This window comes from Falco rusticolus, chromosome 1 (assembly GCF_015220075.1).
Source record: "Falco rusticolus isolate bFalRus1 chromosome 1, bFalRus1.pri, whole genome shotgun sequence".
Lineage (NCBI taxonomy): Eukaryota > Metazoa > Chordata > Aves > Falconiformes > Falconidae > Falco > Falco rusticolus.
Window position 1 is genome coordinate 20,497,873 of NC_051187.1, and position 115,347 is coordinate 20,613,219.

General features: G+C 43.5%; 5 protein-coding genes and 1 long non-coding RNA gene across 17 annotated transcripts; 1 reads left to right on the plus strand and 5 right to left on the minus strand.

The window, feature by feature from the left end:
- Positions 1-1,796: 1,796 nt before the first annotated feature.
- On the minus strand, positions 1,797-20,564 carry TMEM248 (transmembrane protein 248). Of its 3 annotated transcripts, none has more exons than XM_037374770.1 (7): positions 20,408-20,564; positions 9,249-9,423; positions 8,281-8,566; positions 6,882-7,032; positions 5,951-6,134; positions 5,335-5,478; positions 1,797-4,560 (listed from the first exon to the last, which is right to left on the minus strand). In XM_037374770.1, exons 2-7 carry the CDS (start codon positions 9,405-9,407, stop codon positions 4,540-4,542), a joined length of 945 nt encoding a protein of 314 aa, XP_037230667.1. In that variant the 5' UTR covers positions 9,408-9,423; positions 20,408-20,564; the 3' UTR covers positions 1,797-4,539. The 3 variants fall into 3 exon arrangements, with proteins under 3 accessions (XP_037230667.1, XP_037230659.1, XP_037230674.1); XM_037374762.1 differs by lacking the exon at positions 20,408-20,564 and adding an exon at positions 19,471-19,685; XM_037374777.1 differs by lacking the exon at positions 20,408-20,564 and adding an exon at positions 11,290-11,656.
- A 1,466-nt stretch (positions 20,565-22,030) lies between these two features.
- RABGEF1 (RAB guanine nucleotide exchange factor 1) lies at positions 22,031-46,541 on the minus strand. 6 transcript variants are annotated; one of them, XM_037374724.1, is made up of 11 exons: positions 46,430-46,541; positions 35,967-36,152; positions 33,394-33,560; positions 32,225-32,344; positions 30,070-30,090; positions 28,989-29,155; positions 27,317-27,398; positions 26,387-26,519; positions 25,901-25,992; positions 25,276-25,532; positions 22,031-24,263 (listed from the first exon to the last, which is right to left on the minus strand). In XM_037374724.1, the coding sequence occupies exons 2-11, from the start codon at positions 36,143-36,145 to the stop codon at positions 23,865-23,867; spliced, it is 1,617 nt and encodes a 538-aa protein (XP_037230621.1). In that variant the 5' UTR covers positions 36,146-36,152; positions 46,430-46,541; the 3' UTR covers positions 22,031-23,864. The 6 variants fall into 6 exon arrangements, with proteins under 6 accessions (XP_037230621.1, XP_037230616.1, XP_037230633.1 ...); XM_037374719.1 differs by having other exon boundaries at positions 28,989-29,158; XM_037374736.1 differs by lacking the exon at positions 30,070-30,090.
- Positions 46,542-47,317: 776 nt separating this feature from the next.
- KCTD7 (potassium channel tetramerization domain containing 7) lies at positions 47,318-58,246 on the minus strand. Of its 2 annotated transcripts, XM_037374791.1 has the most exons (5): positions 57,832-58,246; positions 56,846-57,015; positions 55,053-55,231; positions 54,181-54,553; positions 47,318-48,547 (listed from the first exon to the last, which is right to left on the minus strand). In XM_037374791.1, coding segments are annotated over exons 1-5 (867 nt in total). In that variant the 5' UTR covers positions 57,976-58,246; the 3' UTR covers positions 47,318-48,546. The 2 variants fall into 2 exon arrangements, with proteins under 2 accessions (XP_037230688.1, XP_037230680.1); XM_037374783.1 differs by having other exon boundaries at positions 47,318-54,553.
- A 4,997-nt stretch (positions 58,247-63,243) lies between these two features.
- Positions 63,244-95,070, minus strand: TPST1 (tyrosylprotein sulfotransferase 1). Of its 4 annotated transcripts, none has more exons than XM_037374815.1 (7): positions 94,882-95,070; positions 84,521-85,464; positions 77,304-77,502; positions 67,653-67,703; positions 66,256-66,310; positions 65,144-65,191; positions 63,244-63,769 (listed from the first exon to the last, which is right to left on the minus strand). In XM_037374815.1, the coding sequence occupies exons 2-5, from the start codon at positions 85,363-85,365 to the stop codon at positions 66,266-66,268; spliced, it is 1,140 nt and encodes a 379-aa protein (XP_037230712.1). In that variant the 5' UTR covers positions 85,366-85,464; positions 94,882-95,070; the 3' UTR covers positions 63,244-63,769; positions 65,144-65,191; positions 66,256-66,265. The 4 variants fall into 4 exon arrangements, with proteins under 4 accessions (XP_037230712.1, XP_037230699.1, XP_037230706.1 ...); XM_037374802.1 differs by having other exon boundaries at positions 66,235-66,310; XM_037374809.1 differs by lacking the exon at positions 94,882-95,070 and adding an exon at positions 86,784-86,877 and having other exon boundaries at positions 66,235-66,310.
- LOC119154042 (translation initiation factor IF-2-like) lies at positions 94,332-95,087 on the plus strand. Its single transcript, XM_037401198.1, has one exon. It carries the CDS (start codon positions 94,332-94,334, stop codon positions 95,085-95,087), a length of 756 nt encoding a protein of 251 aa, XP_037257095.1.
- A 9,766-nt stretch (positions 95,088-104,853) lies between these two features.
- LOC119153961 lies at positions 104,854-106,172 on the minus strand. The gene is made up of 3 exons (XR_005106277.1): positions 105,862-106,172; positions 105,329-105,404; positions 104,854-105,027 (listed from the first exon to the last, which is right to left on the minus strand). It is a non-coding gene; the product is annotated as an uncharacterized LOC119153961 (long non-coding RNA).
- Between the last annotated feature and the right edge of the window lie 9,175 nt (positions 106,173-115,347).

Here is a 115,347-nt window from a genome sequence, read left to right on the forward strand (position 1 = left end):
GCATACTCATTCATATGAACTTTTGAGAACAACATTTCTTTGAAATGCTGTTTCAAAAAAGCTAAAGCAATTTGCTTGCAGAAAGAAGGCGCTGCTGTGAGAAGACAGATGCTGTTCCTAATTTTCAGCAATACTTTCACGTAAAACCAAAATATTTGGCACAAAGCACCTGATTAAAGAAATGCCATCGCTGACAGCAGATGGTACTTCTCATCCCAATCTGTAGCAGCCTGCTAATGTTAGATGTAATCTGATTGCAAACACAGCACGTGCATTTTTTCCAGATGAGCAAGCTTTACATAATTTTTCATTGCCCTTATTTCAGTTTGTTAACAAACATCATCGTTATGAGCAAACAGCCTGATTACAGTGTTATCAAATGAATCCCTCCTGCTCGCTCCACCCTTCCAACCTTCCAGCACCTGGAAGTATCAGCAAAACAGCCAGCCTTTGCCCCCTGCATCCTACCACCTGCTTAAAACACCTAGTTTTAAGCTGTTCATACTATCAAGGGGCATGAGGGAGCCCTGAAAGAACCTGACTTAAGGCAATGGCACTAAATTCCAGCAAGACTTTCCTCATCCAAGAGGCTTGGGAAACATTCCAGGCAGCAGGTTGCTCACCTTTACTTTAGAACGGGATTAATTCAATCCTTGATTTGCCAAGTACTTTTTTCCCCAGTGGGAACTTGGCGGAGATCCTCCTGTGAGTTTACCCTGGTGTAACTACGCAGTAAGAGCTATGAAAGCAGGAGTTTCTTCAAGGAAGTGGCGCTTCTATAGAACTCATTGACCAGAACTGTGCACTTGACAAATAGTGGCTGCTTGCGTTATGAAAGAGAGTTTGTTTAAGAAAACAAGTGAATATGTGTCCAGCTGCCTTTCTCTTCCACTTTGCTGGCTGAGGGACAGAATTCAGCAGAGGCCAAAGACTGCTTCGCTAACTGAAGTGGTGACAGACTTGTTCCAAGCTGAGACCATGCTCACACAGGGCAGCGGTGCTCGTTCAGGGCAGACATTTCAGAACTAGCCATGTTTCCTAGAGCCATGCCCAGGGGATGTGTAAAAAAAAAAACAAACAAAAAAATCTACAAAAATAATTTTTTCTATTAAGTTTCTCTGCCTGGTAAAAATTATTTTTAAAAAGTTACAGATTTGCTTTTAAACAATGCTCTCATTTGCCACCAGATTTGAATAGGCACCATTTGGATGCTTTGAACTGTTTTTTCAGAGAAGACAGACAAGCTGGCCTCCTTGCACTTGCAAGTACACGGCTTTTCAAAAGCTTCCAAGAGCAAAATGAAGTATGCTGTTCCTGCTCCCTCAAGCACCAAAACCACACAGGTGCAACTGGTTCCAGCTGCACAGTAACTGGCTCTAGAAGTTAGCAAGTTACATCATCTTCATTTCAACAGCCATCCATACGTGTCCTCCTAGCCACCTCCTGCCACCTGAAACACTCAGCATCGGGTCTCAGTTCAGCTGAGGAAGTTACACGGCACTTGTAGTGAGGAAGCAGTGGAAGTAGTGATCATCCTCAAGGAACAGCAACAGGACAGAGGGGTCTAGGTCAAAAATTCTGCATTTCTCATGATGGGCACCAGCTACACTCACTACACTGCAATATACAAAGAAAAAAGTCTATGCAAGGTGCTCACTGCACCACAGGTACGCAAAGGGTTTGAAATTCCAATCTACTGTGGACTTACACCACTAATTTCCTCCGATGGTCCCTATAACACAGGTGATTTATGAAACCTCCACAGCAACTGGGCAGTACAAATAAAGACAACAGAATAAACTTCGTTGGTTTTATTCCGCAAAGCAATATGCACATCTTACAAACACAAAATTAATCTAGGAGAGAAATGTCATTTCCAAATCAGCTATTAATCATCATGCAACAAGACAAGTGAAATGTCAGAACAAAATAAAAAAGCCATCTTCACCCTACAATCACCTGCAGAGGGTCGAAAACCAAGGCTCAGATTTTCTATGTAATGCCAAAGAAAAACGCAACAGAAAATGGCAGCTTTCTAAGAACAAGAAAACACGTACAAATAGAATCAAAACTGATTCAAGTCATAGTTAAAAAGAAAAAGAAAACAAAAAAGGAAAGATCAATATGATCTGAACTTTAATATTAAGTTTTTACTCTTCTGTTTGGCTGCATTTAACTTTTGTACATTGCGCCTAGGAACAATCCAGTACTCCTCAGTATTACAGCACTGCAACCCGATGGACCCCCTTACCTCTCTGCTGCAATACAGGGGTGCAAAGGGGTAAACTAAGGCCAAAAAATGCAACTCTTAACATTTTCCCTTTTGCCTTTGTGGGTCGTAGTCTTCTTATTTCTGGGTACTTCAATACAGCGGGTGGTAAGTTGCAAAGCAGGCTCCTTTTATTATCAAATAGCAAAACCAGATAAAAATATTTCTTTCCCCCCCCAACAGACCAAATCCCAGTTCAGATTGATATTTAATTTGCTTAAACCAGAAGGGACTCGGCTTTACTTTTTTTAAAGAAGTTGTGTTATGTTGGGTGGTTTCTAGCTATTTCCAGACCATGCAACACCACCCCAACCCATTTCCTATTCCTGCCTTTGGTCCCCAGATCAAGCCACCCTCACAGGCAACCCTAAAGTCAGTATTAATGCAGAGGGCTGGGTATGCATGAATTAGGAACAGCTCAGACAGTTTTCATGAGAAGCCATCTACCTGTTTTGACTTTACTGATTCTTCTCAGTGGAGCAGTATTAGCCCATAGCAGCATCAGGAGAAAACTGGAAGCTTCGTTTTATCCCTAGAATTCAAACTAGGCCATCTCTTAAAGCTTTGCCTTAACATCCCTGGAGAAAAACGCATGTTAGTTAACACCATTTAAATAACTGAAATTCTATAAAGGAAACATGTTCCGAAGAAAAATGTGACTATTTTGCTTGAAACACTCCGAAGACTCATGAGCTTACTGAAGTCTAATGCATTACAAACCGGTAGGGTACCATTCAATAGTGTCTATAGGTAATAAAGTAAGAATCTTATGCCAGCATAACTGAGACAAAATTGGGAGATTTTGACTTGTATTTCTTCTTTTGTGTAGGGTAAAGCAAAAGGAAGAGCAGGAAAAAAACCATTGTGTGGATGTATGCAGACCTACAGTTATACTACCTGGCAAGAAAGCTGAAAGACAAGATGAAAGGTCAATTAAGGCAACCAGTGAGATTTTTAAAAGCAGTGGTGGCAACGTCTGCAGGAAAACCCTGACTCCTGAAAATGAAGGAGGCTAACTCAGTAAGAAGCCAGAAACAAACAGCAAAAGCCAGAATGGGAAAGGGAGAAACGCACAGAACAAACCCTCCGATTTAAGAATGGACAACAAGAACAGTATGTTTTACTGGGTAGTTTCTTTGACCTTAATCACAACAGCCCTAGTTTTATCCTTGTCATTTTCCCCTGAGTAGACCGCATTAAATGGAAATGGGACAAAGCTAATAAAAGTGTCATTTTCAGCTGCCCTTCAGAGATGGATGCAGAGTCCCAAAGTGAAGCTCTATAACAGACTATGGGATTTCTTTTCCTTTCATTATTTGCACTTGCCCAAGGCTGTGCGGAGCCCCAATAGACTGTTAATACAATACATCTTTTTATTAAGTTTCACTTTCTAGAAAAAAAAAAAAAAGTTTACAGAAAGCTGCTCTGCAGCAGAGACGCACAATCCTGGTTTGAGGGCTGTGGATGGGAGGCCAAGTGGAAAGCTTTCCAGATAGTCTCTATGCTGACTGGTTCTCTGGCATTCAGCAAGCCAAATGAAAATTAAAAAAAAAAACAACCAAACCACACCAGGAAAAAAACCCCAACAAACCAAACAGTCCTCTTCAGCAAGAAATATTTTTAAATGGGACTTCACTTCTTAACTTTTTTTACTATGAATAAAAGCACAAGTTTATCCTAAATACAGCAATATTAAAATGTGAATATGTATTTCTTTAAAAAAAAAAATCTAAAATGTTGATATCTTTTCTGGCAAGCAAGGAGCAAATGGAAGAAAGTATTAGGCCACACAAATACACATTTAATTCATGTAGTAGATTGGTGGCTTTGGAAATGCAGTATTATATCAAAGGTGCATACTGTTTCAAACACACTGTACATATCATTGGGCAAAAAACAAAGATCTGTTGGTTTGTTTGAGACACTTGCAAAGGCATCTTAACCTGCCCAGATGCAGCTAGACAAAAATATCTTGCTCTGACTATATGTAGCCATATCACTAAACATATCTACACAAACATTCGGCTATGTCCACAGGTAAAGACTGAAAATTTCTGGCCGCACTACAATGCGGAACAAGTGCGTCATCTGACCTATTCTGAATATACCTTTATAAATATGTACAAATCAATTACAGGCACTTGAAATGTCTTTGGTTGGAATAAACCAACATTGCAAGATAATGTATTCACAGAGTGTTAAGACCCATTCTGGGTTCAGCAGGCAATGATTACGGTTCTCAGTCATTCTCGGTAAAAGGAGACAATGGATTATGCTTCTGACAAAGCAACCTAAACAAAAGAAAAAGAAAACATTTAATTAGAAGTCAAATTCTTAATCCCGTAACAGTGATATTACTTATCTCCATGCAGCTGGCATATCTGTCCTTGCCTTTTCAAAGAACCTGGAAGAGTCTAACTTGGAAAGGAAATCAAAGTAAGTCTGAAGGTCTTTTTTGTACTTAGCATAATCAATTAAAAAAAGCCAAAAACAACCTGCCCCAAAACCAGCTTATACTACAAAATATCATTAAGATCAAAAGCTGCCATTAGCTTTCTCCTTCACAATTAAATATATTGATATTTAATCCTTCAAAAAGTGCAGGTCTCCAATGCAGTATGAATAGTGACCATTTCAATACCTTGTCATTGGTTTTAATTTAATTCTGATTAACCACCATTAGAATTACGTATCATGTTTTATTCAAACAGTTTTCAGTTTGTTCTGATAAAAGATAAATAAAACCACTCAATGCCATCTATTCAATCCTTCATACAAAACGGTGTAAGCAACATCAGAATTATAGCAGAGGAGCTGCACTACAGCATGTACTGAACTGCAATAATCCATTTCTGTAGGAGATAAATAAACTCCGAGGACCTACAAAGCACATATATATATTTTGTAGCATTCGTCTGTACTCTCCACAATTAAACACCCATGTCTGTCTAAGAAGGAATTAAATCTATATCTCCAGAGATAACAAAAACCAGTCTGTACTATGTAAGAAAGGAGGTTTACTGTGTTTTCTTATCAGAGTCAATATTTTGTTATTACACACTTACCTTTTCAGAGCAGAATTCTGTATTGCTTTGCCTCAGTTTGCTTGGTCTGCCTTTAATAACTGCATAGCAGAACATTGTAATCACCATCACAAAAAGGAAGTAACTGGTATGCATGAGGTGCAGGTTTATTAGAGAGCGATCGTCCTGCACAGAGAATTAAAACCATTTACTGACAATGCACCAATAGCTGGCACTTTATATTAAAGCAATAATTATCATATCAACATGGAAATTACTTCATGAATCAACTTTCTCCCCTTTACGCAGCTGGTGTAGTGAAGAAAGTGACTCCTAATTGTGGCACAAAGAGCCAAAATGTTCCTTGTGTTAAAAATCTGTACTAGAAATCTCTTCCTATATATGGGCAGTGTCTTTTGTCAAACGATTTCAAAATATAAATTGTAGTTCTGAAAAGCTGCGAGGCACACGGGACACGTGCCCGTGTGACCACATGAAGCCCATCACACTCACCAGGGGTAAAGCACACCCAACTCAGCCCTTGCACTACATAGCCAACCAGCACCAAACATGACTATTTTATGAACAGAACCATATTCAATCAAAACAGAGCTAAGCATTTATTCAACATAACATATAAAACCACCACGGCACTTACATCTGGAACTATAACAGTTAGTTTGGGATTTAAAGCATGATACACTTTTCCGATTGCTCCTTTGTAACACCAGAAGGGGTTATAATCCTGTGCATATTTTGTATTAGAGTCCCTTGCTGTGGTGAAGATCTTGTACCAAAGTGTAGCATTGCTGTATGTTTCAGGAACACAATGTGGTGGCTGACTGCAGAAAAACAGAAATAATTAGCACCCCAATTACCATTCTCCATGTTCAGTACGGCTAACTTCAGTCTTCTCAATGGCAGCGTAAAACATGGTTTTAGTTTGGACCTTCCAAAACCACAACAAAACCCAAAGCTTAACCAAAAGTGTCTAAACCCCCCCTGTGATTCCTATACTAAGATCAGAATTTAACTGCACATTGTTCCAGTAAGTCGACATCCCACAGCTTCATTAGAAAACCAGCGGTTTTCCTAAATCATGTGAATCCACCTGGTGGCTCTCCAAGTTGTATTGAATAGTGTCAGGGAGCCTAGAGAAAACCAAGGGAAACTGTTTTGATGCGAGGTCTGGACCTGCCGGGGTATGGTAGCAAAGCAGCACTCGGCTTACGCTGATCTCGGCAGGGAAGAGGGTAAGAATCTTAGTGTCAAGCCTTAACTCTCACACAAGGTAGTGAAACTAAATTATAGGGTATCTTGCTCAAATATTCCTGGATTCTTTTGTTCCCAGTGAAGTTTAAATCACAGGCAGCACAGGGGCTATAGTTCAAAATACACACTGAAAAAAATCTAGTGTTGCTAAACAACAGCAAAAGTCCCAAGACAAGTTTTTTACTGTGGGGAAAGGAAGGTTGGTACATCATTTCCACAGCCAACAGTGATGTTCATCAGGAAGTAACAACCTCAGAGACCCGGGTGAGGAATTAATCAGTAACCAGTCTATAATGGAGCGTTTGAAATGCACTTACACTGTGACAGGGAATACATTGCTGGCTGCTGTCACCGTCATGCAGGTTGTGAACACAACCTGTTCGCAGTGGCCGTGAAGAACACAGTCATCTGAATTCCAGGCAGCCGGCAGGGTGAACGTAATATTTATTTCCTCATGGGATTCTCTGCCTTTGAGAAAGAGAGAAGGAAAGCTTGTTTTCGTTCACAAAAGTATCTGAGCAACGATTGCTAGGCTAAGGCCAACACGCAAATGACTAAGGCAGCAACCACCACCATCACCTTTGAAGTCATCCAGGATCTTCACTATCAAAGAGAGCAAAAAGAAAGTTAAAAAACAAAACAAACCGAACTACAAAACCCCCAGCTGCTGGTCTTTCTACTCTGTCCTGCCCCCAGAAGAAATGGGGTCATTACACTCCTTTCAGAAATGAAAAACTCACTACTTGTACGTGAATTCACGCATGTTCAGAGAACTTTATTAGAAAGTAAAATCACAGATCTTTGGCCTTTCTCCTCCCAAAGACTTTGTTCCCCATTTCCTTTTTCTGGTGCTTACTTTTCAAATTGGAGATATCCTTGTAGACAAAAAGGTGCCAGCAGACATTGAACTGCAGATCAAGTAATGTACATTAACTCCATGTGGACATATTCACACTGGAAATAAATCCAGGCTACTGGAAATGGAACTTGCATTTGATAGCTCTTAAAGCAGTAACAAAACAACAGCAACATAAAATACAGTAATACAGATTTAGAGCTGTGTTAAATGTCTCTTCACAGGTCTCTGAGGTTCAAGGCACCTTCAGGCATTAGAATAAAATGCAACCCTGGCTAAAAGCTAAAATTCAATGACGTTCTATTATCAGTTTCTACAATCTCCTATCAAAACTTACTGGCAGGGCAGCCACACAGCAGATCAGTCTCTTCACACCACAGAAACTGTAACCACTTTTTTGTTGCTGTTTTCGATATTAAAGCTTTTTCACATGCATTTTATATAAGCTATTTTTTTTAGACAACGTGCTACTTGATCTCTAATGTATATGTATTAATGCCTTTAAAACGCGAGTTGAGGAATTGAAGATGTATCAAGATAGAAGTGAAGATAGTCAACGCAGAAGCTTTTGCTGCTTGGAACTTTGTTGGCTTAAAAATGACCTTCCAGTCATTAGGTTAATCATTTAAAACTGCAAAGCCTAATTGTGGCAGACCTGCAGGTTCTTTTCCATTCTGCATGCAGGGAAAAGCTTTTTCTGCCAAACAAGTGAAGGGCTCTATATAGGAGTACACTCACAACAAATCTGGAAACACATCTATGTTCTAAACAAAAGATATATCCCACCAATAATAAGCTGGAGAATTTTTATTTGATTATAGAATTACCATTCTAATTTATAAAGGTCAAGCTTTGCATACCTGACAGTCCAATTTGGTGTCCAAAGATTGTGGAACTTAGATGTGTGACGTTGCGAGAATATCCGCCAAACGGTCTAAGCGGGTCCAGCGTCAACGTGACCGTAACAGAGATGTTTATCGGACCAGAGTCCTCAAGAGTCTGTGGAGACTGCGTAGAAGATCTCGCCTGCCCACTCGTCACGGTACTTTCCGGAGTTGTGGTATCATTGATGAGATGCTTTAAGGTTTCGTTCTCAGATATACAGAAGTCCAAATCATTAAACCTCAGGAGGAAAGTATTCCAGTCCTTAAAACAAACACGAAGATTTCAACCAGATTAGCAAGTTTCCCGTTGGCTGCCCCGTCTCCCGGCAGGGCGGCACAGCCCTTGATGTGTACCATCCTGCCCCCAGTTCCGAGCCATTTAACATTTAAGACATCGCTCACAAAGCAAGCCCAAATACCACCATGGCTATCTCAACAATGGGGCAAGCTGTTTAAAGAAGTTAGACGTGTTCAATCCCAGCCCCCGCCTGACTGCCACCCAGCGCAGCAGCAGAACATCCTCCTTTAAACTGCAAAAAAATCCTAGTAACTTGCTCTGTTCTCACCACGCTCGCGGGATGAGCAGTTTCTAGCAAGGTCTCCCTCATTACAGGACAGTACTACTAGAGAAGAAGTTTCACAAACAAGCTAGCTGACACAACAGATCAAGAAAAAGAAACGCCTCTAGGCATAGCAGGGAAGATCAATGTCAGATGATTTAGCCTCATCCTCGAAATAAAACAAGGCTATTCAAACATTCAGCCCAATAGCCTCCTTCCTTGTGAAATTAGAGGCAAGTATAAATGAAGACAACTCCCATAAGACACCACACACTCCCACGAGAGGGTTATCAGGGGGCGGGGGGAACAAACAACTCATGAGCTTTGGGCATGTTTTTCAAATTAGTATTCCCACTGTTCAGCTCAGGAACTTTTTGTACCTACCTCTGTCATTTCTGGTGACTTGATCTCCTTGATTTTGAAGAAATAACCCAGTGTCAGAAAAGCTATTGCCATAGCGCTTACACTGATCATAAAGACCACAAGTGGTGGTCGACTGCTGATGTAAACCTTCAGGTTCTCCAACAGGTTTATGTTGAACATTATTCTGATTGTTCGCCTGAAAACAAAGAACATTACAACAGAGTGACTGGGCTGTGTGTATTACAGGGTGGGGGCTGGTAGTTCACCTAAGAGAAACACTTGACAAAGAAAAATGGAATCCTATAGTAAAAGGAGATTCAATTTTATGACTTTGTACTTTCCATTGCCATCAGACTCAGTATGCCTTCGAAAGCACAAATCAAAACATGCTCGACATCACCTTCTCAGCACCTGAAACTGCCACCTGGGAACAGATTTTAAGAAACGAGGACAACTTCTAGCACAGCCAAGTATCACTGATAAGCAATAAAACCAGTTCTTTTCATTCCCCACACACCTAGGCAGGATATATGCTGCTACACTTTAATTCCAGTAATATTTTAGTTCATCAAATTACAGTGCAGACGGAGCTGTAAGGCAGCTCATGGATCAAACTTTGCACATCTTTGCACATACTTTAAAAACTGTGGCTGAAGCCTTAAAGTTCCCCTTTACCCCTTTCCTAGCCCCAAATGCCTCTACCTTCAAAACGGGACCTGAGAAGCTGTCTACGTCAATTAGGCTTCTGCATCAAGAATCCTGTGGTCAGAAACACCTCACAACTGCATTAGGGTGGAGGCTGGAAGCCTCCTTCCTTTATTTGCTTCTTGCAGGATCTAGAGAACTTTTGCTAGACTCTGTAAACAAAGAGAGGGCCTTACCCATGCTGAAGAAATGTACTCTATCTGTAATTTTTGTCCAAAATATAATCTCTTGTCCGATTCCCCTTTTGAATCTTCTTTTCTTGTGCAGAGCAGAAAGTCCCAAACTAAGTTGACTGTATCAGCTTCCCCATCTCTACTCACAACGAAAAGTCAACAGCCCAGTGTTAAAGGGCAGCTCTGCAGCACCTGCTTCAGCAGCTCTGCAAAGAAGAGCTTCGAGCAAACCTCTTATCTTTGTCTTACCTCAAATCCTGGCTGAAAAGGCTTTTAACCCCAACTGAACAAGAAAGGCAGTAACTGTTCCCAACAATGTGTTGCTTATCCCCAAAATTCATAGGAAAAGGCAAATGTTCAGAACTAGCATCTAAAGAATTCAGCACTGCAATGGTTAACACGTGAGCATTCATACAGATCTGATAACATTTAATTAAGGCAGGGACTCTGCTCCCTGCAGGTCTGGGTGATTCTCTTTGACTCTTATTAGAAGCCTGCGTCATTTACAAGCCAGATGTAGACAGCAGCGAGTGTAAAGTCTGAGGATGAGAGGGGGACAGGTCTCCAGAGAGAGGGCAAGGGAGAGTGATCTTTGATTTGATCTTTTGCTGTAAAAGAAAGCAGGAGAAAGGGAGAGAACAAGCTTTCAGACAGTCTTTTTCAGATCCCACAACGTACAACGATCACAGCTTCCTTGTGTATACTCGAGACTTTACTGGCAGAAATGCTTCTATTATACTTAACGGAAGGAATATTGACAAAACCTGCAAAAGTGCCCCAGAGAGGGGAAAATTCAACTCACGGAGAAGAGACCCGAGGTCCTGCGGCAACAGCACAGCACCAAGTTGTGCATGTTGACTATCCCCGTCTCCTCCACACACACCTACTTGCTCTCCTCAGGGAAATGTGCTGAAACAGTGCTCACTACAGAGCACAAGATCACATCCCGGGTTTACTATTTTGCACCATCAACCCGTTTTTATCCACTCTGCAAAAAACAGGAAAGCCTGCAACTTTTTTGATCTGCAAGAACAACTGGGTGCTGCAAACATCTCTTTACAGAAATACTGAATGTGTCCGAGAGCGAAAAGAGCAGTGCAGAGAAAGGGTGGAGAGAAGAAGAGAGGAAAGAAAAAAAAAAAAGAAGAGAGGAAAAAAAAAGTCATGATAAATGTGCACCTTACCAGAACTTGTACCTGTGTCCAAGACCAGCTGTGCTACGGCCAAACAGGCCAGCGAAGCTGTCAGAAGAAGGCAGGAGTGAGAGAGAAAGGGAGAGCTGGTGTTGGAAAGGATCATGCTGGGTACGAGCCGCACTTCTGTACGTTCTGCCTCCTATCTTGCCACTGGCAGCAAATTTCTTAAATGAGCCCTATTAAAAATCCCAAACGCTCCACCTAGAAACATTGGAGACACATGTTGAGATGGAAAAAGATCAAAAGATAAACCAAAAGCAGAGTTGTATTCAGTGTTCCCTTCTGAATTTCCTTTTGAAAATAACACCGCAGATGCAGGGCTTTATTACAGCATTTAATCAAAGCTGAATGTCACCCACAGCATCCACAGCACTGTGATTCCTTTTTAAAGGGGCTTCCAACAGCTCCATTAGCATGCTTGTTTACCACAGGGTCTAAAATCAGCCATAAAACTGGATGTGCTGAAAAGCAGACATATAAAAATATTTGGGCTAATATTTTTATGTAAGAGATCACCAGCTTTTAAGCGCCGGTCGCTTAATATGCTCCCATAACTCAGCGGCTTTGAAAGCAATTAGAAAATGCTTTAAGCTGCCGTTTCCGAAGCCTAATATACATTTTGAGCATTTGTGAGAGAAAAGGGAACAACTGTGGATTTCAATATGAGAGCTGACATGAAAACAGCAATTGGACACAGCGCAAGCCAGAACGAAGACTGTTTCCACACCGCTGCCTAAAGAACTACTGATTTTGTAACGAAATGAAGTGCTTAAATAACACTAATTATCAAAGAACTCGTGAAACGGATCAGGGCACGTAACCATATTCCCGCTAGATTTTAGGGGCTCAGTAACTGTCCACACCTTTAAGACACCTCCTTTCTGTTGGGACCGGTCAGAAACACAACACAAATCCCTTCTTCAGCCAGCTCCGCTTGTAACTAACAGCCTCCTCAGCGTAAGTGAACAACTGAAAGAAAAGAATTTAAACTTTTCTTTCTTTTTCGCCAAGTCAAAAAAAGAAACCAAATGCTATTCCCTCCTGGCAGGTCAGGCAAGCGAGATCAGATTTCACTTTTTAGCTAAATAAATAATTTAGAAAGCGGCTCTAATAACTGCTGCCTGCCTCCCTCTGCTCCGGCTAAGCCTTTTAATACTTGTGCAATAAAAATCTCCACAGTCAGCCTAGCAAGTAGCTCAAGCGCAACGGGAAGAATGAAAACTGCCAGCCTGGAACATTGGCCACCAGCTCCAAAGTAATTGCTCGGTATTGAGGTGTACACATCAAACCCAAATGCCACGCTCAGGCAGAGGTACAGCTGACAGTACTCATCGGGAAACACTCCACAAGCACTGGAGACATAGCGTGCTCTTAAATCAGGCCCTACAAACCCTGGAAATTCTGTTATATAGTTCAAAAGATAAAAATGGTAAAGGATGGAAATACACAACAATTAATAATAGTCCCAGGCAGACACAGAATTAGGCAGCTGTCTAAAAAAGCAAGGAAATAGTCACTTACTCTACAGTTTTGGGAGTCTTCCTCCAGTACAGTTCAAGAGCATACACAGCAACCTCCAAGAAGTAATATTTTAAATGCCTCCTTATTTGTATATGAAAGAATATAGAAGAGGTACCTTCTGAAATAGACGTATGAGTTTTTCAAGAATAAATTATAAATAAAGAAAATCTTGAAGTCTATTGTAAAGACCAGTAAGTCAATTAAATGAGTCACAGAAGAAGTATTAAATTCCCATTTTGGGGCTGAATCAAAGGAATTGAACTCCTAACAATTAAAAAACCAAACCAAACCAAACAACAACAAAAAAAAGCATGCCGTTTTAAAGCAGGTATTCAAAGTCAAATTCAGCTGCCAAAAGGAAAAAAAAAACCTCAAAACATGAATTTTACAAATATCAGAGTAAGCTTCTGACAACTTTTACATATCTTGCCACAATGTCAGCTACCATCTTTCCACTAGAAAGCTTAAAATCATGTAATTTTCCTTACAAGTGTTTCCCCTTCTTGCTGTGCATGTAAGATAGTCAGTTTAGAGGAGAAAAATATTGGGAGGGGTTTAAATAATAAAAAACCACCACTGAACTATCTTAAGGAGGACAACTGAGTGGAGGAGAAGGGCAGCAGGCCAGCACTAACCCATCCCAATTGCACTCCATGAAGACCTCGCATGTTTTCTAAGCCTGAACATCTTATTGCACATAACAGCGCTTTTAATCTTCACTGTTCAGTTTATTTATAAATCAATTATGTTTTCAAAGATGCCCCACTACTAGTATACAATGGGGGTTAGGAAATGGGTCACATCAGGGTTAACTACTTTAATGAAAATAATGTTGTGTGCCAGAAAACCACTCATAAACACAAACCAACCGAGCTGTGATCTTCCTAGCAAACCATCCATAAATAACACGCGAACAAAGAAACTGTGTGGATCCCAAACGAAAGTGCCTGTCATTTAAGAACAGTAAACAGTAGCAGGTACCAAAAATAACTTCAGTTTGGTTTTCTTCTCTTCAAACCGAACTTGATGTCTAACCCCTAAATCACTAAAACAGTAAAGCAAAATATATTGGAGTTGTGTTAGCTGTGAAGCTGGGGTCAGCATCGGGACCAGCGCTGCTTAACGTCTTTGTTGGCAACATCAACAGTGGGATTGTGCACACCCTCAGCAAGTTTGCCAACGAGACCAGGCTGGTGTGGTCAGCACGCTGGAGGGAAGGGATGCCACCCAGAGGGACTGGGACAGGCTGGAGAGGTGGGTCCCTGTGAACCTCATGAAGTTCAGCAAGGCCAAGGGCAAGGTCTTGCACCTGGGTTGGGGCAGCCCCAAGCACAAATACAGGCTGGGTGGAGAATGGACCGAGAGCAGCCCGCAGGAGGAAGACTTGGGGGTGTTGGTTGATGAGAAGCTCAACATGGCCCAGCAATGTGCACCTGCAGCCCAGCAAGCCGGCTGTGTGCTGTGTGCCCTGGGCTGCGTCACCAGCAGCGTGACCAGAGGGGCGAGGGAGGGGATTGTCCCCCTCTGCTCTGCTCTGGTGAGACCCTCCCTGCTGCCCTGCGTTCAGCTCTGGGGCCCCCAACACAAAAAGGACATGGACCTCTTGGAGTGGGTCCAGAGGAGGCCACAAAGATGCTCGGAGGGCTGGAGCACCTCTCCTGGGAAGACAGGCTGAGACAGGTCAGCCCGGAGAAGGCTCCAGGGAGACCTTAGAGCAGCCTCCCAGTACCTAAAGGGGCCAACAAGAAAGCTGGGGAGGGGCTTTTTATGAGGGGCTTTAGCGACAGGACAAGGAGCGATGGCTTTAAACTGACAGAGGGCAGATTTAAATTCGATATTAGAAAGAAATTCTTTACTGTGACGGTGGTGAGGCACTGGCACAGGTTGCTCAGAGCAGCTGTGGATACCCCATCCCTGGAATTGTTCAAGGCCAGGCTGGACCTGTTCTAAATGGTCTGTCAAAGCTTTATAAATACTAATTAATAAGAACGCCTGGATCTCTAACCTAACATCACCAGCCTATCTAACAGTACTAGCAAAAGTAACCTCAGCTGAACTTACAACTGAAAATAAAACCCCTGCTGGCTCTCAAAGCAGCAGCAATTATTATCCCCTCCTTTTTTTAAGGGAAAGGAAACAGAATACAAATTAAAATTAAACAGAAGCTTCTAAACTTACCAGAAGTCTGCCTTTTTATGCCCTGAAACAAACTACTAATTTCTACTACATAAACTATCTAGAACTTTTACAGTCAGTTTCTTCCAGGAATTGGGGAAGGCTAATCTAGATTTTTTACATAGTATTTTTATCATAAAACATGCAGTTGGGAGGAAAAAGAGCGGTTTCCCACTAATCTGATAGGAAGACTTACTTTACCATACCAGTATCTGTGGGGAAAAAAAAAGAGGTGCCAGTATCTGCAGCTGTTTCAGTTAATCTTTCTAGGAAGTGTATCAAGACCCTGTGGGATGAAATTGTACAGCCTAAAACCTAAAACAGCAGCAGAAGGGCACGCAGGGCTAACTCCCGGAGGAATGAAGGGAGGGCAATCCTCCAGAGTAGAGCACTTTTTCTGTCCAGCTGATCCTCTTCCCCCTTCTCCTGTCCTTCAGTGTTAAAAAAATAAAGCAAAGTAAACAGACTCATAGTAAATGCCATCAGTCTCCTTCACAAAGTAGAGGAAGAAAAGCAATCAGGACATGCAGAGGAAGAAAGCCGATGAAAACATCACCCGAGATCTTTCAGTCCACTGCAACCAAATATAAGCAGAAGCTCAGCAACCCGCTGTGCACAAACACCCCGATTCCCCCAAGACTGCTCCAGGAGAAGGCACCCAAGTGAGAGAGAACAGTGAATTGGCTCAAACCAGTCAGTGGCTCATCACAGTCTTCTCAGCTATTTTATCCTATAAATATGTTTACTGATTAAATAGAAACCACATTCTCCTAGTGCCTGGAAGCAAAAAGCATGACAGGAAAAAATGGCCTGGCTCTTTGCACATACAAAGAGCACAGTCAGAAGACGCTGGGCAGCACAGGAGGAGAGTGACATCACCACCTGTTGAAAAGGAGATTCCTCGTGTTAATTCTGATAACAGAGTCAGTCCGGAGGCAGATTATTAACAAAAGCCTGAGAGCCCGCAGACTTGGAACAACAGAACGAAGCAAAACACTTCATAATTGCAAGAAATGTTTCTTTTCACCTCTCAAAACACTTTTCAAAGCGTAATTAAGCATTTCAACATCCCCAAGAGCTACATAAACAGCAAACATTTCAGTTCTACCCATAAAACAAAGCTAAGGGAAGTAATTTGTTCAGAGTTACAGAAAATTTTAAGGATCAAATTGATACTGAATTTCAAACACCAAAGTTCCTGACTACGATTTTCATATAAAAAAGAAAACTTACAATAAAAAGAAAACGAGTTTAAAAATAAAAGCTAAAATAGGTGGATCAAACATTATTCAATCTGTGTATGCAACATCTCCAGATACTTAACTGCCCCTTCCAACAAACACATGTTGTAGTTCAAAATGCCGGTGCTGGATTTAACACAAACACCAGCACAGCGTGTCAGCTGATGCTCCTGGGACAGCCAAGTTGATTTTAATTTACCACTTAAAAAGAAAAATGTATGCAGAACCAGACAAATGCAAACAAGTTCCAAATACCTTTTTCAAATGCTGAGTTAAAAAAAAAAAAAAAAAAAAAAAAGAGAGAGAACCACCAGAAAAGGGTAGAAAAGTTCTAAGCCAGGAAATACAAATGATGGGAGGAAAGCTTTTTTTCCCTGGTTCAATGAACCCCCAATTCTGACTTTTGTTGAAAGTGAAAAAACACGATTTAAAAATATAACCAGCTGTAAAATAAAAGTAAACTTAACCGCTGGTTGAAAATAGACATTTTGCTGCCAAACTTTAAAAAGGCAACACTGTTTGCCAAGGGAGCCCTGCCATGGGAAAGAGCGCACTTTCATATACAAGAGTTCTGGCTTGGGCATTTTTAGAACCTTCCAACTTTTGCAAGTCAAAGTCATGACTTACAACATGACTTATCATAATCTAAATCATACAGACTAAAATAAAACATATGATATTAGACTTGAGGACTTTGAGTTTGTATTAAAAAATGCTGTTCTGGTTACTGCTGCTTAGCATGAGAACCTGGGAGAGGAAGGCAAAAGCAGAACGATTCCGTTTTATAGGATCTGTTGAAAGTTCCATGAGAAATCAAATCCTGCATATATCGTGCTGAAAATTGCCAAACAAATGCAGTTCACGGAAGGGCTTTACTCAGTAAGTATGAAAAGTGAAACAGTTTAATAACCAGAAACTGGTTTAGTGACCAGTTTAAGGGGGTTAATCGTTGACTTCATTAACGCTACCCATGCAGGAGTGCAGTACAGAATTCAGCAGCCTAAGTACAGAAAAATGCCAGAAAAAGGCTCTTCAGACTGTTTGTAATGAGAACTGTAAGGAGACAGAGACACAGACAGATACACAGCTTGAATTACAAGCAGAAAATGACTGACAAGTTGAGGAAATGGCAGCTTTAGTGGAAATGGCAAAATAAAGAGTTCTGGAAGTAGAAAGAAGGTAACACTGGCTGTGTAAGAGAAGTAGGAAAAGAGCCAGCAGCCACTATTGAAGAAGAAAATACAAACAGCAGCAAAAATGACCGAAATAAGAGATTTAGGCAACAGCTGAAATATCAAGGATATGGCAGTAATACTGCCCGTGTCTGTGTACTTCACCCTTACTGGTCAAAAAATGCCAGGACTTTAATTTGTTTAGCCCAAACTGACACAGGTAAGTACAATCCCCGTTTTACAGACAGGTAATTAAAAAAATCCAACATGCCAGGCCACACACAAGTTTTCTTCCAAAACAAACGCCAGGAGTTCTGAGTACCAGCTTAATTCACAGGTCGGAATGGTCTTCTTAAAAAAATGAAGCTCCCAACACCAGCATGCTTTCGGCAAGGGGAGACCTGGGAAAAGCAACAAAATTCTGCCCCCAAGGAGTTTTGTTCATATTTGGTTTAGGGCTTATTTGATACAACAGTTCCATTCCTACAAAAAAAAAATGTTATGCTATTTAATTAAATTAAAAAAAAAAAAAAAAGGGGGTGATCCCAGCTAACAGACCTGCAGGAAGAGTGTCCGGGAGGGTTTCAGGAGGGAGTCGCACCCCTGTGGTACGCCGCCCAGCCAGGGGTGATGGACGTACCAGCCTCCCGTCTCTTGCCGGATGCATCCAGCTCACACAAAGGCCGCCGAGGTCTGTTTGTTCATGCCCTTGGATGCTCTGCCCCCCTGACAGAGCACAGTGTTTATTTTGTATTATTAGGCGGCATTTCAAGTTCTTGTCTTTCACGTCGGAAAGAAGAATCACATTCCACCGGCCTTGAGCCACTCCTCGAATCACGGGAGGTAACAAAGCTACTAAGGTCTTAATCCTCTCTGATGGGACTAACTCTGGGGTCAGAGAGCGTTCCGGCTTGCAGGCATAATTCAATATTAATTATCTCTGCTCAGCCTGCCTACAAAAGTTATCCCCTGCCCTGCGGACACCTGCCGACCAGGAACTGGATTGTAGCCATTCCCGGAGACCAGAGGGAGGGAAGGGAGATGGAAGTGGCGGTAGACCAACCTAGAACCATTTTGTACATCCAACCTCGAAGCAAAAGGCTCGGAATGTATTTCCTGTAACTCAACCATTTACAAAAACACATTAATGAAGTATCATGAAAGATGGACCCTGCCACAACAGGCTTTCATCCTGTGACATACTTCCAATTGCAAAACTTCTCAGAAGTTTATAAGGATATGGAGAGTAATCATTAATTAGTCGTTACCTAGACTCAAGGTTTGTTTTAACAGGGCAAATTTACCTATATAATTACACCGACAGAGCTAATCATGCCAATAAATTTCCCCAGAGACGACAACCTCTTCGAAAGCAAACAAAGAGAAAGGGGGGGGGGGGGGGGGGGGGGAGCTGTGCTGTAATCTGCTTTTTCCCTTGTCAGGCTGAAATGTTTCCCAGTGTCCGGATCTGCGATTACGATACATGGTTCGGATTGCACGGTCGGTATCTAGCAGCCATGTTCTAGGCATGATGCACCAGAAATTTTATCCTTAAAAATATGGTGACACCTTTAGAGTGAAATCCAGAAAGTAGAGGTGAATAAAACGTGGGTAATGGAGCAAGCAGTAAAACACCACCCGAGGGATCGCTATTCTGGAGCTGTTTTGAAAGGGATATATTTTTAGTACTACCAGAATTACTTGTTCTTACTGTTTTTCCCCGATACGACGCCACCACCCCAAGCCCACCCCCTTATTAAACCAAAACGTAAAGTCGGGAAGAGAAGTAAAACTGAGGTTAAAACGGATCGGCGCGGCCCAGGCTCCCCCTGACCGCCCGGCCCGGCAGGTGCGGCCCCCAGCCACCCGCACAGCGCCCCGCCGTGCCCCCCCCCCCCCCCGCCGACACGGAGCGGCCCAGCGCCGGGCCCCGCGCCGAGGCCCGCAGGACTTCCCGGGTCCAGCAGCACGTAGGCGACCCCCGAGCCGCCGCGCCCGGGCCCACCGCGGGGGGATGGACCGGCCCCCCCTCAGCCCGCGCCGCCCCGTCCCCTCCTTACCGGCGCCCCGAGGGGAAGAGGCCCCCGGGCCGGGCGGGTCCAGGCCCGGCGGCAGCGGCGGGCTCAGAGGCGGCGGGGCTGCCGTGCGGGCGGGCTCTGCACCATCCTCCTACCCTGGCGGGGGCTACGGGGAGGGAGCCGGACCGGGGCGGGGGAGGGGGGAGGCCACTGCCGGCGCCGCCGCCCGGACACCCGCCTCCTCCGCCGCCACCGCCTCCCGCCGCTTCCGGGGACGCAGCCGTGACCCCTGACCCCGGCCGGCCGCGCGGACGGTGGCGCGGGGGGGACAAGCTGCGGCGGCGCCGGCAGCGCGCGGGAGGAGCCCGGTGGCGGGCGGGGCCACGCAGCTCCCCGGCACCCCCGGCCCGGGGCGGCACCGCCGACCGCGCTCCGCCCGCTGCCGCACCGGGCTCAGCGCTCGGCCCCGCTAGCTCCCCTCTGCCCTGCCCGGGGCGGGGAGGGGGGTACGGCCCCGGCCGGGCCCCCGCTCCGCGCCCCCCGCCCGCACTCCCCCGCCGCTCCCGGTGTTTAGAGGCGCCCAGCACCTGCCGAGGCTCAGGATGCAACCCTGCCCCCGCGGGGTCATGGCGCAGCCCGGCGGAACGGCTGGGCTGGAGCGGTGGTGGCGAGGAGCCAGCCCCGCACCGGGACCGCACCGCACCGAGCCCAGCCACGCCGGTGCACGGGGAGGGGGGGAGGCAGCGCCCGGCTCTGCGGGACGGGGCAGCGCCGTGCTGCGGGGCAGGGGAGCAGCCCCCCTGGCTGCTCTGGCCAGTTACCCCCCCCGCAGCGCCGGTGCTCAGGGCAAGGGCCGCTGCGGCCCCCCCGGCTGGCAGCCAGGGCCCCCCCGGCTCCCGCAGCAGCGGCTGGACAAGCTGGGGGGTGTGGGGGGTGTCTGCCAAGTTGGGGGGTGGGGGGTCCTGACAAGCTGCGTTACCTTGGAAAGGTGAAACTACAGCATTTTCCCGAAGATCAGAAAGGTGAGAAGTGACCCTGCCTCCGAGGCAGTCCAAGGACTGTAGGGAATTACTCTTCCTTAACAACTCTTCTGGGCTGAGGCTTTTGGGAGGCAGGAGGTAGCGCTGCCAACGCACATTTGGCAAGCCTCTGAGTCGATTTTTTTTTTTTTTTTTTTAAATCGTATACACTAGCCCTGCACACATCTCTGACAAAGGGAGGGTGGCTGTAGATAAAGGCAAATGGCACGTTAATCTCCTCCGGGATACCCACATGAACTATCAAACCCTTTCACGCTGCAGCACGTGAGCTTCCAACGTTCAACTCTTTATCCGATGGAACACTGCTGCTCTCCCCCCAAACCCCTTCACCCCCCCCCCCCTTTTTTTTTTTTTTTAAACTCCTGTTAAAGAGCACTGGCTATATGCATCAGCACCTATCAGCATCAGATCTACCTTCAGCACGAGACACCCAGCCACAACAGAATACGCGCTAGAGAATTTGTAAACGTTGGTAACTGGGCAGAAGGATCAATATAATTTTCTATTTCAGTTATGTGAAACCCAAGACATACAGTTTAATTAACCAACACCTCCTGTCAAATATCTTCTTTACTACAGCAAAATAAATAGTGAATACACATGCAAAGAAGTAGTTTATAATGTAAGCTCCAACTCCTAGTAATGAGCCGCAGTCTTCATTTTCATTAATACTGAGCTAGTAGTGGGCTGCTGAAAAAAACAAGTAATTTTGATACTTGCACAGCAGCCTGTATTCCAATTTACTTTTAAGACAGTATTGCAATTAAATTATTTGGTTCACAATAACTTGTTCATAGGTACTATTTCATACTGCTCCTGTGGGAGCAGTACCAACCCTCTGGTACTGCTTGCTCAAGGGTTTGTCGAGCCCAGAACTGATGCAGCATCGTCCCGGCTCGCTCAGCAAGCAGCACCTCACAGCACCCTGTGTGTGATGGCCTGGCCACTCTGAATTTTTTAAAAATTTAAATAATTAATAACTTTCCAGAGTATCTGGAAAGATATTCTGCAGTTATTACTAGGGCAACTGAACTACCTCACTTTTAAGCAAGAGAGAAGTATTTACCTGTTTTACCTACAGACAGGTCATTCACTTAATAAAATACTGACCAGGTCTTAATGAGCATAGTTACTCAAACACTGGAACGCGAGCTCCTGTCAGAGCTGCTCCCAGCGTTGTTATTATCCAGGCTACACTACGGCTAGGAGCAAACCACTCCTACTTGCTAACTTTTAGATGAGCTATGGAAATCCATCTTACCTGCCCCACCAGGCTTTGGAGGGTATGTCTGCTGAAAATACTCACGCTTTAGCAGCTTGATAACAAGATGGCATATGAGTAAGAGATACTTCAGTTACAAATGTACCAGCAAGTCATTCTTAACTATTTAATGACTACAATGATCCTTCTGCAAAGAAAAAGACATTGTTACCTAAGACTTGCGCTTGAATGGCTAAGAAATGTCTCTCTCAAAACACAGAGAATGCAGAAGCAGCACTGTATATGCACATTAATCATTAACGGCACAACAAAACCCAGTGACGAGATTTTTAGAAACTCATTAACAAGGGTATAATGTACACACTTTTATTTAAACATGGCAATTATCACAAAAGCTAAAAGTTTGCTTTCCCCCCACCCCTCCTCAGGAAAACCTGTGTACCTGGACATCAGAATTAGCACCTACTGTTTATAGAGAGAGAAGAAAAAAAAAAAAAAAAAAGACTTTACAGTGTTATTTACTGCAAGCACTGGTCAGATCCTAAGCAACTTGGGCACTGTGAGACATGGATACATTAAATAATTTCTTATGATCATCTGATTAGCTCATTGCTTCACTTCAGCAGTGGAATTTTGGGTAGCTGGTTATCTCTGAAACACTGGGAATAATGCATAGTTCATAAGGCTAAATACATTTGACAAAAAAAGGGACAAATCACAGTTGTGGTCTGAAATTATTGCAGTGCAAATTTAAAACAACAGTGTTTTTAAAGCAGTGGAACATAATAAAGAGGTAGGTACTTTCCTCCTTGATAGTAAGATTTTAACATTGCTTAAAAGTGGTTCAAGCTAAGTAGCTTTATGTTAGATATCTCAGGTACACAAACAAATAATGGCAGACTGGATTAACTGGAAGATATTTCAAATGATATATAAAATGTTTCACTGGCATAAAAAAGTTATATTGCAAGAGGTTACTTTTTGCAGAATGAGCTAGTATACTTAACTTGAAATACACTGATCTAAACTCCTAGTGACAAAGCGACATTTACCTTGATGCTCAATGCTTGAGAGCAAGGGAAGCCCCTTTGCTAAAGAGGGTTGCTGAAGATCAGACAACTGGTGTTCTGTGAAAACAGAGTGCACTTTTCTGCTCAGAGCAACGACTCATGCTTCTAAAAAGCAGCCTCTAATTATATCAACTTATTTATCTACCAGGATTGTCAAAAAAGCGATCAAGACCTAGCCCACTGATGGAAATTACTAGGCAATGCCAGAAAAGAAAGCCACTTCTGGTGCATCTCTTGCAGTGGCCCCTCCCCACCCCTTTTTTGTTCCACATTATGCAATTTTTAAACCTAAAATTTCTTCCCATTTCTGAAGCCTGATTCAACACTCTCTTCAAAAGCAGTAGTATCAGCACTTACGTGCACCACTGAAAGCCATCAGGTGTACTGACAAAGCAGAAAGAACATTTACATGAAGAAATGTCATATTTAAATAACTTTTTTCTTTTTTTTAACAAAGTAGATTGAGATGGGTGTCAAGTTTTCAAATCATTACAACAATATCCTCCTCTGACTGGAATTCATCAGTTATACCATCTAGCTTACTGAAACACTAACAGTGTGCTTGCCTTTATACTGCAATATGATTTAACTGAAAGGTGCTAAAATGAATACTTTTATATCATTTTCACACACACACAAGATGTCATGCACAGCTGAAACATTAGATTTTTAAATCTATTTACAATTTTACATATTTTACAATATATATTTAATCTTTACAGCTACAGAATAAATTCAGACTAACATTGGTACCTTTTGAGTTTCTGCTGGAACTCAAATTCAAGTTAAACTAATTATTAAAAAGAAGTAAGTGCATGCCTAGAAGGAAGCTTTCAGGAAAGATGTCAATGGACTAGTGTTGCTTAAAAATTACATCGGTTTGTGTAGAAAATTTAAATTCAGTTCAAAAACCCACAAAAGCCTAATAGAAATCTACTTGACTAAAATAAATACAAGTCATTACACTTAACAAAAAAAATGTACCTTTAAAAATGTACTGATTTAAGCTCATCTGATTTTTTTAGCCTTAAATTTACTTCCCTTCCCAAGTAGCAGATAGCACTAGGTGAAGATAATAATGCTTTTCAATGTTAACACTGATAATTACCCTGCATAAACCTGAGGCTGCAGTGGTGGGGGCAGCTTGTCATTCTCCACATTTTCAGAGTCAATCGCTGCTAAGGCTTGATTTTTTGGTTTTATGTCTAAAGGATATTTCTCAACAATATCTTGGACTTCCTTTGTAATTCCATCAGTCCAATCTATCAGGTCTTTCTCAAGCTTCTTGGCTTCATTGACAATTCTTTCCTGTCTCTCATTCAGCTGAGATAGGAGGTCTAAGTTTTTATACATTTGCTTAACACCCAGGCACACATCAGGTGAAAAACTGTCAGATTCTTGCTTCTTTGGGGATGTCTGCCCAGTCATAAAACGATCAAAATCTTCTTGGCTTAGATTTAAAGACTGAGCATCCAGTTTTTCAATGAAGGCCACAGCACAGCACTACAAAGAAAAGAGAAAGTATCACTGCGCATTGCAGATTGGAATGTATGTGTTCCATTTTATTTTATCCTGCTGTTAAATCAGTAACTGTTTTATTTAATGTCTCAACAGATTGCTCCTAAAGAGCTTTTCCAGAAGCTAAATACATCAGACAGTTCATATGCCTCTTTCCTCTCCCCAAAGTCTAAAGAAGCTGAAAACTCTGAGAACAATACAGGAAGGACACCACTTCAGTACTGACCCACCGGATAACGTACGTTACAAACCTCAGGGTCACGGCATTTTGGAGGTGAGAGAACAGAAAGAACATGACAACTAGACAAAAGCACTGTATAAATATTTAATAATGTGCTCAGCAGAGATCTGCTATGTTCTCTATTCCTCTTCTGAAGGAAGGAATGTGAAAGCCCATCTTACCTTGTAGATGCTCTCCTCCTACTGAAAGGAATTTCTAACATTTTAAGTATTTCATTCAACTACGTATTTTCCCTCAAAAATTGCTTTACAATGAAGTGCAGAGAAGCCAAGTTCTTAATCGTAATTCCTTCTAAGGTACACAATCACACCAACAAATGCCTCCTGCAGAAGCTTTAAAAAGCCCATTTACCTCCACAGGTTAAAGTCCCTTGAAGAGACAAAACTCTGATGGGCTTACATGGGGAACTTTGCATCCATAACATCTGCGCAGTCCAAACTTGGGATTTTATGAACAAATAGTACTTATCTACTCACAGAATAAAAATATACCCAAGTCTTAGCATCAGACTGTTCAAATAAAAGAGTTTAATATTACAAAGAATGCAAAGCACTGTCTGGTTTGGAAAGCAGAGAAGGAAAAGTGAGGAAATACAAAGCAAAAGAACTTGCTGTACTCTAACTAACCTCAACCACTGTTTGTAAGATTAGTTTTAATTTTCCTTCTGTGTTATGCTGTGTTTGCCTTTACTGGGAATTCCTACATCCAAATAAAAGACAGTTTTATACAAAATGTCAACACTATTCCTGCACTTACCAGATTGGTAAAATAGTAGCCGTCTTCTCCTGTCATTAACCTGCTTGGATTACAGAAGCGTGTTATATACTGGATATTAGACTGCAGACGGGGCGGGTTTCCCTTCAAAACAATGTATATAAGTGTTGGAAGAAAGTCATCAGCAGAAGCTGGTTCATTTTTTGTGATTTTAATAGCGTTAAATATATGCTTGCTGCACTTGGTGATGCATGCTAATTTATCACGAGGGACACGCTTTGAATCCATTTCAATAATATCTGTAAGATAAAAAGGTTCTCAAATCATTAAAACCATAGTAATCAAGACACCTGAATGAGTAGAACACTTACTGGACAAAACTAATATTGCATCATCTTTATCCCTGGTGCTTGCTGTTCCACAAAAGTATCTGTTTATTCAACCACTTCTTGGTTCAGTCCAAGTATTTCAAATAGATCAGATAAGCCTAAACACTTCTGTAGTAGAAAAGTTATTCCTGCTTCACAGGTAACATACTAGTCCAATACCACAAAGGTTCCTGCAAATCTAAAAGCCTGGACCCCTTCTGATGACAGCAGAAAACAACGTCTATGAGCAAGACATAAGAAATTTAAAGTTGTAATTGTAAACTTCATCATTCACAAACCTGTAATTGCTTTTACGACCATATCAGAAACTTCTGGAATTTCTTCATTGACAGGAACACACAGCATTTGTGGAGTTACCCAATGCAAAGCCCTATGACAAGAAAAAAAAAAAATTAAACTGTTCTGTGCCAGTAACATTCAGGTGTTTGAAACCAGCTGGTTCTTGAATTCAAGGCACAAGGAGTGCTTTGTGTAAATGAGGCACCAATCCAGTCATAAGCTAGTTTATTCCACTGAAGTAATTTATTTCCAGAAAAAACACTTCTTTCTTTGCTATAATTTAACAAAAGCAAACCAATTAGTTTTCCTAATTTAGTCGCTTTCATTACTCATTCTCTTCATTCTGTTTCTTAAATAAAGTGCTTTTAACACTTTTGGTTAAAAAGCTTGCCATTTTTATGTGCACAGCAAAAGATTTTTAACATGCTTGATCCAGAGCTCGTTTACAGGACTGCAGATTACTCAGCCATTTTTGAAAGACTCACCTGATTCTCTTTTGGACAGCAAGATCTTTCTTCTCATCATCAGTCGTTTCAGGGCAAAAGACATATTTATACTGTCGAGTCATAATGTATTTTTCAATCTGATCCATTGCTTTCTCAACCTTTTCAGGGGACACTGAAAGGTACAAATCCCAGCCCCAATACATTAAATAAAATATTCTGTGGCTCTTGTGAAGATTTATTACAAGTTGGTCCTAACAGCACTGAATCAGTGCTACTAACTTGAGCTAACCTGAGTTAATGAAGAATGGATATATTGGGAGTATTTTCACTCTCTACAGCAGAAGTAAAACTACAGTGGTGAGAACAGCACAGTGACATGCCAAAGTCAGTACATGCACAGGTTCACAACGAAGCACATTCAACACACAAATCAGGTTCAGCTCCTTGTAGCTTACAAGAACATTGCTTGAAAATACAGTCTTTGAGAATAAATCCAGTCAAGTCTTCCAAGTCCTCCGTTCCTGTTTAGGTCTAACAAAATCCCCAAGTATGTTTAAGCTGTGCCACTTACATACCAGGCACATAAAAGCAGTCCACAACAGAAAGACTCCCCCTCACTGGCTTCTTATGCATTACAGTGTAATGTAAGGCTCACAGTCTGTTAATTGGGTAGAGACTACACATTCAACTTCAGTTTTAAACAAATGGTGTTGAATTTAGAACAAGAAATGAAAACAACTGGACCCCATTTAATTGAGAGTTTAAGAAAAACCTGTAAAACCAAGAAATTCAGACTGCAAAACTTTATAGAACTGGTGCTGCTGGGAATAGTTCTATGGTACTAGAATTCTTTAATAGCATTTCTGAAAGCTGGTTAGGAACGCTTTCTTTTTACTTGAAAATGCAAGAGGCTTTATGCTCAAATCATTACTTTTTCAACAGAAGATATGAGGAAGAGGAGCACGGTACCTTTCCAACGTGTCTGTAATTTCTCTGCTACATTTTGATAGAAGTCCTGGGCACATTCAGATTGCTCCTCAATACTTAAGTCCTGTAACAGAAAACGGATTAAGTGTGCATATGTGGAAGAAATGGCAGCAATGCCTCTGATGTTTTGTTTTTGTTTAAGGAAAGCATCCAGCAGCAGTAACAGTCTGAGAATGCAAATGTATTGTCAGTGGTGTTTATGTTGGCTAAATCATATTCAAAAATTATAAGAAACCAAGATGTACTTGGCTCTAACATGTGAAAGACTCATGTTTCTTTGCTGAACAGATTTATAGCAGCAATGGAATTGGACAAGTGCAATGCTGTTTCCCCCTGCCCCCCATCCCTGAGTAACAGCAACAAAATAATGCAGACTATTAAGCAGAATCCTTGCTCCCAGTTTTGTCTCTAACTTTTTAGAAGATTACAGTATATCAAAAAACTGAGAACATAAACCATAATTTGAAAGAATATCAATACAATAGACACCTCTAACAATGAAGTTATTATGAAATAGCTTCACAATGTTATTTGTGAAAACAACACCTTCTTTTGGACATTAACTAACTGAGCTACTGAAGAACACCACAGAGGTTTGAAGAGTTAAAATTAACTTTACCGATCAAGTCACTTTTCACCACTAAATGGCAACATAAAACCATACATTAAAAAAAAAAAAATGGAGAAAGAACTTAGTTCTGAATTCTCTAAGGCCAAAAACTAGACAGTTATCCTGCACACAAAGTCTCAGCAATGATGGCAATGCTGCATTTTAGGCCTGGTTTACACGTAGTAGCAAACAGGATGTTTTGACAAAGACTTCTTTTTGACTAGCACGAACTGCCAAGGAATCAGGAAGTAAGAGTACCTTCAGTGTTTTTAACCAATAACAACTACACACTATTTTCACAAACTCTATGCTCAGAATGAATCAGTTCTAAAAGAAAAAACACCTCCAAGATGTTTTCAAAGTGAACGGCATGCAAGATTCCATCAGAACTCCCTTTAATTTACAGTCAAATTTGAGGATGTAATTTCAGCGACTACATAATAAATAAGAAAGGTAGGGGAAGAAAAAGAGGTGTGCTGAACACTGACTCATTTCAACCATAGGTGGCACTACACACACATTAATTCATCTTTTTAATTTTAAATTTTCATTTTTATTTTTTTTAATGGAGAATTAAGATGTAACTCTTATTCCATATTAAAAAACCCCACCACAGTCAAGTTCCCTTTCCTCAAAGAAAAGGAGATATGTGGGTTGATTCTGTAATTTTTAGTAACTTTTTAGACTTAAGATATCTAAAAACTCATTATGTAATACACCATAATTTCCACAAGTCATATTAAACTAGAAAACTGTTTGTTCAACAGACTATGTGGGATTTATTCCGAACTAATTTATTTGGGATGCAAAGGAAAGTTCGTTCAGGATACCCGAGATACCGGGGCTGGAGGGTTTCTTTTGTCACATACCACATCAAAAAGCAAGGCATTCCAAATTTAAGACTGCCACTAGATCATTTGGCTAAGTTTATCAGCTCGATTCCTGTGTACAATATATAAAGAACAAACTGCTGGAAGAAATGCAGCATTTTTTTCTTTCTCTCCCTAATTTCCCTATTTTATATGAAAGGCATGTAAAACTTACCCTTTTATGATTCATTGTGTCCAAAAATAGTTTACATTGCTTATAGATATCTTGTCCAGGCTTATGATATGTCTTGAGAAATTCTATGAATTCCTTGGATACTCGATCTGTCTCGATGCTAGCCTGCCGGTTTATAGAAGGGCTGGGAGCCTTGGCTTCTTGGATCTCTGCTGAGAAAATTTGGGCACATCAGATTAGCTTTTTTTACACTGATGGATGAATTCAGGAAGCATTTAACATGTCTTAGAACTTCAAGTTGTTTTTTTTTTCAACTGTGCAGATGAACGAGCATTTATTTCTCCAGCTTTACTAGGGAAAAGCTGGATATTATGGAACAGAACTCTAGGAAAATGAGTATTCCACTGAAGTGAAACATTTATAGCCACATACCCATTTACACGAATGGCCTTTTTATTGTATTAGGAGATTACTGTAACACGGGCTTGCTTTTGGATTTCTTACATTTTCATTCCCAGGTAAGATATCTCCATAAAATCAAGGCTTCCAGATGGAATTCTGTAGCAGTTAAAGATAATGGAGTGGTCCCTTTTCCATTCTCCCTCACTTTTACATTCCTGCTCCTCTGCTTGCACCAACACAAGTACTCATTCAGCTGGCTCATGAAGTAGCTCAGGGAGTACTAGTTTGGGGCAGTCCTAGTCAGAAATTAGCGTCTCTTTCTGGGGGTATTTTTCAGCTTGATCAGCTCCCCAGGCTGGCTTCCCACCAGTTCCCAGGAGCAGGAGCAGCGCAAGAGAAGGAATAGGGAGCACAAGGTTGGTGCAAACGCAGCAGCCCTTCCTTGCTAGGCTGCAGATGCCACAGAATCACGCCTGCAGTGCAAATGAGAACTTGGCCATTTGTGTTTCAGCAAGAGCAGAAGCACCGCGTCTGTTCAAGGAAGAACTTCCTTGGCACTCAGGAAGGAGGCAGGAACACAGACTGCACACAGCACTGGATGCAAGTTTATATAGCTGCAACCACAGAATTTCTCCACACAAACACATCTGATTTTCCAAGGCATGTTGCAAGTTAATTGGACTGATCCAACACCTTCGCTACCCAAGTTTAGTTCACCCACCTTTCAACTTGCCAGCCAACACTGTTCAAAATGAAGGATTGAATAGAGATGATGTAAATGAATATGATGAAAAGCAAGCAGCAGAGAGACAGAAAACATGAAAATATTCATGGTCAACACGATACAAACATACCTTTAAATCTGAAAATATTAACATGCACAACACAACAGTCCTTGTTTCAATAAGCATACATGCAGAACTCCAAAGTAAAAGGAAATAAATGGGATTGGGGTATTTAACTCGGTGTGTTTAATTTGGACTTGAGGTAGCTCATCTGTTTGTTTGTTACTTGCTTTTAAAGAGATGCAGCACTTTAGTAAATTCAAAGCTGTACAATCCAGTGACTAACAAGCACCGATCATCTGACCAAAGCACAAGACTTGTTAGGACCTCTACACTTCAGCATAAGCTTCTCTGGATAATAACGTGGTCAGGTACCATTACAACGTCTATGGCATTTAACTCATAAGAATGGAAAATGGTTTTGCAAAGATTTAAATTTCAACTGTAGCAATCAAGATAGAAAATACGATTCAATCACCTTTCTAGTTACACAAGAGCACTTTTCCAGAGGGATTTCCTCCAGTCTTCTTTATACCCAAGATCCAAAGTAGAATGCTTGTATAGTATTCAAGCTGAACAGCAACCATTACTATAGGTTGATCTAAATTTATCACATTTAGTACTACATAACCAGTTAAGCAGAAAGCATAGTTTGGAAATAATAAAGAAAAAAAAAATGCTACCACTTCTGAAAGGGCAGAATTATAAAATGTTTTTTCCAAGATCAATTACTGAGTTCAAAGAACAGTTGAAGATTTATTTACTTACTTCAGCGTTGAGTTCACTATATTATAAAAATAATGAACTTCATTCTGCTATTTGACCTTAAGGAACATGAATATGATTTTTTCAGTCACAAATTTAAAATAGATTATTTTTTAGTTACTAGAGAGATGTAGTCAACTGAGGCAAATTACTGTTGAGGTAGGCATGATGTTAAAAATTGAATGTTAGAATGAACTGTCTTTTTAATGAGTCCCACCAAAACTTACATGTAGTCACTCAGAAATGTTGCAACTTCAGTAATCTCTATGTTAAAATCCTGATTTAAGGAAAATGAACATGCACTGATTACTAAGGACTGCAGGAACAAACGTACTTTCGGTAACAAAATATTTTCACCTTTGCCATGTACTTTGAAAGAATTAAGTCTAACTAAAAAGAAGCTGATTATCAGAACAGAAATTCCATTTGAATAAGTTAAAGAGAACCTAGTAGAGGAGATATGCCAAAATGAAAAGAGCGAGCATGGGAAGAGTTAAGAAAGGATCACCTTTACAAAGAATAAACACTATTAATATTAAAATCTTTCTCAAGGCATTCTACAAAAATGCTAGTTGTCACAGCAGAACATTAGCACTCCAGTGATTCACTATGGTTGTGCCATGGTCGTGGATCTGAGTCCAAGCCAAGAATATAAAAAAAAGGGTTTGTCATTAGCTCTACTATACACACCCATTCATCATCTTCATCTAATTTGCAAAATAAAGAATTGTACATCTTCACAATTTCTTTAGTCAGGAGAACATATCAGAATTCCAACCAAATAGCATAGGACAAGATCCTAAAGCTGTTTGCATCCAGAGTTTCGGTATCCTTTTGGTTTAAATGAAACTAGTATGTCTTCTCTTGCTATGAAATTGTCTTCTTGATTAATATAACAAACATCTGGAGATGTTTTGAGAATGCAAGAGTTCTTGAAGTGTGAACTACTAAATTGAACTAGTTTCAACTTATAATCAGATTTATAATGGCAACCTGGCATTATTTTTTGATAAAAATATGAAGTAGCTACTTCTTACAAAATTCTTATTTTACTGAAACTGCATAATCCTTCAAATGCCATCCTAAAGTAAAACTCAAAAGAAGCTTCACCTTTATTCCTTCCTATATTCTCCCTGCCAAAAAGCACAGAATTGGTTTAGAGATTCAAGTTTACCTCAAGATGCTGGACTTGCTTCTTTTGCCATCTTCATATTCAACAGCACATGTTATAACTGGCACAACCCTAGTTTGTACTTTGCAAAGCCCAACCAAGAAGTAAGCTTGCTAAAATCAAGCAGACAGCTTGCTCAAGCTGTGCTGCATTACCTTCAGTAGGGGAAGCCAGTTCCCAGGAGGGAGTAAAAATCTCCTTCAAATCCCTGAGAATGTTATCAGCATTTCGCTCCCTCCCAAGCTGTCCTTGCTTAACGATTTTCTCTTGAGCCACTGAAATAAATGCAAAAGCAAGCAAGACACCAAGAGTGGGAGCATGTCAGGAGAGACAGTGAAGGGGATAAATAAAGAAAATATGGAAAGTGAGAAGAATGAACATAAAAAAAAAAAGTTTTTACTACACAGCTGAATGCCTCATTTAGCCAAATGCTGCCCATGCACCAAGACAAATTCTAAGATGAAATTCAGACATATTTAGAATTTCTTATTACGGAAATCCATCGCCTATAAGGCTAAGATAAATTAATGTTGCTTTTTCTTCTGAAATGGCTACTCCACAGCCTAGCATTTTTCAGGTTTTGCCCATATAAGTTATTGCTATGCAAAGACTTCAGTGCCATGAACCATTCTTACTTGTACCACATGCTGTAGAATAAACATTCAGCCAACCACAAACTTGACAATCACAACCCACATACACATAAACACAACTAAGTTCCCTTTCTCATTTATTTTCATTTAAAGGCACCCTTGCTTACACATTTCCTTTTTTCCATTAAAGCTGTCAAAATGATCCATTATGGCAGCATCATCTCATATTTTATATCAGCATTTCTATCACATTTAGAGATAGCAGTTTGTTAGAGGTGACTGACACCCAGTACCTTTTCTCCTGCGTTCTTCAGGAAGAGTTCCCCTTCAAGAACGAAACCACAGCATCACACTATGGTTGACTCACAAATCTAGCAAGAATGTGCATCATATGAACAAGATACTTCCACTCAGCAGTGCAGCGGTAGACCCCCACCAAGAACACATTTATACTACACTTGAATGAAAGAACTCCTGTATAACACAAACACGGCCACAGGTTTAGAAGTGCAATGGTCTATTTAAAATACATCTGGCATCACCCAAACGCTCACGTCTTTCTGGGTTTTCAGTAAGACTTCACATACAGCAATCGCTCTCCAGAAGCATCATTATTCCAACTTTTTAACAACTCACAGAGCGCTACTCTGCTTTTTAGCACAATACATCCATCAAAAACACTTTCTAACTTAATTTGTTGAACAGAACCATTAGAAACAAAGGAGAGTTACCCTTCTTAGCTCCTGTTCTGGAAGAAGCAGTGAAGAACTTCTTCACAGTAGTGACCTTTCGTGTTTTCTCATTGGTTTTCTTTTCTTCAAATTTTGAAAAGGTCAGTGACTGTGCTCCTTGGGTACTCTGGCTGCTGGCATATGCTTCTTCCTCCTCACGCTGAAGCCTGGAATTAGAAAAAGTTAAGTCTAATTTAAGTGCTTAAAACCAGCACAAATAAGCTGATTTCCTGTGTAATAAATTAATTACTCATTTGACATGCTAATTCTCCTCTGTGTCCATCTTAATTTCTTGCTTCCTAGCAAAGCTTCACTACATTACGTCCGCTCTTTCCATGTTGCAATGGCAAAAATGAGGGAAAGCTCAAGATGACTAGGGAAGATTAAGTAGTACGGTCAAAAGAGAGAGGACTGAAGTATAATCATGGTCACCTTCCCCTCATGCCACAAAGGTAGAGGTGAGGGGAAAGACTATGGAAGAACTTCCAATAACCGGTTCATTTGCCTTCCTCCCTGCCATCATGTTCCGAGTTTCACAACCTATTACCCACAGGCAACCCCTTACCATCTTACTGAAGATAAAAACTGCGGCTCACAGCTGAGCAAGTGAAATACCCTGCCACAATCTCAGAAATATTCTGGGAACTAGATCATTGTCGTCATAATTTGTTTTCAAAGTCTTGGTAATACGAATGTTTGAATGAATGAATGAAGCAAACCACTTCACTACAACACTGATGGGTGGTTTGCAAAGACCAAGCCCATCTTTTAACATACATGCACAAAGTAGGGGAGGGCAAACATACTGATCCTTCAACAGCTACTTTTCTTCCTATGCAGGAGGATTAAAATAGGTTAAATTACATTGCTCAACCTTTTAGCATCTTGAAGGGCAATTTTCTTTGAACATCCATCCAGCTCAGGATGGACCATAAATGGTCATGCATCTGCAGTCTCTTGAGGTAGGAACTGTGTCTTATCTGTGCTGACAAGCCTGTCTGTTCACTACAACAATCACAGCTTATCTGTGCCTTTAGCATCTCCCTACTGAACAGCTACTTATTAAAGAAGTCCTTAAATGACCCACTTCATTGTCCACAGATGTTGTAAGACTGACAGTGTAACTATCGACTCTGATAATACTTAGATTTTTACTGTTTAAGCCAAATTTATGGCTTGGGAAAAAAAAATTACACGTCCTCTGTACTGTACTCAACTGCTTACCTGGCACCTTCTGGTTAGGCTAGAAAAGGTTTCAAGCACTTCCTTCTACCTTTCCTTGCAGTTCATCTGTTCCAGTGCCAGACAGTAAAGAGAACTTTAAAAGCAAACAAACTACTTCGAGGCCTAAGGTAAGAAGGTCTAGGGTATTTAGGTATCGGAAAACTTAGGGCTTCCAAACTATAACCAACAGTATGGACCCAGCTCAAGTTCACAGAGCTTCCAAAGATGTCACCTGCTTCAGGCAGGCTGACGTCAACAGTGAACTTAACGCCTTTTTTTTTTTTTCTTTCCCCCACAACGACCTTGGTTAACATACCACTAGGTAGCTCAAGTTCACCAAAGGGTTCCAAACTCAAGTGCAGTCAGGTCTCTCTGGCATTTGTACTTCTTCCTAGAGCTCTGGCATACACCACTAACACATTAAGGTAAGTGTATGTAGAGAATCTGTGTCAATATGAACAAACATCTTGGCCAGCTCGTGTCAACTGCCCATCAACTCCATAAACAGCTAGATGCTCTTCTATCTCAAGAAATCCACATAGCCCTGAAACAATTAATTCTGAGTGGATGTCATGTAACTCACACCTGGAAGTGACAAAAAGGACTGCCGTAGTACAAAGAGGATGTTTTGCAGTATTTCAGGCAGTGGATAATGCTTGTGCTTTGACCCAAATCCAACAAAAAGCAGTTGTAGCTGCTCTTGTTTTTTCATGCAAGCATGAGAAGCATGCAAGCGTTTCTCACGCAAGCATAGATTTCTTTGAACACCTATTTTCAGAGTCAAGCATTTATCACACCTGGAAAACTAGACTGCTTTGCAGAAAATACACGCTTAGAAAAATTACCTAAATTATTAATGCTAAAGCTTTGATGCTTTTGGGTTTAACCCTTAACCATAACTTTGAATGAGTGACCACAGACAAGACTAAACCCCATTTTTGAATCAGTAGCTGAAATGTAAAACCATTGCAATGACTATATTCAAGACAATAACTGCAATCTCCAGAGGCAGAGGTGTTTTAATCAAAATTGTCACTTTCACCCTTCCAACTGCTAGTCAGAATTACAGATTTCACTATGCAAATTAGGTCAAAGTATTTGTTGAGACGTTGGAGGGTGTTTACAGTTGTTACTTCGCAGACTTTCTTTTGAAACCTCTTAAATTAGAATGTCATAAATATTCATCTTTGCATCAAAGGGAAGATTTTTATTCCTGCTGGAAAGGTCAAATTTGAGAACTTATGATGAAACTGAGCCAGAGCACATAGGACTAGAAAATAGGAGACAGGAATAGTCTTCAGTGAAGTCACTCTACTGTAAAAGATGAACCAATGAAGAGGGCTCTTTACCGCTCTGCCAGCTCCCAATCCTCTTGAATCTGTTTCTGCCTGGCCTTATGGTATTCCTCTCTCCAGCACTTGGAGCAAAATCCCTGCCAAGCAGGATTGCCATAGTAACCACATCCCTTCTTGCACAGTAGCTCCGACTGATCAACGTGAATTCCTCTGCGTTCAGATTTCAGGTTCATTTTCTTCCTGTTTAAAGAGAGAAGGGTTACAAGACAGAAACATGATAATGGCCTGCCAGAAATAATTTCTTTTGAAGGCTTGCCTTTTAGAGAGAAGTCACCTGTTTTAATTATTTAACAGTCCCATAGCAACAAAATAAAGGCTACAGGAGGAAGGGCACAGTTATATAACCACACAGCCCCCAAAGCCAACTGCAGCATTGGGATGTGTTTGCATAGCTCTGACCTGCAAACAGCACGAGACAGCTGGCCCAGGGCAGGCCAGCAGTACCAGTCGCGCAGCTACGTACACATGTGGAAAAAGGCACAAGTCTCTGATCTCACCAGCACATTATTCCAACAGTCGCAGAGGCACAAATCAATGGAGGAAAAAAGAAACGGAGAAAGTTACAGTCACCAACTAAGGAAGCAAACTGAGTAAGGGGCAAAACGTAAACAGGTTTGTATTGAGGCTGAGACTGTCTTTGCAAAGAATCACACGGGTGAGGCTTTAGGTAACGTATCTTTGGCCTCAAAGAGTATGTCTTCACAGCACAGTCAGGTATCACAGCTAACCCAGCAGGGGACATTAACATAGATGAGGCACATCTCCATTTCCTTCAGTACTCGAGTTACTTCAGAGTCAAGTTGGGTGTCTATAAGACAGCACAGCTCAGCTGAATTTCTATATAGAAACTGCACAAAAAGATTTATTCTCATGCCTACACCACCACTGTGCAGAGCCTGTCTTCCAATGTTCCACCCCTCCTCTTTCTTTTCTTGCTTGACAGAAACCATCCCACATGCCAGCTTGCTCCCAAGGGCATTTCTACTAATCTGTTCTAATTGTAAATGCTGGATTCATTTTAGGAGAAAAGCAGCACAGGATCACCTGCATTTGCAAGTTTAAGGTCTGTATATTAAAACATTAACATTCGGTTTGCAATATTGACACACACAGACACCAGAAATATCACAGCAAGGCACTGGAACGCAGGTCTTTGTCAGCAAATCCAGCCCCTTTTTCTTCCTGCAATCCTCAGCAGAAAGTGCTTTGCATAAGCCGAGCAAGCCCTTTGGCAATTCAGTTTCTTGCTCTCACATTCATAACCAAAAGTGTCCCTAGGACATCCTTCCTCCAACAGGAAAACCAGAATATTTTTAAACCAACACTGTCCCACAGTTTGAAGACCCTGCCCTCGCCTCCGGCACATTACTTAACATCACACAAGGAAAACAGAACACACGTTGGGATGCAATGTACGGAAAGCAAGATGAAAAGTGATTTTCTTAAACTGAAGAACATCAGTAATTGTCAAGAGTAATCTTGTTTTCCTCTGAGATCCATAATGACCCCTACATTCATATGTTTGAGGAATGTGGACCTCTGGTTGCTCATGTTTCTGCCCAGCAGAGGTTACTCACCCCTGGAAGCTCCTGCACGCAACAGTCTCAGGAGGAGCCCCACACTCTTCTCTGGGTCATCCAGTGGAACAGACATGATATGCACAGCTGTCAGTACCACAGGTAGTTTTTTCTGCTATAGGAAGTAACAGCTATTTTGTTCCAAGCAGAATTACATAAGATCAACCATTTTAAAAGACTGATAATGATTAACATTTCCCATTAATCTAAACAAGTTATTTTAAGTAAAGTAACAGGAAACACATATGATTTTCTCTGAGGGGTGAACAAATTAAATATTCCATCTTATGTAAGTATTAAGACTCCTTCCACTAACATCTTTTCTATCTTTGAAAGAAACGAGTTCCTAAAAATAATCTAAAATAGTTTCACTGTAGAGACCTGTATATTGAGGGAATCAGTTTCTTAATGGCATATTTTATAGACACACATTTTCTCATTTATATAGATGGAAAGCAGCTGAATATTCTCTTTCCCACAGAAAAGTCTGACAGCTAAACAGACATTAATGCGCTTTTGCAAAGCAAAATAGAACAACTAGATTTTAAATACTTGAGAGCGCTTTACTTCATTCCCATATGGACAATTAACAGAGGAAAATAAGCTATCACAAAAATAATTTGGTTTTTGTACTACCTTCATTTTCTGATTCCTCAAGTAAGGTCTTTATGCTGACTATAATGGCACACAGATCTGCTGACTGACAATCTATCTACCAGACCAGAAATTAAACGTCAAGTGTTTGTCAACTGCACAGCCTGGGACAGAAACTGCATGTTGGCAGTATTTGCAAACACAGCCCATTCTCAGAGCATTACACATGCCCTTTATCACCAATTCTGAAAAGAATGGGGAAGCAAAAGCTTGAAACTCTCCAATTGCTTCTGATCCAGTTTAAAGACCACTTCCTAAAAACAGAGGCTGCAGCAGCATTTTGATTAGAGACTTCTATTGCAGGTGCCTGTACTGGAAAAAACCACCATGCATAAAAGTTTCAATACTGCCATTAATGGTAAAGCTGATCCGTCTGAATGCTTTTGTTGTAAACTACAGGGAGCTAGCTATACAGACACAACAGATCAAAAAATTTTCATAACAAACACTTCAGAGAAATTTTACACCGATCCCTATCACCCAAGGAAATAACATCCCTGATCCTATCACCCACTACAGCGGAGTAAGTTACAACAGTTTGGCAATTGCAGTCTGTAAGCCAATTTCACAAGTTCAAGTGTTTGCTGTTCTTATTCAAAAGCACCGTGCTTCAGATACTCAAGATTTTTCAAAAACTAAAGGAGCAGAATTAAAGAGATGACCTTGCTTCTACCTCACATCAACGTCTTGCTTTCTGAGAGCTTAACAGCATACTGTTTCTGCACCAGCTGCGCACTTTCACTATCTCTATACAGACGCACAAACATTAGCTTTCTGTATCCACAGAGTAGCCACACACTAGTGCCACAAGTGCCTTGGCATCCCACTAGCCTTTGTGTACATCAGAACTAAAAATAAGGTTCTGTTTAGTGTCACAGTTCAGCAGGTTTCCCTGGAGTAAGCAAAGCAGTCTCTTAGTAGCCAGATTCTTTTTTTTTTTTTTTGCACGCTTTCAGGAGATGTTCATAAACAGCTGCACTAGAAATCAAATTGTTCTGTCTCCTCCCCTTCAAGCATTTTCGATTGCAGTTACATCGGTTTCAGATCCAGGGACGAAAGAGGTCACCCTGAATCAGTATGAAGAAATCCCATGCTGCACTTTGAAGGAAGCAGAATGCCTCTGCTGTAAGACATACAGCCACTACAAAAAAAGTTTCAGAGCCAATTTTTGCAGGTCAACATTTATATTTTAACAAACAGAATAACTCAACAAGTTTTAATAAATTGAATATGAAAAATGCATCTCAAGTCAACTTTCTGCAACTAAATCTCTGTGTACTTTATGATCTTCCATTCCTAAAAATGTTTTGTTGGAACTTTTGAGTGTCCAAAATGCGTTTTTTCTTTCTCTACTTCCTTCTCTCCCACTCCAGCTAAGGGTGTATCACTCTTTATTCAAAGATCAACTCCTCAGTGTATTTGCACAGTCACACCACTTATTTTGCATGGTCAGACCTCTTATTTTCATTCACGACCTGAGCTCACTTCTGAGTAACATAATCTAAAAAGAAAGAGCAAATTTGTTGTTCTCCTGGAGTCAGAGAGGTTGGCAGGCAACTCTGAACAGCTTTCACACTGCCTCACCAGTGAGAAGCCAGGAAAACAATAGTAAGGAAGGTAACAAACTTCCACATTAAAAAAAAAAAAAAAAAAAGATTAAAAAGTCATCTAATCAAGAAGGGTAACAAAGTACCAGAAGATCAGATCTCAAATAAAATTAACTAGTACAATTTGGAGAGGTGCACTGCACCAAACATCCTTTTCACATGTGCTGTATCCCAAATAAAACACTACTCAACAACTTCAAGAAGCACCATGTCTCCCTCCCAGGAGCAAACACCTGTAATTAATTTAAAGTATACTCATACCTGCTTTGCTCAACAAAGTCCTTCAAGTAGTTCTGCTGTGTATATCATCAGGGAAAGCAGAAAATACACTTCCTTACACATCTCACAAACACCATGATACAGAATCTTCTTTTCAGCTTTTCTGTACCGGTACTAGATCTCATCAAAGGTTAGTATCTATGTTAATTAGCAGCACCCCTTTAAAAAGTTCAGAAAAAAGCCAGGCTCTTAAACTTTGTTACATCATGACTGCAACAGGGGATTTATTCTGGACAACTGCAACAGGGGATTTATTCTGGACAACTGCAGCACAGAAAGCTGTCCCATTGCTGGCAATCAGCGTATTTGTACCACAGCTAACAGTGGACTAGACTGTAAGGACACCAAAGAGCTCCTTGTCTTACTGCCACATGCATTCCCAGGCCAGTACCCACTGGCCTGCCAGCATACCCGCTACGAGCTGCAGCGGCTGCCCACAGCTGCAGCTTTCCATGCTGTTCTAGACACCAAGCTTTATTTTTGCAAACTGCAGAGGTTATCAAGAGCAGGTGAATACTTGTGCACTGTTGGTAGATGAGGCAGACGACGCATATTATGTTAGATATAATGGAAGGGTTGCACACCAAACGTCTCTAATGACAGATCAGTTCTCCTTCTGTAGCTTTTTCATAAGCATTTTAGAATATTTAGTTCTGTTATGATGCCTAGCATATGAAAAAACCCATCCCACTGTGGTTTAATTCAAAATTCGCTTTATACTTGCTTTAATGCAGTTCATTCTGAAGATCTAATATATCTTCCTATCCACACATTTTTCCTGTTGTACCTAGATTTCTCTAATTTTCAGTTTATTCAGTAGTATTTTGAGCACCTGTTCACTTAGAGCAAATACTTTTTTGAAAAAGTGCAATTATCAGCTCAGAGGTTTCTTGTCTCTTGCTCACACCCCTAGATTTTTCCTGTCAAGTCTGTCATCCAAGAAGAATATCTAATAAACCATAGCGCTTACTTGAGAAAATGGAAATTCACATAAATTTTCTCGGAAGGATAAACCAGCTGTCTGCCCAACAGTTCCTCTGTGACTCTGTCAAAGCTGCAACTGAAAACATACGTGCAAACAGCACAGGGTTTCGGTTACCACAGTCATAGAAGCAGACATCTGAGCCAAAACCAGAAAAACCAACTTTTCTGCAAAATACCGCTGGCTGACAGCCACATCACTTTCCCTGAGTCACATATTTCAATCTGCCTTTGAAAATTTACTAAAGAAAACACAGAAAGAGTTAAGACATAGGAAACATGCATTTTGTTGCAAGTATTATCAAAGAAAAAGAACCATAAGCATTAAGGCCAGCCAGGGGTGGAGTTGAGGGGAAGAGCAGAGGAAAGAAGAAACGGTTTTTCTAAGCAATGTTTTACACTGACCTCAAGTACAACACTATTCATTGAATGCGGGTGCTTAAAAAACCCTATGGTCTAGTTTTCAAGGATCTTCAGTTTCAGGTCTTAGGAGCCCACATTTCTCATGGGAAGCAATAGGGATACACTGAAATCAAAGGGATTCCATCTAAGCATTTAGTCTTCAGACAACGTTGGCAGACTGCAATCTACAACCTTAATTCCCTACACACCGCTGCAACAGCTACAAACACCAGAACACAATCTACCACAGTCACCAAACACTGGCAGCAACACCCCGCTTCCATCCAACTTAGATGCCTACATTCCTGTACGGGTCTAGTCCCCAGCATATCAGGCTGGCTGTCCAGTCTCTGGCATCTGGACCGCTCATATAAAAAGACACCCAAGTTCACCAAGATCAGTGCAGAACTAACCAGGTTGCACTGACACAGAATTAGGCAACCAGATCTCATTTTACTTCTTTTTTCTCTAATGATCTTCCATTACATTCCCACAGGACTAAAGACAAAATCTTCATAATCAGTACTATTTCACAATTAAAAACTATGGGATAAGAGGGCTCAAAAGTTTGCCAACACCTGATGATCACATGTAATCTCTTGATAGGCAGGCCACTTACATAAAGCACAAAACTAGCTGTAAGTTTCCAAGAGCTGCTCCCTCCTCCAGTTGTAAGTCCACAAATCCTTAGGCCATTTTGGTCAGTATCCCGTAATGGGGACTGAAGTAACAGCAATTACTGCTTCAGGACGTTGTACCTTTTGTATCAGACTCAAAAGCTCTCAACAGCAACAAAATTCTATATTCTAGTTTTCCCACAAACCAGATTAAAAAGTATCAGGAAAAATTCACAGTGAACTTATTAAAGCAGGTATCACAGTCACAGTAAAGAGCAAGTGCATTCTTAGCTTTTATGTGGTATGAAAAAGGGGCTCCTTTCATCAAAATAGGATCTGTCGCTAAGGGCTGATTTAACACACACATGAAAGAGACTACACTTACATAACACATTCTTTTCAGCAATAAACCTAAGATCATTTTCATAATGCATCAGGGCTTCCAAAGACTGCAGACACAGCTTTGGCTTCAAGAAAAGCACTGTGTGTGAAATAAGCTTTGGGAGTAGTACAGATTTATCAAGAGTTCAGACACCACCAGCTTGTTTTTCTTGTTCCTTTCTACCACGTACCTGCCTCGCTTGCCAGGGACTGAGTAGGCAGATACCTTTACCTTCGATGCAGACTGCACCACTGCCACGACAGGCTGTTGACTCTTTCATCAACTATTTATCAGTTCTGGATTGCTTAGGTCACCTCTGATGGAAGAGCTGGTTGGAAAAGTTCACATATCAAAGTGGATTAGAAAGGGGTCTCATTTAACCAATCTATAGACACCTTTAGTAACAGGCAATTACAAGCCAATTTATAATTATTACAAACTATGAAAAACAGTTTCTAAATAACTCTGCATATTAAAGCAGTGACTTTGTAAGACTGTTCTGTAAATAAGTTTCAATACCAGTATCGAAGTTCATTAAACGTACCTAAAAAAAGGAAAAGACTTCACATAACAGACTTAACACAGGCAAGCTGGCACAAGGGTATGAAACTGTCTTTGACACCTGGGAAGCCTATTTCAGTCTTCTACACTTCTGACCACAAACAAAACAAAACAAAGGTTCCTAACTTCAGAATCCCTCCTTTTGCATTTGGTTTGGTTTATGTTTTGTGTGTTGCTTTTCCCCCCCTCATTCTCTTTACCTTACTCCCTGAAATCAACAGATTTCTCAAAAAAAAACCTTGGCACAACTATTAGCAACAACCTACACCAGTCTTTCCACTGGACCGAAGCGAACGTGGCTTGATTCTTCAAGTTTAAATATTCACACCACTCAATGAACAACTGATTCTTCTCAAAAAAAACCCGCAAAAAACAAGACAAAAAAACAACAACAACAACAAAAAAACCACAAAAAAAACCCAACCAAAAAAAAAAAGGATGTGCTCCAAAGAGTGTTCACTATGTCTCACACAGTATCACACACTGCAGCTGCCTAGTCACGAATGGCTATCCCCCAGGCATGGGATTTTAAAGCAGGAAAAGAAGAAAAACTGGGAAGTCTCCAAACACACAATTCTTACAGTAACAGGTTGCTGGTTTACATCTCACTAGTGCCTGAATAGTACACCATATTTCACATCAGATCAAGAGAGTTGTGAGTCCCACCTAAAAGCACAGGCAACTTCAGTTACTGAAAACACATTTATGAGGTAAGTTAGAAAGTACATCAAAACCGAGCAGGTGGAAGGATGGGATCGAGTTAAGATCTCCAAAGAGCAACCACTGACCCAAATGTCACAAAATTAAGAGCCACCCAAGTGTTGAAAGAGTCGTGATTCATGTGTAACCCTAAACATTCAGGCATGTAATTAGCAGAAGGATAATTACACATGAGCTAATTTCCTCTAAAGGAAAGGGTGGGGCAATATGATCTAGGAGACTCATGAACAGAAATACAAAAGCCATTAGATAACTTAGGAATTGGGAAACACCGTTGCTATCTTTGCAAAATACGTGGTATGAGTCTTCACAGTTCTAATGTGCATCTTTCTCGCAATCAAGAAATTTCAGCTGTAGCAGTTGTTTCCTCGTATAAACAGGGCAGGCTGCTAACTAATGATCCTGATCACCCACCTGAAAATAACCGCACTGTTTGGTACTGTAATTTGATGGGAAATTGCAGCCACTACTTCAAACCTCTGAAACCTAATGGCCACGAGGCTCCAACACCCTACCCACAGAGCTCACCAGTCACTTCCATGTGAAGACATGCTTCCCCTCTCCAACATCAGTACAGACCTTAAGTTACAGTTTTGTTTGTCCACATCAAATTCTTAATTTGCCCACAGCAATGACCACTCAGCCAGGAGCAGCATGCACTCATGAACCAAGAGATTGTGTCTCACCATCTGCATGTGACACATAACTGCACTTTTAAATGAAATCACAAGAAACATCTAAAAACCGCTTTGTACTGCTTGACTGGGAATTCAAGAATATGAAGACGATTGGCTAAAACTTCTAAAATCTCCTCAGAACCAGCAGCGATTGGCTTCTTCATGCTCTGTGGTTTTGCCAAAATGTCAACCACACTCACCTGGATACAGATGAAAGCTAAGTTTGCTCAGAGAAAAACTTCAAAACATCTTTTGCACTTCATACCTGACTTGTTACTGACAGCACTTTAATAGGACTTCACAAGCATGACTTTTAGGTTTCGTTTTAGGTCACAAGGGGGGGACGATAGCAATAACTGGGGATTATACAGCAAACATCAGGAGGGGAAGGCAGGAGTTAAGAGACTGTTCTAGCTTAGGTAACACTGCAAAACACAATTAAATTCCAGAATCATGAACCATCTTCAAGCTTATTACCATAGATTGTTCTGTAAAGTGATCTTATGAATTGGTATAATTTCCTTTATGTCCTATTCTTCACTTTTATTGTGTGTTGGTTTGGGTTTTTGTCAGCAGAGCACTCCATAGAGTTACAACGCTCTTCCTAAGCCTCCTCCTTGCAAAACGCTTGTGTAACCATGTCCAGAAGGCCACATATCCAATTCCAAGTAAAGTACTGTTCCTGGAAAACTCTATGTCCTTCTATGCCGATCGGTCATTAGTCCCAAAGGAGTCTCAGGTAACTGACGGACCAGGAGCTGCTCAGTACACATCCCAGGGCACTGCACTAGGAACTGCCAACACAAAGCGCAGCTTCCAAAACAGTTCTGTGACCATGAGATCAAAGAAGGAAAGTACGCCAAGTCTTACCAAACAACACATTCAAATCACAACCTCCAAAATGCCACCCTTTCTCCAGAACTGTGCAGTGCCACCAACTCCCAGCACCGGGCCAGACCAGGGCCCCACTCAGCCCAAAAAAACTTTTTATTCCCAAGAACCCCCTCAGTCAATCCATCACACCAGCGATGGTGCCCCTGCCACAGACCAAGTCACCGCAGCCCGCTAGGATTTAAAAGGGTGCGGAACCACGCCTGAGGAGAATTTTTTTTGTTGCTTCAAGCGCGTCATCCATCAGTTGGTGCCTGCCGCCCTCTGAAAATGCTGCCACTCCCTGCTTCAAGGGAGCAGCCCGAACACCGCACAGGGTGCGCGGTGACAAACGCTCACAAAGGCACTCGAAAGGTGTTGCTCAGCACCTCCGACACCCTCCAAGCTTTGAGTTTCAAGGCCTCCAACCCCCAGGCTGACAAGGAGAAGCCATGCTGCCGTAATACTTACAAGCAAAGGGACAAAACCCCCTCGGCCCTCAAGGAACGCGGCGGGCGGGCAGGCGGAGGGGCTGTATTAGAACATTATCGGTGACACCTTCGCCTTGATTGACCACTGAAACACGCCCAGAGAATTAAGAAATTATTAATAATTTAAAAAGCCTTTCACCTTAGGAAGTGCACACGGAGGAAGCTGGTTTAATAAGTCTCTCTGTATGGCAAGCCCCGGGCCGCCGGGGGCCGGCCTGCCCCTTCCCTGAGGAGAGTGGCCGGGAGCGGGGCCTGAGGCGGCGGGGCCCGGGTTCAGCCGCCCCTGCCACCGAGAGTCACACAATTATAACGACCGGCGGCGGAGAGGAGGAGGGGACGCACAGACGACAGACTGGCAGCCACCGAGCTGTCATCGTCACAGCTGCCGCGGCGGGGTAGCCGAGCCCACAGCCGGGCCCAGCGGCACAGTCCCCGGGCAGCCCCCCGGCAGGGAAAACCTACCCGTAGCCGGGCACAGCCCCCACGGTGGGGAAGCCGAGCCCGCAGCCGGGCCCAGCGGCACAACCCCCGGGCAGCCTCCGGTGGGGAAGCCGAGCCCACAGCCGGGCCGAGCCCAGCCCCCGGGCGGCCCCCCCGGCCCCTCAGCGAGAAGCGAAACGGCCCGGAGCCGCGGCTCACCGGCTGCCCCGGGCGGCAGGGGGGACCCGCCGCTCCCGCTCCGCGCTCCTCCCGCGGCGGCGCTCCCCTCACAGCGGCGCGGCGCTGCTGCCCTCGGCGGCGGCGGGTGTGTCCTCACTTCCGGGGGCCGGGCCGCTTCCCGGAAGGCAGCGAGGGGCGGCCGCGGGGCCCGGCAGGCCTCGGGGCGGGGGGGCGCGGTACCGTCACACACCGCCTGGAACCGGGCTCAGACCCGCGGCCCTGCGCCTCGCTGCCTGCCCCCCCAGCCCCCCCGCCTCCCGCAGCCGCTGGGGCCTTCAGGGCTGAGCCCTGCCCGGAGGGGACAGCCCGGCAGCCTCTGTAGACAGAAATAGCTACTCCTATTTAAAACTTACTCCTTTTCTCGTTCACGCGGCGCTGTTGTGTGCTGGGTTTGGTGGTGGTTGGGTTTTTTCCTTCCCCCCCGCCCCCCCCCCCCAGCAGGGCCTAAGGCAGCTGCCCAGCTGGGACAGCAGCAATCGCTTTAGCAGGACTAGTGGACAGCAAGGGAAAGTGGCATCCCAGTTACCTCAGAAACACGGGGGAGACGCTGCTGAACACAGCCAGCTATGCAAATCCAGAAACAACTTTCTGTTCAAGCGCCGCACGAGCAGGGAGGGCTGCTGGGGTCTTCTTGCTGCTCCATGCGGAGGGGTGGGCAGGGAGGAGGACGCAGAACCAACACCCTGTGGTACCGGTACTGCCACGCAGGTAGAAACTGATGGAGGAGGTTGTGGTTGGTGCCATCAAACGAAGCCGGAGGCTGGTGTCTGATTGTCTTTGGCAGTCACGCAAAGCCAACGCAAACCACAGGGGAGGTGAGGAGGGGGAGGGCAGCTGCTGCCGATCAGATCAGCCAGATGCCAACGATTTTCAGTATAACTCATTTTATTGCACAACACAAACTTTATATCCACATTTTTTCTACATATTTTAAATAAAAAACATAGACTATACATTACCTGAAACAAAAAGTCAAACATAGTAAGAAATGATATGCTACAATACCCACAGTATTAAACATCACACATCAGCTTACTTAAAAACAAAACACATTTGGAGATAATTCCAAACCCTGATCATTAGCCTCCAGGCTGGATTTTCAAAGGCATTACAGGTTACAATGCATAGACACATACAAGTTATAATTCAGCAAAACAAAATCCATTTATAAAAAGTCACAGTGAAAGTGGAGGTAAACTTATACTAAGCTCGTGTAAGTAAAATGACTAAGAACTGCTGTTCTGGAAAGCAATTTCCAGTTAGAGGACTATATGCAGAAGATAATAACAACACAATTACCCTCTGAAATCTTAGCTTATTTGCAGAAAGATAATGAAAGACTGGAGGTTTTCTCTGTTTGTTACATGAAATTATGTTTCCATAGCCCAAATCTCTGAACTACCCTGGGTCCTCTCTACTGTGTGTGAACAACCTGAAAACAATTTACAATTGTTCACCTACAAATAATTAAAGAACAAACAAAGGGTTCAGTAATACCAATCATAATTTACAAGCCAGCAGGGTCTATAAATTGTCCAGATTAAAGTAGTTATTAAATGAAGAAAGTGAAAGAAGTATAATCTCCCAGAGGTTTATGAGGTGTTAAGAGATCGTTTTTCTACAGTATTTGCTGTGAAGTCTTCTCTTACCTGTCAGGGGTTGCATCCCTAACTTGATTACTTGGCTTTGCCATGCAAAGAAAGATCAGTGCGTAAGCTGTGGCATATAAAGGTCTTCAGACCTCCAAATACCAATGCCAAAATTCAGCTAGTGTGACCCCACAGCCACCTCGCCTGTCACTGCTGTACTTCCCAGGGTAATCCACAGACACTGGATTTTCCGACCCACTTAATACATCACAGTACAATAAACTTACACAGAAAATGGATGGACACAGTGGAGGTTAGCTGGGCTTCCAGACAGGGCTGGATCCTCTGCCTGATCTCACACATAAATGCTGCTGAATGTTCCTCACAGCACAAGAGTTGAAACAAAATGGAAAGAACACTCTGCAATGCAAACAATCAGCTCTGACAAGAGATTTTCCCTGTTGGCACTTCCATCGTCTTCCTCATCATGTCACCTGTCCCAGGTCATCTATAAACAAGAATGAGCAGTGAGAATAAAGTTGGGAAGGCACATTCCCAGGGGTTGCAAACGCCAAACGAAGCTAGAAAATCACGACCTTTAATTTTATTGCTATTTAAAAAAAAAAAAAAGAAAAAAGCAAACAAATGAGAGATCACGGGCTTATCCTTCAGCTCAGAGCAAGCAATAAACAAGGCCCTTAAACCCCAAAATACAGGCAATTAGGCTGAATACATATTACTATGAAACAGATGTAAGCCCTTAAAAGAAGAGTTTACATTTCTTAACAGTCTTCAGAAAAAAATAAAGCAGAAGAGTGAAATTAAAGTGATTATCTATACATAAGGTTTCTTAATTCATTTATTCAGGTAGTTTTGTCAGTAATAAGATTTTCTCTGATTCTTTAGTAACTATCAGTCACCATATTGTAATATTAGGAGAATCTCTTTAGTTTAAAACAGATTAAGTATTCACCTTGCAAACAAATTTGAGGGTACAGCAGAAAGAAGAAATAGGTTTCCTGCACATAAAGTTGTACATCTGAAAGATCAGAGAACGGGGCAAGGACCAAGGGGGAATCCAGGCAGAGTCATTATCACACTGTGAATCTTCAGGCTGGACACCTCATCTCCTCATGCCTCTTACACTTCATCTAACAGACTGAGATGTGGGGGAGTGTGGATGGGGATCTCACCAAAATCTTCCTTCAGAGCTTACGAGGACTGTCCCTGGGAAATACACTGCAGAACTAATTCCCTCCCACTTTTTCATATTTGCAAAAACCAGCACAGGCTGAATGCACAGGATACATTTTAAACAGGCTGTATTCGCTTCTGGGGGGCAGTGAGCAGCAACCTCTGCTGGCTTTAGATTTCGCTAGGAAAACACAGACATACCGAGAACCTTCAATAAAAGAACTGGCCAACCTGTCTTTCCCAATACATACATTGGAACAATCTGGCTCAAAACAGATTAGGGCTTAGCAAAGCTATTGTTTAAAGCAGTTTAAAATATCAATATCCTTCAGAGTTTGCTGGAATTTTAACCGTCGCTTCAGTAAAGGCCAGATTACGTGCTTGTGGCAAAGAGTACATTTCTCATACGAAAGAAGACTTCTGCCTTCAAGGACGTGTGGTAGCCAAACCCAACCCTGTGACTACTTCGTTTGGCTATTGAAGCCACAGGCATCTACACAGAGCAGAAGAACAGAGACTGCAACTGAATTGACAAGTGCTGGTTCTCTTAATGGACTCACTGTTGAGAATCAAGATTCTTCATTTTCCTGTTACTGTAACAGCCTCCACTCTTTCAGACATTGAACACCTCTGGGATGAGCGATTTTACAAAATGAGGGCAGGGGATATCTAAGGCATAAGCAGGCTTATCCGAAAACCAATGTTTAACTCAACCCTTAACTATCCTGCTAGTCTCAGGAAAGAGTATTACACAACTGAACAACAACAAAACCTCAAAAATATTCACATTAACAAATTCAGGTCCTTTCATATATTTTACATCATGAAGTGTCTCCCAGGCAGACTTCCTAAAACTTAAAAAAAAAAAAAAAATCCATCAAAAGGGGGGGTAGACAGAACTTCCTGCTGCAGTAACTCACGGCTTTTACTGTTCAGATAACGAAGTCCTGAAAACCCCCAACACAAACCAAAGAACCCACATTCTCCTCAATGCAGAAACTGATCCTTCCTTATAGGTTTTGGTTAAAATCAGTTGGTTTTTTTTTTTTTAAAAAAAGAAACAAATCCAGCAGTCTCGGAAGAAAACATGCACTACGAGGACAAAAAGAATCTGCTTATGGCTCAAAGACTTCCCAGATCAAAGATGCTAGCACCTTCACTTTCCTCCAAGGAGGACAGAAGTCCAGCAATGAGTATGTCAGGTTACTACATAGAGTATTGTGGTACTCAAGTTAAGAAGCACGCACCAAGTTGAAAAGTTATGCGATTTTAAAATTTGTCTTAAACTCTTGAAATCAACATCAAGTGGATGCTGCACAAATATCTTTATCATGTCATTTCTGAGGGCTTTACAGATGAGCAGGTATCCTTCCTATTTTACAAGCATAAAACAGATGCAGAAACTTTTAATGTGCTATGAAATTGGCCAAGTCACTTAATATGAGACCTGATAGTATGATCTCCCTTTGCTCCCCGTTAAATACCACCAGACAACCCACATATAGATGGGAAGTTAATATGATGAGTCATGTTTTTGTTCAGACACGCAGCAATCTTAAAAAAAAAAAAGCTAACAATTCTACTTTTTAAATAACTATCCCTCAACTCTCCCACCATTACCCCCAGTATTCATAAAAAACAGAGTAATCACTACAATCCAGGTATGTAATCAGTGCTTTGAAAATATTTGAGAGTTCTTATTTGGGGAGGGGAGTTTATTCTGACACGTATTCCTTTATGTCAATTTGGGACCAAAAATGGCATGTATCCTGCCTCAGAACATGAAATAAAAAGTGTCTTTCCCTCTAACTACATGAACTAAATGGACTGACATGTACTGTCCTTTTAATGATCTGCAAACATGATATACATAGCAACATCATATTGATGACATGAGACTGTTTACTGTATGACCGATTTGTCTATGGTGTCAATTCACAAACACAGGGTATTTGGGAGCATGGGGTGGAAAAGTAGCAGTGTAGATGATAAAGTGGCAAAAAGCTAAGTAGGAGAAGCACAGAGAAATAGGTAAATGTGTTCTAGCAATCCTCTAGCCTAGCTAGGTATGAAGAAAAGTCCTAAAGAAAAAAAAAAAAGCAGTATTACATAGGTATTTAGTTTAATTAGACAATTATAAAGCACTCACGATATACAAAACCATCTATCATCTTAAACATGGATTTAGTAGATCAGCTACTCACATTTTTGCTGCAAACGCAGATTTCAAAAATTACGCTATATGCCAAGAAAAGTCAATAATGTTATATAAACCAGTTACTAGATTATACTCCCTCAACATCCACCTGCACAACTCTTCTGTTTCTGCCAAAAAATGAACACATATTAGGTAATATCTTCTAAATAATTGTAAACAAAGACTGCTTAGAAGAAGTGTGTCATTGCTAACAATATTGTTAACCTGCACAAATCACAACACAGAATGTATGTATTTAATGAAAGCATGTCAGCTCAAATCCATGTTTTCTATATTGCACTTATGCTGTCTTCTGGAGGATCTGAAGGATGAAAGCTTCAATTAAGATGTACATGGTACAGACCAAGATTTTAATCTTATCTTTTTGGTTAGGTAGTCTTCCTTCCTTATTTAAGCACTAAACAGGAGAAAGTTATAAAATATTGGGGGTGTGTGCACATTAAGAAATAACAAACATGATCAAAACAGGGATTTTGTTATTATAGCTTCTCTAGAACAACAGCAGAAAAATTCTTAAAGCCAAACTAAAAACCATACTGTTAAATCAGACTTCCATTTCTGCAAGTAGTGCTGAAATTCAAACCAGAGACACGTGCCACATAAATACATGTATGGGAAGCGGCAAAACCCACTGAATAACCCAGTAAAACTGCAATCCTCATTGTAGTCTCCAATTAAACAGATACTGAAAATCTTGAACTTCAATGTCTCAAGTGTACAAGCAGCCAAAACTTTGTAAGCCTCACCTTTAAGTTCGTCCGTCATTTTATCAGAAATTGTGGTTTACAGTTTAAGATTCTCGGGGAGGGGGGAGAAAAATGAACCCAGCAGAGTAGCAAAGAAACCATGCAAGCTTCCTCACCTTTTAGGGAAACTTCACTACTCTCAGCTTGACTTTTAATTTTGGGGTGTCAAACAACAACTTGTAACACAAAGGCCAATCAATATCTTGGAAAACCATTTAAACAAACTTAAAATTAAGATTCAAATGCATAAACTTCCTCCTTCCCTCCATTTCAAAATTTAAGCTCTGAACTTGAAACTCAGCACTTGACAAAGACCCTCTGCAAGTAAACTTTGCAAGTAACTCTGCAAGTAAAAAAATAAAAAACCAGAGATCATTAGAACTATATGCCCCCACCTCAGAGAGACAATTTACTAAGAATTCCTAAATTAAATACATAAAAGCATGACAATGCAAATAATTTGCCTCTGTTTTGCAAGACACTTTGATCATAAAGTTCTTAGAATTATTCTGAGAATTACCTCAGGTAACTGAGAATATTAATCATTGTAATTAACATGTTTCCTAAGTGTTTTGGTCAAAAGTTTAAGTAATATTCTTGGATTAACTAATCCAATGGAATGCAATATGCAAACACTTTCCCTCTCCCCTCACGATTATTTTGAGGCCACTTCAAGTGGGGTCTTCTAGAAAAATACTCAAGCTTTCTGTACCTCACAAAACAGTAGTATTTTCAGATGTTTGGATCAATCTTTCAGGTTTAGACATAAAGTAAATTCAGCTTTGAGATGTGATTAACGTCAGAAACGCAACAATTACCTTCTGAAAAGAATATGATTCTGCAATGGCTGCCTCTTTCAGTGTGGAAAGAAATTTCCTCCTCAGATATACCCATTTATAATTGGAGAAACATTTGAATATGAAGATTGACCTTTTTTCCCCTGATATCACACCAGGAAGGGTCAACAAATACATTAAAAATGAGACTTAATTGTCTGAAGAAGGTGTGGTGAAGGAAGCACTTGTCTAGTATCATCACTTGACCAACTCTAGAACAGTTATTCTCACAGAATGTAAAAAGAGTCAGTAACAAAATAATATACATTAAATATTCCTCTAACTTCTGCTAATAGGAACATACATACAGGGTTTTCTCATTTACCAAAAGCCTTTGTAAATGACCTGATTCTATTAGAGCTTCTTTTTTGTAAATACTGTAAACATTTAGAATTTCTAAGGCTAAAAACAGGCACAAGTCTTCCATGAACAGTTATTATTCCTAAAAGCATTAAGGAATATATTCCAAATCTGCTATTCCTTTTTCTAACAAAGAAAATAACTGAAATATCATATTATAATTCACAATGCAGATTCTTAATTAAAAAATGAATATAGCTTCATCGTGACGACAATTAATAATATATAGGGAATACTCCTTGTTTTGTTTTGTTTTTTAAATGACCTATTACATGAAAATTACATTTCCAGAATCTCTGTGCTGGGTGTTACTCAGTTTTATAAAGTGGTAAGTTTAAGTGGTGATTAGAACATTTGTAAGTGGGTAAAATTGAACCATGTTATGTCAGCATTATTAGCACCCCAGCTTTATAATAATGCAGGTGAGACCTGCAATATCCATTTTGCAGACTATGATACTAAAGCCACGTGTCAGGTGGCACCTTTTAAAAGATGTTAAGATGCTCCTCTCCATAATTTCCATGAGGTGATTTTGTTTTGTGCCTCGTTAAGGTACCTGAGCCAACAGTCTTGTTTCAGGCTGGTTTTTCAAGATTTCAGAGGTTTTTCAACCTCAGTAACAGGTTCCCTTTTGCTGAGCAGCGAAGCGTTAGCCAACACTTCAGCAGACTGATTCCAATACGTGTTAGCAGCAATGCATTTCCAGAGACATGTTGCAAAAATATTAAAAGCAATTGTCGTCTAGAAGTCCTTTTATGCCTGCACCATTCTGGACAAAATAACTCACCACCAAGTAATCTTGAATTCATAGATAGGACGCTTGCAGTAATAGTGATTTATCAGGTGTTTATCACAGACACCAATACACTGATGATCCACAGTTATCCCTCTGTCAGACAGGTCTGTCACAATACAGTGCAGAAGATCATATACATCAGCCACAGCCTCCCAGGGGCCAAAAGATACATCTACTTCGCAGTGATGTTCAAATAGCTTTGTCTCGCTTTCACTCCTTTCAAAACGTAAAGAATTGAAATGTGGGCATTCATAGGGAGTGATGGGCATCTCTTCTTTGAAGACACAGACCTTCAATTTTGCAAATCTTGCTTTTCTTTGCATAGCTCTAAGCTTTGCTATTTCAATTATCCGCTCCAAATGATCTAAAAAAAAAAGTTGAAAATAACAATGAAGCGCCTAGCAAAAGAAAACAAATACAATCATTTTGTGTGAAACATACTACTGCAGTGTTTAACAAGTTATTCTTACCATAATACTAGCAGCAACAGGAAGCTGCACATAGCTAGGTGTAGAGTAATTGATTCAATCTGCTATCTTTTGTCCTCACTATAAGCCCAAGTTTATTCAGTGGCAGGTCCTAACAGAACAAATGCAGAGGCAGAGAAACCTTCTCATTTAATAAGCCTTGCATGTTATGGCCTAGATCTTGCTCCCTTTTAAGATAGCAGAAAAATCCGCATCCTTGGATGCGGCAGGAACAGATCTGGCGTGGAAACCTCAAAGATCTAAAGAGCATGAAAAGTATATAATAAAACTTCTCAAATACAATGAAATTAGTTTGAAAGTTGAAAGCAGATCTGAAAGCACCATGTATACTATTCAATTCACGCTAGAAGAAACAGTCAATACCATTTTATTTACCTTTGTAATATGGCATTAGGCCCAGGAAAGCTTGTCTAACTTTTTCTCCTTTCAGAGGCTGAATATCCTCTAGATTGTCTAGCAATGGTCCTATGGAATAATACTGAGCTTCCTTGTAAACTGACCTCACTCGTTCTCTTGGTGGCAGGTCACCAGACCGCAAGAAGTTAAGTATGTCTCTAAGAAAAGGGCAAAAATATTATTAATTAACACAACGTAACTGTTGCAGGTGGGAAAGGAGAGGAAATACTGGATATTCATTGTTTATTCCTTTGAGACAGAAATCCTTACACTTAGACAGCAACTGAAATAGGCATCATATTTCCAGCTTTTGTTTTTAAAAGCATTTGCCACATTCAAGTTTCAAAGTCATCACTTCACATTTTGCCTCTATTAATGTCAAAACTCATTCAAAAAAATACCATCATATTTTAAACAAAAAGTTCAAGGTGGACTAAGCACTTAAAATAGAGGAGGACACAGCGTTTCATGGGAAAGAGATCATAGTTACTGTATTTCAAATTTAGGTTTGTGACAAAATAAGTCTTTTCCATTTTCCTGGTGAATCATATACATGGACATTTTATCCCACACAGAACCAGGATTCTAGCTAAATGGATGGTGCATTTGCAAAGGAGGTGTTCTTTTCACAGGATCAGGGCCATATATGCTTTGTTATTATAATAACAGAGACAACATTTCCTTGTAGTTCTGAAACAGTGTTAAGCTGCAGGATTTTTTAACAGGGAAATATATCACTTTATAAGCATGAACCAACAAAACTGTTACTGACCATATCAAACCAAACAAGTGTTGCTGCAATCTTCATTAGAATGCCAACAAACAGCACGTGCTAACTTGGCACTCTTTGCCAGCTGTGTTTTCAATTCAGATTGATAACATCACAAATGAATTGGTTTTCCAACAAAGCAGGAGGCACTTCCAAATTGCCAAATGTAAAGAAACAATTATTTTCAAATAAATATAGTGGCTTAATCTATTTCTGTCCCAGATTATGCTACAATCCGAATGTGCTTTGAAAATAATTCAGTACTGTTGAAGAGATTAAGGAAATGTCTACAAAGCAGGAAGAAGAAATGTAAGTTAAATTGCAAAATCTGCTTTGGGCTAAGACATTAACCCATGAACGCTGCTTATCTTTTATAGCAATCTCAGACCAGTTCAAACAGAGCATTAGTATGATCATGGTAGTTTAATTAAAAACAAAGCAAAAGCTAAACACATAAGAAGAAATCCTGAAGGTGAAGGAATATGGCACTACCAGCACAAATAATTAAAAAAAAAATTCTACGAGGCTTGTTTTTTTACCAGTTATGTTATAACCTGTTTAAACACTGAAAGCATCAAACTTTCAACTGTTTAAGAAACCTAGATGCATTCCTTCCATTCCCACTCTATCATAAACACTGTAACATCAATCAAAAAACAGTGCTGTACAACAGAGCTTCCTATGAAAAGGACTGCCAAATACATTCTTTTTTAAAACATCAAAACAGCTTGATACCTTGGAAGGGGATACTCTAGAGGAGACAATGTACAAATTCAAGACATTACTTGTTTTTATTTTCCCGCTAAGTTCTTAAGAATAAAACAAATAGCTTTTTAATTGCAATATACTTGAGATGTTTTGAAGGTTTGGATGCCAGCCAGTCACATCTACCTACTACACAAATATGACTAACTAAAAGGAAAAAATAGTGTTAAAAATTAATTTTTCTTTAAATTCTTCAGTAACAACTTTTAAATTATACTGCTGAGGACACTGTACATACCCAAAGTAGGTTCCATCTCTGTCAATAAAGTATCTGCCTTCAGCATCTGTTGGAATATAGTGTCTTCCACTAAACATAGCCGCCAACATTGTGTCCTCATAACGTCTCAGTGTTGACAGTCTTGTTGTAAAATACATGCCTCCTACGTTTAGTGGAACAACTTCTGGAAACTGCAAAAGCAATCACATCATCAGAAATGAGCCTCCAGTCCTCTGCAGACATGTTCAGGCCAAAAGGGGTACAACTTCCAGAAGACACAGCATGTGACCTTTGCCACTGTGCCATAACTTGGTGCAAAAATGCTTCTTTCCTGGCCTGTTGCCACAGAACAGTGAGGTTCAAGGGTTAACAACTTGAGTATGTTGGTTGGCTTCTGGGTGTAATCAGTGAATGTTTTAATTTTACTTGGACATCTGAAACAGCAGTAATCACTCATCAGCTTTAATACCAGATATTCATTAAAAGCATTTGTGTCTCCTCGTAACTCTTTTGGGGAAAAGGAAAAACAAAACAACATACACAACCCAACCCACCCCCCTTAAACACACACACACGCAAAAGGTAGGAAATCTCAGGCCAACCTCGGGACTTGCACTCAGCTGCTACTCCACCGGGTTCTTTTAGATTACGCTACTATATGCTGGAAAAAAACCAACCCAGTGATTCTGTATTTACATTAGGTTTACAGCAGGCCTGAAAGCCGAGTACCGCACCTTCAGATGCCTGGTACTAGGCTAAACACTTAGTTGTATCTGTCAAGTACAAATATGGATGGTAATTCTGAGTAACGCTGCCAAGCTATTGAATTTAGTAATTTTATTAGAATTCAAGAGACTTCGTTTTATTCAACCATTTTGTTACTAATGGAAAATGAACTGGCTATGCTTAAATGCTCCAGCAAAGATCTCCGGAATGCTTCGGCCGCTGGGCGGTACGTGCTGCAGGCAGAGGACCTTCCCAGCTGCACAGTGCCGGAGAGCCCTTACCTGCTGAGGCAGCAGAGGTAGCGCTTGTCCCGCCTGGGTTGCGGTAGGAGTGGCCGGCTCTTGGAAATCATCCTCCGCATCCGAGCTCGACATGGCATCATCCGGGTTCCCACTCACTTTGTTCTGCCCCGTAACTACCACCATCCCTCTGGCTCCCCTAAGCAGCTCTGCTGGGTGGGCAGCCGTGGCACTGCCAACTGGGAAACCGGACCCAAATGACCCCGGCGCGCTGCCCACCGGCTGCAGCTCACGGGGCAGGCAGGGCACGTCCCTCCCCGGCCTGACAGCGGCAGTTCACCGCGGCATTGCTACGCGGGGCAACGAGCGGCGGACGGGCTGTACGGCGCTACCCCCGCGGGAACGCCGCTCGCAGCGCCGTCCCCAGGTCCGACGGGCACCCAGCCCCGCCAGCGGCCGGCTGAGCCAGCGGCCGCCATTGGCTGCGCGGCGCGGTGCCTGATTGGCTCCGGCAGCCTTTGCAGCACAAATGGCAGCCGCTGGGTGGATCTGAGTGGCCGCTGCCCCACGCCGCCCACCGCCATTGGCCCAGCCGGGGGCCCCGCCCCGCCCCCGCAGCGCAGCGCAGCCTGCGGGGCACGGCCGGCGGCGCGGCCCGGGCGCTGCTCGCTGCCCGCCTTCCCGGCGACGTGGGAAAAGGGATTTTCCGACCACACGGAGCGAACGGGCGGCCTCCAGCGCAGTGCACCGCCTGGCGCTGCGCACGGAGCGGCATACTCACGGCTTTAACGCTACGGATTACCCCGCGCCTCTGCAATGACAGTTTTCCTGCACAGCGACACCAGCTACGCGGCTGTCACAGGCCCTTTCAAACGGAGGGTGGGACGGACCAACCACAAACTGCATTAAAATCATGACTGAACAATCAGCACTGAAAAATCACCATTGAGCAATAAGCATTGAAAAAACACCTCTGAACAACAACCATTGAAAGAGCAGAGGAGGAAAAGCTCGAAACCCTACTGTTCTCTTTAGGCTGCGCTATGTTAAAAAAAAAAAAAAAAAAAGAAGCACCTCCCGTTTCCAGGGTTGCTGTGGTGTCTCCGCTGGCGTAACAACATCCTAAGGAAGGTGCTGTACCACTGGAGGCTTCGTCTGGCTCTCTGACCCTGCAAGCTCCTTCTCTCAAATCATTATAAAATGGAAAAAAAAAAAAAGGAGGAATATTTGCACAAGCACATCTACATGTATTTTTTGACTGTTTCATAAAAGTTGCTTCCAATCAAAATAAACAAGCAGGAATGACATACAATTTTTACAACCATTATTAATTATTTTGCCTTACTAATTCTGCTAACGCAATGCAGAGAGAAGTAGGATACTCCTGGTCAAAACATATTCCTTACAGAGTTTATCAGAGCAAAACCTCCATATTCAGTGGGACTGTACACAGCCAACTCTCACAAAAATTTGGAGATGAGTTCTAGATGCTGTTTAATGCCCTAATAAACCGAGATAAGTAGGTACCATTAAGTTTCAAAAATTTCTTTTTAAACTGCAGCTTATTAGAAGGTTTATCTCAGCTCAAGACAGTATTTAATTTCTCTACAGTTCAGAAGATGGGCTTTCACTTCATAATCATTTTTCCACCACAGTACAATGCATAGGCAGATAAATAAGGACGGAAGGGCTTCTCAGTGTCCACAGCTTATTAACAATTTTAAAATTTGTCCTGAAACGTTTATCCTGACATCATCAATTATCAAAAGAGTTAACTATGCCTCACAGATAAAGAACATGGACAAAATAAATGAAAGATTATTTTGGTAGGACTCTTCTAAAAAGTAAACAAATTATCATCAAGAAACAGCTTGCAGAAGCTTGATTTACAAGATCCAAAATTGAGTGCAAGCCTGTATTTACTGTGAATGTATTATTTATAATGCTGTGACTTGACACCAGTGCTTTGATGCTACATTTCCAGTTCTCTTACCCTAAGACTACTGAAAAGAACTCAAGACTGACCAAAAATGTGATCTTTAATTGTCTACATTTTTCAAGAATGTCCAATAGATTTCAAGTAAATGGAGAGTACTCTGAATAAACAAATTCAGCTCCATTAAGCATATTGGAATCATAGACCACAGAATGTGTTTTGGGTAAATTCATCCATTTAGCACTTTACCACAAAGGTCCTCTACTCCCAACAGAAGCAGAGGCTTGAGAAAAAGGAATTCTTCTTCCTCCTTCATAATCCTCCTTCAACAGGACACAAAGGTTTAGGAAAAAAAACCATGAGAGAGCATATGTTAATTATGTTACACTCAGGAGTAATGACCTCCTTTGCCACTGGAACATTCACACAAAACAATCTCCTAAACAGTGAGGTTTAGCATGCAAGACATCAGCCCATAATTAGTCCAGGATTTCAAGACTAAGATTAGTGGCAGTAAAATGAAGAGATTGATCATTGACAAGTTTAACCTGTTTTTTAATGCTCATTAAAAGGCAAGCAAAGTTCCTCTCCAGATCTGCTTCACCTCCTGTTCATCCAAGGACACAGAGCAGCGGAACAGCAGTATGCTGATGGAGCAGAGTCTTCCTGAAAGAAAAACAGAAGCTAATCACTCGCCAGTTTTCCGACATACAATCTTCTGCATTTTGGTTCTTTACATTTAATTTCTCTTCCTTTCATGAGGAATATATCTCCATCTGAATATCCTCTTCTTGCCACTTAAAGTATGCACCATAATTATAAACTATGCACAAAAGTATTTCTTTGTTAAATCTCTCATTAAAGTCACAGCATTTGTTTTGTTTATTTAAACTAAGTAAATTGCATCCATTTCGCTTTCCAATTTGTCTAGGTCCAGATCAACAGATAATTAATGAGAAGACATCATCAATAAAAAAAATTATTACTAAATCAGATATTTAACTGAACCATATGGCAGCACCATCCAACTCTACCCGAAACACCTCCTTCCAGTTTACAAGCTACATGTCATTTAAATGGCAGAGGTTCGTTTCCGGAGCTTTGTTATTGACAGCTCAGATCCTCGCTCACATCCACACACCAAAGCAAGCTTACTAAATCACAGAACCACACAACCATTTAGCTGAACCGGACCTGCCAGTTTTGCTTCATTCCCTAGGGAGTGATAGCAACCCTACAGCTGCATTGAGTTTTACTTGGTGCTGTGTTTCAAAAAAGCCTTTCAAGGCTCTGGTGTTCCCTCAGCTTTTCCATATTGGTTTAAAAAACTTTCTCCTCAATTCCTTCTGAGGTGACATGACTGCTAGCAAAGTTACATACCTATAAGAAAACAACATCATGATTACAGGGTCAAAGTCTTTCTCATCAAGGTACTGATGTATGAGTCCATCATAGGAGACCAGCACAAACTGCTGTTCAAAGTGAACTCATTGGAAGGTGCTTCTTTTGGGGAGACACCAACCAGACTGTTAGGAAGTCTCTCCCTTTTCCAGGAGAAACTGGCTCCCTGTGAGGATGCAGAACGAGGCACCACTCCGCAGTCTCTCCGCAGCATTCTTGGACTCCGATGACCCGAGGTTTGTGTGAACAAAGTGGGAGAAAACATGACATGCAGTTCATGCTAATGAATCCACATCAGAACAGCAAAGAAACATCCTGAAACAGGGCAGGGATCCCTGAGCTGCAGTAAGCTGTATTATGCATTTGACTGTAAAATCCCGGATGTACTCAGCACCTCTAGTCACCAGCAAAAGACAATGAGGAGTATGATGAAGGGATGCCGCTTGACTGTAAAATCCTGGACATGCTCAGCATCTCTAGTCACCACAAAACACAACGAGGAGTATGACAAAGGGATGCTGCAACTTCTCCGTAAGAGAGGCTGTGTGGGACACGACACGACACCTCAGGGCCGGTGGCCTTCTTGGGTGGGCACGGGCCAGCAGGGAGGCCAAGCCACCAGCTGCTGAATGACTGGTGCAAAAATGCTACTACTGGTCGCAGCAACCACCACCTTACACAGGGCTCCGCAGCACCGACAAGCTTTCATAAGCTTGACCCAAATTTCCAGTCACACCCCGAGCGTGGTGGCATCGTCCTGTCAGGGGATGGGGCAGCTCAGGCCCAGGGGAGGGCTCCGAAATGGAGCCAGATGCTAGGGAAGCCGGCTGCCCAGCAAATTAAGCGTTAATTAGGCACTTTAAACTGTGGCTTAGCACCTTGCTCTAGGTCCTTCCGAAGAGCCTAAAGGTTACGGCGTTCACCGGCCCGCACCTGCGGGTGGGGGGGCCGCCTGCGTGTGCCCGGCCCGGCAGCAGCCGCCGCCTCAGCGCTGCCCGCCCAGCGCCCCCCGCCGGCCGCGTAGCGCCGCGCCCACGCCCCCTGGCGGCCCGCGGGGGCAGCGCCCGCCGCCACCTCTGCCGGCGAGCGGGAACGGCCGCGGCGGGGCGGGCCCGGCCAGGCCCGTGGGTGAGCCCAGGGGGGCGGCAGCGGGCCGGGCCGGGACTGCGCCGCCCTTGCGGCTCCTCGCCGAGGGGAACGGCCCGTCACCCACCGACCCGCGCCCCCTCACAGCCACCGAAGGCCGCGCACGGCGGCGGCGGCGGGGGGGGGGGGGGGGGGGGGGGGAAAGGGTGGCGGGCACCGGCGCTGCCTGGGGCCGGCGCTGGGGGGCGCTCCGGCTTCACTTTTTCCTCACACCTTCACACCTGGATTGGGTAGGATTTGGGAAATTTATATCGAACCGTAAAATTAACTCATTTCCTGAAACGTCGCTCCTGAACGCGCAGGTGTAAAAAAGCAGCAGCGCAGCCTCAGGGCAGAGCTACAGCCGCAGAGCGGGAGAGGCAAAGCGGTTCCAAGAGGCAGAACCGCCGGGCAGCAAGGCAGGGATGTGGGGAAGAACCCTTAAACTCCCAAATCCCACGCCACCTCGAGCACCCTTAAACTCCCAAATCCCACGCCACCTCCAGCACCCTTAAACTCCCAAATCCCACGCCACCTCGAGCACCCTTAAACTCCCAAATCCCACGCCACCTCGAGCACCCTTAAACTCCCAAATCCCACGCCACCTCGAGCACCCTTAAACTCCCAAATCCCACGCCACCTCGAGCACCCTTAAACTCCCAAATCCCACGCCACCTCGAGCACCCTTAAACTCCCAAATCCCACGCCAGCGGGCTGAGGACACGGCAGGGTGGGCTGCTGGGTGGTGGGATGGTGGCCAAAGCACCTGCTTTGCAGCAACAAAGGCAATAAGCTAAAAAGTACCTGCTTGTTCCTGCAGTAAATAAAGCTCACCTCTCACTAGGATACTCTAAATTTATTTTTTCCTTCTCTCCCACCTGTTAAAAGCCAGCAAAGATCCAAACACAAGGACATGAGATCATCTCTTCCATCAGTATCTTGCATTATTTAAATCTTAACTCTGAGGCAAAACACATTCATAAGAAAAGAACCACATTTAAAGCATTTATTTTGAAAAATACAAAAGGTCATTGAATTGTAATTGTACATGTCACTTATCAGTTTTTTTAAATAAAAGATATTTAACAATTTCCACATGAGAATAAAACAACTGTTCCACAAAAAAAAAAATAAATCTTTAAGGACAAGCACAGACCACTCTTGAAAGCTTCATACATTTAAAACCAAACTGCTACAGGAAAAAAAAAAAAAAATCTTTGAAGATGAAGTTTTGCAATTAAGACAGAAGAGCAATTTCAGAGACAGGCATTGCTTTGCGTTTTTTAAAACCTTAAAAAATAGTGTGAATGTAATACAGTTCTGCATTAATATCTGTGATTTTAAATATTTTTGAACAGATTTGCATGCGCTCACAACAGCAAAATTTTGAACAAAAACTATGAAAGAAACGGGAGAGGAAATTCTGAAAAAAGCAGACCATGAGCAGTACACCTCACTGATCTCAGTGGGACAGTCCTTGTAAGATCATTTCCACGGAAAAGGCAGCAGTCTTTTTTTCTAAAGGAGGAGAAAAAAAAAAGTTATGTTTGAGCTGTAGATGTAATGTTCTGGTTTTATCCAACATTTTTTAATTACAAATAATGTGTAAAGGCTGTTATCTCATTAGGTGAAGAGTCACTGTCAAGACTAACCACAGGCACTAAAATTCTTTCCTGTAAGGAATGTGGCTGCCTTTTGCATTGTTTATTCAAAGAGTTACTTCTTGGAGCATATTTAGATTTTTTTTAAAAAAATAGCATAACTGTATTTCCACTTACATTCAAAATACTTGTGAAAGTGGGCTGCATTTATATCCCTAAAGTGTCTCTTTCATTACAAGGTACCAGTGGCAGTGATTGCTGGCAAGTTAATTTTGTTTCTCAGAAACCCGGCAGCAGCTTTAGATAGAAACATTGTAGCTTGAAACACATTTTTTCAAAGAGGTAAGCAGCAAAATGAAGTAGATGTTTTAGTCATTTGTCCACTACATGAAGAGATTATGGTTTCTCTATCGATTTCTGATGAAGGGCTACAAGTAATCTTTGGAAAACTTTTATATCCATTATTTCTAATTGGTAGAATGCTTTAGACTATATTTAGGGCTATGGAGAGTGCTGCATTTATGGCCACATAAAAATATGCTGGGTATATTTGTGTGGCTTGTTGCTTTTGGCTATATTTAAACTGGATGCATTTTGCCATCTTTTGCTGTCAAGCTAGACCATTTAATAACACAGTTGACAAGTAAAAATCCTGGATTAATACAGTAAATCTTGCACCATTCATTCGTTAACTACTCTGGAATTTACTGAGTTCCCTGCACAATCTTGTCATTGTGAATTCAACAACTAAAATACAGTTTATTCGAAGTACTGGCTATGGGACATATTAAAAGCAAATTATACCAATGAGCTCATCTTTAGCAGTTTCCTCTAACTAGAAAGGGCAATTGATTCAGAAACAAAGACAGGGTCATCTTTAAAGTTTCACTACTTTAACAAAGTATGCCATAGTGCTGGAAGACACACAGATATTAACATGAACAAGAAACTCTGCTGAAGAATGCCTGGACGAGTAGAGGCATCATTTGATGTACTCCCTTCAATTTCAAGCTCTAAAATAGCACTGCCAATACAGCAGCATAGCAAATAACTGCTAATTGTGATGAGCTGTGTAGAACTGCATTGTGATTCTTAAAGCACATCAACTATGCCCTTGTAAGCTCTCGCCACTAGGACTTACCTCAATGTGATTTTTACAGATTCTGAATCAAGATCCGTTTCTTCATATTTTTCTTACCCAGAATCTTACATGGAGTTACACAAGTTTTAAAAAGTCACCTTAACTAAATCAAGAGCAGCAAATGAGCAGGACTGCACGCTCTTTTATTACCTTCTGTGCAAGAAATAGCCATTCTGTCTTCTATTCCATAGGCTCAGTCTGTCAAGTAAATAATTAAAATGAAATTAGCTATTTTACATTAGAGGAAAAGATACCATTATCAGCACCAGTGTTTGTTCCCAAAAACATCTAGCTGTTAAGCTACATTATGTTAATTTTATCTTTACTGTAATACTGAAGGAGAACACTATCAGCATCGGTTTCAACTCCAGCATCAGTTTTTATGGCTTAAGCAATATTCTCTTACTCTTCCAAAGCTTATTTTTGCTTTTTAGATAATCTTTCTTTACTTTGGATAAATCTGCTCAGAGTTTGGCAAATACTGTAATTATACCAAGCTAACTGTATAAATCCATCTCCTGAAATTTGGCGGAGTCCCATTTTGAAACCTCCCTACCATATGGATTGAAAGAGGGTATTTACTAGTAATAGTGGACCAAATTCTTTTTACGTATCACAAGATAATTGGAAAATACAAACAGCATAATTTAACTACAAATACTGTAGTAGGCAGATCAAGCATCATTTATTTTGCTAGCACGCTATCTATGTATAGACAGTATGCTCGATTTTAAAGGCAGTTTATCTCCCTCCATTTTCCAGAAATCCTTATTGGCAATATTTAATCTCCTCCTGTTCTGACACACCCTGTGCTTGCAGCCACATATGCTGCAACTTTATCTGTAAGGCTGTAGATAATCTTGAAATAACCACAATAATTGCATTTGAAAGCATTAGAAATAACTACAGCGCACTTTCTCAATACATTTGCTGACAATAACTTTTAAGCAGCACACATTTAAATAGTTGTCTTGCCGTTAAGCTGTGTAGACATTTTGGCCAGCGGTTGAGAGTGAACAATGCTGTGAGCAACAGCACATTTAGCTGCGTAGTGCCAGGTTCTTAATGGTTTTCTATTAGCTGAGCACATCTTGCAAAGCATGAGCACTAACTGTTCAAAGGGTGAGAGCAGGCAAACATCCAGTAAAAGAGCAAAGCCCACATTAGAGATCACACAAAGATTTATCTGAAAGATTTGGTGTCCACAGCAAAAAGTTATATTCTGAAAACATGAAACAGACACCACAGCTATTCGACTTTACTGATCCATGTTCATTTTATCTTGCCACGAGACTTCCTTTCTACTGTCTTCTTTGGCTGGAACAAAAGAAACCAATTTTCCTTTTTAATCAATTAGGTTTTGTTTGAATGAACGGAGTAAGTCAAAATGCTTTATATGCGTGTGGTAGATTCTCTGGTGTATTCTTCAGTCTTTAACAAAGGTCACAATCAGAGTCCTTTCCTAACATTGGGGATCCAAAGTTAAGAAAGCTTGTGCCCATTAGTGCAGTTTTTTCTTTTAAAAGTAAAGATATTGCAAATTATTTTACTTTTCATAGGCTACTCACATTCTAAACAAAGTTCTGTACTGTATGTATCATTAAGGATTGGAAAGAGTAGAAATATAAAGTAATGCAAGCAGAGATACATAATCCTGGAGGCAGAGTGCCCTGAAAAATGTTTTCTCTCCCAATTCTGCAACACTGTACTCCTGTATACGCAGAAGGAATTAAAAAAGAAAACCCCAAACACCAAACAAGTACTTTTCTCCTTAGCTTTACCTGAACACACCTGAGATAGTAACCAGCCATTCGCTGTTTTTTCTATCAAAGCACAGTGTAGAGAGCACTTTAGGTGACGTTTATACATTTACCATCAATTATACAGCCTACAAAACCCGTTATTTTTGAACCTAGTTGAGCAACTCTCACCCAAGAAAACAAAACCAACTGCTACATTTTCTTATTTCGTATAAAATATTTCATTTAAGCAATAAAATACAAAAATTTTTGTTATTTCTCTGATAAAGGTGAATTAAATGATCTGACCCTTGTCTAGACAATCTGCTCTGATTTTCATGGCTACATTAGCAGAGCTTAAATCTGCAAGGCTATGGGAGGGAGAAACCTTCCTGAATTACAGGAAGGTACCAAATTATGAATTCTTAGTAAAATCTGAAGTTCAATAGCTCACCTGATTATCAACACTCCATTGATATCCACAGCTGAACTGTTTTGTTTGTTTTGTCTGATACAGTAGTATTTCTTTTTAAAAATCTCTCATTACTTATCTCTGCTCCCTGTACTATACTTGCAAGGCAAAAGATAAAGCCTCTCTACAAATAACAAACTTTGCAGCTTGGTCTACACAAAAGAGTCAAATGTGCCTTGAGTTTCACAGCAATACTCAGTCAGCTCAGGTTTACAAGCATCGTACTGTTCACACTGACACACACGCACTCAAGAGATGCTTGGGACTGCTGAGTGCAAGAGCACTGGAGCATTCAGTCTTCATAGACAAGATATTCTTATAATGACTAGTCACCTGTTCTCTTACGATCTAGCAGAAAATAAAAAAATTTATGAAGTGGTTTATGAAGACTGGCTGCATACTAACTTGCCACTACACCCACAAAAAGGAAACAAATCCAATACTGTACCTGTGGCACTTCTTTAAGGAAGTCAGGAAGCTGAAATTCACCTTTGTAGACCTGGAAAAAGAAAAACATACTACTCAAAGCTAGCAGTTCCTACTGTTTGAAATGCTAAAGAGCTTTTTAAAGGGAGGGAAAAAAATACATTATTTTAGGTTATTAGCATCCAGTAATGCTAAACCAGATCTACCTAAACTGAGCACAATGTATTTGTAAAAGCAGGTTTTATTCACAAGGCTTGGTCATCCAAGGTAGTTCTACAGCTGTACACTCAGCCCCAGGCTTGCTCTGTACTCAACAGTGACCCTGTCTGCATTAAAATGGTAAAACCATGTAACGCACATTACATTTCAAGCTTCCTTGAATTATTAAGTCCTGTAGAAGCCATTCACTATGCTTTTAGGAAAAGATTTTCAACAGGACAATTAAATGCGCTAGGAGTGACTTGCTACAACACATAACATTTTTAAGTTTTATATAAAACAAATCTGTTGCTTCACATTTTAGCCCCTTCAATAAATTAAAGTTCACCTTTGGGTTTAATTACAATTCGTAATTTAAAGATTCTCCATTTAAAGTTTTTCAAAAGAGCTACCTGTCACAATCTCATGGACTGTGTCAGTACTGATATACCAGCCAGGCAACAAAAAAAACATTCAGTTCTCAAACATTGACATTTTACAGCGAAGAAACTCAACGAGTGTCCCACAATACATTTTCTGATGCATCACAGTACTCATTATGTACAAAAAAATCATTCATACAAACAGAAGCATCACACTTGAACAACTGATTCCATCTCACTATGCCGTCAAAGGAAAGTTCTGTTGGTTTTGATACAATTCGAGACAGTGCATCATCTGAATATGCCAACAACTTAAGTTTCAATGCTGTTAAAATGGTCAACACTCAAGGAGCATCAGCATCTCCTACGCTATCTTACAGTGATCTATCCCTTTATTCCACTTATCTAGCTGGTGTAATTTTCAGGTAACAGGAAAGTTTATACATTTGCTTTATTCTTTAAAGATATACAGATACTATTATAATAGGTACAGATATCTTACTGGCCGTTTTCCCCCAAGTACTCTGTGTCAGATCTTGAGCCACTCAGCAAACATACTGCGTGAGAACAGACACCCGACCCCTTCCCTCCCAAGGCTGTAACCACACAGCTAAAACCCCAGCTCCTGGAGGGAGAACACAGGGTTGGATAAGACTTAAGTTTTCCTCAATGTTTATACCATTTAATAATTACTAATTTGCTTTTCATCTACAGAAAAAAACCAACCAGTGCAATAATCCTTTCCTATTTGGACTAGATGATCGTTGTAAGCTCCTTCCAACTGGCATCGTCTATTCTATACTAATAGACATATAGATTTAATAGCTTTGTATACAAGTACAAAAGAGCTCCACTTACTAGTAGGGCTGTCACAAGTTACCATCAGCGACTCCTATGAGTGTGAATTTCTACAACAACTGCACCCTCGTTACCAGCCTGACCTCGCGAGAGTTTGCAATCATCACAGTTTCCAGTCTTTTAGAGCATAACAATAAATCTGAAACAACACTGTTTGGAGAAAGAGCAAGGAACAAATATCCTCGAACATACCAACAACCACACCAAACAAGTGTTTCCACTATCTGACCAATTAGGAAATACATTGGCAATGTGTTGCCTTCTCTCTAGGGATACTTCTTAAAAGCTGCTTGCTTCTGAGATTAAACTGGAATACATTCCAAAGGGGCGTGGGGGGGGTGAAATATTCTGTATTACCTCTTTTTTTTTTTTTTTGCAAAAAGTGCAATGCTTGATGAGTTTTACCATCTGTTCTACTGAACCAACAAGACCAAACACTCTAGTGTCACCAGTTCTTTGTAGTTTTGTGTAGCTGTGATCATATTATCACACAACTGGCTAGGCTGAACACATCTGAACAAGGTTTCACAAAATCCTAACGTGACAGTAGGAATTATTATATACACACATCGCAGAACACTGCCTCTCCTGATATTCCATGTTTTAGATAAAACAGAAGGGCTGACTCAAAGCGATAGGCACAGCTCTCATTTATATTCAGCCAGGGGGTACTGTCATTCCCATGGAAACCTTAATGAAAGCCACACTGGTCAAAAATTCAGCATGTGGCTTACTGAAGCCTAGATATGCTATAAATATTTATAAATGAAGGAGAGTAGTTAATATTTTCAGCTTTTAACCAAGCCATTAAAATGTAGACTGTGTTCTAGAGAGCAGAAATGGAAGTTACAAATCAACAATATTATCACATCAAAAAATGCTATAGAACTACCCAGGCAATGTTCACAAGAAAAAAAAAACCAACATTATCTTCTATTAGATGAGCGCTGATGTTGGAAGAAACAGACATGCTTTTCATCTGTTCTGGCAAACAGCTACAGTCTTTATCTGGAAATTCTTAAAAACTGTTAATACTGATGAGGATGGTACATTGTAACTGATTCAGAAAGAGAACTACCAAAACCATGTTTGTCTCTCTGGAAGCCTCCTTCTTTCCTTCTCCCTGCAATTAAGACTTGGTCTAATTTTTGTATTACAGATCTGTATCTATGGCTGCTCTAAAACCTTTACCATTTTAAAGTCCTTTGTAGCATTTACTCCTAATTATCATCCAATAGCAACAATCAAGGGTATTCATCCATCAGCAGCATTAAGAAAAATAATTACTAACTATTAAGAAAAATAAAAACCAGTGTCATAGCTTGGAAAGAAAACATTTCAGGGGCATTTGATACTATATTCACATTAAATACCACAATTCACACAAATCTAACAAGTGACAGGGCCAAGAAGATTAGGTTTAACACACAAGTGTGCCTAATTTTGGTTCAGAACTGACATTATCTAGAATGCTGGCTTTGTCAAGATTGAGACTGCATAGAAACTGGTTTTAAGTAGTTCCAAAAACAGTAAGTGGTCCCTTTTGAAAAAAAAAAACAAACCAGGGATCAACTACAATACAGAAATCCTAAAAACAATGACTCCATCTGCAGCCAAAGAAATTAAGAGGTTTCAGATTCAAAATTCCTTTCTTTCCATTTTCGAAGTCTAAAACACATTATTCAGAGAGTGGCAGCAGAGGGGCAGAAGCAGGACATTGGAATTATTTCCAGTCTAAGCAAGAATTCAATAAAATTGAGCAGAAATGGTGTTTACCATTTCTAAGGGAACTATTTCGCAAGTCCAAACGGATTTCTAGAGGCAGGGGGGGAATCTTAAGTCTATGTCAGTTTGTTGTTCAGCGTTGGCAGTATTCAAGCTGTTCTATTAAAAAAACAAAACACATTCTTATAGCCAAACTAAATGCCTATTATTCTCAAAAAGACATCAGAAAACAAGTTTTGTGTCTAGCTGTCTGAGAAAACCCTTATAGATACAAAAGGAAAACTTAAGAACAGAACCGTAACTCAAGAGTAAACTGTAATTCACAGAAGATTAAAGCACTCCTTTTCACCCGCTGTCAAGCCCGGTTTACAAAGAGTCACATTATATTTGGTCAGTTCCATTACACACAGATAATAGGTCTTTTTGTCTATAAGTTAGCCTGCAACTAAGTGTACTTGGGTTTGGTAGATTTTCAAAACATCAAAGTTGCGGAGTGCAAGGCTATCGATGTTTAAGCATTAAAAAAAAAAAAAAAAAAAAAGGAACACTGGCAAAACCAGAACGAGTGCCTCTTTCTGGAAAGAACCTTCTGCTGTACAGTATACGGAGGTACCCTCATCTTGCTCTTTCAGACCTTCTTTAACTTTTAAAGGCAGCTTACAAGGCTTATACAATTCTTCACCTCACTGTTGGAACTGCCAAGGAAAGGGACATCCTAGATGTATTTACCCAGTAGGAACAACACGGAGAGCAAGATTTGATAGGCCTATGAATGTCTGCCAAAAGGCAGCTTGCAACCATACCTAATTCTGTATTTTTTTTTTTGGTTAATAACTCTGTATGTCTTACTAATCATATATATGCATAACTGAGGTTTTGTTTGGTTGGCTTTTTTAAAATAAGGTAGCAGTACCTCTGGAGAAAAACAATACAGTTGGGAATCCACATGCTAGAAGAAACACCCACTAAAGAGGGTATTAAATTTAAAGGACACTGAGAAAGCCTGCGCTGTTGGTCCCAACACAGATGAAATAAAACCCCCGATTTGTTTTAAATGTCTGAGAAAATGCCCACAAAGTCAAACGTCTTTATGCTTACGTTAACCAGCAAAGAGATGCACGGTCTTGAGCAGCCTGTCATTACAGCACACCTCCAGTTACAGGTTTGGCAGCAGTCATTATTCTTATGCATTACTACAAATATACCTTGCACCCTTTACAACAGATTGTTTCTGCCTTTAAAAGCTCAAAGTCTTGAAATCATGATTGTCATGGACATCTCCATTTAACAGCAGAAGATACTTCCTCACAATTTAAAACAGGCATGAAACAGGAGTTAGTAGAACTCTCTTTTCCTCTAAATGTTACTGCAGAAAAATACCATCAACAAAACATAAACCAGAGCTAGATAACAACTTTCGGATGTGATTAGAAGAAGCCACATGTATTTCAACAGGCATGATGAAAACCATAGCTTTTTCCGTAGAGTTCTGTACACTTCAGTCTCTCGATCTCTCCAGGGCAAGGAACATAACTTCATGAAGAAGTTAAAAGAAACGACTAGAAAATATATTTCAAGCATGCAAATTCATTTAGTGGGAGGTACGTGCCAAAGAAAATCTAATGTAATATGTTACAGATGTGAGAGGAAACCACTTAGCCAATCATAACATAACAATAAGCCAGCTTCTACTGGGCATAAGTCAGTCTTGCAGTTACGAGCTGTTCTCCACTTCTGTTATATTCTGTTAAACTGCTGACATATACTTTTATGCACTCACAATATTGATAAGGACATATCAGACACTCTTCTAACATGGAGTGATTCTGCAATTCATCATATAACGATTGGGCTACTGATTCAGACAGCTTAATTATCTGCATTTTCTGCATCATCTGCAGATGAAAACTCCTTTTAGTTACAGGATGTTATTTTCCTTTGTGTTCAGGATATAGAATTTGTTAAAACTTTAGGGGGGGGGAGGAAAGTAGTCAGTTATGTAACTATAAGGAAGGGACCCTTGCAATCATTACAATAAAATGAACAGACGAGCAACAGACTTACAAGAAAAACACAAGATAGCACAATTCTGCAGTCACTGAATAACTAAAGGTTGCCTCTTGAGGAGGTCACATGCAGAGATCTGCTGAACAGTGCAACACTATTCAGACTTCGTTCTCTGCTCTGTGCTCCTTAACCCAGACAAGACAGTGTGTCATAAAAGATAATATTGTCAGGCCTAACATAAAACAGATAAACAAAAAGTTAATGGCTTTGTTATTGAAAACATCAGAAACATCTGTTACACTCATGTTAGATTTGTACTCCACCAGTGCAGATACTGTCAGAGATGTCTTATTTCGTAACACCACACAGTACTTGGAGACAATGCAAGAAGAGATGAAGTTAACTTCACCCTGTTACTTCCTAAAACAAAAGCAGAACTAAGACAACACAGTACAAACACTGGTTGCATCTTATCCTGGTTTTGCGGTGCTACAGGAGCACAGAAAACCAAGCTAACCATTTTGCTGTCCTAATCAGGTAACACTCAAGAGAAAACATTGTTTTCCTTGCATTACCTATAAGCACACAGAAATTCTTATTCAGGCACTGTACTTTAGCTGGTGAGAATCATCATTTTGTTTCCAAACTTGAAAAAGAAATAAAAAATTTAACCTGTATATATGCAAGTCACCGACAGGGGGACAGAAGAGGAGAAAAGAAAGGAAAGAGAAACATCAACAGGACATAACTGCTTAGAAAGCTTAGGGGAAGCTAGTATTTCGCACCACCCTGGCCATTCCTTTCCAGTCTTCTCCGGTATTAGCCCTTGTTTTAGGCACCCTTGCACTGTTGGTTCTTACCTTCAAGACAAACAGCAGCAGCTTTGAAATTGCTGAGCAGTTATTTTCACTGTTAAACCTAACTTGTAGTGTTTTCCAAGAAGCGACAGACTTTGCACAGAGCAGTTAGCACAGTGTAGTAGAAATGCAGTTCTACAAGCAGCATTTAAGCACGTTTTAGGGCAAAGACATCATGCAGTTTAAAGTTCAGAATATTTTTCAATAATCTTTTACAACTGGGCAATACAGACTTCTTGTCATAAAATACTGACCTGTCCACATTCAAAAGAGGCTTTCTTGCTATGAGTATGTTTTGCATCCTGACCAGTTTTCCTATTTTCATTCCACTTTATGCAATGAACTAGATGACGGTGTTGTTCCATCTTTAGATGCAGCCAGAATCTCCCAACAGTAATTTCAGTGGTATTGGGCTTCCACCCTGTTGTTGCAACTTCCACAATCAATTTAAGCCAGTATTACGTAACCCCCACAAAACTGAAAGACTCCCCCACTCAAAACCACACAAAAAAAAATCCCCAAATAGAAGATCTGTCCTTCCCCCTTACTATTGCTTTCTGTTTACCAGATGGGGCGTAACTTCCTTCACCTAAAGTGCCAGCTCATGCAATTTTAAATGGACTAAGAAACTGTGGCAGTATTAGAGTAACAAGTGTCAGAATCCAACATCATTTCAAGTTAGCCACTCTAAGGGGTTACTATATCAACACAATACAGTTCAGCTTTAGAAGTCTAAACTTTACCTGTTTTCAATGAATAAAGTTCAGGTTCTGTGTTCAGTTTAAAGTTCTAAGACAACAAATATAACAGAATAGCTTCCAAACACAAAGTGAAGCAATAAAGTTACATGCAAGATTTATATGGAATTCTTATCGTGCACTGAAGAGCAACTTTGGGAAGATTTTATATGGACAGCTTCATTCCAGCAACTGGGTCTGTACCCAGTACAGACCTCTGTGAAAGACTATCCCAGGGGAAGAAATTTAAAGAGAGCCAGAACAAAAGTAGTGCTACAGGAATTTTCGAATTCACCAGCTAAGAGCATGCAATAAGACACTTAACTTGCCAAGTGCCAGTTCCTAAAGGCTGGAAAAATCTAGATAAATATATTTTTTTATTTATATACATACATATAAAAAATATAAATAAATGCCTTTTCTCCAAGCTGCAGCAGCAAGAAATAAATTAGCATAGGTTCACGGAAGAGGAGGGGAAACCCCCAGGGCAGCATATGCTTTCCCTGATGTGCAGAATTAACACATCACAGTTCCCACCCTCTCTCCACACCCCCTCTGTTTTCCCAAACACCTTTAAGTTTTTTTGGATCTGTCCCCCATCCCCAAATAAAACCAAAGCCGTGGGGAAAACAAAGCAAAGCATTTTTCAGAAGTGAGATGGCTCCCACTGATCACCAACCAGAATACTAGTTATTTCAAAACTAACTTGGTTTAAGGCCAAGCTCAGTGGTCAGCATTTTGGCAATTTACTATGCAAGATGCACACCGGCCAGGAAGCCTGGCACTTCCAGAAAACGTGATGAGCCTGCTGCCCCAAGAATTAGGTAAACCTAAGCAGCAAACTGGTCTGGGAGCTGGGAAACCTTCAATCTGGAAACCGTAGGAAATCAGGACATCAGCATTTCCATAGTGACAGGAAAGACAGAGGACCCCACCGTCTGAGCAGGGATTTGCTGGGAACCAGCTGGGAGGAAACAAAGCAAAATGACTGGGAGGAATTCAAGCCATCCCAATGCAAACTGGAACACTGACCCGAGCCATCGTTTTAAATGGCTCCTTGGGGTACACGACATTCTGAAAGCCACATGTTTCTCCATTTTCAAAAGGAATATTGTAAGTTTCAAAGATTAGCCACCTTTTACCCATTTGCTTTTTTAGATTTCAGTCTTAATTCAAGACACCCCTCTCATTCTCTATACAAACACTGTAAGCAAAATTAATTTTGTTAAAGGACAAGTGACTAGGAAAATATACGTTGGGTACTACAATAACAAAATTAAAATGCTATCTTGGCCTGTAAGTAAAACTATTAAATTAAAATAGCAGTCAAAATATTAACAAGTGTTCCCTATGCTTGCAATATTTGGATCAGCTATTATAACAGTAACCTCAGTTTTTCACAGCTGTTTTTAACATTAGTAAACAAGCTAATTATGCTTCAAAACAAACTTGTGAAAAAAAACCTCAATACACTTTTGCCTTTTGAATTAGGCTTTAATTTTTTCTTTAAAAGGTATGCTTGTGGCTTTATTACCTGAATTTCTCTCTTCCATTTTGAACTGAAATAGATTTCAAGAAGCCACCCAACCGTAAGCAACTGAAATCCATATGATTTCTACAACTCTAAGCTTGCCACACATTAGTAATTTATTATTATCTATTAATATAATACATTTTTGCACTACAATACAAATTTGGATCCAGGTCACAGTCTTATAGTATGTACGGGTTGTTACACGAGGATTTTGTTTTCAAGGCTGCATGTAGTAGTATTGCACACTTTTTCTTTTCTTTATTTATTTAAAGGGGTTGAATTAAGTGCATAAAAGTTTGTTTGTGAGCCTTTTAAAACAGTAAGTACCAGGACACCTATAAAATGCTAACCGCTATCCCCACCAGAAAAGGTAGGTAATACTTTCCACGCTGAGCTAACAACTGTTAAAATAGTCAACCTGCCACCCTTTAATACACTGATCAGCTATTTCTTTAATAAAAACGTTTCCCAGGGAGGGCTTCTAAAAAGAAGCAATGCAGAAATGTTTAGAGACTTCACAAAAAAGTCATTTTTTCCCCCCAATTAGTATCTAGCCCATCAGCATACCAACCAAGTATTTTTTAATATCAGAAGGCTAGTGGAAGATGGTCCTTTTAAACTGTTTAATTCAGTTCTTCCAATGATCACTTTGCTGCAGCAGCAAAAGCCACTTTCTTTTAATAAAGTGCACATTGTCAAAAGAACAGAAGTAAAGAGTTAATTATTCTTATTTCAAACAATGGTAATGAGCTTCTCAATTGATACCTCCAGGGATAAACAGCTGTATAGCCTAACTACTCAAATTCCAACAACATTAAATTCAGACTAAAATCCTTAAGTTTAGGTTAATCAGCACCAGACCTTCCTCCATCTTTTGTTTGTTCTACAAAGGACAGCAAAGAATTGGAAAGTCTGACATTTTGAACATCTTGGGCCATTTTCCATGGGTCACTTTCCCAGTTCGACTAAGTATCTGGGGTGTAATTTTGTGACAGAGCTTTTGCCAACCCTCAAGCTGAGCCTAATCAAGTTGGATGCTCAGGCGAGAAAGCTAGCTTTTTTCCACTACTAACTAGTTCCCCAACTATCTAGATGACTTAAAGAGGTTCAGCTACATACACCAAAGAACACAGCTCAAGCCTGAGATTGGAGTAAAGGAAGGTGAGCCAAACTGAAGATGCAGGAGCCAGACCTCCAGTGCTCAAGGTCCCACAGAATTCTTCCTTCCTCCCCGTACAGCGAAGAAAACATATTGCTAAGTATCAAAAGGCATTAGAAACAGACTTTAAAAAAAAACTAGCAAAACACAAAACTCTCCTGCTCTATAGTTTACATCCACCTGGACAATAATTAAAATGCACAGAAATGCCTTACCCTCCTTGTGTTTTCCACAACTTTTTGATCTGGCTTTCCGTAATTTGGTGGATTGGCATATGGATCATAGCCCAGTTTTGCTAGCATGGGCGCAATCACAGGCATATCTTGCAGAACATCAGCAGGTATCTTCCCAACCCACTTTGACAGTGCTTCCACATTGACTGGCTTGATTACTTGGTCGGTAGATCTTTCAACCCTGTCGAGGGAGAAAGAAAGATTACATTTTGCATTCCAACCAATACTTGCTTCTTCGCTAGCATTAAGGCCTTTAGCTTTGTTTGCCGAGGTTTTTTCCCCCCTTCCTCTTCCTTCCCACTGAAAATTTCATGTTTCTGCAGAGCTGATGGGAAGCGAAGTTTTACTATGCAAAGCTAAACCGAGAGTAACTAGCACAACATCCACGCATGCTTCCTGGTTTAGGCTTTCACACAGAATGTACTGAAGCAAGTTCTTTACATAAAGACAGCAGTGAAAGCCAAGAGCTGTTAAGTATAAAGTTAAAGCTGTTTCCGTGCTGGCATATTCCCACATTTGCTGTTTCATTGTCTTGGAAGTTGTATTCTAAACAAAAATCCATATGCCATTTATTCCCCCACCACTGTAACTAAACATTTTTTTAAATAAAAGATAGCCCTATGGAAATGACAGAAAGCTATAAACTGCAATATTTTTCATAACCATTCCTTTACTGAGTGTTTGGCCATTACACAGTTCTTACGGCACTGCTGTATGGTTATGCACTTGCCTTTATGCACTGTATTTAGAAAATAGTTGATTCATTGCTTATTTAATCAATGGTCCTAAACTCATTGCACCCTAGTTTTGCTGTGTGTTTTTGTTGGGGTTTTTTTGTCAAGGAAAGAAAACTGGCATCACTTCGTTTTCCCACATTCCTTGCTTCTTTTAGAAGATGTACAATTTCTTTACTGTGTTTATTTCTGAAACAGGCCAGCAGGACTCAGAACAGGCCGAGTTATTTAAAACTCTGCAAGTTTTTACTCTAGGTAATTTAAAACTTTTTTTCTGAACTCAGAAGGAATGCACATGCATTTTGGACATCAAGGTTTATCTTTCCTTTAAGGCAGATTAAAAATCAGGTCTATACATATACAAGTTGCCTAAAGGAATATTTGCATCTGCATTGCAATACCATATGGTATGCCACTATATCAGCAGTTCCTGCTGGCTGGCTACATCCCTCAACCTTGATGCTAAATATACAGCTGTTGCATCCAGTTGCAGCTATCATCCTTCCCAGGCCTTATTTACAACATAGAAAATTCTGATCTCAAAAAGCTCTACAACCCAGAAAATAAAATTGGTATACTTGAAAGTAACAGTACAAAGTATAGCACCAATACCTCGTCTACACAAGATAAAGAATGAGAACAGAAATCCAAATGAGTTCTCAGACAGCTCACTCTTCAGTTACATCGCAGGCAGAACATGAGAAAACATCTTTTGAGAAAAATAGAGGAAATGGAAATTTCCTGAAATACTCCCAGTAGTCTGAGTCCAGAAACCCAAACTAAAGTCCAATTGCTCAAGAGTGACATCAATCAACTTAGAAGAGGAACAGGTTTGATTACAGTTACCTGATTAACCTCATGAATCCAAGAAGAGGCTGAAGAATTGTTGCACAACAAACATGAGATCAATAGCAAAAGGCATCCCCGTTCAGATGCACATTGTGCTGTGCAATGCAAGCCTTAAATTACCAACTATGCATGTCTGCCAGTCATCAACTCAATTTGATCTTAACACAAGTCGTTACCTTGTGTCATTGTAGCTAAAATTCTTCCAGGACAGAGGAAGGAAGTTAGTCATACAATGCCAGAAGGTCAGTGACTTCAGTACTTTAAACACAATCAACAAAGAACAAACCAGACAGGGAAATGGTCACCCGTGGGGAAACTGTCTTGGCAAGCAGGGCCTTCGCAGATGGCTGCCAAAGGTGTTTAATGGAAGCTGATGAGTAAGCACCTGACAAACAAACCCGTAAGACAACGCCCAGAGTTTTCAGCCTTACTCTCTTCAACCATTTTCAGTATCTCAAACCAAAGGCAGGAACTCACAATGGTATTTCGGGACCAAGGAACTGCAGCCCAGTTGCAGCCTTCCTGCAGGCTATTGGCCTGAGATCACAAGTCTGTATAGCAAATTAAAAAGTCTGGGCATTACCTTTTTGATCCTTCCAATTAGAAGACAAGCATCTGACTTCACCAAATTACAAAGAAAACAGCTGTTAAGAGTTGAGTTTCAGAAGTTCAAAGTGGCAAGGTGGAGGACAAAGCACCACAACAATTAGGTGTCCATGCTGGCTGGGATCCCCCAGAAGAATGTATCACTAGGTGTTTGAGAAGCATAAGGTCCTCTGCCTCTCAGCCACAGCCAGCCAAGCCGAGAATCCCTTCCCCAAAGCTGCAGATTGATTCCACCCTTTAAAGTAAGGGTGGTACTGTGAGAACCAGGTAATAGGCTTAGCTGATAGCTTATTGGAACCCCAAAGTAAGGGGTGCTATACATCAGTTAGGACCTAAATTAATTCACATGTAGATACCTCCTCCTGAAGTAAAAGCACATTTAAAACATCTATGTTTTACCCCACTGTCATTTTAGTCTTTGGTAACAATAAGCTCAACATGAAACATTTCCTGGTGATTAACAACTGGCGAGAGATAAGCAGGGAACTATATTTAGCTGCTCACAGGCACCAATTCAAACAGAAAATATACTATACCACATTTGGTCTTCCGTTTAAGTCCTTTGCCATACTTTCGGTGAAGGCAGGAAGAAAAGTAAAATACAATTCATGGGAAAGATTCTTCAGACCCAAGAACATCTGAGGAATATGGAGGAAGACAGATCGGGGACAAGAGGAAAGAAACACTCAAAAAAGCAAATAGAGCAAAACAAGGAAATGTACCAAGTCTTGGCAAATTTGATTATGTATGCATATGGCAAACACTGCCTGGTCAGTGCTTCCAGGCTCCACTGCAAAACCACAGGAACCCTTTCAGCTTTGAAAGCAGCTGGTAGCACGGAACATAGGACCAACCCCAAATATTTCTACATCTGTACTAGAATCAAGTTAAAGGTATGTATCAAAAATAGTATATTCTGAAGTAATTTTGCCTAGACAGCTATTTTCATAATAAGCCTATTAAAAATTGCTATAAAAGGGTTGGCATTTCTTTGCATCAGTGGTCACCACAGCTGTTTTCAGTTAGGAGGCAAATGCCAGAGCTATATTAACAATACTAGTTATAGCATGTAGTCCAGCCATAATACATTCCTTCAACAGCCACGCTGGCAATTACTTCAAACCACAGAAGGTTTCCTGCTACTACAAATGCTGCAGCACATATCTTCAAAACCCTTGCACAGCGTTTCTCCTTGCAGCTGGATAAAAACCAAAACAAGGGGCGAAAATACTAAGTAAAATAGAACACCAGTGAGGCTAGAGCTGCATCAGCATCAGAAAAAAACAGAGATTACTAAGCAAATGCAGGATAAGAGAGTAAGGCAGCCAACAGTTGCCTCAAGTCAAGCAGCCAGGGGAACAGACAAAGTCAGAATCTTAAATACAGGCTGTCTAGTATCTAATATTTCCAATATTGCTATTAACAGACTATTGCATAAGAGTTTCTGAGTTTGCAATAAGAGAAAAACGCAGCCAGCTTGCTGCCTGAAGAATTCTGCAAGCCAGGTGACTAGCTCATCTCTGGAAGAGAAACAACCTGCATGCATAATTCAATTCCATACACAGCTGGACATAAAACATCTTACACTGACCCAGAGTCTCATTCCACCTGATACAGATTTCATCTGACAGAGTTAACTTTGGTTTTGGAGGAGCAAAGAATATATTCTTAAACATTTACTTTCTGTTACCAGGTAATAATGTCATTATAAAGATCTTTTAACAATACTGCAGTCTCTTTCTCAAAATATTTTTAAGTATTTAAAGAGAACTCGTCAGATTTCTTTTCAAAAATCCTCCAGCAATTAAAAAAAAACCTCCTGGCATCTTATGTTGGACCTGACCCGAGTAGACATCATGCCTCTGAAGTAGATGCTGAGCCTGTCTGAAAGATCTGAAAGTCTTAACAGTGAGTGGAAGATGATTAAAAGGCAGGTTTCTCTGCTTATTTTCTTAAGCCTTTACACAGTATCACAGCCTTCGCAGATTGTATCAGTAGTTCATTCTCCAATTTCAGAGGTTTTCTACCATACCTAATAGCTTGCCAAAACTAGGGAACTGGTATTAGCTAGATCTTCATACTGTCCCTACTATGCTACAGAGGCTAGGCTTATGTAGTGGTACCCTTTAAGCGAACATCAGATTTCAGTACAGATTATTTGGTACTTGCGATATCCTCCTTCTGCCAGTAAAAACTGTAATATAATTTGAGTGTTCTGATTTTAATAGACTGTTATGAAACAGCCTGAAGCACTTGGTACCAGGCACGTGGTAAATTAAAGCTGTGTGAGGAGACAAGAGTTGCAATAGATGGCAGTGTTTTGAATTTCCTTTGGTTATCTCTGAAGCGATCCTCAGCACCGTCCCTTTGGAAAGTCAGGTGGGAGAAACCTGCTAATCAGAATATGCAGCTCTGTTGCTCCAGATTCTGTTGTTTCACCTGAAAGACGACAGTATTCACACCATGAAGAGCACTTTCCAGTAAGCCCAAAGAGAAATCTGAAGTCGTAAGAGAACAACATTGGTTAGAACCTGACCCGGAATGTAACTGCCATGCACACCCAAGGCCATAAAGAATTTTGCTGCAGCTGAGAACAAGCCAAATGCAACCTGACAGAAGAAAAACTGAAGTCTAACACAAGAAGTCTAACACAAGGTGCATTTTGTTCAGCTGTCAAAATTTGATAAGCTGTGGCAGACTAAAGTTCTTGGTAAACTATCTAGCAAGCAGCTTTTCAAGGAGTAATTTTTCTGGGCAGTTACCCCTGCTCTGGGCAAGGACCCCCGTCCACAGCACTGTGTTGCACACAAGAGAGCAGCGGGGAGCCGGGGATGCCAAAAGCAGGAGGTTTTAACTGGTACAAGGAAATCAGATTGGGGAATCTCAAATGCCCCTACACAATTTCAATTAGTATCATATAAATATACAAAACAGACATCTAAAGAGAATGTCATATTCACTTTTTTCTGCAGCCCTCAGGAGACTGACTCACTGAAATCATTATCAAATTACAAAGGTCTCTTGCAACTGAAAAACAAATCTCACCACCTATTTCAAGGGTATATGATTAGATAAAAACCATCACAGACATAACACTAATGACCCATTCTTTTTCCGCTATTGCCAGAGTCTTCTGAAATAGTAAGGTACTTTCACATACCATCTCATGAGAGATAATGAGAGCATAAAGAATCCCATGGACAGGTTGAATTGAGGGTCACAAGAACACTTTCATACTTGTCTTAAATGTGAAAGTTTGATTCAAAAATAAACATGAAGCCACCTTTTACTTTCAACAACCCATTTTCTTAATTTTTAGAGACATGAACAAGTATTTTCAACTCGTCACATCCCATTCCACCAGATTTAGCAAGCAGCATTACTTGAAACTGTATGAATTCAGTATGGCTACCGAGTTTTATAGTACAGAGGTCCATTAATTTTTTAAAATGCTCATCTGGAAGCTGTAAAGTAGTAATATTTTACTAGAAATGGCATTACACACAGTTATTTTCACAGGACAGTTAACAGACCCTTAGCAACCACCTATTTATATCAGTAAAAGTAAGTTTACTCCCCCCTCAGCTGCCACTGTGAAGCAGTAACATGATACAGGTAACTGAAGAGAAGTTCACAGGCAGATACAGCTTGTAGAGACATACAACAGGACACTCACTGCTTCAAGTTAACGTTATCAGAGGGCTTCAATCGGCTAACGAGAAATACATACAGCAAAAAAAACCAGTTTGAGATGCCTTCTTGATAGCTCTGCAAACACCACGGTGGTGGCTGTGTTTCTTCAGTGGGAATGGTGATGTGAAACCTCCAGATTGTAAATATATAACCATTATCTGAGTTTTAAGTTATCTCTGTAGCTGCTGATTAATAATTCTAGGGTTTGCTTTAAATTGTATCCCCCTACAATACATTAGAAAATCCACGCAGTCACTCCTGAAAGTATTAAATAAACAAATTTACCCAATTTTTATTTCTCAAAATCGTGGTTTTAAAAAACACAATCACTCTGTATTCAACAGTTTGACATGTCTTTCCCATGCTGCTTGCTGTTCAAGCTGCCTCTGTTACTCAAAAACACTTGGCTAGTGATGAATATTCAAAGAACAGAAACCAAGAATTTAACTGGGCATGCCCTGCTGCTGAAATAGAGCTCTTTAATCAGTATTTTAGAAACTGAAACAAGACAATCTGGTAGATGTATCTGCCATAGCAAAAATAGGAAGAGACACTCAAACATTCAAACCTTTCCCCCAGCTCAGCGTAAAGACTAGCCAGCTTCTGTATTTCAGTTTTTCAGCTGTAAATAGTGGCAGAGAAACCAGAGTAGTTTAACTGGAAATTTTTTTTTCTTTTCACAATACCTATCTAGGTTTTCTAAGCAGACCTGGATTTTGGTTTCTGAAAGCAGCTAAATCAGGTGCACAGACAGAATACCAAGAGATTTGCTTACAAGGTTAATTTTATTCAAAAAGTTTGTCCTTTTAGCTGCACTGACAGAAAAGCACGCCAATTCTGCTTTCTATTTTGTTGGACCAGTTTCTCATGTTTCCTGGAAAAGTATGTTCTTGGCAAATAAAACCTGAAGGCTGCTCTTGCATTGACAACAATACTTAAGTTCCTGAAATCAAACAGCTGATCTTGCTAGGATGACTAAACCAGTCTAGATAAAACAGTCCACCTTTATTTTGGTGCACAGAGAAAAGCAAAGCTATATTACAAGTAAAGCTCATACCACACAGCCAAATTCAGGTTTGACCAACCATTAATTAAGAGTTTGGTAGTGGGACAAGTGTTTAGTGGGAGCAATGTGAGATTGCAACTTACTAATTAACAATGATCCTTATGTTCCAGGTAACATGCATCATAAATCAGCTTCCCAAGACAACATTAGCTACAAAACTGAAACCAAGTTATGACTAGTCTGTCATATGCAAAATGTACTATTTTACCTCTCAGAACAATGCAAGGTAAAGAAGGAACGCTCATACTCACTTTGACAGAGAAACACCCCCTGCTTTTCCAATCATTTCTTCATGGTGCAGCACTGCCTGGTTCCATGGGATGCGAAGAAACTTTAAGAGAGTTCTCATCCACCTTTCAGGATGCAATACGAGTTGTTCATAATGTACCAGCATACACCTTTCAAAACCAACCTCCATACACTGGTTATACATAGTTTCTATAGCACGATTCCACTTGGTCAAGCAGTCCCTGTAGCTGTTAAGGTCAAATCCAGCTATCGTGACTTTTCTAGATATCATGGAATGCACAGAAGCACGACCATCCCGTACCATTAGAAGAAATTTGGCATTGGGGAAGATTCTAGCAAGATAAGTTAAGGATTTTAAAGCAAAAGGATCTTTGTTACACAAATATGGAGCAGGCTCCCCATGTTTCACAATGATTTCCAATAAAAACGCTTGCATGGCTGAGTCCAGAACCTCATCTGTGACTCCAGCTTCATCCAGTCGGATCTTCTCTTTGCTTGATCTAGCCCACATCTGCTTAACTGCCAGAATTCGTGGGATTACCCTTGTCTCTTCTCCGCATCGAATATCCGGATGGGCATCAAGCATGGCACGCATTAAGGTAGTGCCACTTCGAGGTACTCCTCCAATAAATATTAGAGGCATGTCTTTGTTGTAAGCAAAGGTTTTGCTTGCATTCACGTTGGAAGCAGTTCTTACTGTGCTTCGCACACTTTCCATCCTCACAGGCTGGCTGCGTTCTTCGATTCGATGGTGACACTCCATAGCGTGCTGGCCCAAATAAAACACTGTCACCGAGCTGATCACCAGACATGCCAAGAGCAAGTTCTGTTTGAGTTTTCCAACCATTTTGATAAAGACTGTCCCTTCAAAATAAAGAGACCTTCTACTTCATATCATCTTCTAGTTCACATGTCATGGGAATCCTAATCCAAAATAAATTAAGGTCTGGTGAGGAGGGGGGAAGAAAAAAAAAAAATTTAGAACTTTGTTAAGAACGACTACAACAAACCAACAACAGAAATACCTGACAGCGCTTGATAAAACTACTAACTCCCGGTATTACATTAAGACTAGTAAATGCAAAGCCCAAACGTGATCATCCCCTAATAAAAAGCCTTTTTGTTTACACACAGAAGCAACACAAAACATAACTAGATTCACTGCTACAATTACTATTCACATACAAGTTATCCGGTATGTTTTAAATACATCTGAAGGAATTCTACCACTGGATAGCTACTGCCAAACTTTACAGTAAGGCAAAGACATCATTTATATGGGACTCTACACATTAAAAAAGTAATTATTAAGAAACCACTCTTCTTTACTTGAGGTTTTACGGCAAAAACCACTCAAAAGAACAGCCTCCCTGAGCCAGAGTCACCTAGATAAAACAAACGAACAGGACATGCCACACAAATCACACTAGAAGTCACAGAAGAATTTTAAGCGCCAGAATAAGTCTCGCTTGCTGAACAGACAGTAGCAGCATCCTGCTCATCGTCACATTTTCACATAACTACATTATCTCCTGTTTTGCTTGAAATGCTCCATTTCCTTCACAGCATACAGGACTACAGTAAGAGATGTTTCACAGCTATATATGAACACTGATAGTATTCAATTTTTGATCAAGGCCTTTAAGCAATGAAGAAAAATAGTTTGCAGCAAGTAAGGGAAACTTCAATTTTTACTTCAAGGGAAGCTTTAATTAAAAAGTGTACAGTCATAAAAGCTACAAACACAATCCAGGATTAAAGCTGACTAAGATCAAAACTCAGATCAGTCTTCATTTAAATAATAACAACAACAAAAGAAGAACCAACTCATGCAGACTTAAAAATTTTCATCCATTCCAGTATCCAGACAATACAAAGCAGGATATGCAAAAGAAAACTAATTATTTCATCCTGACTTTCTCCTTTACTGTTTTCTTTACTTAAAATTTGGTCCTTGGAGATATCTCGCTCAAAAAAAAAAAAAAAAAACCAAAACAAACCAAACCCCAAAACACCCACCCAAACTCAACATAACCATAATCATTATTCCATTGATTAAAAAACACCCCCCCCCCCATCTTATGCAGCATTTTGAACTCCAGAGAAATGTTAGTGAAATACTGAAAAACTGAATAAATTAAGAAAGAAAAATAGATCCTGTTCTCAAACAGCACCCCAGGGGAAAGAGGGGAAAAAATAAAGCCTTGCATAATTTTAAGCCATGTAACAAAGCACTGCCAGAATAAGGTACACACTATGTTCTACCTTCAAATAGGAAGGTTTGGATTCTTTTTAAAGCAGTGCTGGTAAGCTTGCTCTTTCTTTTAGTCTCTTCTGCTTCATCTAGGTAACTTTTTTGCTGGTATGACAGCAAGTCTTCTCCTTCAAAGATAAAACGTAGCACTTCACAGTTAAGAACTGGAGTATATGGTTACTACACAGAAAGGTTTATGGCAAGAACCCACTAGCAAATAAAAAAAAACAACTGACAGTTAAGAGTAAGGCAACTATGTTTTATATAGCATCATGGCAGCCCACATTAGTGAGTTTTACAGTTATAATAATTTCATGTTTATAACATGGAATAGAAAAATATGCTATGAAAAATAACTTAGGTCATAGTGTAATTTTCCCTCTGGTTCTGCAATATCACATTTAAATAAATCACCCCATTTTAAACCCTTAGACCTATTACAAAAAAAGGAAGAGAGTCAAATCAAGGATGACCACTCACCTACTTTGTGAGGTATCAATAACATGGCTTTCATTCTGCTTTCTAATCTACAATTCAAGCAGCAATGATTATTCTGTGACAGAACAATTTTTCAATATAACTATTATGTGAAGTAAAGTGAATTGTATCACACCAAAAGCCACCACTTTTCTCCTGTAAGTTTTTTTTTTTCCAAAGAGGTATGGTACTTATGGTACTATTTTCTACAATCATAGTGTAACTCAGTTTCTGAAAACAAATTAGGCATGTATTAGCTGTGCAAGCCCTTAATTCTAACAGATTATTACTGAATATTTTATATGCCCCTTCTTTTTAATTCTAAAAGTTATTTTTCCAAGCTGCAATGACAGGAGATTAAGTCTGAAACCCCAAGATACACAAAATAAAAACAGGGGGTTTCATGAATATTTTTTCATTTAGGATTCTTAAAAATTGCATTATTTAACAATAATTTTCACTTTTACAGATGAGAAAAACAAAGACTATATTAGATGATTTCTGGAGAGGCATATGAATCTGAACAAAACTTTTAGATAGAAACAAAAGACTTAAGAATCTGTCTGCTGAATTCCAATCTAGACAAGGAAGACTAAGAATATGTCAAGTCTTGCAGTGAATACCAGTGGGTTACAGCCAACGCTGGCATAGATAACCCTGCTACCCGAGTTACTTGATCTGGTCATGCCAGCCTGTACACCGTATCTTTATTTTTTCTGTTCATAACACTTTACATAGAGACAGTTGTTTTACCTGTATTCTGTACTTCAACAGCTTTGGATTTTTCAGATGAGGTAGGCTGAAAAGTGACTCTTCCTCTCAAAATTCAAATGAAATTAGTACTCTAATTGAAATTTTAAATAAGAGCTTGCTTTTCAGGGCTGAAATAACTCGCTGAACAGTACGAATCACAGATGCTTTTAATTGCAAGGAGCTCCAAGCACTGTGGTACCGCCAACACTTTAAATGACTGGCTTCCTCAAAGCTTTTCCATCTCTGTCAGCAAGGCACGACACATCCCTGAAGGAAGAACATGCTTATGCCTACCCTCTGCCCTCTCTCCAGAACATTATTCACTTCACCTTGTCCTCCACGCAAATCCAGTCATGAACTCAGAAGTTCTGAAGCCACCACCTGAGCAAGACTCTCCACAGCCCCATCCCTCAGCAGCCCGCCGGCCTTTGCAAACTGGTCAGACGTCGCAGGCAGGCTGCCCCGCAGATTGTGCCGCAACTCTTCCCTTTTTTGTGAATTGTATCACGCCAAAAGGCAAGAAGGGCCTTCTTGCGCTTTGCAGTCCCCCTTTCAAGAGCCCGTGCAACCAGCCAGCAGCAGGCAGGCAGAGGACTGAATTTCCATGTACACCACAGCAGTGCGGGGGCAGAAGAAGGGAGGAAGGGAATTCCTAACACAGGCATCTGTCCCAGCAGTTGTTTTCTCTTGCAGTGCATCCAAGAGAGCCAGTCGCCGAGCTGTGAGAGAATGTCTAGCCCCTTCACACTAGTAAAGCTTATTCCAATCAACAGTTGTCACAATACTACACTCAAAGTTCAGCTTTTAGCCTTTGTTACCAAAATTAAACTGGAATTGTAACTTAAGAATTAATTCACTTTTTATATGAAAAAGCCAAGAAGCCATCTCACACTCCTGGCCAGACTCTCTTATAATTAAGTCATCCTCTGTAACAAGTTTCATTCTACTTAAATACCTCTCTCCTTGCTGAAAAGCTGGATTTAACTGTACCTTAAGTATCTGGACATTAAAAGAAATAAAGTCTCAGAAATTTATGCAGAGGTCATCTGAACAGTGCTCAAAAACAAAGAATGAAAAAAAAATCATGCAGTCAATACTTTCATTGCACCAAAAATCAGAAAGTCTCTCTCCTGAATAGATTCAGTTTGCAGACCTAACTTTCAATGAGGGAAGGGGAAACTCCTCTGCTTAGAACGAGCAAATAGTACATAGAATCTCTTTAAATGCCTTAGATACAGAAAAGATTTAGTTAAAGTCAGTACTCATGTGAGAGAGGAATTAACACAACAGAAACAGTGTTTTGCCAACCTGAAAATACTTACACTTCACACAATTCCTGACATTATTCAATTCTGAGTAAATTCCATAAAACTCATTTGCTGGGGGTGGGGAACAAACCCTCCACAAGGACCTTCATCTTTCAAACTAAAATCTACTCCCTGAAGTCACTAATGTTCCTCAAATATAAAAGCCAGGTAGATGATCATTAGCGAAAAACAGGCCGAGCACATCAATTGTTTTACTCTGATCATTTCTGTTAGCCTATCACTTTGAAAAATGAAACAAGTCAACACCCAGCACCAGCTCTCAGAACCAAGCAGAAAAACAAGCAGTATCAGAGGAAAGCCTGTTGACTGAAGGCTGAAATCCTTAATTCACAGGCTGGGTAAAGCAGAATGGTGACTCACTCTCAGCACAATTCCAGCTGTGAATGCAAATAAGCATTGCAGTCTGGAGTTGGTTTCCTGAACTGCTTTAAGCACTGACCACTCCTACAAAAACAAAACCCCATCCAGGTGACAAAATACCCCACACCAATCAACCACAAATACATTCATTTGTTGCCATAACTTCTTTTGGTAAGTCTAAAGATGCCAAAGGCTGTAAGACCATGAAAAGCTAGTGTTAAGCTCTCCTACGACCTTCTTTACTAGCTGGTTTGGGTTTGGGTTTTTTTGCCTGGAAGCAATACCTGGAGCATGCAGCTGCCATAAACTGGCAAGACCAGGGCTTTGTATGTCAGGACACCAACAGCGGAGCAGTCCGAAGCAGCACCTCTCTGCAAACTGTTCTATTCTACAAGCCAGCAAACCCCCTCCTGTGCCTGAAGCTGCGTATCACAAGAATAGTTTGGGTTGGAAGGGACCTTAAAGATCATCTAGTTCCAACTGCCCACCACAGGCAGGGACACCTTCCACCAGAGCAGGTTGCTCAAAACCCTGTCCAAGCTGGCCTTGAACAATTCCAGAGATGCGGCATCCACAGCTTTGGGTGACCTGTGCCAGTGTCTCACCACCCTCACAGTGAAGAATTTCTTCTTAATATCTAATCTACATCTGCCCTTTCAGCTGAAAGCCATTCCCCCTCATCCTGTCAGATAAAGCTCTTTGGGACAAGTATGACATATGGAAGTTACTGCCCTCCTAGTAGCTTGCACATAAACCCCACCTTCTCCCTCCTCTACGTGAGTAAGCGCTCTGGATCACATCTGTCAACCTGAAGCATTATTACAAGTCATTAATGTTCTGCTGTTAACAGTAACTAAATTGATAGCATTTAAAAATCACAACAGGGGAATCAGCAATCCCTCCTCAGCATTTAAACAGAGCATTGAGAAACTGGTGTTTTTACCCACTGTGACCTGAGAAGAGTGCCGTTCCACCTAAAAGCAGAGATATCTTTTAATAAAAATACCCCAAAACAAAATAAAAAAAACTGCACCCAAAACGAATACAACCCCCCCACACACACAACACAGTCATAAGCTGAAGAAGTTGGAGATGGCTACAATGGTAGAAAAGGCCTTTAGCAGTTTCAAACGACAGACTAAAATGAATTCCTAGAAGAATTTAAGTGTAACTCAAAAGTGTAACTCAAAACAAACAAAAAATTGTTAGGATCTACAAGTTTCACTCAAGAAAGTATAGCTAAGCAGAAGTGCATGTAACTGAACCTTATTCCCAGAAAAGTCAGGTCTATGAGTCAGCCACAAGATGATGTTAGCAAAGCAAAAATGAGTGCTTTGTTTCCATCTCCTGCACACACTAATTCTCTCTCCCGCCTTCCCTCCTGCTACATGCAGCAGGTCAAGACCTTTTTCCTCAAGTTCATCCAAAAAATGTTGAAGATTTTTAGCATAGCCAAGAGGCGAGTCATTCATTTGTATTTGATGTTAGAACAGTCCGGGTTTTGTTGTTTAAAGCACTCCCTGCCAGGGGAAAAAAGATGATCCACTACCACCCAGTAATAAGGAATCCTCATAAGCTCTAGAGCTCAGACTTTCACTTTGGAGGCTGGAGAGAGAGATGACCACCTCCCTGCTCATGTTCAACCAGGCAGCTTTTTCCAAGGCTAAACTGACAGGACAGCAATACTGGCATTATTCATCTCAAAAAAAAAAAAAAAATCAAAACCAAACCCCAACCCACATACATATAAAGCATTTTTCAATGACTAGCTTATCCTCTGCTTCCACCTCTTGAACTTCTGGCTCAGATTCCAATAACTAGATCTCTTTCTAGGAAGAGCAAGTACAGTAGTACAGCTTAGACTTTTGTGGAGTGTATCTTGTTCCTGCATCTGCCCAAGTGTTCATCACAGTGTTTGACCTCAATGCTTCGAGAACTTTGCCAGGAGGAAAGATCACACTCAGCTCTGTGTCAGCAGGCCGTCAGGCTTCATTGGCATCCTTTTCCAAACGCTGTGCCCTCCCACCTGTGCTGGAGAGCAGGAGCAAGACAGAGGTAAGGGGAAGAATGCTAGAGTTCATACTATTAGAAAGCCATCTTTCCCCTCACACTCTTTTTACAGTTTACCCTCATTTTTTCCTACCATGTTCCTATGATTTTCTTCTCCTGCTTAGGAGGTCTACTCAATCCCCTAGTTTCTGGGGCTATGACCACACACACACACACAGAGCTTTATGCAGTAAACTCCAAAGTACAGACTCCAGAAACAGAAGATTCTCACAGTTCAGAGATGCTTTTAGGTGCAAAACCACAGTCCGACTATGACACCTAAAGCTTGTGGTATAAATCTGCAGAGGAAATCCATTTTACAGTGCCAAGGTAGCCAAGTTGAATGGAAAAAAATCCTGAACTGTTGTTACCCACTGTCACCCTCTTCTCTGCTCTTGACTGTAAAGGGAAAAATGAAAACGCTGCTATGACTTAAAGAAGCAAATGTCAACTGCATTAGAATCTTCTTTGCCTCTTCCTGCACCTTCACTTTTCCTCTGTAAAAAATAAATACTGGAAAGGCAACACGTACTGAAAATTCTCAAGGATCACCTTCACGACAATATACATTTAGAAAACTGGAGACTAGGTATTTCTTAGAGGAAGTTCTATATTAGGCTTATCAAGTAGTCCCAGTAAGATGCCCTTACATGCAATGTTACTCTTTCAGCTTCCTAAATGAAAGCCAAAAGGAAGGAATTCCATAAAACCTTCCCTTCAACGAACTGGTTTGTTTCTGGTCGTTTGTGTTTGCTCACCACAAAGAAGATTGCATAGGAAAGCTAACAGTTACATGATAATGGTATGGCTACAACACCAAGAGCACAACTGAAATATTCACTGTATACCACTTCAAGCAGCTATCCAAGCTGTCATAGGCTCATTTAGAAGATTGTTCCAAAAATAATTTAAGTATTAGGGAAGCATTTTTATGCCTTCAAAGCAGTGTTTGCACAATCACCTTAATGACCAGATATCATGTACCAGTCACGTAACAGAATCTGCGAGAGGAATGTCAAAGTACAACACAAGCAAGCAAACCCCAAGCAAAATACACAGCAAAGCTAGAAATAAAAATCAAGATGCCTTGAGTACCAAATCCTCCTTCAGCTTTTTAAGTTGTCATGGCTCTCAAGCCCTGCAGCTGTTTTCTCTAGATTTCTCCCCTCATTAGTTGCACAGTAAAAAAGGATGACAAATAGAACATGTAATTTTTATTCGTCTTCACTAAGAAATAAGCAGTAAGTCACCTGATGGAAAGCACCTGGGATGTAAGACAGCCAACTAGACCTAGTAAAGCCTGTCTTCATGCACGGCAGCCTGACAAATAGATTGATGGGGCAAAGTTGGACAAAATCAGTATAAGGAAACGCAGATGTGAGAACAACACTCCCTTACAGTTCGCACTGCAGGGACTACAGGAATGCTGTTCACACATTTGCATTCCCTTGAACCTACACTCTGTTGTTGTTTTGTTTGGGTTTTAATCCAAAGTGCTAAAAAATTGTAAAGGCCAAATTAACCTTCACGGCCACAGGCCACTGCTGAATCCAAGGTTGCCGTATGGGGGAAGACCGCATACAACTATGTAATAATTCCACAATTTCTAGTGCAATCACATTACAATGAGTAGAAAAAAAAAAAGATGTGCTCATATTTATGCATTTCCCTTATATAATCAATAGGAGTAAAAGATGAAGCATGCTGTACCCTTTTACCAGCTAAATGCTCCCCCCCCCCAATAAACCAACCACCCAGCTTTCTTCATAATCCTCCACTAGACAGATATATAGATATGCACATGAAAATACATACATGGGTGTGTAAAGAGAAACTCAGAAGTATTCATCTTTCCTCTGGATTTAACACAGGCTTTCTTAACAAGCAAGAGAAAAAACGTACCAGATCCGAAACTGCAAATAAGGTTAGCTCTCCAAAATCAGTATATTCATAAGAACTCTAAAATGAGTTTAAAGCACAGCTAATTAAAATGTTCTGCTTCAAATGAAAGCAAAGAACTCTACACATTCTTCTTTGCCTATGTATAAAATAAGTACAGCAAATGATCTGGATTTGCATATTGGCCAAAAACAAGAGTTACCAACACGCGCTCGGTTACACAAGAATACACAGCATTGGTTAAGCACTACGGTAACGGCTGGAGAACAATTCCACAGTGGAATTTTATTGGCAACGCACATAGACTTCTAGCTCTTTATGTTCCAAAAAAAAAAAAATAATGGGGGGGGGGTGGGGGGGTGGGGGTGTAACATCAGTAGTACATTAATAGCATGCGAGCTACCGTTCTGTGCATTTTTATGTGCGCCGTGCCTTCCAAGTGGGATTTCGGCACAGGAAAGAAAGGTGCTTTCCATCAGGTGACTTGCAGCTTATTTCTTAGTGAAGGTGAATAAAAATTACACGTTCTATTTATCATCCTTTTTTACCGTGCAACTAATGGGAGCAGAAATCTAGAGAAATCCGTTACCCAGCGAGGCGCTTCCAAGGCTCAAGCTGCTTAACCGCACCGCCCGAAGGGCCCAGCGCCGCGCAGACCCGCACCGCCCCGCACCGCCGCGGCGGCACACGCAAATGGCTCCTGCCAGCAACACCGGCAGCGACCCCGCCGCCGGCTGCGAGGCGGTGGTTAACGGCTGTAAACCCACGGTGAAACCGCCTACACGCAGGGCGGCTGTCCCACGCCACGGAGGTGTCCGTGTCCCCCGTGTCCGCGGGCACCCGCCGTCACGGGAACAAAGGCGCCGCCGCCGGGCGCCCCGCGAGCCGGTGACCCGCCCGGGCGGGAACCTGCCCTCGCACCGGCACGGCCCCGGCCCCAGGCGGCCCGCCCCCCCCCCGCGATGCCCGCACGGCCGCGTCCCGCCACGGTCCCCCCGAGGCCGGCGGCGGCGCCTGAGGGACGCGAGCACCGCGCGGCCGCCCCGTTCCCCGCCGCCGCCTCAGGCCGCCCCCAGCCCGGCCGACAAAGGCAGCGGCTCGGGCAGCACCGGAGCCGCCCCAGCGCCAGGCGGGGCACGGGGGCCGCCGCCGGGGCGTGAGGGGGGGAACGGCCGCGCCCCGGCCCCGCTGCGCTCCGCCGCCGCCTCCCGCCTCAGGTGCGCGGCGGGCAGCGGCTCCTCACCTGCGTTGCCGCCGCCCCCGCGCCGCGGCCGCCGCCAGGGCCGGGCTGGAGCCGCGCAGCAGCAGCAGCAGCGCCGCCGCCCCGCCGCCGCGGCTCCCCTCAGGCACCATGGCAGGGGGCAGGCACCGGCACCGGGACCGGCCGCGCCGCCGCCTCCCCTCAGCCGCGCCGCTGCGGCTGCCATGGAAATCACAACCACGCCCTGATTGGTCGCGGGCCTCGATGTGTCGCGGGACGCGGTTGGGCCGGCGCTGCGGATTGACAGCTGGAGGGGGCGGGAGCGGGCGGCGGGGGGGCGGGGCCTTTAACCCCTCGCGGGCGCGGCGGGAAACAGCTGGAGCGCGCAGCTGGAGCGGGGCGGGGCGGGGCGCCCGCGCGCCCATCTGGGCGGTGGCGCCACGTGAGCATCTGGAGGAGCCCACGTGCAGCAGCGCCTGCACAGCTGCGCCAGACAGATGCTGGGAACAGCTGGATCCTGGCCCCGCCGGCCCCACAGGCCACCCGGGCGAAGGTGTATGGGGCCGGGCCGCTGGCCAGCTGTGCCTGCTGGATGGGTCCGCGCCACCAGCCCCCGGCCGGGGCCACCCAAAGCACAGGGACCCCCTCCCCCGGGGGGAGGGGCTGCACCTGCCCCAGCCGCCCCGAAAATCCACAATTCCCCCTTGCAACCGCCTCGGCGCACAGCGTGCATGGGTGTCACATGCCTCTCGTGTGCCCGCCAGGTGTGCAGCTGTGGGAACAGCTGGAACAGCATCAGGCTCAGGCCAGGCTGGCTGCTGGCACATCTCCCGGCTCCTCTGGCCTATGGATGCTTTGGACCAGCCCTTGGGCCCCAGAGGTGGAGCCACATCTGTACATTAATCCACCTCTCACCAAGACTGGCCTCAGGCCATCCCGGCCGCTCCCTCGCCAGTGCTCCCCGCGGAAAGACGGACAGCTGTTACCCCTAAGGGGCAGGAAAATGGGTGGAATCTGACTCGTTAACATTAATGGAGCGATACGTAAAAGCTGACTCAAACTGAAGAATGTATTTCTTTACATACGGGAGCTGTGGCCCAGCTGCCAACAAACCGCCACCCCACCCCCACCCAGGGTCATATTCAAGGGAACAATCCCATGGGACATTCCCCCAGTGTTGCCAAATGAGGGGAAAAACCCAACAGCTTCAGGCCAAAATTCAGCCCAGGAGAAGCTGCCTCTGCAATGAGCAGTGGGAATTGATGCTCATCCCCGCTGGTTCCCAACGGATGCTGGTGCTCTTTGCCCCCCAGACCCCCCTGTGGCTGGGTGTCCCCTCTGCTGTCACCGCAGCACGCGGCTGGCAGCTGAGCACCACTGGGGATGCCGGGGCTGGGAAGCAGCGCGGGCAGCAAGTCCTTGGTATCAAAAGGATGGAAACCGCCATGTGGGAGAACATCCCCTCTTCATCTCCAAAGCCCTAAAATCAGGCTTGAGCCCCTCTCCCTCCCGGAGGGACGGGACCCATCCCGCGCAACTGGGCAGCTAACCGGCTGGGCTTTGTCGTCAGCCCGGCCTCACGGGATGCGGAGCGATGGAGCCTGAGCTGACAGCGATACCGTCAGGGTGAACGAGTTAATCACAGCCCATTACCTCACGGCTCACAGCCCTTGCAAAGCGCCGAGCATAAAACTTTTATGAGCCTGTCAGGACGTGGTTTCCACTGGTACCGATGTGCCGGCGCTCGCTGCCGGCACTGCCTGGGGAGCCGGGATGGATAAGCGCATGTCCTGCCTCCAGCTTCACCGAGGGGATGGAGAGGCATCACTGGCAGGAGCGGGGGATGCGGTGCGGCTCGTGCATGTTCTAATTGCTGAGATGATTAAGCAAAGGCAGCCGTGCGAGCAGATACCCGCATCCAGGGCAGTGGCAAGTGTTTCATGGTGGGAAAAGCTCTGCTCTGTAAAAACTGAGATCCAAGGCCACCTCTTCAGCCTTTTCAGACGTGCTCAGGGCGCTGCTGGAAGCACGGAGGAACCAGCAGTTCCCTTCAGGTGGCAAAATCCCCTTCAAATTTCTTCCCTCTGACAGCTATCGATGAGGAATAAATGTTGTTTGCTTCCCAACGTGGATAGATTTGAACTAATGGTTTAAAGACAAAAAAGTCCGGATTCTGTTTCCAGTAAGTTTGCCTCGATCATTAAACAGCACTTTCCAGATCGCTTTATTGGTTTTGCTTTTATGGCTTTAACTGTGACTCACACAAATGGTCCCTTTTAAAGGCTTCCCATTGGTGGCAATCAAACGGTGCCTCTGGGGGGGAAAAATCCTGTTCTCCAGGGAAAAGGGGAAAGCAGGATGCTGCTGTAGGAAGCAGATGGGGCTAGTATGTAGTGGGTGCCCCACACGGGGCCCTTCTTTCATCAGCACTTGTCTGCGAGCCACGGGTGGAATAACCCATCACATAGTGCACCACGTAACGTCTTGGCACGGAGATTCCCTCTCGGCTGCGAAGCTGCTGCTGCTGGTGGATAAACACTACGAGAAGCGATAGCAATTAATTGTTCATCATCTGACAGTTGCATTGGCTGCTCCCTGTCCGTTTGGTCCTGTGCTGTTCCTTGAAGCTTGGAAATAATTCTTTGCTGCCAGGGCTCACCGCCTGCCCGGGATGGAGGGTGAGCCCAGGACCGAAGCTGCAGCGTGGGGGGAGTGTGGTGGGCACAGAGGGGGCACAGCTGGGGGTTTGCTGAGCTCCAGGGGGAACAGCAGCAGGTCCTGGTGGCTGTGCACGCTTTGTGCCCCGCTTCCCTCAGCGGTGGCACAGCTGACGGTTGTTCCCATGCCCAAAATTCCAGCAGTGCCACACAGCGGGTCTGGGATTGCAGGTGGGAAGAGGAGGAGGAAGGAAGAGCAGCCCTGAGTCCTGCTGTTGTTCAGGAGCCTACAGTAAGCTTTTCTTTTCGTGTTTCCAAACATGAGCCACAATGTAAATGAAACTTTTCCCCCAAATGACCGCTATGGCATCGCTGCCTGCAGGGGCTGAGCCCGGGGGCTGCATCCGTGCTCCCTCTGCGTGCGGGATCCAGGGCACATCAGGGGTCCAGGGCATGCCGGAGGGTCCAGGTGCCACTTCGCACAGCCTCAGCCAGTGCAGGCTGTCACAGCTCGGGCAGCAGTGCCAGATTTTGCTGCCTTACCCTCGTACCAAGGCCTGCCCAGTGAGCAGCAGCTTTCCTCCCACACCACACAAGTTGCCAGGCCAGCGTGCAAGCAAGCGACATCTCCAGCCGTGCTGCCCTGACCTCTGCTAGCTGGAGGTCTGGCACATTCAGAGGCAAAAATGAGTCTTTTTTCTTTTTTTTTTTTTTTTTCCCCTCCTCTCTAGACTTCCAATACAATGCTTTTCCTGACACCCACTCCACTCCAAAAGCATTCTTTAATTCCAATCTGATGCTTAAAAGCAAGAGAAAGCTTGCTAGTCCAGATAGCCTGGCCCCCATCCAGGACTGTTTTACCTTAATTCCACCTTCCCAATCCTATAAATGCAAAGAATTTCCCTCTGGCTCTGCCCAGCTCATTCCCCCAGCCCCGAGCAAGCAGAGCTGCACTTGCTGGCTTAGGAACTGTTAAATGTGATTCTTTTTCCTCGAATGCCTCAGCAGCAATTGCACAATCCAGCTTTTGGCTGGCTGTCTCACATGGGGAGCATCTCTCCTTTGCCGAGGGGCAGATGGAGGAGGGTTGGTACTTGGGGCTTTCATCTCCCTGCTCGGTAAAGCGGGGGGCGGAGGGCGGAGAGGCTCAGCTGTTGCTTCTGCCTCAGCAAATCTCCCTGATACCTCTGTTATAGGTGACACAGGATTAGATCCGTTCCAGAAGGAACTGAGGGAACAGAGGGATTTGGAGGAGGATATGGATAGGATAAAGCACGAAGCAACTGAGTTGGATTTCAGCTTGTCCTGTGTGCATCTGGGAAATTCATTTGGCCTTTTGGCAGAAGTAATTCAGAAATCCCAAGCCTCGGCTGTGCCTGTGCTCTCTCAGAGCCTGGAGCACAGCTGGGCACCCTTCCCCCAGCCACCCAAGCAACCCCGCTTAAGTGCTTGGTTGGCTCTGTGTCAACAACACGCTTAAATCAACCTGTTATCTCGTTATCTCTGCCTTTATGAGTACGAACAAACTGCCCTCTGGCTGGGGGAAAAAGGATGGATGTAACATCTCACCTGCAAAGTAAACTGCCAGCGGTTACACCTGCACGGACTTCAAGCCCTCAGTGGGTGCCTTGGCCAGGGGAGTACCGTGGGGCAGCATCCCTCTCCCCATCCCAGCCTCTGAGATGCCCAAAATTCATCTGGAGCTGAGGGTTAGTCCAGATTCCCAAAGCAGGGGCAGGGGACAGGGATGCCTTGCTCCTGGCCGCATGTCACAGCAGGTTGGGGAGCAATGGGGGCAGCTGGCACCCAGACACCACGATGGATCCCAGCGGCGTCTGTGAGCGCAGACACAGCCAAAAAAACCCAGCCTGGACATTCAAGGAAGACTTACAATTCCTGGAGAAGGAGAACGTCCAAGGATGGTGTTCACAAGCCTCTGAGCTTACAGCAAACAGGCCCCACAAGACATTAAGCCGATGACATTCCTCTGCATCCCCTCAGAGCAGGAGGAAAAGATGTTTTCTGCTGAATAGATGTTTCTGCACCCGGAATCGCGCCTTGTGCTTAATGCAGCCTGTCTTACGAGCAGAGCAAACCTGTCAGCTGCAAACCCAGCGAGGATGCTGTTTAACTTGGAAGGATGCTAACGTCTGTCTCTGTTTCCCAGAGGCGCGCTCGGTTTTATTGCTTTTCTCTGCTACTGATATTATTTTTCTGGCCTGGCTGCCTCACCTATTGATCGCGTTGGCATGCAAAGTTTGCCCCAGGGGATGCTGGAGCAGACGTGGTGCATGCACCGATGGGCTGGGGCACCAACGGGCATTTTCAGTAGCCACACAAGTTGCTGACCAACGCCAGTAAAACCAAGCTGTGGGAATCACCGTGGAACCAGAAAGAACATTCTTCGTGTTCGCCTGCAAAAAGTCTCAGCTGCCAGCACAGGGATACACCGAACCTGGACGCACAGCATCATCCTGGTGCATAACCTGAAGCATCACTGCTCTCCCTCCGGCTTTCCCCAGGTTCACTTGCAGCGATCCCTCTCGCTCTCGCAGGGCACAGGCTCATCCCGCTCTCCCAACCCACTCTCCCCCATCCCATTACACAGCTGCCTCTACCTGCCACAAAAGGCATCAGCATGAAAAAATAAAAGCTCAGCTCGCTCCCCACTGCCCGGCATCCCGTGGGAGGGCAAAGCATGACACTTCAGAGCTGGTTCCCTCACAACCACGCTTTGCACTGCTCAGACCATGCTGGAGGTCCAGGCTGGGGGGCTGGGCACCTTTGCTGAGCCCCGGCTTAAACTACCCGGGTGCTGCGGCCCCTAGAAGCCCACCTCTGTGCAGCTCCAGCCCCAGCTTTTACCCCTTATTTCCCTAATCCCAGCAGGGCCACGCTCCATCGCCAAGCCGGGCTGGCTTTGCTGCTGCAAGCACCATTTCAGGATTTAAATGGAGATTATCAAAGCCAGGAGAACACCAGCTTCTCTTCAGGTGGGTGGAACCCGACCTTGTGGCTCAGGGAGGAACAAGGGGGTTTCTGCTCTGACCCCATAAAGCAGGTCTTTGTGATAAATAGCTCCATATTTCCCCCTCTCTGTCTGATCTTGTGTCTTCTGCTTTCTAAAAGGGACAGCTGAGAACCGATCATTCCACGTGCCTGGAGAAATAATCATGGGGCTAGGAATATCTCTGTGCAGTCCCATCCCTGGTCTTGGAGGCGAGGCGTTTTAGCCATCAGATTTTTTTATTTCATGGGGAGATTTTTTTTCCCCAGCTGTAGGAGCCTCTGGAGGTGCAGAGTCCTCGGGATTTTCCAGCTGGTAGGCGTCCTAGCCATCCAATAAATATAGAAGTAGCTGTTTTTCCAGTCACAGTGCAGGAGTGAATACTCTCCTCTTTTATGTTTATAGGCATCTTCCCGTGTTCTTGGCTTGCAGACAGCTGCCTATGTGGCACGACGGACGTGTGCAGGCGGAGTGCTCGTCTCCGGCACGGGAACATCTGAGAACAAGCCATTGCCTAATTCTTTCCCCTTCTTTAGGTTTCCCTAAAAAAAAAAAAAAAATTTAAAAAATTTCCAATCTTACAGAGACTGGCTAAGCTGTTGCCATGTGCCCTGCATGGCTGGCGGGGGGGCAGGGAGCACCGGGCTGTCACCCCCAGTGAGGAGCGATGCTCTGCAGAGCCCTGTTGCATGGGCACAGCCCGGCTGCAGCACGTTCGTTTGTCACATCCACCGGCGTCTGCCCGGGAAAGCACTGGCGGCAGCGTGCCAACCATGGACAGAAGAGGGATAAGCTATTTCTTGTGGGACTTGTCCCATGAAGTTTAAATGACGATGCCCAGCGGTTTGCAGGATTAAGCCCTGAGTTTGTAAAGCAGTAGCATGTGTGGTGGCCACTTAATGAGTTCAATAGCCGTTAGCTTATATGTGATGTCAACAATACAAGAAATTATCTCATCTGTGTCTGGAAAACAGCACAAGGAGGTGAAAGAGCAGCTCACAAACCTCAGCTTCCAAAAGGAAAAAAATAAAAAAAGAACTAAACCCAAACAAAACCACCCAAAAAACCCTAGTGCCAAAGACACCGAGCTCTGCTTGCACCGGATCAAAGCTTTCAGATCTCTGGCTGTGACGGTGGCAGTGAGACAGCAGTGACATGGCCTCGGCCGCACACCCTGCTCGTGCTGTTGGCTACAGGCACCGGGTTTCTCCAGAGCGGGATGCCAGCCTGGCTGGTCCTGCAGGACTTGGCTCCTACAACCACAGCAGCTCGGAAAACAAAACCGTCCCGTTGCCTAAACACGGCAGCATCTCCGCCAGGCGCAGGGTGAACGCTCGGCGGGTGCGTCGCTCATCCCTTCGTTAGCTGGCCAGCTGGCAAGGAGCTATAGGAGTGTAAACAGTTTGTAAATTAACCTGAAGCTGTGCAGGAGCCCCACAAATGCTGCTAATGAAGTCACACGCGGTGAAGCCGTTTCCTTTGAGTTTCTTACAAGCGGTGTTAAAATTCACACTATTAAAGATGAGACAAGACAGAATTGAAATCCCAGCCCTGATGTGGTTCCTTGTGTTTCTTGTTCCAGACTTCCAGTGTTTTCATCACCCCCTACCTCCTTTATGGCTGAGCTTGATTTGTCATCTAAAAGAAATCGATTTAATCCTTAATTCTCCCTCCACGGGGCGGCCGTGCAGCCCTGCTGCTTGCAGGCTCGCCACCAGCAAGTCCCGCTTCGGCAACTGTGGTTCAGCACCTTTTCTGGGGGGAGATGAGGATGGTAATGCAACATGCTAAGAAAAAAAAAAATTTAATAAAATCCCATTGCTTTTGGGGACAGGCCCATTCCGTGGATCCAGCGCCCTGCCCTGGCAGTGGTTCTCCCTGTTTGCAGTGGCTGAGCAGCTCAGCCCAGGCTGTCGTGGGAAAACCCCCGATTTAGACCCATTTTTTATTTCCAAAGCTGTACCTGCAGGTCTTGAGTGAGGCATGTTGTGGAACGGGTGAAGCCTGAGCCCCCTGGCCAAAGTCTGGGAGGACGGTGAACAGGGGAGGGAGGCGCAGTGCCTTCGGCAGAGCCTCCTCTGCTTTGGGTTCCATCAATCTTTTTTTTTTTCTTTTTTTCGGATGGGAGCACAGCACCCAACGCTCTCTCCGAGCTCGCCGAGATGCAGCTGGGTTTGCTACAGGGAGGGGAACAGCCCTCACTGGAAACAGAGGTGGCACTATCACCGGAGAGGTGATGGGAGCAGTGGGAGCCAAGCAGGGAGCCGGAGGGAACGAAGACAGCTGAAATCTGCACCCACCAAAAATGGCCCAGACCAAACTATAAATTCATTGTAGACGCAAAATCCAGACCTCCTTTCCCCCTGTCCCCAGCTCTAACTGCCAGGTAATATCCCCCTCAACTAGAAAACAGATGTTAAATTTAAAAAGCAGTACAGAGAAAGACAAAATGCACCGAAGAGACTCTACCGAAGCTCTGCCCCTTGATATGAAAAACCTGGGGCACAAAAAGATGCAATCTTGTTTTTTCCCTTAAGAAAACCAAAATTGCACTGGCAGAGGCAAATCATGAGCCCACCTTCCTACAATGGCACTTTTACATCGATAAAAGAGAGCAGCCATCCATGTGCCAGAGCCTGATGGAGAGAGGGAAGAGGAACAGCAAACCCAGGACTCTCCTGCCCCCAACACCCCCGGCACGACTGCTCCGCTTTTCCCAAACACACGCACGTGAACAGCCGATCCACAGCCAACGCTAAATGCCGTTCGACCTATTGCCGTAGGGATCCGCTCTCTCCTGTAGGTGTATTCCCTAAGATTAGCTTCGGCACATTCTCTCGCATTCAATTCTATAGGAGTATTCTATTTCTCGTTTTCCTAAGGAAAAAAACAAAACAAAAAAACAGGCTTTCCCTGCCAGAAACAGTGCAGAAAAGGCAGCGCTCCCTAGCCTAAGCGCTGCTGACGCTTGTAAAATGAAATAAGAAACTCTTCACTCGTGTGGCTGGCAAGAGGCTTTTGCCCTTAGATCAGGGCTTTGGATTCCAAATCCGTCGGGTTCCTCCGGGCAGGAATCCCTGCCTCGCTCTGCAGACAGCCGCCGACTAACCCCAGGCGGATGGAAAGCTCTGGGCTTTGGGCTGGGTGGTTTTTACCAACACAGCCGCAGCTCAGCGCAGAGACTTGCTGAGAGGCAGCGAGGGTGAGGGCAGCAAACCCTCGGGGTCCGGACCCACAGCGTGCCCCTCGCATCCCCCCCCACTGCCCCTCGCACCCCGCTGCTGCCTCTTGCATCCCCTCCACTGCCCCCCGCATCCCCTCTGCTGCCCCCCGCATCCTCCACCCCGCATCCCCCCACTGCCCCCTCGCAGCAGCACACAGCACAGTTCATCTGCACCCCAAGCCCTGGGGGCAAGGACAGGAGAAATTCATTCTGCTTTGCCTAAAACACTTAAATATATGTATATATATATTATATATATACGTATCATGCACATGGATACGCTGGGACAGGCTCCCCGGGGAAGCGGTGCTGGCACCGAGCCTGGCAGAGTTCAAGGAGTGTCTGGATGATGCTCTGAGGCATACAGTTTGGTTTTAGGTAGTCCTGCAAGGAGCAGGGAGATGGACTCAGCAATCCCTCTGGATCTCTTCCCGCTTCAGATATCCTATGGTTCTGGGCACACACACACATATATAAATATATACATGAATTTCTGCCCCAGTCCGTGGATTCGGTGGGCTGGCTGGGGTGGGCTACCGGGCACCCACCCTGCTGCATTCTCATTCCCCTCCTCAACAGGACAGGGAATGATATAAGATGAAAAAAAAGAAAAGAAAAAAGAAAAGAAAAGAAAAGAAAAGAAAAGAAAAGAAAAGAAAAGAAAAGAAAAGAAAAGAAAAGAAAAGAAAAGAAAAGAAAAGAAAAGAAAAGAAAAGAAAAGAAAAGAAAAGAAAAGAAAAGAAAAGAAAAGAAAAGAAAAGCTCAAGGGTCAAGATAAAGACGGGAGATGGCCCACAGCCACCAAACGCCGGCTCCAGCACCCCCTCCGCCACCTGCATTGCCCCCCGGGTTGAATTGCCAAAAATTTCCAAACTTCCCAAAAGCGCCTTTTACCAGCGCAGCAGGGATGCAAACCCGCCAGGACACAGGCAAGGCAGCGCTGCTATTTCTCCTCCGGTGACTAAGAAAATGTGACTATGCGATCAGCCCTCACGAACGCGCCCGCGGCAGCCTGCCAGTGCCTGCATTTGATTTCTTGCCTAAACTCCAGCCAGCTTAACGCAACATCAGCTTGGAAGCCATAAAACATGAGACAAACAATGTAAATCAATGCGACCAGCAACATCTAACAGGAAACAGGCCGTGCTCTTTATTTTCTGGATCGGAGAGCAGCTGGCCAGCGCAGTGACGATTACCTCCGAAAGTCCTCGCACCCGTTTGCTTATTTGCAAGCAGGGAAAAGGGAGATGAAAGCTGATTTCGTGTAATGTGGAATATTGTATAAATCAACTGTATATGACCTAAAATTGGACAAAAGACAGAAAAGTAAAAAAAAAAAAAAAGACGGATTAAATACTATTAAACTAAAAGACCCGAGAAAAAGCAAGTAGCAGGATGAAACTGGTGGCTAGAGATGTTGGGATTTGCTGCTTGTTTAAGGGCTGGCAGCAAGGGCAGCAGTGTGCATCGCCACAGGAGTCAACGTCTGTACATGGAGCTACAAATAACTGCACTTAACACCTCTTTGGGGTATTTTAAGGCAGGTGACAAGGCCGGCAGAAAGCTCGGTGTCACTTCTCCCTCCAGCAGGTATATTCTCACCCCAGCCATGGTCAGTGCTACGCTGCAGGGTCTCAGCTGCACGCCCCCACGGTGCTGGTGCATCAGTCCCGTGGGGCTGCAAATAAAACCGGGGATAAAGCCGAAACGTGCTGGTGAGAAGGCTGGGAGCCAAGCGCCGAGCTTGCAGGACAGGACTTGAGACAGCTGTCAGGGTCAGCTCGTATCTGACATACAAGCAGATACAACCCTAACCGTAGCCAGGCTTGTATCACCCCTCTCACAGGCTGATCGAAGTCCGCTAAAATGCATTTCCATTCCCGTCCCCCGCTCCATTCCCCTTGCAGAGCTGCTGCAAAGCCCCAGCAGCGGCACCCGCTCGGTGCCACGTGTCCCTGTGGGATAACACCGCGGTAGCACTGCCGACACCATAGCGTTTCCAAACCCGCAAGCCCAAATGGGGTTTCACCAAACACAGCCGCTGCCCTGGGTCTGACCCGCCTCGTGGAAGAGCATCCCGCTGCCCCCCAGCCCGAGCGGTGCCACCCCCAACTCACACAGCCACTGACTTGCACCTTTTTAGACCGAAAGAGGCGATTCTGGTCCCCATCAGCGGCACGGGGTGGCAGCGAGTGCCGGCTCCGGGCAGACCCCGTCCTTCCCACCCCAGCCAGACCGCCCAAGGGATCACCCGTAGCCGAAGAAGGGCTCGGCCCGGAGCAGGAGCCTGGTTTCGGGCAGAGCAGGAGGATCTCCGCACGTCAGGAGGCGGCTCAGGACACACGTTGGGTCTTCGGTGATCTCTTCCCACCCGCTGCTATTTCTTCCCCACCCGCTTTTATAGGAGCTCCCACTGGCCCAAAGCGCACTCATTATAGCGACTACACTGACCCATTTAAATTGCCTTAAATAATTTCTCAGTTCATTGTCCTGTGGAGATTAGTTACATATAAGCATATTTTAATGATTAACTATTGGGCTCGGCTGAGGCCCCAGCAAAAAATGCAGAATCCACCGCCTCCCTCCGTCTTTCCCTCCCCTCCTGCCAGCTCCCTGCTGCATCCCCAGCCTCGCAATATTTATGGTTTTCCTGGGAGCCTTGAATCCCGGCCTGACCCGACCAGCTCCGCTGGCACTGGAGCCAAGGCTTGCTCATGGAGCTAGCTGCAGAAAAGCTGGGAAAAAGGCTGAGGAAACCTCAAAACCCAGAGCCCACAGAGGGAGCAGCAACATTTGGAGGTTAAATCATGGAGAAGCTGTGTTTGTAGGGTCACTCCTCAGTTTTGGGGTGACTCGCAGGCTTTCCCAGTGTGTTGGGCACTAGAGATGAGCCGGAGCCTGTGGTGGGACCTCGCTCTCCCTTGCTCCGATGAAACCCAGTGGGATGCTGCGGGCGGTGAAGTTGCTCAGGACTGCAGGCAGGGCTGGCGCAGAACCTGCCCCACACGGGGCTGACGCCACTGCAGTCCTTGCCCAGGGCATTCCTGCCCATGGCCACTCCAGCAGCTCCAGCTGGGGACTGGAGCCACCCTCTGAGCTGCTTCCGTATCTGTCCACGCAGGAAATACCCAAACAAGCCACAACTGCTCAACCTGGGGTGACAGACCCCTGCCCGAGCCACTCCTGCTGCGGCACCAACGTCTGCAGCGCAAAGCCTCGGCCAGTTGAAGCACATGGACCCTGCGCGGGAGCCCAGGCAGGGCAAGGCACAACCCCCAGGACAACGCTGGGCACTGGTGTGCTGGTCATCCCACCTCATCCCACAAAACCTGGTGGCTTCCAAGCTGGGGCAGCCACGATCCCGCTGCAGGCAGCCAGCATGGATGGGACAGCCCCAGCACCCCGCGGGGGGAGTTACACCCGGATACCCTTCTGGGGGGGCTTCTAGAGCACGAGGAGCATTTCAGGGCCATTGCCAGTGCAACACCCACAGCATCCAAGCCGCCTTCTCTGGTTGCTTCAACAGCTGGGGTCTCACATGGAGGCGGTGACACGTGGGCAGGGGGTCCTGTCCCACTCGGAGCAGCCCCACAGGGCTGGGAAAGAGGCAACTTTCCACTGAGCCCACGCCTGGGGACAGGACGTCTCACAGGAACAGGGAAAATGTTGAAGTTGGCCCGGAGCAGTCTGTTCCCACCTCCCGGCCCACTCAGGGATGCTGCAGCGCAGGCAGCCGGGAGCAGCAGCACGGGGTGTTCTGGGCTTTGCTGGGCGATGGAGCAGGGAACCTGCGGGGAGGAAGCGGCTGGATCCCACTGGGTTGAGGGTGGGAGGTTTTGGTGCTTCCTTTCCCCCCTGTCCCGGCCACCCTCCGGCTGCTGCGCCCTGAGGAAGCCTCGCCACAGCGCTTGCTAAGGAAAGCAGTGAATGATACAAAAGGGAAAAAAACCCACCAACACACACACCTCTGCAGATGGATTTGAAGAGTATCAAACCCAACTGTGTCTTGAAATGACACGCAGTGGATTGAAATTTAATGCTGCAGCTGATGAGGCTGGGAAGGGGCTGGCCAGAGCCGGGCTGGGGGAACAGGGCTCCACCAAGCCCCCAGGAAGGCAAGCCCCATTGCAGTGGCACCAACCACTTTTCCCATGGGACAAAAGACACCAGGTGGCCAGGACATCAGGATGGGGACCAGGATGCCACTTGCAGAGGCATCAAGGTGCTCATCCTGCATGATTCCCCACCCCCCACCCTGCTTTCTGTGCAATTAAAATCAGGGAATGAGCCCCCTCAGCCCAGTACAAGAGCAGAGGCTTGAACCACAGCTGCCCACAGAAGAACCCAGTTTCCCTCGGCTGATACCCTCCCTCCTTGAGAGGCAGCACAGGGAGCAAAAAGCTTGAAGGTCCTTCTACACCTGGCAAAAATAAGTATCTCTGGTCCAACAGAGCACATTTTTAAAGCCTTTAGCACGTCTCCAGGGATTAACATTCACCATATATAAAAATATATGTATCTATAAAATGTGGGAAGAGCTGGGAGAGCACCCCTCCACGTGCTCACTGCTGAGCTGGATAATTTCGGCAGCTCAGACTTTCTGTTTTGGGATGCCTTTTTCTCGACAGCATCTGGTCCATAACAAAAGGGATTTGCTCCCCCAAAACCAACATCCCGGGACGGAGGAGCCCTAGGAACCGGTGTGGGGTGAGACCAGGGAGCCAGGCTGGCTCTGCCGCCCTGATGCTGGTGCAGAGGAGCGAGCGCATGGGGCGAAGGGGATGGCTTACCTCGGGGGGGGCCCGTGGGTGGCACAGGGGCTGTGGATGGGCAGAGCCAGAGCAGAGCTGACTGCCGGGGTGCCGGATGGGGTAACTGAGGCATTGCCCACTCAGGGGATGCCTGACCCCATCGGCACCCCGACCCCAGCACGGGAACCTCTGGGCCAGCAAATCTCTGGGCAAAGCAAACCTTTACCCTTCATTTCACACAAGCACTGCAGGGGTCAGACGGTGAAGCCAGGACTGAGCCCGGTGAGAAATCCTCCTCCACCAGGAGAGCACAGTGCAGCAAATGCTCCAGAGGAACTGCAATAATGCCCCGAGCTCCAGGAGCAGCAGCTGATGTGTATGTCTTTTAAGAGGAAAAAGCCAGCTGGTGCACAAAGCAAACCCTGCGGGAGGAATGGCCCAGCTGCAGAAACACGAATGTACCAGCTCCCTGACACGCGGCAGCAGCGGCAAAGACGCCCGGTTACTCGTTTCCAGCTGCGACCAATGGGCTCAGCTCATCCCCATCGCCCCTGTGCTGACACCCCAGGTTGAAGTCCCACTCCACAGCCCCAGCTCACGTCAAGACATCACCATCCTGCAGCCGCGGCCAGCTGGGAAGTGACGGGACAGCCCAGCCACAGCTTTTTGGAGCGAGAGGTGGATGGCTTTTCAAGAAAACAGCTGGGTTTGGTGCAGGGTTGGTTTTTTTGTTTTGTTTTGTTTTAACGAACAATGAAGTTTCTGCCTGGCCCCATAGAAGAACAGGGCCGGGTGATTCGTGCCAGCTTTCCCCTTGCAGCTCAGCAGGGCAGCAGCAGGACCAAGCACTAATTGCACGCAGAGGGTCAGGCGGTGAAGCTGCCCATTAGAAGGAGGACAAGGCGTGGGATGCACAAACAAGGGCTTTAAACCGCAGTGGTGCAGTGAACCCCTGTGCTTGGCGCCGGAGCTCACCCAGCGTGACTGATGGCACCAGTGCCACCCTCCCACACCCAGGCACTGCCTCGCCAGCAGCCACCCCTGTCACACATCACCCACCTGCCTCCCCAGGCTGGATGTGGCAGAGATGCTGGTCAGAGGATGCTCTGTACCAACCAGGTCCCACCGGGCACCCAGCTGCGGTGGGACCGTGCAGCATCCCCGAGCCCACCCTGCAGCTCCCTTCCCAGCTTCGCTATTTGCATCGAGTTCTTCCCAATGATTTTTTGGCTTTTCACATCTCTTTTCAGTTCTCTCACCCCATTTGGCTGGTTCTCAGGCTGGCTTTATTTTAATTATCTTTAAAGTTTTAACGGCATCTCAAGCTACCTTTGATGGTTGTTTCTATAAACACTGAAGTTAATAAAATAAAGATCCTTAATGCAGAGGGAAATTAATTTAAGCAACGTGTGCAGGGAGACTCATGCTCGTGGCAAGCAAGTTTTTGGGGCTTAACAGATGTCTCCTAAGTGCTTGCTGCATTTCAGTTGTGCTTTGGCTGCAGCTCTGATCTTCTCAGCACAAGCATTTCTTTTTGCTCAATAAAAAACTTTGCAGCAGGATTTCTTTTTGTGGGAACAGAAAATATTTTCTCTGTCAACGTCTTCAGCAGCTCCAACCTAAACAACGCCGCCATCGACTCCCTCCAGGATGTTGGCCAGATCCCAAACCGTGCCTCCATTGCTGCCTTTCAGTAAAAGAGGGCTAACGTGACCTTCCTCTCTCCAGGAAGGTTATAAAATATCACTCACGGTTTTAAAGGGTACTTTGGGCTTTGTTAGAGAATTCCCTGGGCTCGTCTGGGGGTGGGAAGGTGTTGGACGCATCCAAGCTGCTGTTGAAATATTTTAAAGAGCTTTAACATCCCAAGGACAACCAGTTCCCTGCCTGCCTTGACCCAAACCCCCTCCCATTTTACAGGATCTCCCCTGGGAACAGGAATCCCGATCCCTGATCTCACAGTGCGGCAGCAGGAGCGTTGGGTTATCAAGCTGGTGGTGACAAACCAGTGTCTTTAGGGCAGGATCTCGTTGCCCGTTGAAGGCATCGCTTTCACATGCAAGGAAGAGGTACAACGCTCTCCTTGGCACTCACCGCTTGCTCATTCATCTCTTGGTGGCTTCCCAGTTGCCCGCTCCCTGCCCCGCTCTTCCCATGTCCCTGCCCAGCTCCCCAACATCAGCTCTACCATGGCAATCATTTCAGGACAGGAACGGGGTCTTCCCTACCGACACCAGCAGCTTGCTGGGGCAGAAAGGCTGGTTTTGGTGTCCCCAAGTCACCCTTGGCAAACTCTCTTGCTGGGGTAACACCAAGCGCTGCCCTCTCCACGTCTTCCTTAAGTCACAGGATGCTCCTACACGTTGCTGTCACGCCACCGAGGTTGGGAGAGCAACATCCTTGTCTGCCAGCTCAGGATCTGCTCCCACAGTTGCCTTTTAAACACAAGAGGAACCTGTGTAATTTAGGTTTCCTGCATAAATGTGACCCTCTGATTGCCGTTAAATGAATTAAAGGAACTGCTTTTCCGGGAAGCGTGACTTCCCCCCCGCTGAAGGGGACATGGCCACCAGCTCCGCAAGGCCAGCACGCCGGTGCTCGGCAGCCCACACGCAAGGGAATGCTTTCCTTTGGCTTCATGGCTCAGCCCCATCCTCAGACTTGATCCCGAGCCCAGTCCAAGAGCACAGATGTTTTCATTAGCCAGTTATTTCATCACACAGCTCAGCCCCCGTTACCTCCACACGAGCGATGGGAATGATGCGCAGCGCATGCAGGACATGCCTTCGTGGTGGGGTCATTCCCAGGCTGCGATGTCTGGCAACTCCTCACCCTACACAATTCCTAACTCGACTCCCTTGAATGAGCAACCTCCGGGTGTTCACCGCAGATATGCAAGTACACAGTCACACTGGGATCGCCACGGGAAGGGGACAACCCCCGCTGGGCACCTGCATGTCTACGGGAGGGGACCACGGTCACAGCAGCTGTGGGCACCCACACGCTGGCCTCAAAAGACGGGGCAGGCTGAGGGCTGCAGCCTGCTCACCAGCTCCTACTGCTCTGTCCAAAAGCCTCCTGGATCTGTCGGGATGCACAGAAATGTTAAACAAGCAGTGCTCCTGGCTCAGCCTCCCTGGCAGCGACAGCCCTGCCCGTGCCCAGCAGGTCACTCACCATGGGGGCTTAGGGGGGAAAAAAAAACATTTCAAAGAAGAAACCAAAGCAGAGAGAGAAGATAAACAACTTCCCTGAGGCACACCCCAGTGGCAGAGCTGGCATTTGCTGAGCGAGCCCAGCTCCAAAGGCACCGTGCAACCCCTTGCGCTGGCTGGTGCTGTTGGGGAAGCAACAGAGAGCCCTCGGGGTGGCAAACACGGACCCTGCCATGCAGCCCCGTCCCCTCCTGCACCTCGCTGCCCAGCACAGCTCCACGCAGGCACCCACGGGCCATTCCCGCTGCCGGGACCAACAGCACCACATCTGCCACCTCTGTGCTCCACATCTACAGAAAATAAATCTCTAAGGCCAAAGAACTAACCTTCGGGAACAGGAGGTGGCACTAGTGCCTGCCTTGTCACTGTGTCACCCTACAAGGACAACATTTGTCAGATTTAAATGTAAGGCTTTGGTTTTGTGGGTCAGAGCACGAAGAGGCAGCTGCTGCTGCCTGCCGGGTGGTTAACTTGGGAGCATCGCCTGCCTGCGCTGGAGAGGAGTTAACTGAGAGAATTCCATGAGTCCTTCTCAATGACCAGGAACATTTCACAACCACGGATGTTCTTATCGGCAAGGCAAAGCTCATGGGGTGAGATGCTGTAATTTAGACCAACTGGTACAATTGCACAGAAAAACAACCAACCCCCAAACAAAAAAAAAAACCCCAAACACAGCTTTCAGGCACGGAAGGTCGTCTTCTGCAGTACATCTTCTGAAACAGCCTGGCACCCCCTTCACGCCGGGAGCTGGTACCAGGAACCGGCTGGTTATGGGTAGCAGATGGAAAACAAAGAGAGAAAAGTGGGAACAACCCCATCCTGGTCAGACCGAGCTGCACACAGGCTCCCTTGGCTCCCCTTCCCACTGCCAAAGTGTTTCAGAAGTCAGTCCAACAGCACCTCGCAGTTGAGATCGATGCTTTCAAAGCCTGTGTCCAAACACAGGAAGGCAGATTCCAAGCCTGGGAAGCAAAGGATTTTCTGAGATACGTAACATGCTGCTTGCACATTGCTGGGGCAAAATGCTGCCAACCCAGGGAGGTAGAAGCAATAAAAAGTTTAGTCATGGAAAACGCAATACAGAAAAATGTGTTTCAAAAGCAGCACCCAGCAGAGCCCCGGCCTGGGCTGGGTTAATTCACCCGTGGTTTGACTCAGAGGGGCTGAGCACGGCTAGAGTGAACCGTTCTATATTTTGGGCCAAATTTAAGGCAGTGGAGAGGAACGACAGATTAATGTAGCTCATGGAGTAACAGTAAGCAAAACTCAAGAGAAAAGTGTCATTAGAATCACACTGTAACACCATCCTATCCCAGCAGCATCCTGGCCGCATCCTTCATACCAGAGGAGCCTCTTTTGGAACAGACTGAACTCGCTGTCACAGCTGCAATGTGCTGGACACACTGCTAAGGCAGGGCAACGTCGTAACCCCCCAGCTCCAGCTCAAGCAATTGCCAAAACCGCAGGCGCTACACAAAATCCTGCTGCCACCCTTGCAAGACTGTCCCCTTCTCTGCCAACATCCCAGAAAGAAAAGTATTTGCAGCGCGCCCGAGCCCCCAGCACCTGCCTGCACAGGGGCCACGCTGGGAGGGGGACAAGGAAGTAGCCCCCCCAGCCTGCTGCACCTCAGCTCTTAATGAGAGTGGCCTTTGCCTCTCATTAAACGAAAGCAAACGAAAACATCCCGAGTCCATAGGGGGAGGAAGGGAAAGCAGCCTGACAGGAACACTGAGGCTGGCCAGGAGCTCTGGAGATTACCTGGTCCAAGTCCCCCAGCTCAGGCAGGGTCACCCAGCTCCGTCCCCTTTTAACTCTCAGTTGGGAGAACCGGTATTTCCAACGGGATGGAGAGCAAAGTATGAACTAGGCAGCCAGCACCGCATCCCGCTCCCTGAGCGGCTCCCAGCCAGGTCTGGGACCAGCAGGAATTTGCTCCAGGACAGGGGCTGACTGCCGTCTGCCACACCTCACCGCATTCTTGTTGCATTTCTCCACTTTTTCTTCTAAGGTATGACAGTTTCAAAAATACGTCCAGTTTGATCATCCCTCACGCGGCAGGGGTCTGCTAGGCCCACAGCAGCTGCAGGCACCCACCCCTGACGCCCTGTCGTGATGCGACCAGTTAATTATTTTAGGGCACAATTCTCAGCCGGTGTCAATCAGCCCGGTTTGGTTTGACTCCAAAAGCAACAGCTTGTCCACGACGGGTAGAGATTTTAGTAAGTAGTTATCTACAGAACTGGTTATGACAGAACCTTTTAAAAAACATTTGTGTGCACATTTCTAAACTTCAAGACACTCTGTAAATGTTCTTTAACCCCTTCAGCACACCGAAAGCATTCAGCTTGAATACCGTTTCAATGTCCTACCATCCTGCCATGGCACGACCACCACCAATGCTGCTCAGCTCATCGGTAGGGATTTCCTGCATCTTCTACAAAATTCCCTGTGGCCGTCTCTCTTTCCAGTTATCTCTTTCCCTTTCCCAGCACCAGAGCACAGCCAGGTAGGAGCAGCAGCTCCTTCTCCTCCATAAAACAAAGCTTCTTCTAATAAAACTTCTCCAGCAAGGACTGCCAAACAATCCCAGAAAAGATTGGCTTTCCTGGGCTTGAATTTATGAAAAGAGAAACCCCGGGTATTTCAAAGTATCAGAAGAGCAGAGGAGTTCTGGCAGCTTGCTTCCCCTTTCTCCTGGAGCAGCGCCAAGAGCACAAGAGCCGCCCTAAGCAGAGCTGTCACTCTGCCAAGACCCCAAGAGCAATGCAGAATGTAAGTGAGAAACACTTAAGAAATGAGAGAGGTAAAAACAATATGCACTTCTTAAATATTCAGGAAATGCCAAATACTCCGGCCTTTTCTTCTCCAAACCTTCAGGCAAAACCAAGTTTGAAGTGTCCAATACGCACGTACGCTTTCTGGTGCCCCCGACACATCAGAGGACAGCTCTCCTCATGCCATCTTCTCTCCTTCAAAAGAACCAGCAGAGCACATTAACTGGGTTAGGTAACCGCCCAGTTAAGATAACAGAAAGCAGCCTTGGGAGACAGGCAGATCGTTTATGCAATATAAAGGACACTGGAAAAAATGGTATCACATAAGCAAGGTGATATTTGCTTTCCATAAACCATTCCTGAGTCAGGTTTCCGAAGAACACACCCAAGAGTAAACAACAGAACGCGAAACCTGCTCTCGGAGCCAGAGGAATTCCTCACCTGTACTTACACCATCAGAGATTTACTCAGGCAGCAGATTTAAAAATGATTTCTTGACATAATGCAGACGTCAAAATCCCAGATCCCTTCAAATGTTACTTAGAACTGCATTTTGGGGGCAATTATAGTTTAGCTATCTTAACTGAGACTAAACAAGCTACCCATGCATTTGTACAAGTTTAATATATGTATCCACCCGGAACCAATTTTTATAAAATGGTTAAATATAATAGCAAGTGAACGAGTTCTTGAATCTTCTACAATACTTACAAAACAGAAGACAACATGGATGCTGGCAAAAATCCAGTGCAATAACAAATCGGCAGCTCCCAAGATGGAACACCCAACTTCAGAGATCTGTTAAAATATTCTTGCTGGCTGAAGGTATTTGCGATCTGGTTCCATCTGCTTTTCGTAAATTTAGAACATGCTTC

Excerpts from the sequence above, each read along its gene's own strand:
- TMEM248 (XM_037374770.1), bottom strand. The coding sequence starts at position 9,407 with ATGTTCAACATAAACCTGTTGGAGAACCTGAAGGTTTACATCAGCAGT. Across the intron at positions 8,567-9,248 it reads AGTCACCAGAAATGACAGAG|GACTGGAATACTTTCCTCCT; the intron begins GTAGGTACAAAA and ends GTTTGTTTTAAG. Across the intron at positions 4,561-5,334 it reads CAGAATTCTGCTCTGAAAAG|GTTGCTTTGTCAGAAGCATA; the intron begins GTAAGTGTGTAA and ends TCTTTTGTTTAG.
- RABGEF1 (XM_037374719.1), bottom strand. The coding sequence starts at position 36,145 with ATGAACCTGAAATCTGAACGCAGAGGAATTCACGTTGATCAGTCGGAG. Across the intron at positions 32,345-33,393 it reads CAGAACAGGAGCTAAGAAGG|TGGCTCAAGAGAAAATCGTT; the intron begins GTAACTCTCCTT and ends CATTTATTTCAG. Across the intron at positions 29,159-30,069 it reads GTTGGCTGGCAAGTTGAAAG|CAGAGATCCAAGAAGCCAAG; the intron begins GTGGGTGAACTA and ends AAATTTTCTCAG.
- KCTD7 (XM_037374783.1), bottom strand. The coding sequence starts at position 57,975 with ATGGTGGTAGTTACGGGGCAGAACAAAGTGAGTGGGAACCCGGATGAT. Across the intron at positions 57,016-57,831 it reads TACCTCTGCTGCCTCAGCAG|TTTCCAGAAGTTGTTCCACT; the intron begins GTAAGGGCTCTC and ends TTGCTTTTGCAG. Across the intron at positions 54,554-55,052 it reads CCTAATGCCATATTACAAAG|ATCATTTGGAGCGGATAATT; the intron begins GTAAATAAAATG and ends TTTTTTTTTTAG.
- TPST1 (XM_037374815.1), bottom strand. The coding sequence starts at position 85,365 with ATGGTTGGAAAACTCAAACAGAACTTGCTCTTGGCATGTCTGGTGATC. Across the intron at positions 77,503-84,520 it reads GGGGGTGTTTCTCTGTCAAA|GGTTGAAAGATCTACCGACC; the intron begins GTGAGTATGAGC and ends CTCCCTCGACAG. Across the intron at positions 67,704-77,303 it reads TTGTGGAAAACACAAGGAGG|GTCTACAAAGGTGAATTTCA; the intron begins GTAAGGCATTTC and ends TTCTTTTTCCAG.
- LOC119154042 (XM_037401198.1), top strand. The coding sequence starts at position 94,332 with ATGGCTCCTGCCAGCAACACCGGCAGCGACCCCGCCGCCGGCTGCGAG.